The sequence below is a fragment of the Archocentrus centrarchus genome, chromosome 5 (genome assembly GCF_007364275.1).
Source record: "Archocentrus centrarchus isolate MPI-CPG fArcCen1 chromosome 5, fArcCen1, whole genome shotgun sequence".
Lineage (NCBI taxonomy): Eukaryota > Metazoa > Chordata > Actinopteri > Cichliformes > Cichlidae > Archocentrus > Archocentrus centrarchus.
Window position 1 is genome coordinate 2716724 of NC_044350.1, and position 144179 is coordinate 2860902.

At 40.8% G+C, this 144179-nt stretch overlaps 2 protein-coding genes across 3 annotated transcripts in view; both read right to left on the minus strand.

Moving 5' to 3' along the window:
• Positions 1-16049: 16049 nt before the first annotated feature.
• Positions 16050-96721, minus strand: fbln2 (fibulin 2). 2 transcript variants are annotated; one of them, XM_030730113.1, is made up of 17 exons: positions 96582-96721; positions 92019-93959; positions 65053-65170; positions 64570-64699; positions 63375-63561; positions 58155-58364; positions 55850-55966; positions 51871-51972; positions 38448-38582; positions 36282-36419; positions 31836-31979; positions 29564-29692; positions 27143-27268; positions 25675-25791; positions 24473-24601; positions 22663-22786; positions 16050-17980 (listed from the first exon to the last, which is right to left on the minus strand). In XM_030730113.1, the coding sequence occupies exons 2-17, from the start codon at positions 93847-93849 to the stop codon at positions 17620-17622; spliced, it is 4098 nt and encodes a 1365-aa protein (XP_030585973.1). In that variant the 5' UTR covers positions 93850-93959; positions 96582-96721; the 3' UTR covers positions 16050-17619. The 2 variants fall into 2 exon arrangements, with proteins under 2 accessions (XP_030585973.1, XP_030585974.1); XM_030730114.1 differs by having other exon boundaries at positions 92019-93954; positions 96582-96671.
• Positions 96722-140507: 43786 nt separating this feature from the next.
• The window catches only part of LOC115779883 (histone deacetylase 11-like), a 33961-nt gene continuing 30289 nt past the window's right edge, over positions 140508-144179 (minus strand). The window contains exon 6 of the mRNA XM_030728767.1: positions 140508-142582. Coding sequence (XP_030584627.1) covers positions 142340-142582 — 243 coding nt within the window. The 3' untranslated portion in view covers positions 140508-142339. The remainder of the gene's footprint in view (positions 142583-144179) is intronic.

Below are 144179 nucleotides of genomic sequence, written 5' to 3' on the forward strand. Positions count from 1 at the left end.
GTACAAGAACAAAACCAGCAGACTGTACCCATAGCAGCACAAAAATGAGGGGTATTCAATATCACAAAAGTCTTAAAGCTGATCACAGAAGTAGACACAGTGTCTGTCTCCTGCACCCAAGCTGGGAGCTGGATCCACAGGACAGGAGCTGAAGCCGAAGACTCCACTTCTCACTGAAGACAGTTAAAAGTTACAAATAGGCTGCACCACTTTTCGTGTGTGTTGTCTTCCTTTCAAATAAACAATAAAAATGTGATTGTCAAAATAATTTCCAAAATGAAAACCTTATTCATTCATAAATCATCAGCTTAAAGCAAAGCTGTTTTAACACAGAGATTTGACATAAGGAAAATGAATGAACAACAGAAAAAAATGATGAAAAAGCCACCACAGTTTTCGACACTAGTTTGTCCTGGTAATGCACACAAGGAAATAATTTAAGAATATTCAACCACCAGAAATTAGCTGTGGTATGTTTAGATATGATCTAGTCAGGGCCGTTCTGTGTGGAGTTTGCATGTTCTCCCCATGTCTGCATGGGTTCTCTCTGGGTTCTCTACCTTCCTCCCATAATCCAAAGTCATGCAGTCAGTGGGGTTAAGTTAATTGGTTATTCTAAATTGTCCATAGTGTGAATGGTTGTTTGTCTTTCTATGTTAACCCTGCGACAAACTAGTGACCTGTCCACGGTGTACACTGCCTCAAGATAACCCTGTGGCAGCTGGGATGGGCTTCATCCCCCCACCCCCCCACCCCCTCACCCCCACCCTGACTGAACCTGACTTGTCACTTTAAAAAAAAAAAAAAATCTTGATCATCCACTGCTCACATGAACCTATGCCTAGCTGTTCGTTACTTTTTTTCTTTCAGCTGACATTTTTTGTGTCTTGTTGTGTTGTTTCTTGAAGTGAGGGTAAGACAAGATTGTGATAAGATTAGACAAGATAAGCCAGTTTCCTGTTGGGTAGATGTGCTTGAAGCCACTGAAACACAAAGCACACCTATGAATGACATCATATCTTACTAATATAGACATGTTAATTAAAAAAAGGTTTAAATTAATGATTAATGAAGTAGTTTATATGAAGTAAAACCAAGTGACAGATGGTAAAAACTATCAAATTGTGCACAAAATCTCCAAAGACAGATTTTCTGCAGATGGTAATACTTTGCCTCTTGAGACTGAGATATTATTTGGAGTGTAGCTTTGAGCCTTATGATCACAGTTACGGAATGACCTGTGGGTGATTCAGCTGACCCGTGGATCAAAGCAGCTCAGCGTACCTGTGCCAGCATCACTTGTTGAGTACAAAGAGCCGCGCTGTCAGACAGACCCTCAGTGCAGCTGACCTGTGGCACCTGAGCTGACTCAGAGGCGAACCCACCCAGCCTCAACAAACACACTGGTGGACAACTTCAAAAACAGCACTCAGCTCTGAACTTCATTACCTCACTTGAAAGGAAAAGCTCCATCTTTCCTTTGAGGCAGACAGTTCATTTGATACAATGCACTGACCTAAATATGAACACATGCAGGATTGCTTCACAACTGTATGATTCTGATTCTTTATTTTTAAGTCAATCCCTAAGGCTCCTTGCGTTATGTCAATTCATTTCACAAACAGGAGGGTCCGCATCACAGATTATAATGATTTTAAATTGAATTGAATTGAATTTTATTTATTTAGTGCCAAATCACAAAAGCAGTTGCATCAAGGTGCTTTATATTGTAAGGTAAAGACCCTACAATAATACAGAGAAAACCCCAACAATCAGAAGACCCCTAGTGAGAAAGCACGTGGCGACAGTGGGAATGGAAAATTTCATTTTAACAGGAAGAAACCTGAGACAGAATCAGGCTCAGAGAGGGACAGCCATTCACTGCAACCAGGTGGGGGTGAGGAGAAAGAGAAGAGAGTAAAGAAAGACTGGACAAACTATGGGAGAGAGAGCCAGAGTTTAATATTTACTAATATTTAAACACAGTAGTGGTGATAAACACACAGAGTGAAAAGAGATGAGTACAGAAGAAACATTTAGTGCATCATCAAGCAGCCTCAAGCAGCCTAAGCCGCTTGCAGCATAACTAAAGGATGGTTCATGGTCACCTCATAAGCTTTTAGAGCAACCTAAGTTTAACTAGCTGATTTGTATTTTGAATGGAAATTAAAATGTATGCAGTGTTATTGAACAATATTGCCTAAGGGAAGCACGTATAATGTAAATAGAATTGATCTTAACACAGAACGTTGTGGAACTCCGTAATTAACTTTCATGTGTGAAGAAGACTCCTCATTTATATGAACAAATTAGAATCTATCAGATAGACATGATTCAAACCACTGCAGTAGAGTACCTATAATACCAACCATGTGTTCTAATCTCTGTAGTAAAATATTGTGGTCAAAGGTATTAAATGCTGCACTGAGGAGCACAACAAGCACAGAGACTCTTGCTGTTTCTGTGCTAGGATGCACTCTAAATTCTGACTATTAACTGTTTGACAACTGCTCTTTCAAGAATTTCTTAAAATAAAAGGACGTTTAGAAAGCAGACTCTAATTAGCTAAGACAGCTGGATCAAGTAAAACTTCTCACCATGCATGGAGGGTTTCACCCCAAATCCAGCACCCTGAGACTGAGCGCTAAGCAGAAGGAAGGAGGCCAAGGACTAGTGAGTGTCAGAACCACTACCATGGTTGAAACAACAAAGATCAGTGAGTACATCAGGAAGATGGCCACAAATGATCATTGCTTGGGCAATACCTCAGGCAGCAGGAACCCGAGAAAGAAGAGGAGAAAGAAGCGGAACCATCATGGAAGGACAGATCCCTGCATGGCATGTACCACCGGCAGATAGAAAAAAATGGCTGATATAAAAAAATCCTACCAATGGCTGGACAAAGCTGGACTGAAAGACATCAGAGAGGCACCAATTATGGCAGCACAGGTTCAAGCTCTAAGCACAAGATCGTTAGAGGCTGGGGTCTACCACACACGTCAAGACCCCAGGTGCAGGCTGGGCAGAGATGCCCCTGAGAGAATCCAGCACATAACAGCAGGGTGCAAGATGGTAGCCTGCAGGGCATAGATGGAACACCATAACCAAGTGGCCGGCATAGTATACAGGAACATGCCGAGTATGACCTGGAAGTCACGAGGTCAAAATGGGATACAGTGGTCCCCGTGGTAATTTGAACACTTGGGGCAGTGACCCCCCCGGAAACTGGGAGAGTGGCTCCAGCTGATTCCAGGAAGGACATCCGAGATCTCTGTCCAGAAGAGCGCAGTCGTAGGAACAGCTAAGTACTGAGCAGGACCCTCAAGCTCCCAGGCCTCTGAGAGAGGCCTCGAGCTTGGAGGACAAAAACCTCCCACAGGGCGAGTGAGTTTTATATTTTTAAGCTGTTTTTGCAACTTTCAATATTAATAAAGCATATTCACAAGCTTTTTGCCAAAATGTAAAAACATTAGTATGTTTTTTCTCCTGCAGTACCTTAAACTGTCAAATTGAGTCCTGAATAAAAGCTGTAATTATACTTGGAAAAATAAGTTTCATCTATTTGTTCTCTTTTCATAAAAATGGATCTCTACATGGAATTTTTTTTTTTCTTGGAACAGTCTTGTTCAAAAAAACTGAACCAAATAATGATGAGTTACATGTCAGCCACGTTCCCTGCAGGCCGGAAACAACTATGTTAAGACATGATAAAGTGAGCTTTCAAGCTTTTTGCCCTCCTTCTACTGTCAGTGCCCTAGGGAAAGTCAGTGCTTGGTATGTTAGGGAAAGTCTCCTGTTTCCTCTGGTCATATATATCAATGTACTTTATGTACTTTGACTCATTCCTGTTGGTTCACACGATAGATGATCAGTTAACCTAAAGGTCTTAACTTGTTAGACTCTTATCAGCAAGAAATGCTCATGAGGGAAATATCAGTTAGAATATTTTATATTTAAGGGTGCATTCAGGAATTCATTGGCTTCTTGCACATAATAATGACCATAATTTGTTTGAAAGATTTTGCTGAGTGTTGCTGATTGTTATCACCGCTGTTTCCTCAATTGCTGCTATGATTTCAGCCTTTTAAAAAGGCACCACTAAGAGCAATTATGTGTTTGCACTGGGGATGCTCCAATCTTCCAGGCCCCACTGTGCACTGCACACTCAATGCTTCTCCAAAACGTAAATGTTGAGGTAAGCAGCAATGCAACAACAAGCTCTAATGTGAAATATATAAAGCATATCTCCCTTAGACCACTTTTTAAAGTTGTATCTGCAATCTTGGCTTGCTTTAATTTCCAAAAAGCTAATGTACAAGAACTTTTCCTCTGGTGCACTGTTATTTTTTCCCCCCCAGGAACAGGTGAGCTGTATTAATCATATAAAAGTTTGATGGTCTTAAAGTCACGCTGAATGTCACCCTTTATATAAATTGATTACAGAGCATGGGATTTACAGTTGCATTTTATTTAATTTTTTATAAAGTGAAGTGTATAGTAAGTGTCTAGTACTGATACTGTAGATACAGAACTTTCAGAGAGTAATTTCCTTTGTTTGGGGTAAAGCTATCATCCCTGAAACACACTTTAAAATGTATTTACTCAGATGGAATCAGGTGTTTAAAATCAAGCTCCTGGCCATGCAGTCTGTGTGTCTGTCTTGAAAAAATGGGTCATTCAAATGTTCACTGAATTTGGGCATTTTACTTTAATAAGAGGCCATTATTGCACAAAGTCAGTTTGTGAAATTTCTTCCATCTTAGATATTCTACCAGCTGTAAGTGGTATTATTGCAAAGTGGAAGCATTAAGGAACTGAAACAACTCAGCCGCCAAGTGGCAGACCACATAAAGTGCTGAGGTGCATTAAGTTGCCAGCACTCTGCTGACTCAATAACTGTAGAGCTTCGAACCTTCTCTGGCACTAACATCAATACAAAAACTTGTCTCTTACTAACACACTGAACACTGTACCTCTAATTTGACGATTTAATTAGAGACACAGGTGTGTTATGCTAGCAGCAGCTATTGTAGCTGATGAAATATTTCAATCTAACCTTCTAGTTTGCCAGTGGCATGGGGAGATGTCAAGAGATTAATCTTTAAACTGAAATCTGAAAGATTAAAGTTGGTGGATCAGAAGATACTGATCCACCACATACATTCCTCCATTTTCTGCTGCTTATCCAGGTTCAGGTCGTCGGGGTAGCAGTCCAAGCAAAGACCCCAAGAACTCTTTCTTCCTGGCCACCTCCTAGAGCTCATCTGGGGAGATACTGAGACATTCCCAAGCCAGCTGAGAGACATAATCGCTCTAGTGTGTCCTGGGTCTGCCCCGGGGCCTCCTCCTTCTAGGACATACCTGAAATAACCTCTCCTAGGAGGCATCCAGGAGGCACCCTGGTCAGATACCTATACCACCTCAGCTTGCTTCTTTTGATGTGGAGGAATAGCAGCTCTACTCTGAGTCCATTATGAATGATCAAGATCCTCACCCTATCTGTAAGGGAGAGCGCCGCCAACTTTGGGAGGATTCTTGTTTCTGCCACTTGTATCCATAATCTCATTCTTTTGGTCACTAGCCAGAGCTTGTGGCCATAGATGAGAGCGGGAATGTAGATTGACTGGTAAATCAACAGCTTTGCATCCACACTTGGCTCTCTCTTTACCACACCAGCCTGGTACAGGGTCTCCTGCATGCAGGAGTGAGCATGCTAGTGCATGCTAGAAGTCATTGCCTGATAAGTCCAGAAGAACAATATCATCTGCAAAGAATAGAGGCGGGATCCTGAGGCTACCAAAGCAGAACCCCTTTCACTGCTTGGGTGCGCCTAGAAATTTTATCCATAGCATTATGAACAGAATTGGTGACAACATAGCAACATAGCTCTTTGGATCATGTGGGCATTCAACCCCCCCCCCCCCCCCCCGCTATAATAAAGTAGTGATAAACAGATCACACATTATGGGTAATTTTAAAAGGGCAAAAACAAACAGTTTTGTGATGTAGACTTAATACACATAAGCTAATATTTTGGACTGATATATTAAATGTATTAATTTATTGTCATTAAATTGTCCATAAATGCCAAAACTACAATCTTCTTGTATTTGTTGTTGATAATCAATAAAATCAAATCTTACTGTGAACATTAGCATGCAGTAGCTGGAGAGCATAAAAACAAACAAACAAATAAACACTGGTGTTTGCTTTTTAAATAAGAAAACTTATATTTTGTGTTATTTTTTCATACAATTGTGTTTCTAATGTGTGCACCTTTCCAAGTGTACCACACAATTAAGCAAAGCAGTGAGAGCAATTATGGTAAAACTGAGGGGGGAATTTTTATAAGGAGCCTTTCCAAGAAAAATATTGTATCACTTGAAACAGCATTTCTTCATTATTGCCTTTATGACAACAAGGAATCAATCAAAATAAGATGCAAGCTGTCACAATCAGTAATATTCCAAAACACATTAAAGCCAGGAAGGTTCTGATAAGTATGACTAATCATGAGTGTGCAGACAAGGTAGGGCGCATGGTAAACAAAATGAGGCTCTCATGCAGACTGAAGCCCTTTGATTTTTCAGTGGGTTTTATGAGGCACACACGGGCCTCACACACACTGGCACGGTGCGATAAATAGAACATTATTTTCTCTGTGATTAGCCAAAGAAGAAGATGAATAGTGTATAATCAGCCAATCAAAGGCACCATTTAACTAGCTCATGTGAGGAAGCCTGGCCTGGCAGAGCTGTCACAGATGGAGTTCTCTGCTTTGGAAGAAATGCATCATATCTATCTATGGAAAAGCTTACTCAAGATTTCACACATGATAACCGCCCACTGATGGCTCACATGATGATTGGGAGTAGGATTGAGCACAGCAGTTAAATGGAATCAGTGGTGTGGTTGTGCAGTGAGGAAGCCCCTGTGAGAAGAATGGGAATGTGTTTGTGCTAACATGTGCTGGAATGGAAAATGTAGGTATGCATTTGATGTGCTGATGCACAGACAAGTTACGCAAGGATATTGTGCAAGTTAACATTCTTTCAGCAGCATGCTGAAAGACTGATGTAGTCTGCTGCCCCCTGTTGTTGGCTCACTGCACAGTTTTAGAAGTTTTAGGGCACCCCCAAAGGTCAAGGTTTCACTGATGTGTCCACAAATTCATATTGTCACATAAAGAAATGTCATTCTAACATTCAAAAGGACTATAATACACAAAATCTACATGTAATCTGGTTAATAAAGTGACATGTGCTCTGAATTAATTAAGTGTCAGACATAAGCAAACAAAAAATGAATGTCACAAACATACATATACAAAAATCAATTGGCTGTAGTTTAACCAAATAAACAGTAAGGACAAAAAAAACTTACAGAAAAAACAACCAACAGGAGACAGTTGCAATCTGTGCTTTAATTAACATGTTAATATGCACATTTTAAATATCGTCAAAAGAAAAGAAACAGAAATAAGCATGTTAACAGGTGCAGTATAGATGAATGTGGATTTGTATAGCTTCTACACTCACTGGACACTTTATTAGTTACACACTGGATGTCAGCAACAATACTCAGAGTAGGTTGTAGCATTTAACCAATGCTTAGTTAGTACTAAGGGGCCCAGAGTGTTCAGAGAAAAAAGTCCCCACACCATTACATCATCACCAGCATCAGCCTGAACTGTTGATCCAAGGCAGGATGGAGTCAGAGGTGTAGTGCTGCCAGAATGCAGCTCTGCCTACTTTTTTTTCCAGGTGAGAAAATAAAAATGTTCACAGTTAGCTTAATCGATTGAAATTCAGTTGTAACTTTAAAAGTAGTTCATGCAAGAAAGTTAATAAAGACAAAATTTGTGGATTAGTGGTCAAAACTGTAATCATGATATTTAGGGCCCATCATAACAGTCTGCTACTGTTGGGTTTAACAAAGAGGCATAGGGTCATTTTTGTGAATGAAAGCTGTGAGGCAAGTCAGCATGATGATGCATTTGCAATAATATACCCATTGGGAATGGAAGGTTCTTTGGTTGATATACTAACAGTGCCCTAATTAATATACAAATATGGAGTCAGTTAATTTGAATTATTACCTGCCAAGAGCAGAGTGAAAAAGTGAGCCAAAAAGAAGTAAACCCGATGAGGGAGTGAGAGATGGCTTAACAAAAATAATGGAGCATAAGCACAAATGTTTCTTTCTGAAAACTGTGTGGCACTTCATATCAATGAAAGGAGGTTGAGGAAAAATCTATATGTTTTTAATATAAGGGATAACTCATTTGATAGAAATTCCTGGGTACTGCCTGAGGTCATGAGGACTGAACACAGGTGGCGTGCAGAATTTAGTCAGAGGAGAGTTACATTATTATAAAATATTTCACTGAATAAACATAAAAACTGTATGTAACAGCTCACCTGTGTGATGAGGAGAAGAATGCAAAACATTATTTACCATCAGTTCCCAGGGGCCATGTGTGCATAAATGCTGTTTATTAAACTCAATATCACATATTTTGATATTCAGACACTAATCTGACATACTAAAACAGTCCCTCTGACAATCCACTTGTTCTGATAACATTTCCCTCTCAGTAAATGAAAACCCAATCACAAATCCAGCAAAATAAAACATGCTTTTTTCTGGCATTAAATTTAGCCTTGAATTGCTGCAAACTAGTAAATCTATGAAGGGAAAACTCCTACAAATATGCAATAAGCTCAGCCCAGACAGTGGGTTTTTAATGCCAAAAGAAGGTTTTTCTCGGGTTCAGTGTTAATAAATCCGGCCCATGGGCAATTCTTTTTTCAGCTGGCCTCTTGAATTTGTAGAAGATTCCCTTCCAGGGCACCATAGAGGAGCCATAATACATAGTGCATGCAAGCAATCAAGATATATTTTAAAGTGAGCTGATGGATTTGCAGTGTTTGAGATTTTCAGCTAAATTATAAACATAATGAACACAAGTCCATTCATACAACTCTGTAACACCACAAATCACTGTTTGCAATATGTACTAAATATACTTATATCCGTAATATACAATGCTGAAATACAGTAATTGCCAAAGTATTCACTTACCCATAAAAATCATTGCTGTAGTGGCTGTAGCTCAGGAGGTAGCGCAGCTCACCTACTGATTGGAAGGTTGGTGGTTCGATTCCTGGCTACTCCAGGCTGCATGCCAATGTATCCTTGGGCAAGATACTGAACCCCCAAGTTGCTCTTTGATGCAAGCATTGGTGTGTGAATGTTAGATAATAAAAGCGCTTAGTTAATCATGGAAGTGCTTGTGTGAATGGGGTAAAAGTGTTTTATAAGCGCTTTGAGTGCTCAAACAGAGTAGAAAAATGCTATATAAGAACTAGTCCATTTACCATTGAATTCAGGTGTTCCCATCACTTCCATGGCCACAGGTGTATAAGCACCTAGGCATGCAGACTGCTTCTACAAACATTTGTGAAAGAATGGGTCATTGTCAGGAGCTCAGAGAATTCCAGGGTGGTACCGTGATAGGATGCCACCTGTCCAACAAGACCAGTCCTGAAACTTCTTCACGACTAAATATTCCATAGTCAGCTGTTAGTGGTATTATAAGAAAGTGGAAGTGATTGGGAATGTCAGCAACTCAGCTACAAAGTGCTAGGTCACGTAAAATCACAGAACGAGGTCAGTGGATGCTGAGGTGCATAGTGCCAGAGGTCACCATTTCTGCAGAGTCAGTCATTACAGACGTCTAAAGAACAGTGCGTAGAGAGCTTCATGGAATGGATTTCCATGACAAAGCAGCTGCGTAGAAGCCTTAGACCAGGGCTCTTCAACTCCAGGCCTCGAGGGCTGGTGTCCTGCAGGTTTTAGATGTGTCCCTGATCCAACACACCTGAATCAAATGGCTGAGTTACCTCCTCAGTATGCAGTCAAGTTCCACAGAGTCCTGCTAATGACTTCTATATTTGACTCAGGTGTGTTGAAGCAGAGACACATCTAAAACCTGCAGGACAGGGGCTCTCGAGGCCTGGAGTTGAAGAGCCCTGCCTTAGATCATCAAGCACAATGCAAAGCGCCGGATGCAGTGGTGTAAAGCACGCCGCCACTGGACTCTAGAGCAGTGGAGACGTGTTCTTTGGAGCGATGAATCACGCTTCTCCATCTGGCAATCCATTGGATGAGACTGGATTTGGTGGTTGCCAGGAGAACGGTACTTGTCTGACTGCATTGTGCCAAGCGTAAAGTTTGGTGGAGGGGGGGATTATGGTGTGGGGTCTGTTTCCTGTTTTACTTTGTCCGTTTTTGTCTCTTGTGCTCTGTGTTTAGCTTTACTTCCTTGTCTCATTTTTGTGATTGTGTTCAGCTGTGCTCCTCACGTGTTGCCTATTCCCTAATTATCCCTCTGTGTATTTATTGTCTCAGTATTCCCCTTGTCGGGTTGTTGTTCTCTCTGTGGCTGTAGCCAGCTCCTCTGTTCTTTGTATTCCTCCCCAGTTTAGGTTTATTTCAGTTTGTTCATTTCACTTGGTTTGTTTGCTGCTTCATGTAGAGCCACAATAAAGGTTTACCTTTCATTCATAATAACTGCCAGCTCCTGAGTCCTGCGTCTGGTTCCTAACCTCCACACGCAAGCCACATGGTCCGTTCACGCAGCGTGACACCTGTACATCCTACAGGCCAACTGTAACACAGATTGTAATGAAGCAGCCTCCTCTGGATGAATTTAGCACGTCACTTGAGCTGTCAGGTGTCTCTATACATTGGACAACTCTGTGAAAAGCAGTACAATTCAAAGTTTACCAGAGCATAAGTAAAGAAGAAAGATGGTATCAAAGGAGAAACTGAGACTCGTGAGGCAAGGCAACAATTTTTCAATCTTCTGTTGTCAAATTTTGGTTAGTTTCCTTCTCTTGGCTGAGAGGATTGGCACTGAGTGTGGTCTTCTGCTGCTGTACCCTGTCTGCTTCAAGGATTGTTGTGTTGTATGTACATTCAGAGATGCTCTTCTGAATACCTTGCTTGTAACCAGTGGTTATTTAAGTTACAGTTGCCTTCCTATCTTTAAGCAGTCTGACCATTCCCCTCTGACCTCTGGTATCAACCCAGAGGTCAGATCTGCCGCTCACTGGATATTTTCTCGTTTTTAGATCATTCTCTGCAAACCCCAGAGATGGTTGTCTGGAAAAAATTCCAGTGGATCACTAATACTAAAACTAATAGTCTGAGCAGCCCATCTGACAGTAACAGCCTACTGTTAAGCCTACTGTTCCCACTTATGTGATGGTTATGCTGCGTGGTAGGAAGGGGTGGACCCAAAATGCAGGACACATGAGGCAGAGCTAAACTCAAAATAGCTTTTATATCTGGAGGCTCAAAAGGTGCAAAACTCAAAATACTAAATCTCAGCCAAGGCTGAAAAGGACTTGACACCACATGAGGAATAACACACATACTGGGGGAACAGACACAAGAGACACCACAACAGAAGGGAGGGACACTAAGGGAAAATGCAGGGAGAACTAAACTCTAAAGCTACGGGAAAAGGAACCTAAACACCACACAAGGAACCAACAGGAAGGGAACTAAACACAGAAAAGGGCCGAAACACGGGGAAGACCAGAACAAAGGGAAACCAGAAAAACATACAAATAACTAATAACAGAACACCCAAAAAAATAACAAACTGAGCATCTAAACTGTGAGGAACTCTAAGAAAACACAACTGCAAAATACAACAAAAACAGAACTTCACTGAAAGAACTCAAAACACTGGGCCAACAGCGAAGGACCACGACAATTTAATAAAGCACATTAAAATATATAGCTTGAAAAACATATAAAGAAGTTTAAAAAGGCAACAAAGAACCAGATTTAATGCCATTTCACCTGTTAACCTGATATCTGTTCCCTCATGCCAGGATAAATCATTCACTGCTGTATGTATACAAGGCCAAATGCAGTTGATGCTCTATGTTGTTATGCTGTGTGGGCATGTCCTGCCCTCTCCCTGTCTGAGGTGCAAGCCGTTGGATGAGGTTTAGTAGTCTGTTTTACTCAGGAAGGTTCCTATCTGAGCGAAGTGACACGGAAGGATGTGAATGGTAGCAATAATAAGTGCTTGTCGGTTTTTCTAAATACCAGGGAAAGGTAATTCAGTGCCTCTGCCGTTACCTGCAGAGTAGGTAATGGCATGGAACATCCTTTATGAAAGCTATTACTGGATAATACTGTCCCACACTTCATGGCAATGCACCATCAGACTGTTCATGAAAATGAACAACCTATTTGACCAGATCAAGTAAATGTTAATTATAAGAGCGCTTTCCACTTGATGCCGTACCCTTGTTGTTAAATGCCCACAGCTCAAACTCTGATCTTCTAAATCAAGACTATAGGTTCTGTTAACTCTATCAAAGTCTGTTTTAGGTTTGCTATAATCCACTTTCCATTGGTTGTGTTCCCAACCTTTGGGATTATCATTAAATCAATTTTTACTTTGTCCAGCTAGGATAGACCCTCTGTTTGCATATTTTGAATATAAATGTTAAAATGTTCACTTTTATGAAAACTGCCTGCAGAGGACCACATCAGTAAAAGACTAATAAAAGCACATCAGATCGTGGGCAATGAAATGAAAGCAGTGTGTTTCAGAAGGTGATCAGTGACCCTGATGTGGAACATCTAGGCCAGCTCACTGGCTTTGATCTTTAATTGAGATGTAAAGAAAGTGGAACTCAGCTCTTACTAGAGGGTGAAGCAGAGGCGGTGTTCTTTCCAGACACTTCATCTAGCTTCAGTCTCGGGGGCAGTTAAATTAACTCAAAGTGCACTTTCTAGTGCGCCAACCAGTATCTGCTGGAATAACCATTACATACATGGGCTTGTACCATAAACAGAGAGGTGTAGTTTGGTAGTTATGGCTTAAATGGAATGTGTTAATGCGTTCATAGTTAACGGTGCTTCTGTGTATTGGTGTGAATACTGTGTTTCCAGGAAATATCTAACTACACACTTTACACCTGGATACATTCATCTCTGTTTTCCACCTCGGGACAAACATCTTCAGGTAGAGCGCATTGGCTGAATAGCTTTTACCATTCTGTTAAAACTACTAATTAATCACTGAATTATTATTATTACTGTTATTACTCTTTAGCTATCTCCACATAAACTGTAATGTAGCAGAATAACATTTAAAAGCTGTGCTTGAACAGAGTGGTTGCAGGAAAAGCCAGCAAACATAAATAAACATAAATGCTGATATTTGATACTGAACAAACTGTATTGTTTGCTCATACATTATGACTCACTTTGAAGAAACTTTGCTCTCACTCCTTTGATAAGCTCAAAGCTGGGGCCAGACAGCTGGATCACTTCCATTCAGCATGCTTGAGTACCTACTGACTGAACCATGACTGAATATTTGCTGGAGCAAGTTTGATCTTCAACTCGCAACTTCCAGGATTTAATGGGAACTGCTGCAAACAGCTTCGTGTCTGACACCACTGGAAGGAGAGGATTTTCTGTTTTGGTGCTTTTCATGCAGCATCATAACCAGTGTGCCCCATATTACTATTACACTGGAGGTAATAAGCCCATTAGATCTAAAAGTAGAAATTTTACATTTGCATTTGGTTTCACATGTGACACAAACCCCAGTCTCATGGGTGAAAGGCCTGTGTTTGACCCTTTCATCCGGCACAACCTCAGCTTTATGTAGAGATCTGTTTGTTCTCATGTTACAGTAACAAGGTGGGTCTTTGCCACGTATTTTTAGCTGTCTTGATAACCCTTTGAAGCTGAGACAGATAATCAGAGATCACACCCCCACATGTGTGGGACGCCGCCTCAATAGCCGGATGTGTTTGAGCTTCAGCAGAGAGGAAAGAGGCCACCCAGTGCAGACCAGTATCACTGCTGTACTGGCTGAGCAGTTTCCTGAACAAGCTTTGTATGATCTAATCACACAAACCACAGGGATGCACTGATTCCTCACTGCACTCTTACACCCATTAAATGCTTTAATTTTTAAAGATAGATTTGGGGAGCTTTACCTTTTATCCCACTTCTACATACATTAGTACTGATACATTGTGAAGGTGATGGAATCCAGTAGGAGGAGGGGATTTTCTGTTTCTTTGCTAGTTTTGAAATTTGTGGTTTGCAATAAAACTGAAAGCTGTGCATCAACAACAGAAACTCACAACTGGATAACAATAGTGGATACGATGACCAACAGACTAAAAAGCACCTGAGATGGAAATAAAATTTGAAATAAAAACCACTACATATACTTTAATAATGATGAGACCTTAATATTTTCTGAAGCTCTTAGCTGGCTGCACAGTGGAGCATTTAGCAGCTCAAGAAAATATATTTTTCTCAGGAGATCAGAAAGAAAACACTAGCTTCTAGCTATGTCTATTTAACACTCTTTTAAGTATGAACTGTAGTCTTATTTGCAGTTCCTTCTGCTGCCCTCAAGTGGCCACAAAACAATACATGTATATACTGTATATAGTTTTGATCATTAATTAATATTTTTCCTGATAAATCATATTTCTGAGAAAGTTTGAGATCAGATCTAAATCAAACTGTTTACATTTTAATTAAAATTTTGGATTATCTTTGGAAACTGATGTTCATTAGTCCTTTAGAATAATTTATCGCGATGTAGTGCAAAGCTCTTCTGACACTTTATGTCACCGAGTATCTACAGCCCTAAAATATCAGTGTTGTTCTTCTGTAAAACCTCCCATCAGCCAAACTGTGGTGTTTATTTTATAGAGTTACCCCACCCTCTAGTTTCCAGTTGAAAGGCCATCTATTGGTATGTATTAATAGGATAAGTACAAACATTTTCCGGGTGGGAATTCCACAGGGTGGAACACAGACTGCTTTGTGCAGCAGTGGAAGAGATGATAAAAACATTTTAGATAAGGAGTGCTCAGTGAGTGTGACACAGCTTCCTCCCCCCCCCCCCCCCCCCCCCCCCCCCCCCCTTCTTAATAACAGGTAATTAAAATCTGGCTACACTTAAACAAAAATAATTCATTGACTTCATTGGTAGTGTGTTAATGGTAAGGCCTTCTGACACCAGTAGATGGGGATGTTGGTTCGCTGTTAAGAATAGAAGCAATGGTATGGAACCAGTACGCAGCATGTGATGGTGTTATTGATGTGGACAAACGCACTCTGACACTGTGCCCTTTTATTGAGCAAATGACAACAGTTTGACATGAGTTATTGGTCAGTTTACAGATACAAATGTTATGTGGAGCTGTACATGTTGTGTGAGGCGAGCCTGCATTTACAGCAGCAGACTGATTCATTCCTGCACGTCACACAGGAAATTGTCTAGTGTGTAAAAGATAATGAGATTTTTACCCTGAGATAATTACACAGTAAAATAAAAAGCTGTATCCGGTTATAAATGAAAAGGTATAACATGTAACAATAAAGCGATCAACAGTAACATCCCATACAATAATACTGTCAGTGCTGGAATGACATCGCTGCTTTTTCAGGTTTTGAACTGAATTTCAACAGTGACATTTGATCAGATGACATATTTAAAAAATAATTAACACCAGAGGCTGAGAAAATTTGAAAAATGTGTGCCTAGCTACATCAAAAATTAAGCAATGGTAAGGAGGTCCAAAACTGAAAAAATACCCCCCCCCCAAAAAAAAGACAAAACAAAAAACACAGCACAACTGATTAGATCAATAAATTATTTTGCTTGTGTAATTTTATGAGATGGAAGAGGATATATCTAAAATTTAAAATATTAAAATTATAAAATGAAAAATTTTTGTTTAATTTTCCGTTAATAGTTTTGTCCTGTCTCGCTCCCCTCAGCCCCAACCGGCTGCATCAGATGGCTGCCCCTCCCTGAGCCTGGTTCTGCTGGAGGTTTCTTCCTGTTAAAAGGAAGTTTTTCCTTCCCGCTGTCGCCAAGTGCTGCTCATAGGGGGTCGTTTTGACTGTTGGGTTTTCTCTGCATTATTGTAGGGTCTTTACCCACAATACAAAGGTGATTGACTTGAGGTGATTGTTGTGATTTGGTGCTATACAAATAAAATTGAATTAAATTGAACTGAATTGTAGTTAAATTTCTTTGGGAAAAAATATTTTATAACAAAATTTTGTTTCTTTTATTTTTATTATTTATTTATTGGTGAAACTCATCACTTTCCTGAATTAGACACCCTTAGAGGCACAATTACCACTATAACGGGGAAAGAAATCAAGTTGAAATAGACCAGATTTATTCTTTAATGCCAAAACTCTAAGACTCCAACTTTGAACAAATTCTTGGCCTAGACATAGACGCATGGACATACGTCTCTCACATTATCATTTACATGAGAAATAAAAAAGTGAAATATTAAAATTATGCCAAATCACAAAAAATACCAAGTAAAACATACATACAATATTCAATATCCTTATATACCCTTAATTATCACACATAGTAAACAATTGGGGTGCCTGGGTGGCTTAGTGGTGAAGCTGGCGATCATATACGCAAGCCACATTGTGGTGCGGGTGGCGTGGGTTCGAGTCCCGTCCCGTCGCCAATTTTCCCGCGTATCTCTCCCCCATTTCCTGTCTCTCTCTCCACTGTCGATAGCCGCTGTGGCCAAAAATGGAAAAATAAAATAAACGATCGGTTATTCAAAAGATTTTCAAACTGAAGAAATTAAAACATATTTCTTTTTAGATTTTATTTGAATTGTTTAGTAAACAATATAATTTGTTTTCATATATTCATATTAATTTTGTCAGTTTTGGACCTCAGTTAATCCAAAGTGGCCACTGTGACATCACCAAAACCCCAACACCATTTATACTGGTGCTAGAAGGTGCGCTGGACTCGCTGCACTATTCTCCTGAATGACACGTCACCACTCAAAAAAACCTTCAACCCTGATATAGAAATAGAAGAAGTATAAATGGGAAGCAAAGAATTTGTGGAGTTTTTTTTTTTTCTCAAAATGTTCTACAAAAAGTTTCTTTTTCTCTATAATCTGAGAATCTCTAAGCTCCTGCACTGATATATCATTGAAATGGTGGAGAAAACCAACACAATGTTACACTTGTGTCTTAATCCCAGTCATACCACAGGTTACAAAAACTGAGGTGCACGAAAGCTGAAACAACACCAAAATGGTGGTGCAAGAGGTTGTGGTGTCACTTTTGGTTTACACCACCGTTCACGAGGGCGAAAATGGTAAGCATAAACCAGGTTTAAGTTCTAAGGCTGCAAAGTTTTATTTGTTTCTTCAAGAACTATTTTTCATGGGTAGGCCATTTTGAAAATAGTAAATCTGAGAATAAACCACTGAACCAGACCAGCCCCAGTCTATACAAACAGTTGACCAGACACTAAAATTGGCGTAAGTTATGTTTGCAAGAGTGAAGCAGAAAAATACATACATACAAGTACAAGTTTTTTCAGGAAACACTATTGTCACGGAACCACAGCAGAAAGCCTGCTAAAACAGGAATAGTTAAATCTCTGGCAATATTCTACAAGATTCTTTGAGAGGCATTACGAAAAACTGAAAGCCAAAAATGCTTAGCACCATACGAAATGTCTAGTCTCTGTCTGTCTCTTTGGTATTACATAGTGCTGGGCGTTATGAAGACGTAAATCTTGGCCAGGAATGATGTGAACGTCCCCTGCCTCAGCAGCTTCATTTCCACATCTATCTGGAAGTCTTTGGGTTCGCGGACCTTTCTCTGCAGGTAGACAGCACCTGTGAAGCTGTTCAGCTTGCGGGTGCTGAAGTAGCCCTCTTTGTTACCCTTTGTGATGCCAATAACAATATGATCTCCAGAGTAGGCAGGGGATGGGCTGATTCTGAAGATCTGGGCTGGAATGATGATGTTGGTCTGGAAGGTGAGCTGGTAGTAGGTGATCCACAAGGGAGACTTCTTACAGTCTAAGGAGTTAGTGGGACAGCTGTTCCGCTCACAGCGTCTGAAAACAAGCCAGGGAAGATGGAGAGAAGAAGACATAAGCAAAAGAAGATTTGTAAGCAGATGCTTTGAGTCTATTGCAGTGTTGTTCTGTCAGGGCAAGAAAGGCCAGCAGTACTTGTCTAGTGAAAAATAGACATCAATTATCTAATCGAAAGAGATCTCCGTTATTTCATCTCACATAGCGCTCTGTCATAAAACGTCTTCCTGTTTGCATCCATCCTTTAAATTACATACTTACTCAATTACAGCCATCTTGTGGCTATACTTACTGTAGCTATTGTTGCTGGAAGCAGACTTAAAGCTGCATACACACTGGAAGCAAATCACTTGTCCTGCATTGCTTTGGAGCTGCCAGCTGGTTGTTTTCAGACATTGCAGGCTCCAGTTTCCTAGGTGACCCTCAAATGTATTTACTAGCAGGTCATATGTCAATCAATGTTATTCTTTACTCTCATTGGTAGTTTCTTCAATCATTTGCCTGAAAGTTTACTGGAGGTCCACCCACTTCCTGTTACAGAAGTCTTGAAGTCACCAAATATCATTCCCTTTCAGTGGTTTCTTCCTGTGTGTACGCAGGTTAACTCTACTTGCCTCTGATTCTACTGAAATCTGTAGTGTGTCTCAATTTCACAGGTGTGTCCATATCCCAGTAACAAAGGCTCGAGCCTGTCGAGCTAAGAGGCCCGCAACTTTTTCTAGTTGTTTATTCACTGTGGATAAACTGCTGGTCTTTGATGGGAGACTGATGGGAGAGCATCTGCCACTTGTAACTGCCCTAAGAACAGTTACCGTTTGTGCTTTGTGTGGAAACAGAGGTAACATTAGCAAATAAATTAGCCCTCTGTGATTTATCATCGTGTGATCGGTTTCCTCTTGCTAACCACCTTGGTTAAAGTGTGATGTAGAGGAGTTAGAGTGTTTTTAATAACTGCTTTCGCGTATTAGCAAGGAAAGTCTTTATGGGAAGGGTTTAACAGGCTGAACATGTGCAGACTCCACAGCACTTTCAGATTAGTGTCTCTGGGAAGTAACTTAGTTGACCAAACGTTACTAAGTTTAACCAGCTGTTCTGCCAACACACCCCATTTTTCATTGATTTTTTTTTTTTTTTATCCCCCTGTAAATATTGACAGTTAACAATGGCATACACTGTTCAGGCCTGTTAACTCAGCTGTTACAGTGACACTAAAACAAGTAATTGTCTATGATGCATTACTGTAGATTAAGCCCCAACTAGTCGTGGCAGATGACTGCCCCTCCCTGAGCCTGGTTCTGCTGGAGGTTTCTTCTTGTTAAAAGGGAGTTTTTCCTTCCCACTGTCGCCAGGTGCTGCTCATAGGAGGTTGTTTTAATTGCTTTTTCTGTAATTGTTGTATGGTCTTTAACTTACAATATAAAGTGTCTTGAGGTGACTGTTTTGATTTGGTGCTACATAAATAAAATTGAACTGAGTCAAACAGAATATAAAGCATTTAAAATGAACTCAACTTTAAACATCTGCAGCAGTAATATGAATCCATATGATGGGGAACATTTTTCTGCAGAATAAGTACTTTTTATACTATATACAATTTGCCAATAATACAGTTTTATGTGTAGTGAGGTGTTAATAGATCCATAAGAAATTTATGGATCTTTGCACTCCAAAGTCCAAACTCTGCAGGGAGCTCAGCCTTGAGCTTCAGCTACCTTTATAATCCTATTTTAACCTGTGGGGTTTTCTAAAAATGTCACCATGAGTAAAACATAGTGTTCTGTGCATAAGATGATATAATATAAATGTAATTACACACTGTACTGTACATGTACAGTAAACTGCAGCTACAGCTTCCCACTTTGGGGTCAGATGTGAAATGTAAAAGTGAGGTCAGAGGTCAAATATGACATGATATTTGGATGCAAACTATAATGTGATATTTAGAGTCCCCATACAGTACCCGTCAAAAGTTTAGGCACATTCCAAACTTTGTTTCATTGTTTCATTTGTTCATATGAGCAGCTGAATGTGTCCAAACTTTTGACTGGTATTTCATTATATCATTTCCTATATGCCTCTATGTTGCCAATACAAACAATGACAGTAGAAATAATAGAATTAAATAGCTCTATATAGAATTAGCATCACTCTGACCTTCAGATAAATCTATTAATCTTGAAAAAGGGGTCAGAGGTCAAATGTGACACAATATTTTAAATCGTTATACGGTACCTTCTATATGTTGGCAATGCACACCACACTTGTAAGAATCATGTTTTTAAGTTATAAGGCTTTTTGTCAATTTTTGCCCAATAAATCATGAAATTGACCTTGAAGACCTTGGTGGATGTGAGCCAAATTTTAATGGATTGTTAACATGACGCCACTCTACACTCCTACAAAGTTTTATCTGAATTAATTCAAAACCTTTCAAACTATCACGTTTACAGATCGAGTGACACCCACACACATGCAAATGCTACAAAAACCTAACCTCCATGGTGTAGGTAATTTAGACTACTGTTGTTCAGTTGTCCATCTCACACACATCCTGAATTAATCCATCTGACTGTCCATATTGCTGGCTCATGTGCTAAACACTAATCTGAAGCAATATTAATTTTTCAAGTCCATTTTCCTTATACAGATATAGAGTGGATGTGAATTAGACTCTGTATTTTTCCAAAGTGCAGGTGGTACGCAGCTCAACACTGTGCAACTCATTGTTTTTTATCTGGATATTTCTAAAAATTGTATCTAATATTTATTTTTCAGAAAATCAGTTCCTCCTCTAGTCAAATGTAAGGTCACGCAAGCAGAGCACGAGCCAACGAGACGTTCCTCCTATGTCTATACACAAGTGGGTGACTGATTGGGCCACTGTTAAGACTGTGTTTCAAGAGATCTTGCTTCACAATTATAAGCAGTATAACCAGTCTAGGGTATGTTAATGAGTGACCTAAGGTTGCTACTCTAGAAACATCAGTTATGTATCTAATAGGTTTCTGGTTTCGCCTTGAGGCGAATGTTTGTTGTGATTTGGCGCTATATAAATAAAATTGAATTGAATTGAACTGAAATTGAATTTACATCTTTCCCACAGGTTTATGTAACCTGTTTTTTACTGTTCAGATAGAGTTCCTCTTTCCCACTCACAGACCACTGATCAGTGGGATTCTCACTCTAATATTGTAAAGTCTTTACCTTACAATATGAAGCACTTTGAGATGACTGTTATTGTTTCCCCTCACACCTCAATTGGTTGAGGGGTGAATGAATGCCGCTCCCAGGGCCTGGTTCTTTTCTTGTTAAATGGGAGTTCTTCCTCCTTACTGTTTCCAAGTTCTTTCTCATAGGGGAGCATCTAATCATCTGGGTTCTCTCTCTAATATTGTATACTCTTTCCTTTACAATATACTAGTAAAACATCTTGACCTGACTCTTGTGAACTGGCTCTAAATAAATGGAACTAACTCAAACCCTATAGAGACTATTCTAGATAAGGCATCAGCAGTGCACAGGTGGAAAAAGAGTGATAAGGAAGAGATCCTACATGCCTTACAGTTTCTACTGATGGTTTCTTGTTTATCACCATGGACCATGTCAGTACCTAAAACAGCCTCTGGGCTCTCAAGAGGCTTATTTTTGACACACGCCATTAAAACAAAACAGATACATGCTGCAGCTAGGTTCATGAGTGGTGATGTAAAATATGAGCAGCAGATAAAAACTGCTAATGTTCTTCATCTGCTCCTTGAAGAACATTCGGTTTTTCCATTAGATTACACTGCTATTGCAGTGCTAGTGAAAAATGCAGCATTGATGCATGCAGTGCTGCTTCTCATCACCGCCCCCTGCTGCAAGGATTCCATAATAACATAGATGAGGACAGCGCTTGACAATGGAAAGCAGAAACCTTTCAAGGATGTAGGTCTTTTCCTGCAGTGCAATTTGAAGCTCTCTGACTGTTTATCCATCACACTTCAGAATTTACAGCCTGGAGTTAACCTTGATGTAGTGCACCACAATATTTGCACAGATCTCATCAAGACAAGAGTGCCTAGAAACACAATATGGGCAAAGCAAAAGACATTTTAATCTCAGCTGTCTGTCCGTCGCTGCCAAGTCTGCTCATGAATGAAAGATGTCTCTCCATGGGGAGCCAAGGGATGTCACAGTGAGGGTAATAAGGTGTCTCTAGGTAACATTGATAAGATGTCTCTTGTGTGCTGATGGGAAGTGTGTGTGTGTGTGTGTGGGGGGGCAACTCTCTCTGCTCTGCGCTCCACTGAACAGGAGCAGGGAGAGCTGCAGAGACGGCTCTGAGAAGCACCGAGCTGATCAAAGCCATCTGACTTCTTCATACAGCGGATGGGAATCATGTTCAGTTAAACAAGCTCACAGCTAACAAGGCCCTTCTGTGCAGAATGCTGCACTGTAAGCACATAGATGTATAATGTTTCACAGCCTGAGAGGATCTAGACAGAAACCATATACACAAGTAAAGGAGCCTAAAGGAGCTGGAAACTGCAAAAACAAATTTTATTGGACTTGTTTACAAAGAAAACTCAAAACAAGGAAATTTATAATATCCAGATGTTCCAATGAGCCTAAAGCTCTGCATAGTTTGATGTAGTAAAAAATCCGAGTCTGAGTTACAAAAGCAAAACTTAAGCAGAGGAGAAAATATAAATTTGACTCACGTGTTTGACACTTTCTTGTAGTTGTGAGGACAGTCGAAGGAGAGACACCTGAAGCCTCCCTGAAGGTTGAAGCAGGTCTGCCCAAAGGAGCAGTTGTGGGTGCCAGTGGCGCACTCATCAATATCTGGAAAAAAGAGCCAATAAATGTAATAAATACCAGCATGTTGTGTTTTGGCAATAAAAATGTATCACAAATTATTCATGTTTAGATTTTAGACAATTAAAAAAAAAAAAAAAAATCCACACTCAAGTTTCACTTATGTGCTATTTTTCTAATCATACCATCTTCATCAACAGAGAAAATGGCAACAATAAGCTTGTCCCCCGTTTCTAATTGCTGGTGGTTTCAAGAGAATCTGCTGTCAGTAAGAGAAATTCAGCTCATGGGCTTTTGTGACCCACTTTTTGCAGAAGTTTGTGTTTTAAATACATTTTACAGATCAACACTATAATATATATATATATATATATATATATATATATATATATATATATATATATATATATATATATATATATATATATATATATATAAAATACATTTAATATATAAGACGTTTAATACGTGGTAAAGCCTGCTCTGGACATAACACAAACAGCCACAAATCTGTGCATGGACTCCAAAACTGCCCAGATCTGTTGTTGAGAATCTACTCACTATTCCTGGATGAGTGCAGCCTGCAGCTGTGGAGTGGTCATTGGTCATGGTAACCTCTGGTGAACATGTTGACCCAGCTTGTTCAGGCATCTTCAGTAGGCAACAGATTGGGGCTAAATGCTGGCCAAGGAAGTATCTGGATATGCTCCTCATCCTGAAAGACCTACGTTACTCTGCCACTGTGGGGGTGGGCACTTTTCAGCTGAAACAGCTGCAGGGTGGGGTGCTGCCACAAATACAGGGTGGAGCACCTCATCTCAGTGCCTGTGTTCAGTCACATTTCCACCAAAAGCAATCAGGTTGGAGATAGTGCTCTCATGAACATTCACATCTGTAGCAAGAGCTTGGACAAACATGCCAGCACCCAGCATGCCAAAAGCCTGTCCTCAGTCAACTTAGTTGCAGCACTGTGGCACTGATGGCAATGTTGAGCATTCACTGTTTTTCGTGTCCTGAGATCACTGGCTTGAGTAAATTGAACTAATCCTGTCACTTTTGACCAAAACTGATCAACCAAAAACTAGCCACTTCTAAGAGATTAAAAAGTTGAACTGAGAAGTGGAGTTAAAACAGATTTATTTCAGGACATAAAACATGCGCTTCTTTTTTTTGACTAGTTTGTTTTTAACTTGCTGGGATGGAAATTTGCCTCCATTTTCATCTCCTGGCACTTCGCATGTAAACATGCAAACACAGGAAAACTTTCCATCAACTTTGCTGTCAACATGCCACAAGAGTGATATCAAGACAAAATTTCCATGAATGTACAACAGTCAGTTGAAGACCTCTGAGCTAAATGAGGATTTTTGGGTCGTGTGCTGCTGTTGTGCACAGTCACAATAAGTGCACCCGCTGTGCACTTTTTAACAAGTTCTTTTTCACTTTTATTTTAATTTTCTTTTAAGACATTTGAAAGTTTCTACTAATGAGGAGACACGGGTATTGGCATATCACAGCATTGACAGAAAAGCTCCCTTTAGCAGTATATATATATATATATATATATATATATATATATATATATATATATATATATATATATATATATATATATATATATATATATATATATATATGATAATTCTGCCTGTGTGTATCTCAAGAAAATTAGCATTTTATACATAAGCCCAACATCTTCATTTGAGGCCTCACCTCTGCAGGTGTGTCCATTGGCAGCCATGACATATCTATGAGGAGGACAGGCACACTTATAGCTGCCGGCAGTGTTTACACACTGGAAGGCACAAAGGTTCCCGATGCTCTGGGAGCACTCGTCAATATCTGTTCAAAACAAATATGATTGTCTCATCATTGTGATTATAGCACTGTGAGGAGAGACCAAAGGCAGGTTCAAAGAGAGTAGGACTTTCCCTCTATATCTCTGTGTGTGTGTGTGTTTGCTAGTGTGATTGTGTTTTCCTGTCTGAGGGATTAGCAGCAGAAGCTACCTTGAGGCCCTGTCACAAAAGAAAACAAAAACTGAATCATCATGTGGAACATCATCTACAGTCTCCTCTAGATACGTTCTTGAATACAGAGGAACAATGTACAGTAGTTTTTTTTTTTATCCTTTGGCTTTCTCATATCTCTGGCATATGTTTATATATTATGTATCCATCTTAACTTGATTCTATTTAGCTTCCTCTGAAATGCAGTACTGAGGTGCGTCAAAATGATCCACCGTCACCTTCACCGGCCAATTTTCTGTCAAATTTATCACATCAGTATCGACTGTTCCTTCTGTTTTGCAAAAACAACCTGGACAGAAACCATACAAGAAAAGCCTGCCCTGTGTAGGTTATTTTTCTATTGCTTCACCTGCCGACTTTCATTCATCACTCATCCAATTTCTCTGCTGTCACACTAACAGCAAGAGAAAGAAAGTTTGTGTCTAATTTTAAAGGTCCACTATGTATTCATGAGTTGTAGCTTGTTTTTGTGTCACTTGATGGGCCTGCGGTGTGCCCAATACATTGTCTTTTTGATAGTAACATGGGGGTGGGGGTCTTGAAAGTCCAGCTGGAATTGAACCAGCAACCACTAACTTACCAAGCAAATGTGTAAACCAGTACACTATGGAGGCATCACAGTTGTATTCTCTCCTGAACTGCAGCTGAGGTTCACAACTCTCCAACAGTGTAAATCCAAACTGAATTTCTGGCTGTGCATTTTTAAATTTTACATTTATTCCTAATTAGATGGCAACTGAGTGTACCGCTGTGTGTGTGTGTGTGTGTGTGTGTGTGTGTGTGTGTGTGTGTGTGTGTGTGTGTGTGTGTGTGTGTGTGTGTGTGTGTGTGTTTGTGTGTGTGTGTCTCTACCACACTCTGCACAGTAAACTTGAAAGAAAATACCTTCACAGGTGTGTCCATCCTCTTTCAGGTAGTAGCCCTGGCGACAGTAGCACTGATATGAGCCATAGATGTTGGCACACTCCTGGCTGCAAGGCTTTTGGTCACATTCATTTTTATCTAAGCACAGGAAAGAAAAAATCTAATTGTAAAATTAGACACAACATGTATGTATTTTTTTAAATATGTCGAGTAATACTCTCCAACAGTTAGGCACCTAAAGCTTTCAGCAAATATTACAGTGCTGTTGTTTGGGAAATATTCTCAGCAGTGGATTAATACACAATTAATAAATCAAAATCAACAGCAGAGTGTATGCTTACAGTCTCCAAATTGCAGCAGCATATCTCACATATGCGTTTTTTAGTGCACAACCAGTCTTGGATTTTTAGTCTTGATTAATATTTTTCATATGTGTATAAAAATATGCAAACTGTATGTTAGGAGTTGAATACTGAAATACTGAAAATGATATACTGAAATACTGAAAACGATAAAGACACAGGTTAACTCCCCACCACTGCCTGCTCAGGTGTGATGCTATTCTTCTACATGTGCTGCAGACAGTGCAGAGAGGCTTGGAGTTGGAACCCCTCTGCTGGTCAAAGTATGCAATGACAGCAAGTTTAAATTAACCCATGTATCTTTTCTTTGCATCATTTTATGTTATTCTAAAGAAATAAAGAAAAGTAAAAGTACTGGTGCATACATATTGAATAATACATATGGCAATACTAATATATCTGCAGTAGGCAATACTAGCTGGTTTATATATCCCACTCGAGTATTTGTAATATTATTCTGTGACCTAAACATCATTTATGAGAGCTGGATTTGAAATGATTTTGCTTCAGCCATTTACACAGTGCTGTTCAAATTATATTTGTTGTTAAACTGCTTCCCCAGGCACATTTGCTTCTCTAGTGATGTCTTCAAGAGACTTTAATCTGAAAATTGCTAATCAAAAATGAATGATGTCCCTCAGACAAGCTTTTTTCTAAAAAGCTTGATGAATGCAAAGTTTCACCTCTGGAACAGAAACATTCTCAACTTGATTAAGTTCCTTCAGTAATGGCAGAGACAAGCTGAACATAATGTGAATCATGCCGCTGATCTCCTTTGCTCTCTGAAACACAGTCACATCTTCAACATGCTGACGACTGACCGACAGCGACTGAACCAGGAAACTATTATTATTACTCTTATCCCAGAGACGGAGACTAAATTAAATGCCAAAACAAAACAGTCTTTACTGATAACAGTGACTTACGAAGGACACATAAACAGTTTCTCATCAATATATTTAATCTCCAAAGTCTGTGCAAGGCCTGCTTTTGCCTTTTGATGATGACGTTGTTCCCAGAGGCTCGCCTCTGTGATTTAAGTTCTTCAAGGAAAATAAGACAGTCCATCTAAAAAAAGGCGGCATTTAAATTTTCAATATGTGGATGGAAAAACCTGTCTAGCTTACCTTCACAGTTCTTGCCATCGATTGCGAGGGAGAAGCCAGCTGTGCATGAGCAGTGGTAGGAGCCTGGGGTGTTTTCACACGTCTGGGCACACAGCCTGCCAGGATAGCGCCAGCACTCATTTACATCTGTCAGTACAGAAGCAGGAGCTATTAGGCAGCAGATAGATACCTTGAGGGCCACCAAGGACTCAACACACATACACAATGAGTTCTCTTTTAAGGCTGCCCTTCGTTTAAGCCAGCTTTCTTCTGATTGGCTGCCCCTCAGAAGTAAAAGGTTTCGACAGAAGGTGGGTGGACCTTCTGTGGTCACAGTCAGAGCTGTGTGTCTGAGATATCAGGGGGTATCCACTCTCAGAAAGAGCCAAGAGTACAACAAACTGAAACTCAGTGTTTAGAGAAGTCTGTAAATTGAGCTTTTGGATTTTGGACGGATAATTTTTACACACACTAACTTCATTATTTGAAACATTGTTTTTTTTTTTCAAATATGAATATCCCCAAATGTAATATATGACATCAAAAGTACCTACAGCATAGTCTCCCATTGCCTTATAATTAACCTAATTAAATACGACTTTCTTGAAAACAAAGTAGCCATTTCGTATTGAATATTATTAGCTCATTTTTCAAAATTCGCATACAATGCCAGTCAAAAGTTTGGGCACATTGACAAATGTAAACATGTGCCCAAAAAATGTCAAAATGCAGTGTGTGAAAAACGAACTACACCCTACAATTCAACAGCTTCTAGAACCACTTTTAGCAGCAATAACTTAAAGTAATCATCTTCTGTGTGACTTTATCAGTCTCTCACAGGAGGAATTTTGTCCCACTCTTTTTCTATGACATTGCTTCACTTCATTGAGGTTTGCAGCTATTCATTTCCTCACAGCTCTCTTAAGGTCCCACCACAGCATTTCAATCAGGTTGAACTCTGGACTTTCACTGGGCCGCTGCCCTGATTCTTTTCTTTTTCAGCCATTCTGTTGTACATTTGCTGCTGTGCTTGGGATCATTGTCCTGTTACATGATCCAGTTTCAGCAGCTTTAGCTGTTGGACAGATGGCCTCACACTTGACTCTAGAATACTTTGGTGCACAGAGGAGTTCATGTTGGAATCAATGACTGCAAGGTGCACAGATCCTGCGGCTGCAAAACAAGCCCAAATCATCACCCCTCAACCATCATATGCTTGAAAGTCCGTATGAGGTGTATGTGCTGATATGCTGTGTTTGGTTTTCACCAAATACGGCGTTGTGTATTATTTCTTAAATCTCCACTTTGGTGTCATCTGAACAAAAAACATTGTTCCAGAAGTCTTTGCTAACGTAAACTATGCTGCCACGTTCTGTTTAGAGAGACCCTGGCAACCCTTTCAAACAAGTCATACTTGTTCAGTCTTTTTCTCACTGTACTGTCATGAGATCTAACATTTAACAAGCTAACTGAGGCCTGTGGAGTCTGAGATGTATTTTTTTGCCATTGTTTGTTCCAGAGCCTGGCTGACTGCTCCTGATCCCGTTCTTGCTCCTATTCTAAACTTGTGTGCTATTCCTGCTCATCATATACAGTACCAGTCAAAAGTTGGGACACACTAACCTGAGTGTGTCCCAACTTTTGACTGGTACTGTACCTGTATGGCTGTTTTTATTTCCACTCTCTTGCATTGTATGAATTAATGCTTTAATCCACTACTATTATGCAAATATTTGTTAGCACAAACATCTGCTTGCATTAATTAGCCAGTTGGATGCCATTTAACCACTGTAAATGAAGATAATTAATATGAGGAAGTTATCCTCATTGCTCCACACAGATCCTGAATTTTATTGATATAATCTTTTTTTTTGTCCATGTGAACTTTTTTTTTTTTTAATTTCTGCTTTGGCATTTTTTTTGGTTTGGTTTTGTTATAATTGTCTTTGCTCAGGTTTTTAGTGCTTGAAGAGAAATTATGCATACAACTGTTGAATAAGGCATATAAATCCACTTTGTTTCATTCACTGTTGCCTTGAACTAAAACGTTTGCCTCATTTAGCTTAGCAAAATCAACAAACTACCCTATAGGCTAACAGCAACTTACACTCATTCACCATTTATTGAAAGGAATAACATGACTTGGGAGCATAATCTCAAAAATGTTAATACATGTCAGCAGAACTTTTGCCTCCACCCCTAAACACCCGCCCCTATAGCCAATCCATCCCAAATCCATCCCCACCAAAAAAAACCTCCTGAAATCTTCTCATAGACAGCACTTATTACCAATGATAGGCTGAGACAGCAGGAACTGCTGTCCTACTCAATTTAGTCACACTTGACATAAAATTTAGCACAAAACTTGGCTCTGGTTTCATAAAATGCTCAATGATGATCAGCCTGAACCTTCAGTCTGATCATCATTGCAGTGATACGTACCAGTGCAGACTTTGGTTAGGGCGTTATACTGGTAGCCAGTCTGACAGTCACAGTGGTAGCTGCCGGGGAGGTTGTGGCAGATCTGGCCCACTCCACAGCGGTGTGTGCCCATCTTACACTCATCAGTGTCTACACAGGCAGAAAGATTAAGCAACACCTGAGCACCTGAGTGGGTATATCATAAATACAGCTAACATCTTGCTTATAGCACCAGACAGTACAAAAACAAAAAGCACGGGTACTCTCACTCTCTTTGTGCCAGAGGCCTGTTTTATTTATTTATTTTTCATGTGAATAGCTTTGGATGTCAGATAGAATGAATATTTTGAATATTTGTCCCCTGATTGCCAAGATTTTGGAGAACAATTTAATAAAAACAAAAATGACAGATTGTGGTTGTTTAGGGTTAGGTTAGGTGACCAGTGAGTGTTTACGCAGAGCATGGGCCTATTAAGCTTAATTAATCATATTTCACCATTTCTATGTGGTGGAGTGTGAAGATAGAAAAACAAATGAGTTGGAAACAAATTTTTATTGTAAGGGACAAGACCCATAGGAAAAGGCCAATCCAATGACCGGCAAAACTAGATCTGTTCAATAAAGGACCACAACTTTACTATTAAATAAGAAAAAAAAAGGGGGGGGGGGGGGGGGGGGGGGCATCACTCAACTTAAATCAAACAAATATAACAAAAAAAAATAAAAAATACAAAAAATGCCAAAGTGAATAGGATATTTTCCAGAACGGTTACAATAAAAAATAAAATAAAGATAAAGAAGAAATAAATAATAGTTGGATAAATGAATATAGGAAATATGTGTTAGCTATAGCGTTTGATCAGCAGCCAGAGTTTGTTTACTTGTCATGGGAATGCAGGTCCTTAAATTTAAAGACTTTATCTGATGTAAGCCTCTGTAACATGAGGGGGGGGGTGCAGCCATTTGATGTGATGCAGTTCGGGATGAAGGGACGACCCATCGCTCATCTTTCAGTTCTGCGTATTGAGAGACTTTTTCCAGAAATTATAATGAGAAAGTATAATGAGTTAAAGGAACCATGACTATGCTATGACTATTAACATTAACATCAGTAATTTAAATCTCATACAAAAACTTTATTTTAATAAAAAAATAAATAAAATTACTATTATTTAAGTGGAAATGAAGGCTGGATATTCACACCAAATTAGCTGAAACATTCTTGGTTTCTGTACACTAAAGCAAGATGTAGATGTCTGTAATGTAACAGGAGGAAAACATGCTGACTTTACTGACACAGAGCCGAGGAGGTGAGAGTATCTGTGTGATCTGTTGTCTTCTATGCTAACAGAAGAGAGTGTTTATCGTGAAGAGCTCCACTTTCTGCCATCAGCTGTTAGAGGTCAGTGACGGATCAAACTGTTGTTACTAGAACCTATTGCCATAATACAGTCCTCCACTACTTTTTGTCTACTTTTTACCATCTTACGCACACCTTCTAGTCTGCTTCTGCCTGCATTTGTCTTACTTGGAGAATACTGAACACTTACAGACTGCTGAGCCGCCTGAACTGGCAGATTGTTGCTTCCTCTGTGATCAGAGTCATGGTTCACTTTCAGAGCGGATGGTTTGCAGATGGTAGAAGAGCTTCTAATATTTACTGTCTTTTACATTTCTTAAAGTGATTTAAGCTCTTTATGAGGGAAAACTGTTGGCAAGGCATTTGGTTTAGTTGTTACTTAACCAGCTTAACCAGCTGCATTTGTGAACATTTTTACTGGCTGAATGGATCAAAAGCACTGCAGAAACACAGTGATGGCTCTTTTAGAAGTCGTCTTTATGCACGAGAATCTTCCCCTCTTTTCTCCTCTTCTTATGGATGGTAAAGATTAATATCACTTCCCTTGTTTCCTTTTGACTGGAAGTCGTAGCCAAAAGCAGCTCAGTGTGCCATTTTCCATTTTATTCTGGGCCTCTACAAACAGTACATTTCTAGAAAAGCTCATGTGCAGCGCACATAATGGCTGCCTTTGTAAGTCATATGTGTGTATGTTAAACAATTAGGAGTTTAAAAAAAATCCAAACATTTACGGTAATGTGTTTTAGGCAGATTGCATTATTACATATTAAGGATCATGAAAGAAAAAAATTAAGTGATCCTAAATCATATCCGCTCAGGCCTTTTTCCTCATTGTATTTCATTGTTTTTCAGTGTTATCAGTGCTTTCATTCACGCCTTTCCATAACGCCATCCTTCAGTGTCAGTGCTGAATGTTTAACTGCTGAACCTCACCAACACACTTGGCTCCATCAGGGCTGGCTTGGTAACCGTGGCTGCACATCACGGTCTTCTTCTTGCATGTGTAGGAGCCGACAGTATTGATACAGTTAAAGGCCGAACTGCAGGGCTCACTCAGACTGGTGCACTCGTTTATATCTGCAGAGTCACAAAGACAAAGAATCAAGCTGAAAAGTGTGAGCGATTGCTCAGAGGATTAAACACAATAGGCAAGATTACTTATGTCTATAACATCCCAGTAATTTCAGCAAAACAAATGAGTTGTTTGTTTCTTTTAGTTCTTGGCTTAATCATGCCTTTTGTCTCCAATACTGTGGGTGGTAAACAAACATAAAGTGTTAATCTTGAAATGGATAATCTGTTAACCTAAAATGAATGTGACAGTGGATGTTATACATACTACGAAAGACTGTTTCTGTAATCTGTCTATTTGTTCAGTGGAACTATACATAGTTCAGCATATATTCTAACATCTGAATGACCAAGTATATTTAATTCTCTCTTGCTCTCACCAAAGTTGCTAAATCTCAATATGGGCCCTCAAACAGGTCTACAGAGAATTACTGAAGTCTTTAATTTGAAGGCTGTTGACATTTGTGGTTGATGGTCCGCTCACCAGTTGATCTCTCATGTTTTCCTGCTTTTCCTGCTTTTGGAGATTCTCTTCAAAGAATAAATTGGGATTTCTTGTCACACCGAATAGGATTAGTGTTTGGATTGGAGTGAAGTTTTGATGTGTTTTGGCTTCCCGTTTACACGAGAACAGCATGAAAACTTTTTGAAAATGGGCTCCAGAGTGGAGCATTTTCGAAACGCTTCGGTCTCTGTTTCTGTGTAAACGAGCAAAGAAACGCTCCTTTTTGAAAACAGGGGCAATGGCACACGCACACTAAAGCACACAGAAAAAGTGAGGGCCAAAGGAAGCCTCCCACCCTCAGTGTCAGATCTGTAATGTATGTGCAGTCATCTGTAGGGAGTCATTACGATTGATGATTACTTGCTTTGCCTGGCTGTAGATCAGCCGAGGTATAGGAGACAGTTTTATCAGGAGCACTCTGGGGTGAACATTATGTTTTCCTCATTTTGCTGTGACGCTGCCCTACACAGTACTGAGAAAACTGCAATTAATTTAAAGTGGATTGCTGTTTAATATTTGTGCCACTACAGTCAAAAAAAAAACAAAAAACTGAAGTGTAGACTCAACCGGTTTAGGTTTTCTAGTACTGACACTGAGATGATAAAAGGACAATAGCGGAGAGACTACTACCAGAATTACTCCAAGAGTTCATCGACCACTCAGGCACGAGGTCACAAAAGGACCCAGAACAACATCTAAAGAACTGCAGGCCTCACTTGCCTCAGTTAAGGTCAGAGTTCAGTGTTCATTCATCAACAAGAAAAAAATGGGATCCATGGTAAAGTTCCAAGGCAAAAACCACAGCTAAACAAAAAGAACACAAAGGCTCAGCTCACATTTGCCGAAAAACAACTTCATGATCTTGAAGACTGTTACGTCCCGTGGGCCTAGGGGACAAGGGAGCAACATACGATCAAGAAGAAACCAGAAAAACCAGATTTGTTCATAAAATAAAGAGAGAAATAAAACCGAAAACAGCTACAAAACAAAACAATCCCCAAACCGGGGACGAAAAAAACCTATAAGGGGTAAAACACAAAACAATCTCCAAACGGGAGACGCCACATATCCTGTTAGGGGAGCAGAAAAAAAGGAACGCGTGGAGCACACTGGCCCCTGGCCGCCAAAGCAACCACCCCTAAACCTCCAGAACCCCAGAGCACACCTGCGGTCAACCCACAGACACACGACTCTACAGCTGCTCAAACCACCAACACCACAGACTGCTTCGCCACCACTCTCCTCTCTCCAGTGCCGCCTCCTATATCGCCTCCCTTTATCCTGCAGCCCTGATTAGGAGGAGACGCCCCTGTGGGAGGGAGGGAGAGAGAGAGAGAGAGAGAGAGAGAGAGAGAGAGAGAGACAAACAAAATGGCACACAGCCGTAACACCCCCACCCATAAAAATAAACGCCACATAGGCAGGTAAACACCGTCACCAAGCTCTGGAGAGGGTATCGGCCACCACATTGTCACACCCTTTCTTGTGTTTTACAAGGAGGTTATAGTTCTGGGCCATGAGGGCCCACCTCATCAACCGCTGGTTGTGATTGTACATGCGGGATAGAAAAACCAGCGGGTTGTGGTCGGTATACACTACGACAGATTGTGGGGCGGAACCAACATACACCTCAAATTGTTGTAACGCTAACAGCAGTGCAAGAGTTTCCTTCTTGATGGTAGAATACCTGGCTTGGTGTTTATTAAACTTCCACAAAAGTAGAAAACAGGATGACTGATCCCATGCCTGTCTTCCTGCAGCAGCACAGCACCGACCCCAACGTTGTTAGCATCAACCTTGAGTTCAAAGGGCTTTGCGAAATCAGGGGCGGCTAAGACAGGCGAGTTAGATAAAAGAGTTTTAACGCTCTCAAAGGCGCGCTGGCAGCTGTCATCCTACAGGAATGACCACTTTGGGCTGCACAGGCGGTTGAGCGGAGCAACCACCTGTGAGAAGTTTCTACAGAAGCCTCTGTAGTAACTAGCCATGCCTAAAAACCTCCGCAACTCACGCGTAATATTCGGCACTGGGAATGTGAGAATGGCAGTCACTTTACTGTCCAGGGGGCGCACTTGTCCCCGCCCGACCACCTTGCCCCGTCGCTTAGGAAAGATGCCGTGCGAGAAATCCCGGGTTCAAATCCCGGACGAGCCCCCACAAACCGTATGTTACGTCCCGCGGGCCTAGGGGACAAGGGAGCAACATACGATCAAGAAGGAACCAGAAAAACCAGATTCGTTCATAAAATGAAGAGAGAAATAAAACCGAAAACAGCTACAACACAAAACAATCCCCAAACCAGGGACGAAAAAAACCTATAAGGGGTAAAACACAAAACAATCTCCAAACGGGAGACGCCACATATCCTGTTAGGGGAGCAGGAAAAAAAGGAACGCGTGGAGCACACTGGCCCCTGGCCACCAAAGCAACCACCCCTAAACCTCCAGAACCCCGGAGCACACCTGCGGTCAACCCACAGACACACGACTCTACAGCTGCTCAAACCACCAACACCACAGACTGCTTCGCCACCACTCTCCTCTCTCCAGTGCCGCCTCCTATATCGCCTCTCTTTATCCTGCAGCCCTGATTAGGAGGAGACGCCCCTGTGGGAGGGAGGGAGAGAGAGAGAGAGAGAGAGAGAGAGAGAGAGAGAGAGAGAGAGCGAGACAAACAAAACAGCATGCAGCCGTAACAAAGACTTTGGTGAAAATATTCTGCGGACCGACAAGATAAAAGTAAATTGTTTGGAAGTTTTGTGTCCTGTTACATCTGGAGTAAAATAACCTTAAACAGGCCATTCATGCTTAAAAACCCTCCAACGCAGCTGAATTAAAACAATTCTGCAAAGACGAGTGGGACAAAATTCCTCCACAGTGGTGTTAAAGACTCAGTGCCAGTTATTGCAAACGCTTGACTGCAATTCTTGCTGCCAATTGTGGCACAACCAGTTATTAGGTTTAGGGGGCAATTACATTTTCACATATCACCAGGGAGATTGGACCATCATTTAAAAACTGCATTTTATATTTACTTGGGTTATCTTTGTCTAATATTCAAATTTGTTTAAGGATCTGAAACATGTAAGTGTGACAATTATGCAAAAAGCTAAGAAATCAGGAAGGGTGCAAATACTTTTTCATGGCACTGTATGTATGTGAAGATATAATGTAATATCTTGCTATGGTAACGGATCCTTCCAAAAATTCCAGGGTCCAGATCAACTCCAAAAGTTATGTCTAAGCTGGGCCCAGCCACACCACTAGCAAAACTTTAACCCCCTGAGGTCTAAGTCATCATTGATGGTGATACCCACCCTAACCCTAACTCTTACCCTTGGTAATCAGAATATGTAATTTTATTCTTATTACATTATTCTCACAAATCTCACAAGTTAGGTTAACACTGACTCCCCTTTGCCCCCTTTTCACCTATTTGGTGCAACCGTATAGAAAAACCTTTACCATTAAAACTGTAATGCCAAAATGAATGGATGGCACTTGATTTAAGATTTAATATCTTTTAGTTTGAATCGCTCAAGAAATCTAAAGACCGTTAAAGCCCAGTTAAAGGACTGTTAAATCTCAAGAATATGGATAGTAATGCAGCACCGAAAAACATACAAACACAGACACAATGCTGAGGTGTGAGGAATGGGTCTGTTAATGTGGCCCGACAGCTCATTTTGCTAGATTTGTAAGATTTGTCCTTACAGAGAATAGGGCCAACTCTATCAGCTGTTTACTGGTCCTGTGTTAGGAGTCAATGCTACCCAGCATGGAGCACCACTAACAGTCTCTTACCAATGCAGTTGCCATGAGAGTCCTGTGTGAAGCCACTGACGCACTTGTGTTTGGGCTTACACAGGAAAGAGCCCAGTGTATTCTCACACACAAAGCCCATACCACAGTTATGGGTTCTAATTGTGCACTCATCAATATCTGTAAAGAAAGAACAGATTTGCATTAACTTATATGGACAAAGCAATTACTCAAGACATTATTCTGTTATAAGGCACTCTGTGAATTTAGCTTGAGCTCTCAGGCTGTTAGCAGTACAGCAGATGGCACTGTGACTCAAGCACAGAACACGTGCAGCTTCTCAGACATTCAAACTTTCACTCTTTCAGTGTTTAACTGGGGGCGAAATTCCAATAAAAAATCACTAGATCCAACTCTGCAATTAACAGAACTTGAACAGAACTTCTTAAATGACAGTTATTGAGTCTCATGAGCGATATGAGAGGTTTTTTTTCCTGTGCCGCAAGTAGTTTATGTTATCCTGGGTCCTCTGAGCAGGAGGTCTTAATTTGGGTTTTCTCTACTGTGATCATCAGAGGGATACTTTTCCAACATCACAGCAAAGTTCTTTCCCTGCTTTTATACAACTAATTACTTTTTTGCCTGCTGGATGGTTGACTACCTTCATGTTATGGCTACATTGATTAGGCCTCTGTGACACGAGTCACAGAGCTTCAAAGTGCATTATCGCCCACACAATTCTGCCTCTTTGGCTGATTATCTTGTAAAATACTGAACCTTGGTATCTTCTCAAGCCCACACATTACCGCTTGGGCCAAAGAAACATTAACATCTTGTCTTTGTGGAGATTTGTTGAGAGAGCCTAAATGCAATTTTTCATGTAGTAAACGTAGTCAGAGATATTGTCCATGTTGTCTACAATGAACCCTTTATATGGAATATTTACCTATTAACATAGCTGAAGAAATATTAAAACTGAAGCACTGTAAGTGTCAAAGGTGTGTAAGTATCAAAAAGCAGGTAAGAATTTGACTCATAGTGGGATAGTTTGGTTGGGATCAAATCCAACCCAGAGCTGCATTACTTCTGGCTTATGTTAGCAACTGGCGTTGTGCTGGCATGGGTAATTTGCAAGCTATCTTATGGGCTGGTTATTTATCCAAACATCCTGGTAACTAAGCGGACCATTGTGGCAGGTTGAGGTTGGCCAAGGTAGCTACAGCACTGGTAGCCTCATCAGATCCAAGTTGCTGTCCAACATACATGCAACAGTGCAACATAATTCTATAGGACCGATTTTTATGTCTGATCATTTTTTTTGGTTGATGTAGGCTTGCACTGTCTCTGAGTACAAGCTGTGTACCAGCATGACTTGCAGTTGGCAAAGTATGGTAGGAATCTTGCAGTGAAAATGATTTTTGATATTTCTGCATCCCTAGTGTTGTTAGTCAAAGACAAAAGTTTTTTTTTTTAAAGATAATTTGCTCTATACTCACAGGGATGGTGATAAGTTCAAACATACAAAACAATTTTTAGATATCTGTGCTAAAAAAAAAATCATTTTACCAGTTTTAGACATGACTTGCTGATACATTTTTAGGAGTGAGGAATTACGAAAAATTGTTAGTTAAGAGAGAAGAAAGTGGGAGCTAAAAACATTGAGAAAAAGCTAACCTGAACAAAATCAAATGTCATGTGTGACATTATTACAAGTTTCAGAAAAAAGATACATTTAGTATATTTTATCTACATGTTTTTTCCACATTAGTTTGAATGAATTCTAAAGAATTAGAACTTAATTACAATTTCTGGCCATGACGAAGCACTTAGAAGGATCAGAAAGACTAGAAACACACAGTACAACTGCCAGTCCAGCCCATTCTATAATTGTGATCTTTTCTAACAGCAATCATAATATACTTACATTGCCATAAGCACTACTGCAAGTCATCACAAAACATTATCCCGATTTTTACAGAGCAGTCCAATGGCATGCTTTTCTGGCAGTAGGATCTTATATCACTGTGTTCGCTTTTGTTTTTACAAAAGCAAACTGTGCTGTCTTGTTTCTGCTCTTTAACCAATAAAAAAAATAAATAAATAAATCCTGCATAGTATATTAAAGAAGACATCATTTATTTTAGAAGCTCTGGGAATGACTGCTGGGCAAATTGGCTTAATGAAATACATCAGGAACAGTGAACTCACCCTCGCAAAGACTGTTCCTCAGCTGGTAGCCAGCAGGACAAGTGACCTGCAGCTCGCACACAAACGAACCCTCTGTGTTCACACAGCGCTCGCTGGGCCTGCATCTGTGGGCACCAGTCACACACTCATCCACATCTGCAAAAAAAGACAAAGGTTACTGTGTGTGAGGTGGCGGGGGAGGGAAGCTGACACGGGATATGTAGGATATGATGTGGAGGTGAACTTGCTGAGGGAGAGGTCCCGTGCCTAATTTTGCCCCTGTGCTCCAGCTCCCTGACTATCCCAGGGATCAAGCTCCGTGAGTCAGCAGCAGGTGGACATCAGTGAAAATTACACAGAGGAAACTAACAAAAGAAGTCACGTTATGTCTAAGGATTTGTGGCAGAATAGAAAATTACATATTTTTGCTTTTGCTTACATGAAAAGCATCTAGCAGTCATGAGAGCCTCAGGCATGAAAATCATTCAGTACTCCAGCTAAAAACCAAGAATTGGGATTGAAGAGTACAGCTGAGCTCATTAATACTTTAAAAATAGCAATTACACTAATGACAATGTGTAGTATCCAAGGGGTAACGACTAACCCACAGTGAACAATCCCTCACAGCTGCCAAGTATTTCATTGTCTGTCAGCTCATTATTAAAACCGGACTGACATTTACATCCAGATGAGGCTTTTCACGCAGGTTCAGAAAAAAAATCTCCTCGCATGCCAGCATGCCTGGAAAGGCACAATATATCACTATCCACACATACAGGCAGTAGTAGGGTGGCAAAAAAACCCTGCGCAATTGAACTGTAAGGCAACTGCTGGCATAGATCAATGCAATCACGTTTTCAATCCAATACAGGGTCAGGGTCTTTTTAAAAGTCTGCTTTAGAGGTCCTAAAATGCAAGGGGTGATTTTAGCAGAAGTTGTGCACTTTAAAACTAAAATGTAATAGCATGGACACATCTCTTTTCCAGGTTGTTTCAGCTAATTGAACATTTGAAGTTCACAGGCAATAATCTCAACATCTGCCTTTTTTTTTTTTTTCTCAGACTCATATGCTCGGGTTCAGTAAGTAAATTTTAATAGTAATTGAATGAAATGTCTTAATTTAAAAAATGTACAGTACCAGTCAAAAGTTTGGACACAGGGGAAGTGTGTGTAATAATTTATTTACTTATTTTTAGTAAATTTGACTGTCTTTTGCAGCAAAACCTGCAATGTCCATGTTTCCTTTTTTCAAAAATCCTCTAAGTTCATCTCTCTGGACAAAACATAAAAATGGTTGCAAAATCACTAAAGATACAACTGTAAACATTAAAAATGACAAAAGTAGAATTCAAAATGAAACACTGAACAAAATGATCAGCATTAACTGCAGTATAGCATACATCTAGCTGCTGACAAATGACAAAATGACAGTATAATTTATTGCTAAACAATAAGACAATAAACAGAAGACATATAAATTAATATAATATGCATCACAATAGAAAAATAACCATAAATTAAATAACTATAAAAAAGAGTGAGTCAAGATACAAAGTAGTGCATGAAGTTAGCAAACAACATTACGATAACACACAGAACAAGCATAAACGGACTTGACCTGTTTGAGTGTCACATGGTCTGATTTGCATCTTCTGATTGGTAGTGATGAAGCTTATGCATAAGTTCAATAAGGAAGATCTGTAATCACTCATCTGCCTGTTTTCCCAGGTGTTCGGCTGTTAGCCTATTCACTACACTCTGCCACACTGTCAAACTCAATGCTGACATCATTACTCTAGTCCAATCATCTTCTTTCCCTCCTTCTTTGAGCCAATCAGGCTCCATTCTGAGAGCTTCAAGTCTCAGTGTTCTTCTGTCACTCTTCCTGTCAGAGTCTCATTTGTGCAGCCCACCTACCCCCCATCTCAGCCTCACCCGAGTCACCCAGAGCTCCTTCCAAGCCTCCATCTTCATCTTCACCACCACCAGCATCCTATTCCGGGGCGGGGGGGGGGGGTCTTTTTAATCAGATTACAGCATCAAGACAATTAAACGTCTGGGATAGAGAGGAAACAATGTCACAACCCCCAAAACAGATATGGTTTTAATGTGGAGGCCAATGAAATGGTTTCTCTCCTCATCTTTTCTGACTGTTTTTTCACTAGTTTTGCACTTGGTTGACATTGTCAGGCACTCATACAGCATGTGGGGGAATTACAAACTACTGAGTAGGCTTTTGACTTGCTGCAATGAAACTTTGGCAAAATGGAGTAGCTGCTACAACAAACAGCAGCAAACAGGTGTAGTAAAGCATCTCAAGGGAGGAAATGCAACATTTGGAGATGTCCATGGGTGGTAGCAATTAGTAACTGCAAAAAATGCCCATCTGCTATGTTTAAAATTATGTTTGTTTGTATAATTACTTTTGAGCCTCAACAAATGGGGGACTATGTATAAAAATGGTTGTAACTCCTAAATAGCTAATGCAGTCCTCTTGTTAACCCTTTATTGCTGGCAATTGCCACCAATGCACCCGTTACCTGTCCTTACGTGACGTGAACGCCAAGTGTATCACCGCTGAGACATCTGATCAAACACACTTTGAATTACCGTAATTACATGACTGTTTGTCCTATCGATAAAATTTCTGAAAGCTGAGAAATTGCGCTTCACACCCTACATTGGGTTATTACACTAATTGTTGCCAGAAGTCCGTGAATGGTGGTAAATAAAGGGTTAGTCTCTTAAGATCTAAGTTCTAAGTCATCATTGGACAACACTAACCCTAACCCCTAACCTATCTCCAAGCTATAGGACTACAGTCGTCAATGATGACTTAAACCTCAGAGGGTTAAAGTGAAAAGTTACATTTTCTATTTTCTGAAAACTTGTTGGTTTGGCATGTGGCTCAAACAAAACCGAATGCTAACACTTAACCTAATCCTCACCTTAAGCCAGTGACCCAATACATGGTTAAGAGGTTACTATCTGTGTCCTCCCCTTCTTTATCCCTTGTCACTGAGGATTGTCAAGTGCTAGACAAGACAGCTTCTAATACAATCAAGAATTCCCAACCTCTGAGCTGGCAGTTTCAAACTGGGCGCTCGCAAGATAGTCCAGAATGAGTGGGGACCTGTGGAGCTGTATTCCATTGAGCTAGCATTTTTCTAATGGCAGTTTCCATCACATATTCAATAGAAGAGTTTGAGACAAGTGTTCCATTTTTAGATGCTTAAGCACTTTATGTGAGTATTAGGAACATCACAGCACCATGCCCCACTTTATCACAGCCCCCACTTAGTTTACAGGTATGAAGCAAACTGTAGAAGAACATTTCTAGCAGCAGTCTGATAAAATTCACCTTCAACCACCATAAGCTATCCACACGAGTTTTCTTATTAAACTTCATTTTCACATCTAGCGATTAGCAGAATATCACCACTTTACGGGCAAAATCAGGTTCCCTTTATTTTGGAAATATTATTGATGTTGTATTATGTGTAAAATAAAATGTTTGTTTTCTTTGTCAGAAACTGGATCAGTAATTTTAAACTTTTAGCTAAGGTTGTGCTCTGCTGTTCCCCCAACTGAACTGCAGCTATTTTCTGTAGAATAGGAATAATAGGAAGTGAAATGGCACTCCTAGATCAGCTCTGGCTATACTCTGTATCAGGGGTGTCAAACATAAGCCCCAGGCTATTGGTGTATTGGATAGCTTTGAAAAATGTGAAGGAGGGTGCAAATATGGACTTTTAACTGTATTTTCAGAAGTTTGAAAAGTTATCCTAGTGATAAAGCCCTTCCTCATAGCCATTCATACTACAGCAGCCACCCCACAAACTAGAAAGGTGGTTGTGGCTCAGGAGATGGAGCAGGTCATCTACTAATTGGAAAGTTGGTGGTTCAATCCCTGGCTTCTCCAGACTGCATGCCAAAGTATCCTTGGGTGAGACACTGAAGCCTGAATTGCTCCTGATATATGTACTAGATAGAAAGCATTTAGAGTTAGAAGGCATTATATGTAAATTAACCAAAACTTTGTTTTATAATTACAGAACAATCTGGGTGCTGATCTACGAGAACATTTTCTTTAATTTTAGACATTTATTTCTTAATATTTAAGCCCAAAGAGTCATGCTGACAGATTACTCTCATTAACTAGAGCAGCATTTCTTTATCATGTAGAAAAACTGAGACATACTGTGGAAATTGCACTTCTTTTTTCTTATATTAAGATATCACAGGGAGTAAATGTGTAGTTAAACTCCTTTATAATAACACTTTCACTGCTCTGGCCCACCTAAGATCAAAGTGGGCTGTATACATCAGTATACATCCCTGCTGTATACTGTCTTCCATCTCCAGCTGCAGCCATTACTTGTCTTAAAGATAAAGAATGCTTTATTTATTAGCTAGGGATAACTGTTCTTTTAGCATATAATATATCCCAGACCTTACAAGATAGAAGACGATCAAAACTATTTGCTTCATCTGTCAGTGGTCATTATGTATTGGCTCATCAGCGTATCATTTTGAATGTCTTTAGACAAAAACCTGGAGCCTGAAGAAATATCACTAACACCTATACACCTGAATCCCTCTGTCCCATCCTGTGTAGCTTATCTGCCTGAATTTATCCTCTGTTAAGAATAACAGGGGAATCATGCTCACAGGCTGCATCTGTGTAACTTTAACCTCTGTGTTTTCAACCAGTTCTGCAAATAAGCTAAGGCTGACTTCATCTACTGGAGCCTGACCTTAAAAATAAATATATAAAAAATACCTCAATGTCTGCTGGGTCAAGTGTGTAGGAACAACAGGGTGTGTGTTTTCATCTGTGGTGCCTCTCTGACATCTCCCTGTGCTCAGTTTCCTCTTTACTCTTGATGGAATTCCTCTAAAACTCCTTTGTCCATTCAACTAAGCATTTGCATTTCTCAAAAATAAGTTGTTTCCACCTTGTACTGGATCACGTCATTGTATAATAAGGCTGCCCCCAGGGGGCAAGTGGGTGAAGGTGTAGGTGTACACTGAAGCAGTAGGCACTTTTTCCTTTGCTTTTTCTTATTTGAATGACGCACTGGCAATAACACTGGCCACCAGAGCTCTGTGGTGGAAGGAGAAGGCGACTTTCTGCACCGCTGGCAATACGCAAACATTGGACACAGTCCAGTCCATCCCTGTGCTTTAAGGCAAGCAGGGCCCAGAGGAAGGGGTGGTCTCTGCGCTCAGGATGACTTTGCCCCTGGAAATATCCCTCCCTAAAATGTACATAACAGATGTCAGCTGGGGAACAAATGGGGACATTTTACAAAGATAGCTTGCACACAAGAGTTTGTCACCGATGTACTGCTCAAAAAAGGGAAACTGTTAATTTTATTTAGACAAATGCATTTGCAGCAGCTCCACAGAGGACTCATATAATACCATAAAGTGTGTTCTGTGCTGTGAGAGGTGATGAGGTGCAGTTTTATGAGGTGAACAGGAAAAGAGCTGCAGGATGTTACATAGTCAAGTACACGCTGAAAACTTCAGATCAGTGTTTTTCCTCCTGCTGCTGCCTGTGGGAAGGTATTGTAAGGCACACAGTTTATTCAAATTCCCCATGGCACAAACTTTGAAAGTCGAGAAAGACTTTTCAAAAAGGGATTGCCAACACACACACACACACACACACGGGCAACACAGGAGAATATGTTCCCTCTTGTTCTAGATTTTTGTTTTCTCCATTCAGATTTCGTACAACACCTTTTTGTTTGGTTCCCTGTGGAATGCACCATGTTTCGGGGTGATCTTCAAATGTGGATGGCTGCCATACACAAACACACACAATAATCCTAACGGCACCCTATCAGTGCATCCAGTTAATCGGGCGTGCATGTGATGCATGATAAGGGAAAGCAGCCGTTTGATAAAGATGAAACGCAACAGAGCGGTGATCCACTGTCTCAGCACAAGGCCACCAGTGTCATAAATCAACAGCGCCTGTTTGCTGGCTGCTGCACTGTTTGACTGATAAAGATTTAAAGGCCTGCAACTGTGTGTTTTATTTCACACAAACATGCTTAACAAGCAAAATATCATTTAACTTTTGCCAAGACCTGATATATTGGGTTTTACCAGGCAGTTGCAATCTGAGGTTGATATAGAGGCATGCCAAACAGTACTCGCATTCTGGGAGGGCCTTATGTGCATAGGGACATTTTGAGGGAATTTTCTTTTCTCCAGTCTGATAGGATCATATCCTGAAATCCAGTTAGCCAGAGGTGGAAAAACAGGGTTACATGATTGGAAAAGATCATATAGTCCTGATCAATTAATTTTTTTTTTTTTTAATGCAGATCAAACCTCCAGTTTGTGTTGTTCAAATCATTTAAAAAGGATAAGGATTACTTTGCTCCAAAATATCAGGAATCACAATGTTATTGTTTGTGTGTCCCAGTGATCCCAGGGGCAATATTGGTCATGGGTGAGGGGCCAGATGAAGAGTGATTCAGTCAACCCTTATGACTTGGGATCGACTGTCTGTCTGTCTGGGATAGGATTGCTAGGGCTCCATCCTGAATCATTCCTGGGGAGGGTGCACAAGGGAGAGCGCCTGGTGGCCGGGCATTAACCCATGGGGCCTGGCTGGGTGCAGCCTGAAGAGGTGACATGGATCCATCCTCCATCGGGCTCACCACCTGCAGGGGGTGTTGTAGGGGTTGGGTTTGATGTGTGTCTGTCGGCAGCCCTGGCAGACTGATCCCCAGCTATTGAGGCTGCCTACTGGGTGACATGGATTGTCATCCCTGCAGTGGGGATGGAGCCTGAGCTAGTGCATGAGTTTGAGAGATACTGGCTGAATATAGTCAGGCTCACCTCAATGTATGGCCTGGGCTCTGGTACCAGTCTCCTGGAGACTGATCCCCGGTGACCAGGATCAGTCTACACCAGGATACCCTAGGTCGCAGGTCTATGATCAATTTAGCAATCATATCATTAGATCTGCAGCTGTATGTTCAGGACACTGAAGAGAGGAGCTGAGCTGTCAACTGATCACCACCTGGTGGTGAGTTAGATCAGGTGGCAGGGGAGGATGCTGGACAGATCCTGGTGTACCTAAAAACATAGTGAGGATGTACTGGGGATGCCTGGTGGAGGCCCCAGTCCACAAGATCTTCAACTCCCACCTCTGGCAGAACTTCGACAGCATTCTAGGGGGAGGCTGGGGACACAGAGTCCGAATGGACCATGTTCCACAGCTCCATTGTTGAGGCTGCTGCATGGTGCTATGGCTCCTAGGTGATTGGTGCCTGTAGTGGAAAGAGACTTTCGGATTGCCTTGAAGCAATTCTGGCAAACTATCAGGTGACTGGAGGGGAAAGTGGCCCTCTACTCACACAGTGTAGCCCAGTGGCAGAGGGCTTTCCACCTTGGTGGCCTTAGAATATCATTGCTGGGTTTTTCAGAAGATGTGGTCCTATTGGCTACGTAAGGTGGTGGCCTCAGACTTGTACTAGAGTGGTTTGCAGAGTGTGAAGCAGCAGGTATGAGAATTAGCACCTCTATGTCTGAGGTCATAGTCCCCAGCCAGATAACAGTGGAGTGCCCACTCCGGGTCAGGGACGAGGTGCTGCCCCGAGTGGAGTTTAAGTATCTTGGGGTTTTGGTCATAAGTAAGGGGAGAAAAAAGCAGGAGATTGACAGACAGATTGGGGCTGCAGCGGTCCACCATGGTGAATAGAGAGTTGAGTGTAAAAGCAAAGGCCCCAGGGCAGGCCCAGCACATGCTGGGGAGATTATGTCAGCTGGGCTGGGAACACCTCAGTATCCCCCTGGATAAGCTGGAGGAGGTGGCTGGGGAGAGTGAAGTCTGGGTTTCTCTGCATAAGCTGCTGCCCCAGAAAAGCGAAAGAAAATGGATGGTTTTACAGTCTGTATTAAATAGTAAATTTACGTAACAGAATATTTTCATGCACTCCAGGGGCACCGGGGTGGCTCAGTGGGTGAGCAGGCAACCATTTATGTCACATTGCTATAGTGGCAGTGGCCCGGGTTCGTACCTGACCCGCTGCGTGTTTTCCATTATCGCTCTCTCCTCCACTTTCTTGTCTCTCTTCACTGTACACTATCTAATAAAGGCAAAAAAATAAATACATACATACATACTGGTAATCCTTAAGCATCTGTAGCTGGATCAAAATGATCCTATCCAGTTTTTTTTTTAACAATCAGAGCAAAGTGAGCTGGACTATGTGATCCATGAATGGAAAAATTGGATTACCAAAACCAGATAATTTTTATCCAGATTACCTTTTGAACAACCGGGCCCAGGGGATTAAAACATTCCAACTGATATGCATCAGTAAAAAGTACTTTGTTCACCTTTGTCCTGATGCAACCTTTGTCCTGTCCCTCTTGTCTCTCTTCCCTTACCCTGAGCAGATGGCTGCACCTCCCTTGTCCTGCTTCTGCCGGAGATTTCTTCCTGTTAAAAGGGAGTTTTTCCCTCCCACTGTGCAAGCACTTGATGGCAGTCATAGGGGGTCGTCTAATTGTTGGGTTTCTTTCTATTATTGTAGGGTCTTAACCTTACAATGTAAAGTGCCTTGAGGTGACAGCTGTTGTGAATTGGTGCTATATAAATAAAATTTAATTGAATTTCATTTAAAGACATAAACAATCCTGCGGCCAACAAACTGATTTTCTGAGAAAAACAATAAATTTTGCCTAAAGTTTGAAAAACACTAAGTACAAGAACATCTGTATGGGATGATTATATCAGATTTTGACTTTTCTTTATCATTGCAAAAGCAAAAAAAAGAGATGACCTTTAGCTTAGACTAGACCACAATCTGTTTGGCTGGGTGGGTCCATAATTCAGAAGACGCTGTGGTCGATCAGTGTTATCTTCCACAGGGACTCTCTAACAACCCTAGTCATGTAAGTGTCAAGATTTTGGTAGCAGTGTAACCACAGAGATGATAACCTATTGGGGTATGATTACTATTTAGTGGAGGATCTCATCCATAGTTATCATTCAAGCAATAACTGTATCTCCACAAAACAGTTTATAAGGAATGCAAGACAAATCCAACCCTGCCCTCAATGGATTGTTTAGTCCCAGTTCAGGAAAGGGTAAACGTGTGAACTACGTGTGTGTGTGCCTGTGTGAGCGGGTGCACACATGTGCAAGTGTGTGTGAGCCTGGGAAATCTCACAATATCCATTCAGAGCCTGTTGATGAGAACAAATGATGTCAGAGTGTTTACGCTATTTATTATTCAAATTGTGCAAAAAGCCTTCTCCTTAAAAAGAGTCTTTGCTTCACACACAGACGTGTGCGCACACACACACACCTACACACACCTACACACACCTACACACACACACACACACACACACACACACACACACACACACACACACACACACACACACACACACACACACACACACACACACTCTCTCTCTCTCCATGTGAAGAACTACATGCTAAAATGTTACCATTTATTCACACAGCTGAATATATATAGAGAGAGAGATCAAGAAAAGCAGCTGTATTTACCCTGTAAACCTGTAAATTAAAATATAACAGCCTCAATAAGGGGTGAAAAACAGGTTTTCTGACAAAAGTGGTTCCATTTGCTAAACAAATTACAGAAAACTGCAAAGATCCCAGGTGTTAATACTTTGGCAGTGTTTTCACAGTCTGAATGACACAACCTCATTTCAAAAACACTTAGGATCATTTGCAATCTATATTCCATTGAAAATAATGCAACATATGAAATATTGGAACTGAAAAATATTATTCTTTTGAAAAATACATGCTCATTTTTACTTGATGCCAGCAACACATTAAAAAAAAGAATTGCAGCAGAGCATATTTCCCATTGTGTTGCACTACCTCTTCTTTAAAAACAGTTCTCATTTTTGCTTCATGAAAGATTTTCTTTTTTTAATGCCATGATGCACCAGGCCAGGTGTTGGAGGCAGTCCCGTAATAGCTGAATATTGTGGTTTGAGATTAACTTCCACAAGTGAGCAATTGTTACCATGTTGTTTGGCATGGTAACAATTGCATTCTCTTCATTGTGCCTGAAATATACATCGCCTGGATGGCAGTTTGTAAATGAACTTATCATTTACAAACTAAAGTTTTCTTCACAGATGTGCAAGTTACTCATGACGTGCACTAATGTACAATCCCCATACCATATGTATGTTGACTTTTGAACTGTGGGCTGAAACAAACTGGGTGGTCCCTCTTTTTTTTTTTTTTTAGCCCAGAGAGCCTGCTGTCCATAACCTCCAAAAAGAATTTCAGTCCCTTTATGAAATGTATTCAAAATTTATGGGTTTAAATGATTTGTAAATTATTCCAGTCTGTTTTTTTTTTCACCCTTTTTTCCCCCATTTTACACACCTATCCAACTTTTTTGCAAAGAGCGTTGTGCATCAACAGCTAGAAGTTTACTTCACAGTCAACTTACATTGCTGTCAAATCCTCGACACCCCTTGCTATCACATTTTGTCGTGGTGTTTGCTTTGTTTCATTTCAGTCTACACCAAATATTGCCCACCCACAAGTCCACATGTGGGAGCACTTTAGGGAAAGAAAGTGCTCACTTTTCTCACTGAACAAAGGGAAAGCATTAACTTTAATGTAGTGCTTATGCATCCAGAGTAATATCCTGTCTGGTAACAGACTACGCCAGGACTGCACTTCCAGCATATACACACATTGGGCTTTGAGGCCTTTCCCTGCAGCCTTCAGTGCTGGAGTAGAACATGATCTTGAAGAAAAAAAGAAGGACATGCACATCCAAAGTAATTAAAGGCTGGGTGCTGGGCCAAAAAATAACAAGGAAACAAAGAAAAGGGTCCACACACCTGCAAACTTCAGACTTCAGAAGTCTGAAGAAGGGCAATTTATGGCCCGAAACGTCACTCGTTTGCTAAGGTTTGTCTCCTATTAAATAATATTATTCAGGAGCTTTGCAGGTGTGCGGACCCTTTTCTCTGTAGAACATGATCTTCGCTATGAAGTGATTTTCATGCCAATATCACTCTTTTTACTTGTCTGCCTCTGTAATGTCATCAAGTACATGAGGCGGATGTAGCTCAGGAGGTAGAGGAGGTCACCTACTAATTGGAAAGTTGGCTGTTCAATCCCCGACCACTCCACTCTGCATGCCAAAGTATCCTTGGGCAAGATACTGAACTCCAAGCTGCTCAATGATGCAACCGTGAGAGTGTGAATGTCAGAAAGAAAGCACTTAAGCTTAGAAAGAAGTGAACGCTTTGTGCGCTCAATATAGAGTAGAAAAGCAATATATAAGAACCAGTACATTTACTGTACCATACACTCAACCTATGTGGTACAGGAAGTAAATTGCATAGACAACATTTAGTTGCTGCTGGTGTGTATTGAATTCCAGAGGTGAAAAGCTGTTGGTATATGAAATGATATTTACATAGTGCTTTTCTACTCTAAGTAAGCAATCCAAGTGCTTTTTATGCAAGCTACATTCATACAGTGCTTCATTCCATGTTTTCATAAGCTTTGTAACTATCACTCTCCAATGGTTGCATAGTGGTGATTCAAGGTTCGGTATCTTGTGTAAGGACACGTCAATATGCAGACTGAGAAGCTGGGGATGAAGCCACCAACCATCTCCTGAGGTGTTAATACTCCTGAGGACCAGGATCTGTGACTGGGGTGATGGTTTGATACAAATTAAAGCAGTGCTCCATTCATATAGCGCTATCCACCTGCTACAACACTAACCACTAATTGTGCAGTGACACAGACAGGACACAGGAAGTGAGAAGAGGGAAACAGACAGTGAAACGGAAGAATTCGTTTTCTACTTTGATCACAAAGATAATGTATTGTGTATAAACCATACGACTAGTTATACCAGTGAAAAAGTGCTCAATCACTGGTGACCACATATAAGAGGGAATGATTTAGCCTATCTTAAATTAGTTGACATGTTAATGGATATCAGCAGAACAAGTAATTAACAGTTTAAATGATACTAATTCATAACACTGCCTGGTTCCTTACTTTTTCTACTTCTTGTAGTTTTTTCAAGCAGCTGTTATATGTGTAAACATGGGTGCTTCTCTTTCTTTCATCCCACCCCACACTTTTGGTGCTTAGACAGAATAAAACATGGACATAACTTCCTGGTCAGAAAAATGAAGCCAATGCAGAAGTGCCTTGAACCTGAAGGGCACCAGATGGTGACAGCTGTGGCGGAAAAAGACTTAGTCTTTTTATTCTTGTAAAAATCTATGTGAAAACAACTTTTGTTTTTTTTTACCCCTTTAAACACTTTGTAGCTGAATTCATAGTCTTAGTCACTTATTTTGGGTCATATTAAATAAAACCTTAAATCTGTTATGTAAATCTTGGTAATACCATATTTCAAAAAGGTGGATTAACTGTGGACTTTTTAGCTGGCTCATTGGAATTGTCAGCTACAAATCATTAGCCAATGAACAAGCGGTTTTACAGTCAGACCCACCCCTCCCGGTCTTCACAAACCAATGGGTGACGTCACAATGAGCTATGTCCATCTTTTATGCTGTATGGGTGGCAGTGGTCTTTATGTGTTTAAATTTTATTTTATTTTTTACTAGGTGACTCCTTCAGCAAAAGGACATGTTACCTAATGTAAGGCCCATCAGAGTCACCTTTTTCGTGTCGTAGACCGCAGCAGTAGATCACCTCTGAAACAGTAACTGATTTGTAAGCGAAGGTCAAATCTGAACAATGTTCGTGGGAAATGTTGAACTATTCTTGCCTCAGCACAGATGCATGGGTATGTCTTAAAAGTATCAACAGTACTGCTTTGGCAAGTGAGGTTCTGGACATGGGTGGTGCACTGGAGCTAGTCGACCGGTTTGTTTGTAATGAAAATGATATTGCTACATGTACTGTTAATTTTAGTGATTTTTCACCTTCTGTAAGGCATGCTGCCAGTGTGCCAAGCTATCACACAAAGCATACTGAAAGAAAGGTAGCTAAGTACATATACAAATCTATAGGTAGTGTTTGATATTGCAGCAACTGGTCCCACAGAGTAATTGGCTATGGTTGAGTCATGCCTGAGGCAACAGTGTCCACCATCTAGTACTGGGAGCCCAATCAGTTGATGCATTGTTTAGTATCACAAGACCTGAATTTTCTTCCTTCATGAATGACCGAATCCAATTAAAAAGTGTCCCCACCTATGGACAAGCGCTTCATTTCACTTTTGCTCTGTCATCGTGGCGGTATATGTTTGCTCATTTATGCAGTGACTGATTTTGTTGATGCTGTTGGGTTGCTTGTTACCTTGTGGTAACCGGGCTTGAGGGAGACAGCTTAAGGGACACACATGAGATTTGTGAAACACTCCAATTACTGCCAATAGTATTGTGACAAGAAAGCAGGGTGGCCCTTACCTTCACATGTGCGTCCGTCTGTCATCAGTGAGAACCCTGGGAAGCAGGAGCAGCGAGCCCGGCCTGCCACGGCAGTACACTGCTGACTGCAGGCACCATTGTCTGCAAGAGACAAGCAGCATGATTACAATCACCTCTGCATTCCACACAGCTACACCTCCAGGGCAGTCATTTGTGATTATATTTCTCATCTTTGTGTTGTTTCTCTGTTCTCTCGCTCCCCCAAGGGTACCATGGACCCCGCCTTCCCTCCCTCACACTGATCATTGCTCCCTGCTGGAAGGAGCCTCTCACGAGCCATCGCAGTCACACAGCAGAATCAATTCTCCCTATTTAACAGCTCAATAGCTCTGTCACAAAGAGGCATGGGCCAGGAACTGTTTCCCCACAATCTCTAACCAACACATTCCCCTCTAAAGCTCTGTGGCCTTGAAGGCTGCTCAATACATTGATCCGGATCTTCTTATAACTAATAGAGACACTTTGAAAGAGTGGAGGCTGTCGCTGGAAGTTGGTGTGGAGACTGTCGCGCTCAAGGGTTTGCACTGCTCATCTACTATTGACTTAATTAATATTCTGATAATGAAGCTGCTGACAGCTTAGATCAACTAAAACTGAGCAGTTTAGAGTGAAAACACAAGTAAAAGAACGTGAGAGAACTGCCCGTGTTTTGTCCCATCTTTACTTGCATGTTCTTTTCCTGTGAGCAGACAGGAGGTGCTCAGACACATCATGTCAGTAAAAGCAGATATATCTGTCTTACTGGGCTTCCACATACAGAGCTAGAAAGTGAAGGCACTATTGATGACCTGTATATTTCACCATCTTAAATAAAGCCTCATACATTCTCACCACACATTACACATAAAGCTTTAATATTTTAAAATCCAACACATCACTGGCTACCCATCTAGAGTTTGGGTTGGGTTTTGTTTTAAGCCTCGAATATATCACCTTTCGTATGGTCATTTTAGTATTACAGTTTTTTCTGATACAAAGTGTTAACCTAGCCAAACTGCTAACTAAATGAATGTACTTTATAACCGGACCGATGATAACCCAAACACTAGCCCCCAAACCCAACCCTGTGTTTTGGAGACAAGCAAAAAGTCCTTTTTTTGGAAGCACTGAAAGTGTGTCAGGTGGAATGATGTTTTTGACTTGGGAGAACATTAAAAAAATACATTATCACTGCTCAAAAAAAAAAAATGAAAGGAACACTTTGAAAACACATCAGATCTCAATGAAAAAAAAATCATGCTGGCTATGTATACTCATATGGACTGGGTAATGTGTCAGGTACAAAAGGCTGCCACAGTGATGCCGCTACATCTGACACCAAAATCTCGTCAAATCATGAAAATACTCTGGCAGTCTAGGCGCCAAAAAAATACATTGAAAAAGCTGAAATTTGCTGTGTCATGAAAAATTCAATTTAAAAAAAACTTTCTGTTCCGTAAAAAATGTAATAAAAAACTTTTAATACATCTCCTTTAGCGCATGCAGGGGGACACAGAAGCATTCCCAGGCCAGCTCAGAGATGTAATCTCTCCAGCGTGTGCTGGGTCTGCCCTGGGGCCTCCTGGACATGCCCAGAACACCTCACCCAACACAAGAGATCTTCTTCTTTTGGTCACTTCCCAAAGCTCGTGAGGGTACAGACATAGATTGAACAACAACAACAACAACAACAACATCTGCCCCAAGTGGGGGAGTTTAACTCTTGACACTTGACAAAGGGGTCTTATTCATGACGGGAGATGGGAGCAGGAGATTGACAGCTGGAATGTTTCAGTGATCGAAAGGAGCCAGTTGAGATGGTTCAGGCATCTGACTAGGATGCCTCTTGGGCACCTCCTGGGTGAGGTGCTACCATAAGCAGGTCCCAGGGCAGACCCAGAACACGTTGGAGAGATTATATCTTTCGGTTGGCCTGGAAACTCCTCAGTGTCCCCCCAGATGAGCTGGAAGAGTGACCTGGGGAGAGAGTGGTCTGGGCTTCCCTGTTTAGGCTGCTGCCCCACACCCGGCCATGGATAAGTGGAAAAAAAATTATACATGCTTTCCCCCAGCATATCTGTTACTTAATGAACAAATCCATGTGTCCAGTTTTTGTGTCATTATGCACTCAATGCATTAGATTTCAGATATGTATTTACATCAATAAACTAGAATTTTAGCCCTGTGACAGGCTGGCAACCTGTCCAGGGTGTACCCTGTGATATTTCACATATTTCAAAATAACAGGAATATTCTGTAAAATGTATAGAATTCTATTAAATTACAGAGTTTTTTTAACAGTGTAAGGTATCACTGAGCTCTTGGACAGTCTGAGTTGCAACCTATTGTGTGTCAGATGGACTGAAACAAAATGACCCATAGGTGTTCTATTGGAAGTCAGATTGCCAGCATATTCCTTCATCATCCAGAAACTCTAGCCACATAAGGCCCGGCATTGTTGTGCACCAGGTGGAACCCACTGCACCAGTGTAGGGTTTGACAATGGGTCCAAGGATTTCATCATCTTGTTTCTCCTTGCACAAAGTAGCAGAAATGAGTCCTGCTGTATTTGTATCTGTATCTGTGTGATTGGGTGAATGAGGCTTGTAGTAAAAAGCACTTTGGGTGCTTAGAGTAGAAAAGTGCTATATAAATAGAAGTCCATTTACCATTTAAAGAAATCTACATATAAACAAAAGCTATGTCAATTGCAAGTGGCTGGCTGCTTAAACTACAAATGCTCATTGATTTGGGTATATTTATGACATTTAATAGTCTAATATATTGTGGTAGACATCATTATAGCTTTATAAACCTCCCTCTCAAATAGCTAGAGCTGTATTTTTGAGGCCCCATCATTAATCTTTCCCAAATATGGCAACATTTTATGGGATAATTGCATTTCAGCCTTTGTATATGCCTTTAATGTCTTTGCTGTCCTCATTCATTGTGTCTAGTGCAGATTATCCAGTTAGCCAAACAATCAGGTATACCCAGAAAGGAGGTTACATTGTTCCATAAGAGCTTATCCTGACTAAAAGTGAAAGACAAGTAACATACAAAAAAGTCCATGAATAAATGCTCTTGAAAATATATTGCCTTACAACTGAAATTACTATCGCAGGAATAGTGAAAACAAGATAAGTCAATGCATTCAGATGCAATAAAGCAGCTTGTGTTCATCTCTCCTGGTTACACAGGCCACAGATTTCTTTTTTACTGCTAACATAGAAAGTATAAAATCTAATAATACACAAAAGAATATTTAACACAAAAAATCAATACAAACTTTTAAAACATCAGGAAAAAATATGAACAATGAACAATATGACCTTGGTTAGTTCCATCATAAAGAAAATAGTGTCCTTTCATCATACATGATGTGAGGAGCCTGCAGCAACATGTGCTCAGCTACAACTAGACAGACACACTAGAAAACTGGGTTAGTGAACAGTGGAAGGCAAAATGATGAGCAATAATAATTTACAGTGGTTACTTAAGTGCTGCCTGGAGTTAGGTGGAATTTGTGATTATGATGACAAAGATGTAGAGAAGTTAGCAACAAATGCAACAAGTACAATCAAGGTCACAGTATTGTTTTAGAAATGGGGCAAAAATTATCCAGCAATGAATAACAATGAATGCGTGGCCCAAATGTGACACTGTAGTTTTCTATGGGCCACATTTGACCTTGACTGATGGAGGTGACTGAGTCAGTCTGGTTGCCTCATACAGATGTCTACCTTATATGGGCTACAATTCAGGTGTATTATGATATTTGGGCCACATTTGACACACTTACTCTAACACTTGGCCCAAAACATATTTACTGCACATTTGGGGTCACAGATGTGTCACAGGATGCCTGACAGTGTTGTTGTGTCTGCTCTCTGGGGATCTGATCACGTTTCCATCACTGCACTGTGAAGCAGGTTATCACATCGATATCATTTGCATTGTGGTGCAGTGTTTGCATTACCTGCACATGGATTGAGGCTGAAAGGCCTGGCGGTGGTTGAAATGGTTGTAGTGGTGGTGGTGGTGGTAGCAGCTGGACTGTCGACTTCTCTAAGTCTGTTGTCCTCCTCGGGGCTCACTGCAGAACAATGACAGCAAAGACTGTGAGGAACACGTATCACTCCATCTAACTGAGGGTGTTCTAATGCAAACAGGAGGTTACTTCAGCCTATTTAATGTATCTGATATATGCAGCAAAATTTAGAAATGAGCAATATTCCAACACATCATTTGACCCACGCTGAGTGTTTTTGTCATTATGTTCTTTTATGGAGCAGAGAGAGTTCTATGAATAAATTAACTTTTATTTGAGATTGTAAAGGGGGAATTTTTCTGACTCTTTTTTAAATGCCCTTTCCTCAAGAGTCATAAATATGATGGTGATCAAATCTGCTGTTGGTTTAACCACAGCATAACTACAGATTGGCTTACCAAGATTTCTGCACTTAAGCTTTCAGTGGAAGTAAAATACTTGAGTTTTATTGTTATGCAGTTGCCTCATGTTTTGCTGAAAGCCAAGGAGCACAGGGACAAACAGAAGACGACATACACAGCATTTCAAATAACATGATAAATGGGGTAATTAATTCTGATCAACTTATTACATTCCAGTGTTTTGAACCTCAGTTCCTGACATGCATGTAAATTACTTTAGCTGTACTGCCCACTGTTACAGTCCCAGAACCCCAGACCACCTCACAACTGTGCAAAAATTGTTTATGGACCACTCAAGTATGAGACAAAACCCCAGTGTGTTCATCCAGTCCTCCAACCCACCTGATCCCAATTAGAATAGAATAAAATAGAATAGAATAGAATGCCTTTATTTGTCATTATACAGAATATTGGGATTGGAGGAATTAGTCTGAGGCTTGGAACCTACCTGTCCCCAGAGTCACTGTGTCTATGTCCTGACAGGTCAGAGCTGTTTTGGCGATGGGTGTAACCTATTAGACAGATGGTTTCTGTGTTGTGGCTGATTGGTACAGTGCCATGAAAAAATATTTCCCTCCTTGATGATTTCTTCTTTTTGCATATTTGTCATGCTTACATTTTTTCAGATCAAAGTAAAACACTGACCCTAGTCTGTTTGTCCGGGAGCTCATCACTTCACTACTCTGATATTCAGCACCAGAAGTCCCTCAGGGCTGCATGTTAAACAGCATATTAAGTCTGCTTCTCTATTCCCTGTACACCCATGACTGCATACAAACCCAAAGCACCAACTTAGTCATCAGGTTTGCAGATGACACCATATTTATTTATTTGTGGGTTGACCAGCAGGGTATGTGGGCTGCGCCTATGGAAAACCAAATCTTCTCTGCAAATGGCATTTACTGGATTGGATGATTAAAGTCTGAAGAAACAAGACATATTGGCACTTTAACAATTTATTCATTTAACAAACAGGAGCCTCAGTAGCATATGGAAGAATCATACAGAGCCACAACAGCCTGGCACCTTCTCCTCAAACTGGCCACCAGCTTAGTCACACACTGCTGTGGGATGACATCCCATTCTTCAACTAGCACTTGTCAAAAGTCAGCCAATGTGGTCATTTTGGTCACTCTGGCATGAACAGCACGCCCAAGCTCATCCAACTGCTCAATGGGGTTGAGGTCAGGACTACAGGCAGGTCATTACATCCTCCCCATTCCCAAATTCTGTAGGTAGTCTCTGATAAACCCTGACCTGTGGGGTTGGGGGGGGCTTTGTCATTTTGGAGTTTGGTCCCAGACTGTGGAAAAATGTGATTACCACTGGTTGCACAATCTCATCTCAATATCTCTCTGCATTGAGATCGCCTCCAATGATGATGAGCCTGACTGTCGGCACCTGAGGTACCAGAAACTCAAAACAAGAGTCAAAAGTAGAACAAGCTGTTTAGCATTGTCAAAGAGGATTTGGCAAGTTTTTCATGGGTGCAACCCACATATTTCACACTCTGCTTCTCAACCCATAAATGTTGTTACAGAAATGCATTTTTCTTACAAATATGGCACCATTTAAGGGGAAATAAACAAGCTTTCCAGTGGGATAAGATTCATTGCCAAGAAGCATTGTTACAACAAAGAAATAACTGACAAAAAACTGACTTTTTGTGCTAAGTTAGATATCACACAAAGTTCTTCACCGTTTCAAACACAGCACAGCAATCCTGTCAAGCCTTGGATTTCTCCAAATGTCAAAGTAAAGTTATGATTGCCAGGGTAGCAAAAGGTTTCAGGGTCCATTCCAAAACAACCTGCCAAGATGAGCTACAGTACCTGGTGCACAGGACTGTCCATCCAGCTGCAGGATGTATCCCTGGCGGCAGCCACAGAGATAGGAGCCCCAGGTGTTGGTGCATGTGTGCTGGCACAGCTGGCCGCGGTAGAGTTCACACTCATCAACATCCTCCTGCTCCTCTACCGTGTTGGCAGCTTCATCTGTGGAACTGATGGAGAAGGCTTCCTTGGGGAACTTACTTTCTGATACTGGAAGGAGTGAGAGAAGGAGAGTTTGGGAGGAAGTGAGGGGAGTTCTGTCTCAGATTAGAGACAGAAGCAGATTTTCTGTATAACACATACCTAATAAAACTGACTTGATACAAAACAACATCTGCTCGTCCTGTACATTTAAATTCAAAGTTTATATGTGTGTTTATACATTTCCTGAAATGTTTTATGAGAAAGCAAATGTAAAACTGTGAGACCCTTACTGCGTTTATAGAATGCTTATGACTACAATGCACTGATGTGAGAGCTGAATGAAATATATTACTGTACTGTCTGTTTGATAGTTTTCAGTCTGAACTTTACCTGAGTATATCTAATAACAAAAAGTGACTGCGCTGTACATCCTCAATAAGGAACCATCTTGATTGGGATTCCCTTGAAACCAAAATGTTTTACCTCAAAGGGTCTATCCAGATGTAATAAATGTATCTGCAGTAACTTTACCCTTCTACTCCGAATGCATCTGCCGGGGCACAACATACTTCTAAAGTGCCGCCGTTTGTAGGGGTATTCGTAGGGGTATTCGTACCGTAATACATTTTTTCGATACGACGAACAGTTGCATAGTTACGGTAATAAGCCAGCTGATCAATGTTCCTTTGATCAGCCGACTCCGCGCTGATTCGTCATGTTTCAATCAGCTGTTCACCGCTATTGAGGGCAAGTAAGGGGCGCTTAACTTGTGTGTTGCATTGCCCAACACTACATGTCTGAATCAACCTTGTGCATGGTTAAAAATAGATCTCCTCCAGTGTGAATTATTGATTGTTCCCTCCAAATGAAATCCTGGAACTCTCAACAGCTTCTCTGTCCAATAAGTTTACAAATATTCAAACAAGATTGCTGTGCAGGAGGCCCGAGTAACTTTGGCAAGAGCCAAATCTTTATGGCCACATGATTTGGTTGGTGTATCCTCCTAAAAGTTTCTCGGGGTGCTCTGGGTCAGCAGGTTGACAAGGTGCTGTGGACTTTATATTAATTCCTGCTTACTTCTTAACGCAAGATACCACAGTGCACCTTCAGGTCATGTGGACTCCTGGCCTCAGCAGCAGAGGTAATTTTTGTTGCTTATAAAGTAGCAGTATATTGTGCAGTGGTTGTCATAATCTATTGGCTGAATTATTAGATATGCTTAGCCTACAATACAACATCAAATGAGCACTATCAGCAAAAAAATGCAACAAGTATAGTTTACTGTATGTGTTAGCATTTTCTGACTTGGGATCCACTTGTCTACAGCCTGTACGTATGAACTTAAGTTCTCTGTGGGTGCAGGGTTAGACTCCAAGGCAGCGTTAGGCCTGTGGGGACTAAAGTTAATATTTCTGATGATTTTCCATTTCTTACTACTAGTATAATGATATGAAAAATAGTATTTGTTTGAACATTCTGTTCACCTGATGGGAACAACTGAGAGTATGTGGCATGAAGCACAGCTAAACTCTAGGCTCATGAAAGCTAAGCAGCGGTCACCCACTGTTATGCCAGTCAGTTAAATTATTAATGATATGGAGCAGTTTGTTTGTTTGTTTTAACAGGAAACAAACCAACTACCAGTTTTAGCCTGAACAGCTATGTGACATTTGGATATCTTTTAGACTCACAGTTGCTCAGTGGGTTTATATGTAAAGAGATAATCTAAAAAACAATAATGTTACTTTTCTTAAACATACATCTTTTTCAAGATGTCTTTTCAACGCCCTGAAAAGATGTAACTTTTTTTGTAATTAGACATAAAGGGACACATGTCTACATGTGAAGAACAACTTCTCACCCTTGAGTGTTTAAAAGTCATAGCAAAGCTGTTCATTGAACGTCCTTTCAACATTTTTGTAACTATTAATGAGTATTTGGGGGGTTAAATAAAGACCATGACTGACTTTGTTGTCTTAAATATGGCCAAGAATACAAAGCGAATCTGATCTTGAAAAATATTTTAATGGAGGCCTTCTCACTGTGGACTCCAGCCTCATTGGTCCATCTATGTCAGCATTTATGACTTTAATAGGGCTACTGTTTATGCCATTTTGGATGAAATTTTAAAGGCACTTCTGAGGCCTGGTGCAGGTTTTGGACAATTTCAAGTAAGTATTTTTGCACTAAATAAAGGTTAGCCCGTGAGATCCTGCCTAGAAAATGCATTTTGCTATTGTCGAGCAGAAGACATGGGGGGATAATTATAAAAATATCATTTATCAATACTGGGTCCAGATGTGGGTTTTAAATAAATATTTCTCACAGTCATTACCTGAGGTTTAAATTCAGAGGAGCAATGCGATTAAATGTTTCCTGCTATAATTAAAAGGCAGCGAGTCATAAGACTCAAAATACATCCCCTCTGGAAATAATTACAGTGCTTCTCATGCATTTTTTTTTAATTCATAATACGCTCATAGCGTGAAGGCATTCTTCATGCATCCCGAGAGCGTGTATGTGAGAATTATTACACAAACTGAGAGAACTTCACCAGTTTCTGCAGCTCTTAAACTTTTAAACCTTGCACAGCTTTCAGCAGGTTAATTGATTCCCACTTCAGAATGACATCATTCAAATATTTGTTTTAAAGCTAAAGGAAATGAGCTGCAGTTGATTGTTCCAGCAGAGCCCAATAAAGAGCAGGATTAAAAGGAATTCCTCTCATGTTGTGAATGAAATAACAGCCTAAAGCAGCGAGGAGACTGACCTTACCCCACCAGCATACTTGGATACAGCTATTCCCATTAAAGAGCAACCATGAAAATAATGAACTGCATTTCTATGCTGTGTCTGGTCCCAATATAAAACTAAGATGCAGGAAAAGGGTCTTCCAAACCACAAACCAATGATTATGGAATGATTCTTGTGCTTTTTTTAAAAAGGATTGGAATCATGTAAGTCTTATGTCATCCAACAAGCTTCTGATGTCACTGATGAAAAACATGTAAATCCCACCCCTTACAGCTGCAATCAAGGTATGTAGGTCATATTCAGTGAAACGTTAGCGTACAATCACGTTCTTGTAGATGGAATGAGAAGCAAAGGGTTGCTGAAATGCTTCAGCATTGAACCTGAGCTGCTTGAAACCCCACTGATAGTCAGTCATGTTAAGTGCTTGATGGATCAAAGACAGAGGAAATCTTTGCTGGCCCAAGTAGAGAGCCAACAGCCCGAGCCACCATCTGTTCCTGATTCATCATAGCTCCCCGTTACTCTGCAAGATGATTCCTGACTAGTCAACCCCAAGCTTCTGCCACAGGCTTCTATGAGAATAAAACACTTACGGCCCAAGGCTGGCCTGTTTACTGTCCTAGTGCAGTTTTAACAGTAGGCACAAATACAGGAAAAGTTGCTGACGGGTGAGTGTGTGTGTGTGTGTGTGTGTGTGTGTGTGTGTGTGTGTGTGTGTGTGTGTGTGGGTGTGTGTGTGTGTGTGTGTGTGTGTGTGTGTGTGTGTGTGCGTGCGTGTGTGCGTGCGTGTGTTTTTGGTTTGTAGTGCATTCACAGTGACAAACTAAACAGATACTGACCACCATAACATAAAAGATGAAAAACAGAAAAACCGTAAGGCAATAAAAATCAACAAAATATAACTTTACAAAATAAGAAAATACACGTTAAAACACACACACACACACACACACACACACACACACACACACACACACACACACACACACACACACACACACACACAAACATGCACACACAGTTATTAACTGTAAGCCTGTGAAAATGAAAAGGTTTTGAATGTGTTTTGAATGCAGACACAGCTGTTCAAAGAACAGGACCACAGTAACTGAAAGCACCCTCAGCACACTTACATCTAATTCTGGGACAGTTAAAAGAGCTGCACCTGATGACCAGAGAGATCCAGTTGGGTTACAGTCACTCAGTGCTTTATGAGCTAACATGTATATGTATAAATGACTTGAATTGTGTATTGTAAGTGTAAGGACTCTGGCTGCTGCATTCTGAATAAGCGGAAGTGGTCCTACGATCATTATAGCATCTAACCTGCTCGATAAGAATGTATGGACTCCAATTTCTTGGAGTCAGTTTGCGATTTTCTAATGTTTGATATATTTTAAGTGGTAGAAAGCAGTTTTGGTGACCTTATTAATTATTATTATTCAAATAGTCCAAAATGATGCCAAGATTCCTGACTTTTTCTCCATGTTTCAGAGAAAGGGATGATAAATATGAACAAACTTTCTGTCTCTGACTTTTTGGACTGACAACAAATATTTTTTATCTCGTCTCTCTTCAGTACTAAAATGTTTCTAGACATCCGGCAATTAATGTCATCAGTGCAGATTATGAATTTGTGAACAGAGAAGAGAAATATGGGGGATGTAAATATTTTGTTTGTCAGTTTATCTGGTTGCCTTTTCATACCCCAGTAACTTTAATTCTTCTTTTTTACTTGCATTTTGGATTAATTGCTGCATCGACCTCAGCAGCAGACCCACAAAAATGCAACTGAGAAATAATGTAATTCCCCACATTTCTTGTCTCTTCATTGATCCTCACAAAATAAAAGCAAAAGTGCAATTAAACAAATAGTATTTTTCCCCCATTCATGCGGGAATGTTAGTGTTATCATAAATATTGAAAACTCTCATTGTTAGACGTACTGGACGTTGGTTTTTGCTGCTTCCTGCCTGCTGTATTAAAAAAATGTGGCATGCTGTGATCATTAGCATAGCACCTGCTGAATTTAATAAGCATGTGGGTAGGATATGCACCGGAATGGATCAAAGGGCACATAGCTAACCTCACTAAACAAATATTTTTATTGAAGCAGGAGAGAACAGCTGACAAAGCCAATGTTCTCAAACTTTTAGTCATAATTACTAAATCGACCTTTTATTTATCAAACTCCTTCCTAAGTGTTTATTTTTTCATTACCTTTGCATTTTTTCTTACATGTGCTGTAAATCCAAGCGTAAATGTAGTGTATGTGTTTTCCATCCCGAATGAAAATTTTGCTGTGTCGTGGGTTGCAGATACCTCTCCTGGGCAGGGGAGTTGGTCTCTGCTTCTGCTTTCTCATCAGCCGGATTTGGCTCGGACCGTCCTCTTCCTCACAGCAGGTGAGGAAGATGTGACCGCATGGGTAGCCCAGGTGCTGGTGAGCGTCACAACCCCGTCCTTCGCTGCGGACCCGTAAGCCAAGCACACAGCAGCTGCAGCACACCTGCCCATCCACACAACAATAGCATGGCCTGTTAGAGTATTACCGGGGTGCCCTTCACATCTCTAATCACCACCTCACTTTATGGCCCTCCATTTTTTGCTGTTTACTAAACATCAGCAGGAAGGGGGGAAATAACAGGTAAACAGATGAGCAGGCTGGTTTATCCCACTGCTGAGGGTTTTAGCTGAGTCACGTTTTGCAAAGAAAACCACGTGTTAACCTCTTTTTTTGTAACTTTCTTCTAAAACCTGGCAACCACGGTTTGCCCTAGCACGGGAACATTTGGCTCAGGGGCCAGAGCGCTATGTTTTCCTCTTCTAGGTTACTCTTCTGGATGTGGGTTGAGCTGACTCTGAGCAAAGACACGAGCCAAATTTCCTTAACAACTTTAAAAGATGCAAACAGTAATAGGAGATTCTGACAGTTTTCTTCTAATATATTCTATCCTATTTGCCAAGAAAAACAATAGACTCTGTGACCTTTATGGAAGCCTCTTTACTGGCACAAAATAAACTCTCACTCTGGTCAAACAAACAAGGGGATGCTTAACCTCTTAATATCCTCCAGGTCAGTGGTGATTAGGGTTGGATTTTGTGTTAGCCACATGTTAAAACTCAAGCTGTTACATTTCAAATTAAAGCTCCTAGATCCAATTTGGCATTGCAGTTTTTCTGTTAAAAGCTTTTCCAGGTGTGTCCTCCAAATAACTGAAAATACTAAAGGGGTCAAAAAATTCAAAACCAAAACAAAAAAAAAAACCCAGGGGATATTTAACTTTTAAGTTTAAAATGTAATGGCAGCTTTCACTGTTATTGTGGCAGTGAATTCACCATAATCTACTCTCCACTTCTGTCAGCACTGCAAAACAAAAACAACAAAAAATTCATATTATTTTCTAGAGCTGCTCTTTGATCAGTTCAGTGCTTGTTTTATGGAGCTATGATGTCATAGCTTTCAGTCATGACTCAATTATCTTCCTCTTCTCTGTGAACGTTCCACAGCATGTACCTGATAGGAGTCATCTGGGCACGAGTCCTCCTCATCCACTTCACAGCTGTCCCCATCTCTGGCTGCAGTCACACCTAATTCACACTGCCTTTCCTTCACAGAGCTGAGACAGCACTGCTTCTGTGCAACACTGGAACACGCACACACACACACACACACACACACACACACACACACACACACACACACACACACACACACACACACACACACACAGCAAGTATTTCAAAACCTTTCTCACATATACACACTTTACGTAGGCACGCTGCCCAGTTATTAACTACTGCGTAAATTATTTTCTTTCTTTGCTTTGTTGTGAAAGAAGCAGCCTCATCCACGATTGATTTACTGCTGAAGAATCCCCTGACTCTGATATTAAAAACTTAATTGATGCTAATCAGCTAGCTCTAGATCCTTCATGCACAGCAGCTACCAAAAATTAGATTTTTTTTTAACTAAAATACATTCTGGCATGTCACTTACCTGCAAACAGAATGCTTGTCATTGTTGAGCAGAGGCATGTGCTTGCAGTTACCATTTTCAGAGGCCCATCTCTGGCCAGCAGTGCAGCAGCTCTGCAGCAGATCCTCAGAGGACACACCTGCATTTGCAGCCAGCAGACATGCAGGTATGCATACATCAACACACACATGACTGATGGAATAAAAACAGTTCTACAGTGAAGTCTGCATGTGTGCACAGCTACACCGTATGGAGCAGACAGACGTCCAAAGAGAACAGTGAAAACAGTAAGCTGTCTGAGAGAAACATATGGTAGACTGCACCAGGCCTCAAAAGAAGTGCCTTTAAGATTTCTCCAGCTGACTAAAGAGGTACAGAATACAGTAGTCCATTTTATTATTGGATTTTTTGAAGTTGATGCCAGCAACATACACTGTATTGCCAAAAGTATTCACTCATCTGCCTTCATACACATATGAACTTGAGTGAAATCCCATTCCTAATCCACAGGGTTTAATATGCCGGCCCACCCTTTGCAGCTATAACAGCTTCGACTCTTCTGGGAAGGCTTTCCACAAAGTTTAGGAGTGTTTTTTGGGAATTTTTGATCATTTTTCCAGAAGCACATTTGTGAGGTCAGACACTGATGTTGTACGAGAAGGCCTGGCTCACAGTCTCTGCTCTAATTCCTCCCAAAGGTGTTCTATCAGACTGAAGTCAGGGCTCTGTACAGGCCAGTCAAGTTCTTCCACACCAAACTCTCTCATCCATGTCTTTATGGACCTGCTTTGTGCTCTGGTGTGCAGTCATGCTGGAACAGGAAGGGGCCATCCCCATCCCACAAAGTTGGGAGCATGAAAAATGTCTTGGTATGATGAAGTATTAAGAGTTCCTTTCACTGGAACTAAGGGGCTGAGCCCAATTCCTGAAAAACAACCCCACACCATAATCCCCCCTCCACCAAACTTTACACTTGGCACAATGCAGTCAGACAAGTACCGTTCTCCTGGCAACTGCCAAACTCAGACTCATCCATTGGATTGTCAAATGAAGAAGTGCGATTCGTCACTCCAGAAAACATGTCTCCACTGCTCTAGAGTCCAGTGGCGGCGTGCTTTACACCACTGCATCTGACGCGTTGCAATACACTTCGTGATGTAAAGCTTGGATACAGCTGCTCAGCCATGGAAACCCATTTCATGAAGCTCTCTGATCTGAGCTAATCTGAAGGCCACATGAAGTTTGCAGGTCTGTAGTGATTGACAATGCAGAAAGTTGGCGACCTCTGAGGACTTTGTGCCTCAGCATCCACTGACCCCGCTCTGTGATTTACCAGCCTGAGTTGCTGTCGTTCCCAATTGCTTCCACTTTCTTATAATACCAATAACAGCTGACTGTGGAATATTTAGTAGTGAGGAAATCTCACAACTGGACTTGCACAGGCAGCATCCTATCACGGTACCACGCTGGAATTCACTGAACTCCAGAGAGCAACCCATTCTTTCACAAATGTTTGTAGAAGCAGTCTGCATGCCTAGGTGCTTGGTTTGATACACCTGTGGCCGTGGAAGTGATTGGAACACATGAATTTAATTATTTGGATGGGAGAGTGAATACTTTTGGTAATGTAGGTGTATTTCCAAAAATTTGGATCTGTGGAAACAAACATCTAATAGAGACTGAGTCTTTCAGAGGCAAAGATGTAAAGGGACTCACCACTCAGTGATAAACTGCATAGGCAGACAGTTCAAAACTTTAAGAATAACTCTTCCTAAATAACAGATGTAGATTTAAAAGAAATCTTTATACACGAGATACAAAATCTCAAAATCTTTGCAGATGGTTGATAATGTCTGATAATGTCTGTAATGGAAATCACTGAATTGGCTGAGTAAAACTTCTGAAAACCATTATCCACGATCAGTGGATCTACAAATGCAACTTAAAACTCTACCAAGATAAGAAATAAATCATATATATATATATATATATATATATATATATATATATATATATATATATATATATATATATATATATATATATATATATATATATATATAAACCAAATCCACAGAGAATCAGAATCCAGAAAGACTGCCGCTAATTTAAAATGACCTGAGGCATCCAGCTTTCCCAGCATCTGTGATGGCATGGGGGTGTATTAGAGCATATGGCAGGGGTAACTTGCATAAAAATGAAGTCTCCATTAATACCAGATACAGTAATATGCACAGGCTTTTGAGCAGATGCTGTCATCCCAAAGTTACTTTTTCAGGGAAGGCTATGCTTAATTCAGCAAGACAGAGCTAAACCACATTCTGCAACAACTATGTTCTGAAGTCCAGGTGCTAAACTGACCTGCCTGCTCCAGATATGGAGCTATTCAGCAGCAGAAATCCTGCACAGTGCAAGAAATGTTTTATTTTCAGAACTACAGCATTTGATTTGATTTCCTCAGGTCCCAAATGCTTACAGTGTTGTAAAAAAACAAGAGCTGAGAGTCAGTAGGAAATGTTTTTAAATGCTGCGCTGTGGTCACAATGTCTCATCAGTGCATATTTCTGTATTTTAACTAATTTGGATTTAGACTCCTCAGCAGCTTCACAGAGAGCTCCCTCAAACAGCAGAGCCTGTTGGAGAGCCCATTTTCAGTTTTGTGCCAAATCTAAACACACTACCGCTTTGTGACAAATGATCAGTTTTTCTAATGAATGTACCTCTGACTGAAACGTGGTGTCTAAGAAAAGGAGTTAATAAAATAAAAAATAAAATAAAATTGAGGCCCATAACCTTGTAGTACTCTTTGTTTGGGGAGCAGAAACGGTTTATTATTCACACATGAAAGTAGTTCTGGTTATTGAGGCTGGCATGGCAGTTGTAAATTAAATCAGTTGCCATCATTAACTGGCCATTTTAGTCATTCACTGAGAGAATACCAAAATAAAATCTCAGTAATGGCTCCTCTTTAAAACCAGCAACAATTTATTTAGAGGGAAAAACGTGCATCATTTCACTGTCATCAACTGAGGGAAATGAGCATAGAACACATTTTGCACCAGGAACCAATTAAATCCCCACAATGAATGACTGCATTTCATATTTTAAAACTTCACAGCATCAATTTTCAGTTGATCCTAAAAAATTAACTCAATTTGTTGCTTCCATTTAGCTGAATTAAAGCAAAGATTGCCTACATCAAGAGGACACTGATTTTGCAGCCGTTAAACTGATCAGCGACAGCCTTTGCCACACTGCAGGTCCCAAAAGAGACTTAAATGCCCATTCTACCTCCACCCCCCTCCAGTGAGCATGTAACAGCAAGCCTGGCTGCACTGCATGAAGCTCAGTTGGGGGGTGTACACACCGTGAGACAAACTGCTGTTGCTGCTACTGCTGCCTGCCACTACAGAGAGCCAAGAGCCTCCCCATCACCTCCACATCAGACCCCAAAGCCGTCTCACCCTGCTGCCTTTATCCACACATTAGCATGAATGCTCAAGCACATGCGCACACACACACACACACACACACACACACACACACACACACACACACACACACACACACACACACACCAAACTTCAAACTTCACTCAGTGCCCTTTGAAGAAAAGCCACTGACAAAGAGCTTTTGTTTTTCAACCCAAACCTTCTTTGGCTTATTTACAGTACACAGAATTTGCATATTCTTCATACTCACGCTGCTGTGAAATGAAGCTTTGTTTTGTAACTTTGAGGACATGAACCTAATTCGTCAACAATAGCAACAAACAGTAGTAAAAACAAAAGAATTTTAATAACTTTCATACTTTTCTATGCATAAAAGCATGTAGACATTAAAAATCAGTGGTACACACACGCGCGCGCACACACACACGCACATACACCTAATTACATTTCACTGTGTGGATTTCTGTTGAAGCATGAAGCTTATTTCTTGTAATTAAAACCAGCTACATCAGAGAATTGGCTCCACATGGTGTCAAATACAGCAGTGTGATAAGATTTAGCCATTTCCTGCATGCATGTAATATCCACCATATTCACCTCAGAGCATAATTGTCTGAAACTATGCTAATCCCATTTGCATGGCATACATTCATATTAGAAAAAAAAGGGACCATAATGTCAGAAAAGACAGAAATATAGTTGAACTTCACTCTAAAATTCTTTTTGAATTCACTTGACTGCATTCAGCTTCATCCCAGTCCCAGATCCTTTAAAGCTTGGTAAACAGTTATTTAAAGCAAAGACTTACTGTGCATAATTTATAAGCATTGACTTCAGAAAATAGCATCAACTTGTCGGATACTTGAAAGTAAAAGCAGCTTCTCATTTTAGCCCCACAGCTTTTGTGTGTCTTAAAGCATTGCTGTTGTCAAATCTGTGTCCTTGCTGAGAATGCTTTAAATGATTTTCTTCTAAAATCTGTGATTTTTTTGTTTTGTTTTGTTTTGTTTGTTAGGCACGTTCTGACCCTCATGTAGGCTACATGATATTTTCAGTATTTCCACATCCACAGAGAACTCACCCTTACTCTAGAGCTGAAAACAACTGAAATAACTGAATAATTAATTTTTGGCTGAAATAAGTTATGATGTGAAAACAGTGGCTCCAGAGCATAATGGTTTACACGTTCCCATAACAAGTGAAAGACCCCTGGTTTAATTCAGGGCGTTGTGTCAGGAAGAGCATGTGGTGTAAAATTCTGCCAAATCAAACATGCGGAACTACCTGCTGTGGCAACTGCCTGTGAGCAAGGGAGCAGGAGAAACACCTTTTTGCCTTTATTAAGCAGAAATATCACATAAAAATATAAGTAATGGCTCCAGCTTCTAAAATGTGACTTTTCTGGGTTTCTGCCAGTGCATTACAAACCCTGTGGCTGGCCTGGGTTAAATTGCTGTACCCATGGACTGCATTCCAAAAAGGACCTAACCACAGCGACATCAACCACTGGTTAGTCAAGTCCTGTTGTGAGGCTTCAAGGTAAGCTTACTTACAATCTTGCCTTTTAGATACCAGATGTCATGAGGATGCATTGGCTCTGACTGAGAAACTGTTTGCATAGACTTGCAACTTGCCAGTCACAGGAAAAAATACCCTGCTTAGGGGTGGCTGTGGCTCAGGAGGTAGAGCCACAGCCACTGTTGTCCATGGATACTAATACTCTACTAATCGGAAGGTTGGTGGTTTGGTTCCTGGCTGCTCCAGTCTGCATGCCAAAGTATCCTTGGGCAAGATACTGAACCCAAAGTTGCTCTCCGATGCAACTGTCAACAGTGTGAATGTTAGATAGTAACCACTTAGCTGTAAAAGGAAGCCCTTGTATGAATGGGTGAATGGAAACGTGTTGTATAAAGTGCTTAGAGTGCTCAGCTAGAGTAGCAAAGTGCTATATAAGAGCTAGTCCATTTAACATTATAGCTTCTAGTCTGTAAATCAAGGGAGCTAAATGGTCATTTTCCCGTAGACCTCTACATAATAAAGGCACTAGTCTGCTTGCAATGATACTAAACCTCAGATCTTTGGGGTTTTGACTCTTGGTCAGACAGAACAAGGAATTTGAATCTGCTCATTTTTCCTTCATGGAATGTTGATAGGTCACTATTCCATGATGTATTCCACTAAAAATAAATAAAATATTTTTAAAATACATCAACTACTGCTGGAAATTTTAACTGACTGAGCAATATAGAAGTAGAACTGTGAAATGAGAAGATTTGCAGTTCTTGTAAGTGGCTGTTAATGACATATTTTGGCTTGTTTGGCACAGTGCTGCAGTGAATAGCACTATCAGCTGCACAAAAGTTCCAGGCTGGCTGTGTGGCTTTCTCTGGGTACTTCAGCTTCATTCAGAGACATGGCTGGTGAGTCTAAATAGATGGCGGTTTTTGTTGTCTCTTTGTGTTAGCCCTGTGATGGACTGACAGCATCTCTAGTATGTACCCCTGCCTCTCACACTATCACAACTGGGATAGTCTCCATCTCCCTGTGACCCTAAAATGGAGAGATAGTTAAGCAAGCATACATATTTTCAGTGTTTTCAAGTAGCAAAAACATTATCCAAACCTGGGTTTTTATAGAGTACAAGTGAGAGGTTAATTTTTTGGGGGGGAATGTTGAAAGTAATGTAATGTTTCACTGTTATGTAAAGTTCCATGACTTCCTGCCAAAGGCCAAACATGGTGCTCGTCTGCAGGGTCAGAGACGGCTTAACAGTCAGGAGTACCCTTCTAATTAGGAAGCGAGCACATATATTTACAGCTTAGAAACCACACTTCTGTTGATGTTAAAAGGGTCAAAACAGCTGCTGAGATGGCAGTGCTGCCTTCCCCATCAAACCAGCCTGTCATGTAGCAGATGGACTGAAAATAAGAGGCATCCGTCCACCTAAGGAGACCCCACGGGGTTTGTCTGGGCAGATTAGCCCGGCCTCACACTGCTCGGCCATCATTATTCTGTCTGGCCAAACACAGGCTTGGCACACACCACACTGAGACACAAGTGAACCCATCTTCACCACCTGAGAATGAATGACAACATCCAGACACCAACAGCATCACATGACGTAATGAATGTCTGCTGCTTATAATGTGCCTGTAGTGTGGATGGTCTAGGAACTAATGAAGTGATATATTTAATCACTAATATATGACACGGATTCATGGCTGTCCAGAAATATCAGCCAGGTAATGTCAACCACTGATGGAGCAAGTTCAGGCAGGTAATCGTCAGGTATCATGTCATATACCAAGCACACTCACACAATTTGAAAGTCTATTTAAGCTGCAGAATTTCCCATCTCTCCCTCTGTCACGTCTGTGCTGCTGCTGCCAAGCTGTTTCAACTCTTCCACCACCACCATAGCATCCACCTGTGGGCCCCAGGGATATGTTTACAAATCATTCCCCAGTTTCCATAGGTATCATATTTGCAGAAGATGATGAGCCCAGAGCCTAGACACCAAACTCCAACTGTATTTTGTTGCTGTAAAAAAGCAATTACAGTACCAATCAAAAGTTTGGACACACTCGAGTGACTGTGTCCAAATGTTTGACTGGTATTGTATAGCATTTTAGCCACTAAATGGTCCTCTTTGCTTTCCACTCAGTCACCATTGTTTTTGCACCCTTTGGCACTGAGTGCTGTACTACAGAGTAAGTTTATCCAGCAGTTTTTGGCTTCCTGTTGGATAAACTAAAATAGGAAAGTTGTGGGTCTGCCAAAACAAAGCCATGTATTGAAAGTTGCTAATGCCTGTCATTATATAAACATATTCATTACTGTTAAAAAAAAAAAAAAAAAAAAAAACAAAAAAAACAAGAGAAAAACCCCCAACACAAAACAGCACTGTCTTGCTGAACTTTTCACATAAAACATGATGGATTCTGTGTTTCCTGCCTCTGGATTTGTTTACTTGAGCAGTCAGTATGAATGGACTCGAGAGGCACTCAGGCAGCAACGTTTTTATGATGTAATGATAGTACGAGCAGGCCAGAGCGGGTAATGGTTCAGAACAAAGCAAGGATGCTAACTGCCCCCCTCTCCCCCGGCTCTGGCACAGTCGCAGGCTTTTCTCGCCCCAAAAAACACACAGTGATGCTTATTCATCAATATGCTTCCTAAATAAATAAAGCAGGCAGAGCAGAACTGACTTACTTCTTCATCACATCAGTATGAGGAGACAGTCAAAGTTATCATTCAATGCAGCAGGAAAATTATTCAGGTTTCAGAACATTAGATGAAAAGTTCCTAAAATAAAGTATACAGAGTTCTAGGAAAGGATGAAGAGCAACCTCAGAGTACTGTGATTCTGAACTTTTTATTACTCGTTAGGTTTTCAGAGTTTCTCACTTTACATATGTCCTGTTATGCCCATTTGCTTGCTGGGTTTCGTCTTGTTTGAAACACCTGTTTACAGGAAGTATAAATTAATGGTACGAGTAAATAAAACTGAGGAAAATATAACCATTAATATGTCGTATAACATAATGTGTTTTCGTCCACATTAAAAATCAGAATTGTTTGGTCAGACCTGTGTATCACCGATATGCACAAGGCATTCTGAGTGTGTCGACTGGCGATAACCTTGGGGATCACTGATGGTGATCACCAAAAGCTTTTCGATCGAGCTGATGTGAATGAGGCTACTGGAACTTATGTCTGTCTCTCATCTTCACCAACAGTGGTGATAGTGGAGGAGAACACTTTCGTGTAAGGGCCACACATTTTGGAGGGTGGATAGTGCTAACTATGTTAACCCCCACCCCACCCAGGTGCTGATGGTATTGGTTTTTGGCAATCTCACAGGTGACAGATAGAACACTCAAACTATGAAGAAGCTCACCCAAGCCTGTTATCATTTTGCAGTAGTCCCTGAAACACCAGCCATGGCAATATTAGCTGGAAAGAGATAGCATTCCTATTTCAGAGACCTACACCACCTTCAATAGCTGGAGGGGTGGGGGTGGCATAAGTTAAATGTTTATGAACCAACAGACCAACTGACTAATCCACTACTTTTAGATTAAGGAAAAGATCATAGTTTGGGTTAAATGTACCCCTTCATTTCCAGAAGTGGCAGATCCATCTTCTGATGCCACAACCCAGAGTGTCACGCTGGTAAAAATCAGCTTCTAGTATCCAATATTTGACATCCCAGTAATGTGAACAGTCTATATAACCACACATTACCAGCAGAGAGTTCTCCATTCATTACAATATGTGAAGCCATGATTATTATTGAATATTAGTTTTATGAAGGTTAAACGTTCACATTTGTCTCTGCTGTTACACTGTAACTGCTCTCCTGTATCAGTCCACTTACGTTGTGACGTGCAGAGTCCAGGTGAGTGTGGGAGGAATTTGATGAAGATGATAAATATTTAATAATGCTGACATGCTTATCAGGAGCACAGTCCATTTTTTTCATAATAACTGTATTATAAATAGTTAATTTACTGTCCAATATGTTTAAGTAGATTAACTGAACAGTGACCACCACCACTGAAGAACTTGTTAAGAGCAAAGCCCAGAATCTTTATGTATTGACATTTATGTTGTGCTCTCAACTCTTATACTTTTATACCCAGAGTAGAGTGATAGAGGAACATAGCCCCTTCCTCTTAGGCATTATCACAGACAATACATGGCCCTAGCACCACCAGTGTTTTCATATTTGAAGCAGTTTTTTCAGTTTGGGAAACTTTTTTTTATCAATTTTTTTCTTCACTGAACTAAAAGTTGGGCTGTATTCCAATAACTCACCCCCTCCTCTTATCCTAGCATATCTATTCCAGACAGGCATTTAGTTCAGTGGGTCAGACTAGCATGCAATGATGGATAAGTGATAATAAGATTTATTGGAACCAACTTCACTTCAAATTATTACTCTGTCACAGAACTGTGATAAAAGACTTTAGGGAAACCCCAGAAGATGGAAAGAGCTCCACATGTTCACAGAAGGTCTCCATTTCACTTTCTACATGTTCATTTTCTGTTTTCTGTGGGAGGATGACACTGCTAGCCAAAGATCCCACCTGCCAACCATTTCAAACCGTTGTTTTGCAGAGAAGCCACTTTTCAATTTCAGCCGAAGCGATCGGTGCGATTTTCGATGAAATATTTTGTGTCTGCATCTTGTGCTGCCAGTAAAACTGGCGCATTATTGAGGAATTTCTGCATCTCTTCAAGGTTATGTGATCAAAGGTCATGACCAACAGTCTTCTCTTAATACATTTTTAATGCCAGTGTAAGGATCATTAAAGTTCCCAACAAACCTCATGTAAGGTTTAACCACAGTGATATGTGAGTATCATTTCCATTTCTTCTCAGCCTTTCTTCCTACTCAGCCCCACAGGGTTTCATCTGTAAAGCAGATGAGAACATAACGAACCGTGGGGGTTTAAAGGCCTGTCCTTACACTGAGTCAGAGTTGTGGTTTGATGAAAATCAAAAACAAAACCCCTGTACAGCTCTGCTTTGCCTTTCTCAGAGACAAAGCTAGAGATGCCGTGCTTCTTACTCAAACTTTGCCTTTTGTTTGTGACGCTAGCAACTTTGTTATTGCTCTCTACAGTTATTCTTCATTACTTAGAAATGCTAATCTCCTGCAATGCCCAGCATTCCCATCAGGCCTCCAACCACCAGTCAACCCTTTTCGTGTCAGCCCCAGACGGCCATCAACAGCCTCCTCTCCATAGCGGCACCCCTGGGTTTGTCTCCAGCTGCTTCATGGGAAATCAGTGCTGCTGTTTTCCTCTGAATATGAGACAACAGGGCATCTCCAACTTAAAATTCAAGTCATTGTTCCAAATTTGACCTAAAAGTTTAATTCACTGCCGTCTTTGTAAGTCTACATCAAACAGGCGCAAATGTGATAAACTGCTGCAGTACAACACCGATGTGGTGCATAAGCTCTAAACGTATTCACAGCAAAAGTCAGCAATGAGTAATTTCCTTTATATTCTGGAACATTCTTCCTCTGTCAACATGCATTATGCTCAAAGCAGTCTGCATCAGGAAGGCTCACGTTGGGAAGAATCCAGCAGCAGCAGCAGCAGTCGGGATGAGGCCTCAGCTGTGGCCTTGAAAACAGTTTGAAAAGAGTTGGAGAGCGCTGACCAGCTTGGTAACAAAATGCAAAACTCTCAGACCTGCCAATCATAGCAGTGTGAAGAGTTTTGGTAGTATTTGAAAGTGTTAATGTTCCTTACTCTGCCCTAAACAGTGCAACCAGGTGGCAAAAGCAATAGAGCATTTAGCAGCTAAAATGCCAGATATATTTCTCCAAAAAATAGGAGAGTAAGAATAAGTACTGAACTTGTATTTATCAAGAAGCCAGAGATGCTTCTGTAAAAGCAAAAAGTTAGCACATGCTATCGGGAGTGAGGGAAATAAGTATTTCTAAGTTCAACTAACATTAATTTTAGTTATTAATTTTAGATGATAAAATTATGTCTTGTGTTCCTTTGGTTTTATGTCCACAAGTTCCTCCAAATTGTGAATATACTTATATTGAGAAACATTTATGTAAGGCTTTATGTGATGGTGGGGAAAACTGTCGGACTTTGAGTCCAGAGACACACCCAGAATTGTTGAGACAAAAGAAGTACTCTGGTACTTTGGTTCAGCTTAACTGTGGCTTAATTCTCTGTGGACTTTTCTACATGCCTCAGGGGTAATATATCATGGTAAGAAGGTTGATACATGAGCCCTTCATATGTATTTGGGAAAGAAGAGTAAAAACAGCATGATGGCAACCTTGATACCCAAAAAGCTGATAGGCTGCTGGATTTGCATGTTCACTGCTATGAGCAATCCTGGTCACACTGCCATATGGTCTTTGGTACATTGTTAGTATAAACACAGATGGTAGTCACTTTAAACTAAAGCACACTTTAAGAATAGAGTTTCAAATGGTCTGATGAGTAATTGAACCCAACAACACATTCATACAATGCACAAAAACTGAGAGAACGCAGCCCCCCCGGCTCCCTAGCAAATTAATCCTGCACTGGCTACATAGCCCTAACAGCACATACTGTCTGTGCTAAGCACACTGAGAACTGTTAATACTTCCTAATCTTAACAGAGCTGCAGGCAGACATGACAACCACAGATGCTGTGCACCTGCATTGTTTAATTTAGTCAGCACTCACTTTTATATTTAAAAGCTAATGCTAATGCTTTATTATGTTTGTTTTGACTCAATGCATTTCTTCCCTCTGTGAACTAAATCACTTTACATTAAACAAGTCTAAGTTTAATATTCTTACCATAGAATGTCTATAAAATATGGACACAGCCACTGTGACATAATCCACTGGTTTTGGATCCCGCTTTTTGAAGCCCCACATTAGTGTTTTGGCCCCTGCTATCTGGGCTTTTTAGAGCCAGAAGTATGGATATCTGGATAGAGGGAGGTCTACTAAGTTATCAGCTAATGCAAGTTTGGTTAGAAAAGCTGCATCCATAAACTGTGCTGGTGTGATACTCATATCTGCTAAATAGGAACAAGTAACAGACTAATACACTGATTCCCAAAGTGTGGGCCAGTTACATGTTCATCTTTATTTATCTGACCTTATTTTTTGATTCTCAGCATATCCTGTGTCTTCTCACTGATAAGGGTAGAGTTAAAATGGAAAGGTGGCTATCAGGCTAGCTCTCAGGGTAGGAGACTGAGGAGTTAAATTCAGACAATATTTGGTCTTTGAATTTACTTTTGGGGGGGGGGGGGCACAGAAGTGGGGGATGCTCCCAGGATTGATCAGCTGGGCAGTTTCCAGGATATGGATGCAGTGAGGGAAAATCTTCAAATGCAAGATATGAGCAAATGGAAGCCTAACAAATGGTGGACTTAATGCACGTTATCAAAGGCTGACAGCATGGCAGTTGGCACTGAACAGACTGGCCACTTCCTGATGTAAGTCACCCTGATAAGACTGTGTCATTTCTGCTAGTAGTTTGTATTTTGTTAATGTGGAGGTGTGCATTACATCATATGCACACCTGATATGCCATGGGTGTGCATATGACCTAAGGGTGGTTTCCTTTATAAAAAGGCACTCACCACAGTATAATGGGATACTTCTCACTCAACTGTCTGTTTCACGTGTTCCCATTATGATCCAACACTTGTTGTCAAGTTTGCTGCAAAAATAACAATCTTCTGTTTCCCCAATTACCCCTACTCCTCATCTAGAAGAAAAAAAGATTTTTTTATTGCAATTAACAGCAGATCCAAGCATTTGCTGACTCTGTCTCATGATGAAGTCCTACAAACACAAACAAATGCATTTTTTGCATGATTAACTGATGCCCCCATTTTACTGCTGGCAGGCGCCGCTGAAAATGCAGTAGCTGGTGTAGTACCAAAATCAGACTCAACCATTTCTCCACATTCCCAGATGAGCAGAAGCGTAAAGCACTTTGAGTGCTCACTTAAGAGTAGAAAAGCGCTGTACAAGTATCAGTCCATTTACCATTAGGAGCCAACTATATCGTCGTCATCCACTTTTTATTTAGATGATTTGCTTCCTGACAAGCAATTCTGCCCTAACATGAGCTGAGAACAAAGTGAAAGACAGCAAGTTGACAGATGGAAAGCTTTCACAGATCCACTTAAGATATGTAAAAGAAAGCCATCAAGCAGATATGCAAGAAATGTAACAGGAGATGAAAATCAATATCATGCATTATTCACAACATCTATTCCAGATGCTCTGAATGCAGATCTTAAGAGGCATCTTCAGATATTGGGAATAACAATAATATTAAAAAAAAAAAAAAATTGTCTCTGATTTCCAGAGCTGAGCTTTAGTCCTCTCTGTGATGAAGAAACAACATCAGAGCCAGTGGAGGTCCTTTTACGTGTCCTTACATTGTGCTCTGTCACTATGTCACAGTGTCATAAATGGGATCACTCCAAGTTAGGATGTGGGTCACTACGTAAATATCGGAACAGCCATTACACCAGCATATCCCAAAGTAAAATATTTAGTGGACAGCACTTCCAAGTAGTCATCTGTGTAGTCTGTGTGCTTAGCTGCAGAGAATGGGGTATTGTTTTGGTGATTGGGGTCATACAGTGGGTCGGGCTCACACAGTGAACAGCAATGCTTAGGGAAACGGCAGCATTATCCATGGACAACAGTATGCAAGAGCTGTAGGGGTTTGTAGTGCATGCTTATGCCTCTTTGGGTCTAAAGCAATAATACAACCCTCTCATTTATGCCACTTTCTCTTTCTCTCTCCCTCACACACACACACACACACACACACACACACACACACACACACACACACACACACACACACACACACACACATGCTTCAAACAAGAAACAAAAATCTGGGCACATGAAGATCTCATGGGTGCTCATGTGGGTGCTGCAGAGCCTAGCGGACTTCATTTAAAGGTTTTCCTTTTGACCTTGTGACTTCAGTCGCTTGATCTGGCAAGGGTCAAATGTAGACCTTTACATGGGGTACTCTGAGTGGCTCCAGCATACTGCAGTTAACCTGTGCTGTATCATATAAGGATGTTTACTCTGCCACCTCTTAGCAAAGGGAACACTACTAGAAACAACAACTTGTCCCCAAGTGGGCTAATGCTCACTATTTAAACCCTGTAAGGTCTGAATCACCAGTGATCCAAATAACCACAATATTTTATATGAAGTTTATGGTATTGTGTCTGCATTCAGATTTTGCATTTGTATTGTAATTTAAAGCAGTACAATCATTAAAGTAGAAAAGAACATTAACAAAGTTGTTGGCTTTTTGGATGCTAACATTTGCTAAACTGGTTTTCCAGAGATCTGAATATCTTAAAATGGTTCAGAATAAACATGTGTACCATTTGTTATGGCTGTGTGCCGTGTTGTGTTGGTGTGGGTGGGATCGCAGAATGAATTCCTATTGACTACAGAGCCCATGGTGACTCTGGACGAAATGCAGAGATCCACAGCTCAGGTGGGGGAATCTGTCCACAGGACAACTATTAGTCGTGCACTGCACAAATGTGGTCTTTATGGAAGAGTGGCAAGAAGAAAGCCATTGTTAAAAGAAAACCATAAAAAGTCCCGTTTGCAGTTTGCTAGAAGCCATGTTGGGGACACAGCAAACATGTGGAACAAGGTGCTTTGGTCAGATGAGACCAAAATTGAACTTTTTGGCCAAAATGCAAAACGCTATGTGTGGCGGAGAATTAACACTGCACATCACTCTGAACACACCATCCCCACTGTCAAATATGGTGGTGGCAGCATCATGCTCTGGGGCTGCTTCTCTTCAGCAGGGACAGGGAAGTTGGTCAGAGTTGATGGGAAGATGGATGGAGCCAAATACAGGGCAATCTTGGAAGAAAACCTGTTGGAGTCTGCAAAAGACTTGAGACTGGAGCAGAGGTTCACCTTCCAGCAGGACAACGACCCTAAACATAAAGCCAGGGCTACAATGGAACGGTTTAAAACAAAACATATTCATGTGTTAGAATGGCTCAGTCAAAGTCCAGACCTAAACCCAATCGAGAATTTGTGGCAAGATCTGAAAACTGCTGTTCACAAACACTCTCCATCTAATCCAGGGCCCGGTGACGGGCCGTTTGTAGTCCCCTTTATATGGCAGGCTAGACCCTCCCATTTTTATTGACACCTCATTCGGCCAATCATGTAACTAGCTGCACTAAATCACCTGACAAAGCTACGTGATGCCCGCTGATTATCATTGGCTCTGGGAAACCCATTTCTTAACACGATTGGCTGAATGAGGTGTCAATCAAAATGGGCGGGTCTAGCTTGCCATATAAATGCACTTCATTCGGCCCGGACCAGACCGGTCTGGTTAACAGGCCATGAAATGGGTTGTTCAGAGCCAATAATAACTAGAGGGTGTTATGTAGTTTTTTTCAGGTGATTTTTTTGCTGCCAGTTAAGGGGTTAAATTCCAGTGAAATATATTTATGTTTGTGGTTGTAATGTGACAAAATACGGAAAAGTTCAAGGGGTATGAATACTTTTGCAAGCCACTGTATGTTTGCCAGTAATATAGTTTAGTATAGTGAGGTGTTTTCATAGTGCTTTATTGTTACTTTTGCTAAAGGAATGGTTCTAAAAATCCTCCATCACTTGTCATTGTCAGCTAATAGTAAATATTTAGATTATAACTATAGATATGTAATAATATTTTACAATTCTTCAGACAGGAAGAAGTGCAGAAAAGTGAAGGCATCCAGGAGGAGTGCAGCAAGAGTCTGCGATAACATTATGTTTTAATCTGCTCCAGTTTGCCTTGTTAAAGAATGGAAGATTTGTTTTAAGTAATATGCCAAACTGCAGTGGGAACCAAGGACAATATTAACAATATTAACAATGCTCATTAAATCAAACCCAATTTAAGCTTGCTGTAAGAAACTTATATTCTGTGGATACACCGCATCCTGGAACAGACAAAAAAATTCCCATGGTAAAAAAATTTCTTGGCTCAACTCCTTGTGGTTTTGGAGTCTATAGACTGGAAAAGTAAAACTGGACAGACGGATGTTATGATGGCAATATCCTCCCACTTTATTTTGCATGGGAGGACAAAAAGAAACTGATGCCTTGTTGCCTGGAAAAATAAAAGTACTGCAGGTCACTGAAGATATTTGTGTAAAGCAACTTAATTGTGTTCAAATCTTCTGTCAGCTCAGTTATAGTTTCTGTCTCATCTCGTGCTATTTACCCAATTTTCCAAAGAAGCGGTATCTATAAAAACGTATCAGCTTCTGCGTCCAAGAGGCTCATTTCATTACGAACAAAAAAGCTGCATTTGTTGAATCACAACTATTTTATACAAACTAATGAGAGCAGTGAGTAAAAATAGAGTTTCACTTGTAGAAAGATGTTGCTGCTTTAACTGCATCTAAATGGAAGTCATCTAAAATCCTGTGCCTATCCCCCAAAAAGAAGAAGAAAAATGTGTCCCTCTCAGCCTCCAGCACTAATTATTTTACCATTCTGTAGTAGTCAGTATAAATAATCATAATTCCAGGGGCCCCAGTGAATGGTGTTCGGCGAAGCATTTGGACAATATAAACAGTGTCGCTTTAAATTGCAAGCAGCAGAGCCAAGGACACACTGCAAATATCTTAATGACTCTAACTCCTGTATTTGTTTATTTCTGCAATGAAAAAAAGTCATTTGTGAGTATTTAAAATTTTTATATTTAGAAACTGGAAGAAGAGGCACACTGAGGCAGGTGTGGTCAGGGCTGCCTCAACATTACTGTAGACCACAGGGCTATGGATGTTTTAATAGCTCCCCCTAATGTAATTGATTTTGCTGATGACAATTTGATTGGATTTTTAATAGAATTTTTAAAATGTGTTGCAGAAATGTAAAAATAGAAGGGATATCATTCTTAGGATTTTAGCATTTAATTAATACAGATGCTGCAGTAAAACAATATGGAAAATCACAGATACCCACCACCTACAGTGGTTTGAGTCTGAAGACCAGATTCTTTTGAATCGATGGTTTCACTTTACCTTGTGATTACCAAAAAGAAGCATTTTCAGTGCTGTTTCACAAGCTACACATCACTTGATTGACACTGTGTCCATCCATCCATCCATCCATCCATCCATTTTCTTCCGCTTATCCGGGGCCGGGTCGCGGGGGCAGAAGCCTAAGCAGAGAAGCCCAGGCTTCCCTCTCCCCAGCCACCTCCTCCAGCTCATCCGGAGGGACCCCAAGGCGTTCCCAGGCCAGCCGAGATACATAATCTCTCCAGCGTGTCCTGGGTCTACCATGGGGCCTCTTCCCGGTGGGACATGCCCGGAACACCTCACCCAGGAGGCGGCCAGGAGGCATCCTAATCAGATGCCCGAGCCACCTCAACTGGCTCCTTTCAATGTGGAGGAGCAGCGGCTCTACTCTGAGCCCCTCCTGGATGGCCGCACTCCTCACCTTATCTCTAAGGGAGAGGCCAGCCAATCTCCGAAGGAAACTCATTTCTGCCGCTTGTATTCGCGATCTTATTCTTTCGGTCACTACCCAAAGCTCGTGACCATAGGTGAGGGTAGGAACGTAGATCGACCGGTAAATCGAGAGCTTCGCATTTACGCTAAGCTCCCTCTTCACCACGCTGATTGTCATGCCAGCCGCTTCACACTCAGCTGCGAACCGTTCCACTGCGAGCTGGAGGCCCCCCCCTGATGGAGCCAACAGGACTGCATCATCTGCAAAAAGCAGAGATGAGACTCTGAGGCCACCAAGGAAGAAGCCTTCCGCCACCTGGCTACGCCTAGAAATTCTGTCCATAAAAATTACACTGTGTAAATAATTATTTTTTTTTTGGGGGGGGGGCATTGGATGTACTTCTATACCGGTCTACAGGGCAAAACATAAACTATTACTAACACTAACAACTGCCCATTTAAGATTACACCATCAAACAGCATGCTGGGTAAAGCCTCGCTTATGGTAACTGCACCAACTGTGACATCACCACAATCCCATCACCCCTTATACTGGCACTTGACAGGGCTCTAGGCTCACTGCAGTCGTCTCCTGAAAGGTCAGCATCACCACTCAGAAAAAAAACCTCTGCACTGTCACAGGTCAAAGAAGCTGAAACAGGAAGCAAAGCGACTGCAAAGTTTTTTTTGTTTTTCTTTCCAGAAAGCTGTTGCAGCATCTCCCTGCGAGCCCACAGCAAGCTCACTTGCAGATTTAGTGACACCAAAGTGCAGCACACTCCGGCAGTTGTGAGGTCCCTTTTCGTGCACACCATCACTGCTACAGTGGATGAAGTAAATAGAGCAGAGATAATTAACTTGTGAGGAAAAGAGGAGCTGTGTCCGTCCCAGTTTTTAAGCTTCAAAAATGAAACATTTTGGTTTCTTTTGTGGTTGCTGAACCTTCACTGCAGGCAGGACTCAGACTCCTCCCCTCACAGCAACACTGAACCAGGTGAGGTTAAGATAACATGTTACTCAACAGCTAAAATTCATGCCACAAAGCTCTACAAAGGTTCACAACAGAAGTATAAATCAGCCGCTACAGTGTTAATAAAACATGACACAATCGGAAATAACCACAGTAAAGTCGCCAGTGTTGGCACAGATTAATCTCTTATATTAAAATAAAGGAAGTCAACATTTGCAGTTGATCCGTGCTCTTGCAGGAGACTGGTGTAAGTGATGAGATGTAATTTAATTGTCCACTGACGTCAGTCTCAGTTATTTCAGCCAAACTCACATCTGGTACACCATTTCATATATCAGTCATCATGTGCTATACTGTATAACTCATTTGGAACAGTTTTCATGGTAATACTTTAAAGAGGTAAATCACTTCTACCAGCAACAAAGACATACAAACCGGTGTTTGTGTGAATAATCCACTGCTTGAATACGGTCCAAAAATTTTGACTTAAGTCACATTCTTTTCTAAAGTACTCAGGCTCAGTGTTTGCTATTGTATATGGAAGAGAAAGAAGAGTAATTAGCTGTGCGCAGACGGAAACCTTTATCTCGGATTAATTTAACATGTGAAGACGAGCACAGCACACGGAGCTGAAAGAGATTCTGTTAAAATGATGATACAAATAATGGTGCTTTGGCTGGACAGCTGTGAGCATTCCAGATTGTGAGAAGCATATTCCATGACCATCCTATCTGTCAGTGCCGGGAGTGTGATTGGCATTTTGATTGCACTTTTTCTCTGGGGACTGTGTGGGACCTTGAACCTGGATCTCAGACATCCATAGGGACTCCTGTTGGGCATCTTATTTTTAAGGTGTAATAAATAATGGCTACAACAGATTCCCATAATAACCCAATGTATTTGGTTGTTGATGAATACCAGTGACTCAACAATTACTGCACTCGAAGCAGAGATTTCAGACTTTCCAATGCACCTTCCAGACTGCACTGTGCACTGGAGCAAACAGTCCCCAGCTATTAGTGTCAAGATGTTCCCGGCGACCAGTGTTTCTGAAAGGAAGGCTGAGAATTTTCTTTCTCAAGCCAAACAAGCAGCTGACAAACCAGCAGTAATATACTTGATTGCATGTTTCTGTCATTCTTTAGCTTAGTCACCAACTGGCTGCAAAGCCTTTTGTGACTGTTAGCTCACAGCTGAAACTTGGCCCAACAGGCCTCTTAAAAGTCATTGTAGAAAGTGTTTGCAAGGTGGTGTCTTTTTTCTTTCCAAATCATTAAAACTCTAAAACAAAAAGGTGTAAATTGTGTATGTGTGTGTTTTCTGCTTTCGGCTGCGGGTTTTTCTGTTTGTGATTTCATCCACCCTTGAGCCTTCAGTCTTTTCTCCTAGATCTTGTCATTCTCTTAAAATGAAAGTGAAGAAAACATTCAGGCTAAGCATATCCGACAGACTAGCTTTGGTTCAAGCTGATGCAGTCTCATTAATATGAATCTAAATTAACCTTAAATTTAAAATATCTCTGTGGAGAACTCATGAAAAAGAGTTGCACTGGTAAATCCTGCAAAATTTAAACTGCTATACACGAAAATGTTGATCAGATATTAAATTTGGCAGCACGGTGGCCTCACAGCTACAAAAACAGCTAGAAGGTCTGGGTTTGAATCCACCTCGGCCCGGGTCTCCTGTGTGGAGTGTGCATGTTCTTCCAGTGTCTGTGTGGGTTTCCTCCCACAGTCCAAAGACATGCAGTTAGTGGGGTTAGGTTTAGATTCTTAATTGTCATAGATGTGAATGTGGGTGGTTGTCTGTCTCTCTGTGTTAGCCCTGCGACAGGCTGGTGACCTGTACAGGGTGTACCCTGCCTCTTGCCCTGTGACAGCTGGGATAGGCTCCAGCACCCCCGCGACCCTGAACAGGATAAGCTGAAGAGAACGGATGGATGGAGAAATACTAAATTCAGTCAGTCCAGAGCCACCATTCGATGAAAGCACATTCATCGAAAAATACTGGCATTTGGTTCCTAGGATACTTAAGAGTAGAATGGGAGGCAGAGCCTTCAGCTTTCAGGTCCCTCTTCTGTGGAACCAGCTCCCAGTTCGGACATGGGAGACAGACACCCTCCATTTTTAAGATTAGGCCTAAAATTTCCTTTTTTGATCAAGCTTATATTTATGGCTGGGTCAGGTGACCCTGAACTCTCCCTTAGGTATGCTACAATAGGTGTAGGTTGCTGGGGGGTTCCCATGATGCACTGAGTGTTTCCTTTTCATTCACCTCTTTTCACTCTGTGTTTATACACCGCTCTGCATTTAATCATTAATCTCTGGCTCTCTTCCACAGTGTGTCTTTTGCCTCATCTCCCTCTCCTCTCCCCAAAGTGGTCATGGCAGATGACTGCCCCTCCCTGAGCCTGGCTCTGCTGGAGGTTTCTTCCTGTTCAAAGGGTGTTTTTCCTTCCCGCTGTCGCCAAGTGCTTACTGATATGTGGTCATCTGATTGTTGTGGTTTTTGTAATAATTGTAGGATTTTACCTTACAATATTTTGAGGTGACTGTTTGTTGTGATTTGGTGCAATATAAATAAAATTGAAAACATGAGATAAAAATAGGGAAAAATGTCAAAAGTTAGTAGTTTTGTGACAAAAAATGTGAAAGGGGTCTTCAAAGTTACCAAATCCAGAAAAATTAAGTTGGCAACACCTGGGAAGCTTTAAGAGAGTTTGGTACAAATGGTCTCCAAGTCCTGCTGCAAATTTTTGCCAGTGGCCACTTTTGGTATTCCAACAACATATCCCCAAACGCATGTCCCCATAACTGCCTGTAAAAGAGAAGACTATTGAACACAAACAACTATTTTGTACACACACACACACACACACACACACACACATGATTTTAGCTACTGTGGCGAGTGAGCAGGTTGCATCAATGAAGTCAGTATCAAGTTTTCTTTAATACATTCCTGGATGATATAATGTATGAAACTTTAGCACAATACCATATCACACAGCTTTTTCTGTGTTTCTAATTTAAAACAAGTCTGCCAAAAGCAACATTTTTGTCATGATCTTTTTAATGATCCTTGCTTATTATTCTAAGTCTCGACACTAAGTAAGTGTCTCTGTTTTCAGTGTGTCCTGCGTCTGTGCTATCCTGTTGTCCTGTTGTCTGAGTGGGTTGCCATTCTTTCCTGTTTTCTGTGGTTTTCTGTGTTTTTACTTCCCTCCTTTGTTCTCTTCACTGCCCTCCCCTGTGCTGTATTACCCTTCTCCCTGTGGTGAGTGTATTTAGTCTGTGTCCATTCCCTCAGTCTTTGTCAGGTTGTTGTCTGCACTCCTGTTAAAATGGCTTTTACAGCATGAAGGACAAACTTCTTTTGAGCTTTCGCTGGTAAAATTGCTCACAGTTCTCAAACTATATTTCCTGTGCTAGATTAGCAAATATACTTTCATCATTTATATTAATATATATATAAGCAGTCTAGTATTTGTCACAGTTACAATACATGTATGTGTACAAAGTTCCTTGGATTTCTAAAATAATCTCCATTGCAAATCAGAATCTTTTACCTCAGGGGAATCCCAAATCCCATCTGGAAGTGGGGATGTAACAGATGGACATTTGAGCCACATTACTGTACACTCAGACAGCTGTTGCCGTTGTGCCTGATTTATCTTGACAGTAACCTTTGAAAAGCAACTTCAGGACTGACTCACCTGAGCCCAGGGACTGAGAGTGTGAAGCAGCTCGCTGACAAAATAAATCATCCTTGTTTGACTGACCTGCCACTTCATCTCCCTGACAGTCTGTTTAGGATATCTGACTGGCAGAGTGTAACTTACACAACTCAATGCATGCTGAGCACACTTGCCTCTGTAAAAAGTGTATTTTGGAGAAAATTGATGGGGTGCTTCATAATGCAAAATGTCGTCTCTTCAGTTTTTACGTTGGACTTTACATGCATACATTCGAGTATGTTTTCATACCTAAAAGCATGGATTACTGCCACTCAGGAATTAAATCCTACAGCAGCTACATTATAATAGGAAGCTGGAGTCAGCACAAATGGCTGCACTTTAAGTACCTGGTTCTTGACTAACTTCACTCCACCATGTTATTCAACAACACTACCAGCAGCGTGCTAAACTGCATTCTTGAAAAGTGAAAAACACAGTAAGCTACATATCTAACTAGTAACTAGCAAATACATAATGATTTTTCTTCATTTTAAAATAATTACTTTATTGTGGTTAATATATGAGTGTGGTAGCAAGCCCTAAGAGATAACGGTAATCCATTCATTTTTAGGGTGACTTTTAGAAAAACTCACAAAAGCACCACAAATGCCAAAACATAAGCACATGATTTTCTAACAGATAATGTGCACGAAAAACCTTGGACTTCAACTTCAAAAAGATAACCACAAAGACAGTTTTTGAAAAAGAAAAAGAAAGTCACCCCACTTGTGTCAGACGTTAAAGACTTGCCAAATCCTTCATGCTTTGCTGGTGCTATCCTGATACGATATGCCATCACTGCTGATAAACTTCATTATCAGCAGCCTGGAGAGCAGCCCTGCCTGGCCCTCCCTCTATCTTTACTATAAGGCTTTCAGAAGCCACCTGTCTGTAGTCTGCAGCGTTTCTATCTGGAGAAAGCACTTTATCTGGAATAAAAGCATTTTGCCACCCCGACAGATAACTTCTCCTCAGCTTATCCTCCTATATATGCTACAGAGGACACGGCAATGTGTCATTCTGGAAGGAAACTTTGGGATCAGGTTGTGATCCAGCACATGTCCGCTGCACACACATTCTTCCTTATTACAATGAAGTACTGTGTAAATGGCCTGAAAATAAATCAAACGTGGTGCACGGTGATTATCCAGCCACGTTATTTCATTAAAATACTGATGAAAACCAGCCTACTAATAGATGAACAACTTGATCATTTTATCAACCACATGCTCAATTAAAAACGCTTGAATAAAGTGCGCTGAATGCACACACACACACACACACACACGTGCACACACACACACACACAGAGTAACAATCTACAGTCCTGCCTGCTAACATTCTTCAGTATTTAACACAGGGGGAATAACAGGAAATAAATGGATAGCTTGATGAGTCTTGATACTGACTGATAACTCATTTTAATTTGGAGGATATCCATGCTCTGTTTCTTTTAACATAATCCAAAAGCTGTAAAAGGGAAGTGTAATTTTACAACTGGCCAGTAAGCAGAAAGTACGATGTGGGCTAAAAGCTGCTTTTTCTTTTTTTTTTTGCAATTTTGGTCCCATTGTCAGTTCCTGTTTGCAGTCTAAAAATCACTGCATTATTTTAATACTCACAAAAGCAGAATAAATCTTTCTAGTATACAATCATTGAAGCCTATGCCAAAGTGCATTCTTTCTGATGGATAGTAAGGAACAACTCCTGTGGATCTGAAGAGGCCATAGCTGAAAAGTGAAGCCAGTGCGCAAAAACTGCAGTTCCTCCAGGTGCCGTTTGTGGCTGGATTCAACTGGGAATCAGTCCTCATAGACTCCCATGTTAAAATAACCAACTTTACAGCATTAAAAAGAATATTTACAGCCTGTTACAAAAACAGTTTTGTCCTCTCTGGATGGCGTCCCGAGTGGAGTAATTTTTTATAATTCATCCACCCGGATATGTGAATTATGAGTATGGCCACGTTGATTGACAGGAGTCCTGATTGGTGTCTGCTAGGCTTTATCCACTACTGTGAATCATTAAACTGGGCCTCTTCACTGTGTGTGTGTGTGTGTTGTTGTAAAATTTTTTAATTTAATTTTTAATTTAATTACTTTTTGGCCTTTTACAGCTTTATTTGACAGTGTATAGTAGAGAGAGCGAGAAAGAGAGGGGAGAGCGGGAGAAGAGAGATGGGTGAAGACATGCAGTAAATGAAAACAGGTTGGGACGCAAACCTGTGCCGCTCGCACCTCCATGCAGCATCCATGGTCACCTGCTCAACCACTGAGTCACCCTGGCACCCGTTTGGAGCTTTTTTAATGAATTACCCTGACTAATACTATGACATGCCCTGTGGTACCTTCAGGTTTGGTGAAACTGTACACTTTTATTTTTATACTTTTATTATTATTATTATTATTATTATTATGATAAATTAACAACCCACCCTAACTCCATGGTGTGGGATGCTTGTAAACATATGTTCAGAAGAATAAACTAATAAATACCTACTTTAAAGCTACTGATTTATAAAACCTGAAAGAAAAGTAACTGATCATTATATTTAATTTTCCTGAATAAGCTAGAAGAGATGTTTGCTATTTTTTAGCGCAGAATCAATAAATGTCATTTATCTTGCCAGAAAATTGTTTAAATCAACATCTTAGTCAGAATATAAAATACATTGTGGAAATTGTCTTTTGCAGGATTGTTTTATCACTGTACAGTGTTCATGTCTTACTGTTAATTTTCTCAATGCCTGCATTTTTCAACAGTGCAGCCACACTGCACATGCAACTCTGTATCTGTAAGCCCTTCAGGCCACAAATATCTGGTTCTGCTCCTGCTGCAAACACATTAAAAACAAAAAACAGCTCACATGCACCAGCCATGGCTTATTTAACTATCCCATATGAAAGGCACTGACCAGCTAAATATAACAGTCAGTGATGTAGCAGTCTACCATCTCTGTAATCAACAAGTACTGTCATTCAAAATGTAGCCACATTTTAGTCTCTTTTTTAATGTTTCCACTTTTTTGAACGGAAATAAACAAAATGGAAATAAACTGATATTGTTTTAAAAAAGAATATGAGGGCAGAAGTTACAAATACAGGAATATAACCTTTCTAAATGTTTCACACAAAAACATTATCAACAAAGAAACACATCTCAAATCAAAGCAACTGAAGACAGGCCGCCAACCAGAATTTATAACCTCCTGTGGGGGAGCTGAGGCCTTGCGATCTGGGTGAGTGATGGTGGTGATGGGTGCAACTGCTGTGAGAGGATGTTTGCCAGGGGAGGAGTATTTGACTCCCACTCCAGACAGACCATGAACTCACTAGTTACATGCCTGCCCTGATACCAAGGGACCTGTGGCTGTTTCCACTCCTTCCAAATGAATATGACATATAGCCGGGTATTTAGAATAGGACAGAGAAAGCACAACTATACCTTAGGAAGACGGTGTTAAATGATTTGTGTGGTATTTAAAACGGGTGCAGTATGCTAGTCTGCATAACAGAAACAGTTCTCAGAGGTAAAGTGCCTGTGATTTATGAGGTGCTATAGATGTTAGCCCAAGTATGTGCAATTAACATGAAAAAAAAAATTTTCCTACCCGCTAATGTTCAACATGAGATACCTAAACACTCAGGAATAAACATCCAATACTTTAATGACAAAATGGCCAAAAACAACTTCACATATTACCTATGAAGTACCAAATTAGGGATCGAGAAGGTTAGCGAGTGAATGCAGTGAAAACATATTGTGCTTAATTAGAGATGTGACTCAATTTATGCATGAAATACAGTAACTGACACATCTTTTGAAAACCTTGTACATACAAATAGTGGTATGGGCAAACTGGCTATTTCCTGCTCACTTTCAATCCCCTGTACAAGGTGCAGGGCAGCTAGATTCTCCAGAGATTTGCTGAACCACAATTACAACAGAATAATTCTTAAATAAGAAAATAAATAAGAATAAGACTTAAAGCTATTTAGATTTTGCAGTCACGTGACCACCAACTACATGACATTAACTTGACATCTCAGGCCATTCATCATTTGTTTTGTAAAGGGACTGTTCATTAAATTAGAATACTGCATGGATGCAAGAGTTCTTATTTACATTAAAGAACAGGGCAATTTTGGAAGTATTTCTTGTTGTTATTATTAGGTTATTATTTAATGGTTTCACTGGTCTGGCCCACTACAGATTAACTCAGCTCATGAAGTAAAATGAGTTTGACAACCCTGGTGTAAATGATCCAAGCCTGAAGTAGACTTATTGAAGAAAGGACGTGACTAATTTTGGATACCTCTCCTGCCGAGGTTCATTTGCTATTTAATTCAGGTAGACATGCGAAGATACAGCATAATGGAAAGTGGTAATTTTGGAAAGATGACACCGACCCATGAAGGAGCACAGCAGTACATTTTATGAAAGGTTCCTCCTCCTTTGGGACTTGAAACAAAGTTCCCCAAAAGTTTGCTATTGCTTAATAAGTATACGTTTTAATACATTTAATATTTCCTTACATGTTACTGTTTTTAGAAGGGGAAGGAAACAAAACTTTTTTACACTTGGCTGAGGTAGACATCTAACACATCTGTATTTTAGCAGAGTTGAAAAATGATTCTGTATATGCTTCCTTTTGTTTTTAACCTCAATTTGAATCCCAGTTTCATATGGAAACACATCTGGTGTGCTGCTGTTTTTGTTTGTATCCAAAAAAAAGGATCAACTAGGATCCAGAGAAGCACATGAATAGCAATTCTGTACCAACACTTGCGTCATAAATTCTTTTTGACTTACCCTCCTCAGGTCTGATGAGCAAAACAGGGCGATGTTCCTCGGCCTCTTTCACCCCTTCCTTTGCCTCCTCTCTGCCTTCACTGTGAAGGCTAAGCAGCATCTGATCTGGCTCTCCACGGGGCTGACTCTCATCCAGTTTAACTCTCATTGGTGGCTGGGTGGTGGTGATAAAATGGAATACAGGTGTTGTCAGGGACTCAGGCCACCTTTGGGAGGGAGTGGCAGGCTCAATAGTGGCCTTATCGTAAATGCTGGTTGGAATGCTGCTTTCTGAGTCCTCTTTGCTTCTCTCTTGTTGCACCGTCTTGGCTGTGTAAGGCACATCCTTTACTTCAGATCCAGGCACATTTTGAAATGTTACTATTTCTTCCTGTTTTTCCTCATCTTTCTCTTCATTATTCAACCTTTCCTCATCATAAACTGTGACTGGCCTCTCCATTTCTTTTTGACCATTTGAACTTGTGTGGGGATGGACTGGAGCCTCTGAGCTTTCTATGGCATACAGTGGAAAATGTACTGTATCTGATCCTCTTTCTTGATTGGCTTGGATCTCTGTATCCCTTACTGGAAGACTCACATTGGTCTGACTGATAGAACCTCTGGGTGCCACACTATCTGATGTACTTTTGTGATGTGCCTTAGTTTCAGTGCCTCGCTGATGATAAACGGCACTTTCGGAACTCACGTGTGGAAACTCAGGGTGCTTTTCACTTTCTAATTCTCTGTGTAATGGAAATATGACACTATCCAAACTCTTGTGGGCATGCAGTGGATCGTCTAAATCTTTCTGAGGCCTTAAATTATTAAAAAGGACACCTTGCAAACTTGTTAGACCCAGTGAGGACTGCCAAGAAGATGTGGCATGCATCTGTGGCATGTCAGTACTCTGCTCTAGTCTCAGGGGACTTTCTGTCACTTCCTCTCTGCCTGAAGGATGGTCATGAACTCCATATCGTTCTCTCAGTGCCTGTTTGCCTTGCCTGTCAAAGCTCTGAAGAGAAGAGGCTCGATCAGGTTTGGCAGAGCCTTGGGACACGGATAGACCTTTTTTAAAAGAAGGAGAGGATGTAGTGGGAAAGACCAGGGACTGTGGGTAGCTCTCTGGAGAGTCTGTAGGACCATAATCGTAGTCTTCTGGTTCCTCTTTAAGTGGTGGCAATTTAAAGAGAGGAAGATTTCCATTGGGAAGGTGATATGGGGTGGCAAATTGCTCTGTGTGGCCTTGTTGGTCAAACCTGTATGGGAAATTATCATGCCTGATGACTGTATTATCTTCTGTGGGAGTAGCTAACATGGGATTATGAAATTTCTGTGCATCACAGTCTGGTACCGGGTAGCACATTAACTTCCCCCCTTCATTGGGACAGTGGCACACACGGCACATGTCAATATGGAAGGAGTGTCCAGCCTCATACTTTTGTCCAGCATGAACACATCCAACACGTTCACACTGCATGCAGCCATCTGCAGGCTCTGAAACCTCAATGCAGTTTGGTGGGATATCGGGACAGCTGATGAAGTGGCAGCTGATCCGACCCCCGCCTGCAGGGCAGGAGCACTCTGTGCTCCCATAATCAACAAAGTAGGAGTCTCCCTCGGGTACCTTGCCATTCTTGAATCCAGCACTGATGCAGTCATAGTACTGGTAACCCTCACATGCGCATCCTTTTTGTAAGCATGTAGCACAACAGGCACCACTCTCCAGGACTTCTTCAATACAGTTGTCCAGCAGGGGACAGTCCGTGCCGGTGCAATCAAGCTGGCTCAAGCAGACACGCAGGTAGAGAAAAAACAACGCGCACCGCAGGAGTGCTACTTCAGCTTGAGCCATGGCGCCTGGTATACGTACGGCAATCAAAAAAAACGATCGAGTATCGTCCAAAGCCTTTAGTTTATCTTTAAGGATTCTGGCACATTCTGCCTACGTGAATCACCTCTGCTCTGCAAGAAACGGGGAAAAGACAGAAAGGACAGACAGACAGACACGGGTTTATTTCTCGAAATAAAAGCAGACCAACATCTGGCTTTGCAGTTCAGCTTATAAGAGTCCAATTTTTACTGCCTCCCCATCTTTCTGACATTAAGACTACATGGCCCTCATTATCATCAGCTGGAGTACACTGTTTTGAATCATTATGCAGGCTGTCATGATGAAACCTGGAATCTTCCCAGCTTCTAAATTTCTAGTACATCTGTGATTATCTCCATAAAAACATTCCTCTCATAATGTGTTGCAATCAACCTCTAGCAATCTAACAGCTGAACATACATGAGATGCCTCATAACACTTTGGCTGTAGAGTTTGTTGGAAAGTGATTACACTTTAAGAAAAGTACATTCTCTAAGGTAATTACCAAGGTAGAGACCAAAGTTGAGGGCCTCCTTTAACTAATGATTCTTGTCTGCAGTTTCAGACTCAGTGTGATTGTTGTCACTTCATTAGTTCATTTCATCAGGAAGCAGAAATCGAAGTTAAAAGTAAAATCTTTCAGTTATTTTATCACAGATCACTTAAAGCCAAGAATGTGCCGCAAATTAATTCTGCTTTACACCATACTGTTCTCAGTTTGAAAAAACTCAGAAAACAACACATTATTCTCTTTGTAAAAGATACTTTTGGAGAGATCGAATTCATCGCCAGTGATACGAGGCATATTTTTCCCTGGCTTTTAGGTCATGTCTGCACACATCAGACTTAGAGTGCTATGTTCTTGGCCTGACATACATGAAGTATATGAATCTGACAGGAGTTTGTTATGAATATTGCTGTCAGAAATAAGTAAATCTGCTCCAAACAAGGACCTGCATCATCTGTTAGTTACACTGTAATCCCGTGAGTCATGAACAATACATCTGATGAGGGAAACATGGAATGACCTTAACAGATTTGAACTGCTTAACTCGTTGAATGTTTTATATTTAACACTACTTGCTTTGTTTTTTTCCCCCTTTTATGTCATGAATTTTTAATATAAAACATCAAAACATAAATCACAAACTTGGCACCATATCCACTGTTAAGAAACTATCAGAAACCTTTATTTGGGATTTCCACTATGATTTTTCAAAAAGGTTTCAGAAGGCTTTGAGGAAATTCCTGTTAGAGAATGTTAAAATATATCATAATTGGGTGGTTAAAATCTGACTCCATCATAATTACATGGATCCAAAAAGTAGGGGAACTACACAAGATGGAAGCCAAATTTATATAAAGTAGGGGCCTGTAATGGCCCCATCAATGCAATGCTGTTATTCACTCTGTGGCAACTGTTTATTACACTCTACCCTCTTACAACCCTGTATCAGCAGCACAGTGTTGGTGTCCAATCCACATTTCCACTCCTTTCAGCTGCAAAAAAGAACGGGTGCTAGTGCCGAAAAGGAGGCAACATCGCGGGTCCTCAAAATTACTGGTCCTAAATTTACAACCACTGATGTGATCAAGTATAGTAAGAGCTACCACAAAAACCTGTCCGCAGTTTGCTGGAATTTACGCCAACTGCTGCGTAATGCTAGCAACATTTGCTTCTCAAATCTTTTAAAATGCGGGTAAGTTCTCAAAAGGTATCAAGACACAACTCCTTCCATCCGACACCATCCTGATGGAAAAGAGGTGCAAGCTACTTTTCAACCCTATCCTTTTTTATCTGCCCCTTTTCGTATAGATGGTCAGTGGGAGCTTCATCCTATTCTGGAGGCTTTCTGTCACCAAACCCATAAGTAGGATCATGACAGTTGTGTCAGGGAAAGTGCCACAGACCTTTGCTATACTAGACATAATAAAAGCTGGCCAGGAATGGCTGCAGAAGAATGCAAACACAGCAATCACAGCAGCCTGGTGTTTCCCAGAGCTGTGAGGGAGGGGGGATTCCTTCATTTCTGTCTGCCTACACACACACACACACACACACACACACACACACACACACAGCTGATCGATAAACACTTCCTAAAGTAATGCATCTCTTTGACATGGCCAAACAAAAGAGGATTATTTCAAGGTTTGACTTTAAAAACTATTCAATAAGAGTATTCATCATCTTTGCAGTGCAGGAAACAGTGACTCGCTCTGGAAAACAGTCAGTGAGATTAATTCACACCGCGAGACGTTTAAACAAAAAAAAAAAACAAAAAAAAAAGCGACCCTCTGTAAGCTCATGACCATATGTTGCAAACCATCTGTAGATAACTACAGTTTCACAGCTGTTTTAATGTCTTCATTGCATCTGTAACTTCCTTTTGATAAATGACTGCAACTACAGCAGATTAAGACAGAAAGGCTTCATAAGACACAAACGGCAGCAACCTGTGGCCTCTCTCCACCTGATAACTGTGGAAAGTTGTTCACCTTAACCGCTGCTTGCAAGGCTGCAGTCAGAAATAGGCAGAAAACTGAACACCAGAAAAAAAGCTCATCTGTGCTGAGCGACGCGCGAAGCTCTCAGCGCAACATCCATGGAAAAAAGTTCGGCCTGATTTTATCGATGGCGCACAGGTTGTCGGTGAAAAGCTCCAAATACTGTTTAAGGAATAAAGCCGCGCAGAGACGCTGCTTTGTGTTACCTTGTAGAGAGCCGCCGGTCCTCTGTGCGCCTCCAAATGTGAACCTTTTGACCATCGACGCGCTGTTGGAACCAAGCAGGCAGGCTGAGGGGGAGGTACGAAAAGTTTCCCTGCTGGAGACTCCGAAGGAGATCCCATCCTGATCCATAATGAAGACCAGGCTCTGCGGGCAGGGGCCCGCACAATACAACTGCTGAAGATGGAGGGGTTGATTTGACTTGACAGGACAGGAGTTAAAAATAATAATAAAATAATAAAAATCATTTCTTTTTCATTAGGGTAATTAAAGACTAAATTTTAATTACCTATAACCTATAAAGCAGACAAAAAGGTTGTTTCAAGGATGACGATGCCCCCAACCCACAGCACAGGAGCGTTTCCAGGACTTGTTAGTGGCATAGTGAGGCCGACATGAAATCTGAATATTTGATCAGAAATAAAATATAGAAAACTGGTGTCAAAAACAGGCACGAGTGACGATCAATATGGTATAAATAATCCTACTTATGTAGGATGTATGCTTTATGAATTAAGCTCCTAAATAAAAGTCTCACATGAACAGGTGACAAATTAAAGTAAAAACCTAAACCACTGAGTCCTACACTGAGGGCAATGTAGGACTGTGGATTATTGTCCCCTTACAGCGAAGAATCAAAGCAAATTAATCAAAGGTTTTTCTGATTGATCACCTTTATTCCATTATGAAACATTTGATCACGCCAAGGATGACACGCACAGAGCAGGATCACTGAACGGTTTCATGAGAACTGGAATAATATCATACACTATGATCTTCACTTTCACCTCATTTCAGTCCAAGTGAACACCCATGGGAAATTGTGGACTGACCTTTGGAAGTCACTCTCCACCATTATCAACACACCAAGTGAAGAGTGGTGTTCATCACTTCAGGAGAGTTAAAAGTCACACTGAAGCTGTTCTGGTGGTCCATGGTGGTCCAGCACTTAGTTTGATTTCATTTGTCACCCAGAGTTTAATCTCTATAAAAAATAAGAAGAAGAAGAAGAAAATCAAAAGGTGATAGACAAGTTGTTTTTTGTTGTTGTTGTTGTTGTTGTTGTTGTTTTCACTAGAGGCTTTATTTGCAGTGGTTTTGTTGTCTTGTACAGTACTGAGTACTGACCAATCACATTTGAGATTTGGTTGCATGCGTGTAAACAGTCCACATGAAGAGCAAAAACAGTTGATTGTATTGGCATAAATGCAGTCTGGAAGCCACGAGCCACACAGGAAATGATCCAGGGCAGAATCAAACCCAGGCCCCTGCAGCACTTCAGCACATGAGCTGCTAGCTCAACCAAGTGAGGTGTGGTGGCACGCAAGCGGGGGAAAGCCCTTTACTGGAAATAGATTTCTCTCCGAGTAGACACGACAGACGTGTGTTTTAACATGTAGATAGTGAATTGTAGATTGGCTATATGTGTGAATGCAGATTTGTTGTGTTCCTTCCAGTAGCTCAGCTGACTTAATACAGCTTGAGAATTAAACTAATGAGGAAAAAATATATAGTTTTCAAAAACAATATTTTTTTGATGTAATCCTGTAGTCCTGCTAAATGTTTTGACAAACTGTGAATTTAGGCCTGCTGCGCTTTCTGTGCAGAACCCAACAGTGAGTACAGTCCCTGCCAGCACTCCTAGGTGGGCCCCATATGGGATAAGCAAGGGCAAACATTATGGGCCCCATAAGGTTTTGTCCGCGGTTTCCATGGTGGCCCTACATGGGTTTGCCCAGATAGATTTTAACCGGCCCTGAATATGTGTTCACTGGGACCCAGACGGTTGACTTACATGAGGCCCATGCAGGGTCCATGCATGCATGGGCTATGCATGGACCCTTCATGGGTCCATGCAACCCATGTAGGGCCACCATGGAAACAGCAGACAAAACCTTATGGGGCCCATAATGTTTGGGCCTAGGAGCACCTAGGAGCACCTATGGGCCAGCACCTAGGAGTGCTGGCAGGGGTCCTGCCTATTTTGGCTTTGGGCTTTTACCATAAAAACCCAAAAGCCACGTGTGGGCTTTAATCTAGCCGAGCTCAACCAAAGGTTTACGAATATGCCCACCTGCCTACATGGCAGCATTTTAATGTTGTTCTCTTTAATGGTTTATTTTCACAGACTGTTTTTTTTCATTCGTTTTCTAAGAGAAGCAGACTTTTAGATGCACTCAAATACACTCAGCAGTCAGTGAATGGACTGCAGATCATATATTGCTGTTACTGCAAACCATCTTCTGTTTAATTATACATTTGCTTTGCTGCAAATTAAGCTGATATATGATCAGTTTAGATCAGTGAAAACCAGCCTGTAAGCAGCTCGCAGTACAAATTAAAATCAGCAGGGTGAGTTTTGGTGTGTGGATAAAACTTGTTCTTCACATCCATGGATCACGCTCAGTGGAAAATTTGGAAGCCTGGTTGATGTCTGGGTCTTTGTTGAGTTGCTCAAGTTGTTCCTGAGCAGTTTTTTTGAGATGCTGCTGCTGTCAGGGAGTGTCATAGAGTGCATATTCATCTCAGCATACCATGGTCTTAATGGCATAATCCTTTAGATTCATGTCATATGTCAGTAGTTTCAGCATTTTGTGGTCTTTTAATGAGGAAGCTCCACTGCTAAAAGCTACTGATTTGCTTAGTGACAAAAGACAATTTAGTACAGTCAGCTGAAACTGTTTTGTTAAACATCTGTTCTTTGTTTTTTGTCAAGAAATGGAGAATAGTGGCTTCTAATTTCTGCTAATTGTAGCATTCACCAGATCGCTGGCAGGAGAGTGGGGTTAGGTTAGGGTTAGGTTCCACTTTAGCAACATGCTAAACAAGAATAGTTTCAGAAACTCAAAGATGAACCTCGTTCCACACGTCCTATTTTAATTACCACCTGAGCTTCAGCAGGAGCTCTTATAACCGCGCCATGTCTTCTTCTGTGGTGGTTTGTACCCGATCAACCAAAGTTAGGGTTAGAAGTAAACCTAACCCTAACCCACTGGATGTTGAGAGGTTAAACTGACCAGAATGGAGCATGACAGCCATACTGAGAATCACAACTAAATTAGTAAGTATGATATGCCATTTTCTGTAGAGATGAAGTGTGAAGTTTGTGTAGAAGCTGAAGGCAAATGCACAAAATGACTTCTTTTTCCTAATATTTCACATATACCACTGTGATCGGCTACTTTTATCTCACATAAAGTTTATATCAGCACAAACAGGAAGCTGCTGAAGCAGACTATATTTCTCCTCTCATAGTATCCTTTGTGCAGTAAAACATTATATAAGCAGTATAACTGTGTTTCTGAACTCTCTTATATTTCCTTTAGAGCCTCGTTGTTGGCCCCCAGAGTAAACTTCAGCCTCTGTCCACTTTAAGGACCTTGCATGTACCTCTTAAATTGAAGGCTGTAACCTTGGCTAAACAAGAACCTTGTGCTCACGTCATTACTCATGATGCTGTCTGCCTCCTGCCAGTTGCAGACCATGCATGACACAAGGCCATGAGCTATCTTAACTGCACACAAAAGACCCAATCTCCTTCAAACACAAGTCTGTTTTGGATTACCTGTCTGAGCACAATACTCCCTGGAGGCATAAATATGCATGTCATTCAACTGAGTGTGCCTATGCATTCACATGTGGTAAAGAACTAACTTAACGTCACACATTTTTAATATGTTCTCAGCTTTCGGAGGGAGTATGACCCCTTAACAGCAACAGGCACAAATCTAAGCAAGTTTACAACCAGGCCTCATCTTATATCTCACTTTCTCAACACTTTCTTTTATGTGAAGCAGCCCCTTTGGAGGATATTTTACATTTGTCATAAATTAGGATGTGTGAGTTCAAAGAGCACTGGGAGCCTAAGTGTTGTTTAGATGAAAATGTGGCATGCTTGAAGTTTGAATGGACTCACTCATCATGCTGGAGCAAAGTGACCCAATCTCAAATCTGGACCACACCCAGCAGCTCATATAAAGGTCCAAATGAGGAGCTGTCGGGGCCTGAGGTGAAGTGGTGTGATAAACACATCAGCGCTGATCACAGATAAGTCCGTTTCATGGGAGTGGGCCTGCATTCAAGTGGAGATAAGAGATGAAGTAAAACAATAGATTCCGAGTGTTCAGGACTGGGTCAATGGAAGGGCATGTCAAAACTTGCCAGTAGGTCGATTTAAAAAAAAAACAAAACTCTACTGTACCATGGGCCAGCTGCCTTGTTTTTTACATATAAAAACAGACTTGGCTGTGACAGCTTAGCGCCCTGGAGCTAACTGCAGTTCTATCTGCTGTCGTAGAGATGACACGGTGTAGGATAACAAGATCAGAAAGAAAGCGCGCCGTGGTTTAGAGAACAAACTTGGGTTTTGCAGGGACATAAAAAGATCACGCTAAGTGGGACTTGACAACACATGGGTGAGATTTGTGGAAGCCCAGTGTGATGTCCAGTAGACACAGATGAGCCTTTGAAATAGCCGGGGGTGAACTTCAGGAAGCCATACTTCACATTTGGGGTGACAAAGGAGCATCTGGATCAGGACTTGCTGGTGTCTTTGTTGTAGCGTTTATTGAGATCATGGGGGTCAAACTGTTAGCACCAGAGGTTAAAATGATCCAGAGCAATCTGGTATGGCAGTTTAATGCATAATGTTATCAATCAAGTTCATTTTTCATAACTGCAGCCTGACACTGCTTTTTAGCTAACGCCGTGGAGATACTCAAAAAACTCCTTTTTTTCTTTCTCATCCCTGCCGTGTATTCATACCAGCAGATGTCGATAAAGCTGCAGTGTTAATGCTGCTGAGGTCAAAGTGAGATAGCTTCACTCTCAGAGATGGAGAAATTTGCAAGAAAGACAGGAGATCATCTTCAAAGAAGAAGAAGGAAACACGGCACTCAAAGAATCATAAAAAATCTAAATCTCTTGAAGAATTCTGTAATTCTAAAAATGGCAGCCTGCCACAAAAGAGCCAATAAACAGATAGGAAACATATGAGACAAATCTGTTGTGGGGTAATTGTGTGGTGGCAGGAATATCTACTTGTCATCATCCCCATCTGCTTTAATTTCTACCACAACATATATTTAGAGCCATAGACGTTGGTTCTGTCAGTACTTAGGAGGTTCCATTTGTGTTCCCATGCCCAGTGTCCATGCTGCCTGATGGCCATAGTACACAGCGCCACGTTTGGAGAGACCCAAACACAGCATATCAGCACAAACACCTCATACCAACTATCAAGCATGGTGGTGGAGGGGTGATGACTGGGGCTTGTTCTGTAGTCGCAGGAGCTGGGCATTCTGCAGTCAACCGGGACCTCCTCTGCATACCAAAGCAGTCTGGAGTCAAATGTGAGGTCATCTGTCCAAAGGCTAAAGCTTTGCCAAACTGAGTCATGCAACAGGACATTAATCCCAAGCACAGCAGCAAATGTGCAACAAAATGGCTCAAAATAGAAAAGAATCAAGGTGCTGCAATGGCCCTGTCAAAGTCCAGACTTCAACCCAGCTGAAATACTGTGGCGGGACCTTAAGAGATCTGTGCGTAAACAAATGTCCGCAAACCTCAATGAACTGAAGCAACGTGTTAAAGAAAAGCGTGCCAAAATCCGTCCACAACAATGTGAGGACTGATGAAGTAATTAATTCAGGTTATTGCTGCTGAAGGTGGTTCTACAAGCTACTGAATCATGGGATGCATTTTTTCACACATTGCTTCTGCATTTTGGTTAATTTTTGTTAAATGATTAAGCACACAGTGTAATATGTCATGTGCTGTTGAGGTTGTATTTAATAAACCTGGTAAGGACCAATTTTATTTTTATTGTATCCTGATATGTAAAACTGTAGAACTGAAAGAGGGTGTACTTTCTTTGTCACATGACTGCAGGTAAGTATGCATGAACAGAAAGTTCTGTGATGACTGCAGGTGAAATTTTACATGGGTAAGCTGCATGCATTTGTTGTAATTGTATATGCAGTATGCCATATGTTGTATGTCGCGTCCCGTAATGTGTTTGTGTGCCACCTGATGACTCCCTATAGTCTTTTTATTTTGATTGTAAAATGCACAACTTTTGCCAGACCACACTGAAAAGACAAGATGGTTCACATTAGCCACCTAATGATGCAGCACACCTCCCCCCCATTACGCAGGGCACACCGCGCACTTGCAACACCGGCATCTGCTCAGGAGTTCACACACAGGTCACCAGTGTGCTGCTGGGCTGCATGTGATGTGATTATCATGCAAATGATCTACACATCCTGCCTTTATCATGTGTCATTACTTTTATAATGGTTTATAATCCAAATCACATTTCTGCTGATGTCTCAACTGACTCTAGTTTGTCCTGGAATGGCATTATTTAATTATGGCTGGAAATAAAGTACAATGAAATATAATGGCGATATTTAATTTTTGGAATGTTCATGATTCAGTCCATCTGTGGGTTTCTGGCTAAAAGTTGTGGTGAATAAATGCATTAAATTGCTTCCAGGCTAACTATATTCAGACTGTAATGTGTACTCAATGTATAAATAAAATATGATGGGAACATTTTTTTTTTTCCAAATCTGACTGAAAGGTTTGGGGAATTTCTGCCTCTCTGTGACCAGCTCAACTGCAAATTCTTGTTTCCTGCAAAACTCGGAGGATTTAAACACTTATCCTCTGTAGTCTGTGACTGACAGCATCCTCACAGCACTATAGAAAGATCTAGCGCCTGCAAAAAGAGTCAGCATTGTGCAGCCATAGGGTGGGGAGATGGAGATGACTGACCTTCTCATGGGCCTTCTCTGCAGGCTGATTTGCAGGACAAAAGTGAACTGTGACGAGAGAAGGGAAATGGGTGTTGTCGTGCTCTGGAATCTCCTTTAGCCAGGCACTGCAGCAGACAAAGCAGCCCTGCCCTATATTTCTAACACTGGGTAAAGTAGCTGAGGGCACTTTATAAGGCAATGCAAAGCATGCTGTCAGTGGACTGTTTTATAAGAATATTATGTGCTGAAATCAATGCTCTAATCCCTCCATAGAGTAGATCCATGCTGAGTCCATCTGTGTTTGGATTTGCACATGAATGTACTGAACATGCCAAAGAGTTATGGCCTGAGCTAAATCAAAAACTTCTACCTGAGCGAAAGAAACAAAAGCCCACTGCCTCAACCACCTTTCTACCCAACACAGTGCTGTTTTGCACAAATGTTCCACTTAGATTATTAAAGCAGTTTCACCAAACAGCACAAGATTTGTTGAATAAAACTGGACAACCGAGCGTCATAATGCCAGGTCTGTGTTTGCCACTTTGTCAGCTTGACTTAGCTACTGGCTGGTCTGCCTTGTTTGGCCGCACAGTCTGTTTGAATGGAGCAGAGTGAGTAAAGAGGAGGCATTGACAGACATGTGCTCTGACTGCTGCCTGTGCCAGTCAACAGGATGTTCGATTTTTATCCTCTGAGCACTGATTGAGTTTAATAGCTTGATGTTGACTACTGAGGAACAAATACGCAAGTAGGGAATTTAGCAATTAGGTTAAGGTTAAGATTAGCAAGTATGGGCTACTGTGTGTGTGTGTGCGTGTGTGTGAATATGGAGGTGAATTAAATAGTATTCAAAGAAACACAAGTCATCATAATGTGCAACATATAATAGTAGCAGCACACAGTGAGTTGCATTGCATCTAAACATTAAGATCACTGATTCATATGGACAAACTTCTTAGAGCCACACTTAAAGATTTTTATATCAACACAGGAAAATATATCATTTGTAAAACATGCAGAAAAAAGCAGACAACTCTCTAGTTTTGCTCAGCTCTAAGCTCATTTCCAGTGTTTTTAATTTACTGCCCACAGCTTTACTGAACCAATGGCTGGTAAACATAATGGAGCATTAGAGGAGACCAAAAATGAGCTGAATGGGGCTGAATTGAGATAATGGTAATGTTGCTCTGTATCTGCTGCATGGGTGGCCAGTACAAGAATGGAAGCAGTGCTTGCCCAGAGAAATCTAAAAATGGACATTAATTTAATCCTATCAAAGTGAAAGAAGTCTGTGCTTATATCTCAGAACACTAGACAATAGATACAATAGATTCCCATGGTTTGGAGTCGTGCTAACTTCCAAGGCTGGAGCTGGGCTTTGGTTGTTTGTGCATGCGTATTGTGGAAAAACCTGTAGTCTTTGATGGAACAGAGGCAGCAGTACCAAGTTAATGAGCAAATTACTCAGTGATTTATCATCTCAGCAGATACATTTTCTCTTACTGAGCACCTTGGTGATGCAGAGGAGATAGTCTAGTGTTGGTTTTGATAAAATAGGCAAGCTGAACAGGTTCTGGCTCCACCAGGTAGACTTGTGACAAGTCACAGACTTACTGTTATATTCAGTATAATTCAAAACTAGCAATTGGCCCCATAAAGTCATCAGGAAAATGTTGGCATCACATAACTTAAGAGCAGAGGGTTGTTTGCCCATAAACTTCTATACAAATGGAATTCTTTTAGCAACCATATCGGTCGTCACCTGGTGACCCAGGTTTAAGGTACTTCATGTTTCAGACTTGAAGCTACGTTAATGTCCATGGAAAAAAGAGAACAACTGTAAACTTTATTTACTTTATGTAAATACTAGGAACTTATGAAGTACAATATGGAAACTGAAGTTTGGGATGAAACGCCTTGATCATGTAGAACTGCTGTACCTTATAACAAGTGGACAGGTATCTAGTACTTCATTTTACTTTTTGCAGAATTTAGTTTTTGCACTGTTGATGCACTGTTTTTATACATTGCAAAATAGGCACTTATGAATTCAAATATATGCACAATCTTATAAAATGTCACGTCTTCTCTAAAACTTGATTTCACTTATACTTTAAAAAAAGAAATCTTTATATCGAGTGATTATTTTGATGGATCTAACTATTCACACCCATTCGGTTAATCAGCTTCTGATTTCATGAAATATGCATGGGCAAGCAGCAGGCGCTCAGCGGGGAGCTTTGGAATCTAGGAGATGTTGCTCGATACAGAGGAGGCATCCAAATTATGCATCGCTCCAAACTGGCTCCCCGTGTCTTCAGACCTTTACACAGAAAAAAAAGGAAATATTAAAAAAAATCATGGCATTACAGCCCAAAAGTTTCAACTGTGCAATTCTGACATCACCAACTGCAAATTGCCTCAGATGTTCCTTCACACTCCTAACCCGTGTGGTTAGAAAAGACTGAAGTGCTGATTCGATCCCCTGCACTGACAGAAAGATTCCTGTCCTGAGCTCATGAATAGGCCCTCAAGTAAAGCAAACATCCACAGCCTCTATCAGGGCCAAGCTAACACTCAAAGCATGCCTTTAAAAATGGAACACAGAGACACACCTGGAGGAGAGCTCAGCTCTTCCTTCTCTCAGTGAGGCTCGGGCGTTGAGCACTTCATCACGTCATAATGCTCTGAACTTTGTCTCGAATGAATGTCACTGCTGTTAAACAAGTTTGGTAAATGTGACACATCCTGTTTGCTTTGGAAAATCCCTCGCTGCACATTTCAGAATCCCAGCAGGCACAAACCTGAGAAGTACGATGGCTAATTATGACTGGTATCATGATTTATTAAACATAACTGAACATGCTTCAACAAAACAAAAGCAAAAGCAGAATACTCAAACATTAGGGCCAGGAGATAGCACAAAATTACACTGAATAACAAATACAAATGAAAGACCAAGAGCAATAATTAATCAGTAAAACCTTAAGATCAATTCTACAGCATAGAGGAAGCCCTCTGCTAAAACCAGCAAGATGACTAGCTGCTTCATTCTGAACTAGCTGAAGGTGACAGTGACTTTTAGCTCAAAGAAGAGAACAGGACCATTCTTATCATTTCATTGTTTTTGACAGTTATTAATTATGGTTACATGTGTTACAGCATACATTGTTTTATACACTTGTTTCTTACAGTTGTTTATTCTTGGGGTTTCTAGGAACCATCTGTGGAACCACCACATGACCAGTTGGCAATCCTTTTATGTTGACCCCCACAGCATTAAGCAGGTCACCGGCAACCCATTAACATAAAAACAGGGTTTTATTTTTGCCGCACGCTAAATAGAGACTCAAAGTTGTGCTATTTGAAGAAAGGAAAAATAAGAAAAGACAAAAAGAAAAAAAGAAAAGCGCTCTTTCTCCCATCAATTCATTATAACAGCTCCTCAAATGAGTTGCCCTTGAACTCTGCAAATGTCAACCCAATCAACAGTCATGCTGAATGTCGACAGTACACTATTGTTTTACGCAACCTCGCAGGCATTTTGAAAAAACAGTGATTGTGGAGAAAATAGGAAAAAGGATCTCTCCCCATATGGACAGCAGATCTGCCTCTGACTTCAGGGGAGAGTCCAGCCGGGACTGCTGGGAGAAAACAACACAGCGTCTTCTAAAGGCTGCTGTCGAATATGACCGTCATGTTGCATCACCACATGAAGCCCCCAGAGAAGTATTTCCCTGGCATCTCTGTTCAGGAATGCATGGTGCACACTTTTTAGTTTCACAGTGAAACCCAGTGGGTTAGATCAGATGTACACGGCTGGTCCCACAGGCCAAAACCTCAGTTTGTGTTTTGCTTTGTGATGTGTGCACGTTGCTTAGCTGCTCAAACAGACATAGAAAAATAACATCTGTCAGGTGGTGCTAATTCAGTGGCATTAAAAGAGTGTTAGGAGTAAATGTGAATTCCAAAGAAGTTCATGTGACACATTTGCTCCAGGACATTCAAACATGGTGATTAAAAGCTTTCAGATGACATAATCCACCCCTCAGGTGGGCCTTTTGAAGGTATTCGGCTCTGTGGCAATAAAACATACAACATCTGCTTGAGTCTAAACGGACACCTCAGCAGGAACACAGATTTTTTTTGCTCTGGATTTAAAGAACTGATAAACATGCTTCCACTCAAGCTCCTTGTTATGTTTCTGTATTGCACTGTGTTTCTTAATCTTGCCTTAATTTCTTTACGTCGCACATACAGCTCTCACTTGATGTTGGCTCTCACTGTGGTGTTGTATCACTTCCTGCTCCTGTTGCAGTGCACAGTGGTGTGTTTTTTCACTGTGTAATCTTCATGTGCTTTATCTAAAGCACACTCTGCTGAATCACCTGTAAATTATATTCATAGTATTCACTTATTGTATCTTTAGGACTACGCTATCTTGACGAAGTCACTAGCAGCATGGCTTCTTCTCCTCTCCCTCCCACACTTTCCTTCTCAGTGTGCCAAATGTTTAGTTACTCTTCCTTTAGTATTGATGATCCTCGTAATAAATGTAGCCTGTTTGTAGCTTTGGAGGGCAGGCTCAGGGAATGGAAGACCTGGTTCCACACCCCTGAAAATCTTGTAGCTAGCCAGGCCCCTGTAGTTGATGTGGACGAAGGTAGCTTAGCCATCATTAGCTCTCCCCCGGAGGATTGTCCAAGGCAGCCAGAAAATCAGGTTGGAAGGGTAACTGTGAGGAGGAAGCGTAGACCCAAACAGAAGCTCTCTGTACACCACCAACTGTTCACGTTTTGAATTGTTTTTTCCCCATTTGGCGACACAACTACCAAAACAATCACTTTTTCAGAAACGTGAAGCTAAGAGACACCAGCAACCATTCCTGATCGTCTTCCAGGGACCAGAGCAGGTACCATAAAAGGAAATCTGAAACTGCTGGCTAAAGATATATGCAGACTTTGGAAAATAATTCATGCCGGCAGTAATGACATCCGTTTACATTAGTCAGGTGTCGCTAAAGTTAATATTGAATCTGTGTGTAATTTTCCAAAAACTATTTCTGACTGTAGATTTCTCTGCCCTCCCCAGTTGGACCAGGAGTGACATGTGTAGCTGCATGTTATAAAGTTGATGGCTGCAAGGCTGCAGGGATGTCTTAAACACATAAAGACCTGGATTCCCTGCTTCTAATTTCAAATAAAACTGAGGTTACTGTACTCGGCCCTAGAAATCTTAGAAACATGGTGTCTAACCAGATACTTACTCTGGATGGCATTACTTTGGCCTCCAGTAACACTGTGAGAAATCTTGGAGACATTTCTGACCAGGATACGTCCTTCAATGTACATATTAAACAAATATGTAGGACCGCATTCTTGCATTTGCATATTATTTCTAAAATCAGAAACATCCTTTCTCAGAGTGATGCTGAAAAGCTAATTCATGCATTTATTACTTCTAGGCTGGATTATTGTAATTCATTATTATCAGGCTGTCCTAAAAGCTCCCTGAAAAGCATTCAGGTGATTCAAAATGCTGCAGCTAGAGTACTGACAGGGACTAGAAAAAGAGAGCAGATTTCTCCCATATTGGCTTCTCTTCATTGGCTCCCTGTTAAATCTAGAATATAATTTAAAATCCTTCCCCTCACATACAAGGTCTTGAATAATCAGGCCCCATCTTATCTTAAAGACCTCATAGTACCATATCCTGGTACTATGCACCGTGTCCTGGTGCAGCCACAATAACCTGGTACTGAACGCCCAGAAGACAGTGGAGATTATAGTGGACTTTAGGAAGCACACAGCCCCTCTACCCTCCATCATCCTGACTGACACCCCCATCACCACAGTGGACTCTTTTCGCTTCCTGGGAACTGCCATCACCCAGGACCTCAAGTGGGAGCCCACCATCACCTCTGTCGTCAAAAAGGCCCAGCAGAGGATGTACTTCCTGCGGCAGTTGAAGAAATTCAACTTGCCAGCAAGGACCATGGTGCAGTTCTATACTGCCATCATTGAGTCCATCCTTACCTCCTCCATCACTGTGTGGTACGCTGGAGCCACCACTAGGGACAAACAGAGACTACAGCGCGTTGTGCACTCTGCTGAGAAGGTGATTGGCTGTAACCTCCCATCTCTCCAGGACCTGTACACCTCCAGGACACTGGGGCGTGCAGGTCGGATCACAGCCGACCACTCTCACCCTGGGCACAGACTTTTTGACCCTCTCCCCTCAGGCAGGAGGCTACGGTCCATACGGACCAGAACCTCCCGCCATAAGAACAGTTTCTTCCCCTCTGCTGTTGGACTCATGAACAATTACCCTAAGACTGTTACCACCACCCTCCACAAACGCTGATGACCCTATGTCTATGCACCTGTCTGACTGCACTGATGTACATATTAGTGGAATATAGTTTACATTCTTTTATCTTTTAATTAGTCTCTGCACTGTATATTTTGTAAGCTCTAATATCTCTGTATATTTGCAATTTGTATACTTGTATATTGTCTTATAGTTTTTATACTTATTTGTTTTTTGTTTTTTGTTTTTTTTTTCTGTAAGCACGAAGTACCGCAGCAATTTCCTAATGCTGTGAACCTGTTCACCCATATGGCAATAAAAACCTTCTGATTCTGATTCTGATTCTGATCACCCCAACAGAGCACTTTATGCTCAGACAGCTGGATTACTGGTGGTTCCTAGGACACTTAAGAGTTGAATGGGAGGCAGAGCCTTCAGCTTTCAGGGCTTTCCTTTTTGATCAAATTTATAGTTAGGGTTGGAGGAGGTGACCCTGAACCATCCCTTAGTTATGCTGCGTTAGGCTTAGACTGCTGGGGGCTGATGCACTGAGTGTCACTTCTTCACTCACCTGTTCACTCTATGTGTTTATACACCACTCTCAGCCTGTCTTTTATCCCTGTCTCCCTCCCTTCACCACCAAATGGTCGCAGCAGATGACGGCCCCTCCCTGAGCCTGGTTCTACCGGAGGTTTCTTCCTGTTAAAAGTGAGTTTTTCCTTCCCAGTGTCGTCAAGTGTTCACTCATAGAGGGTCATCTGATTGTTGGATTTTTCTCTCTGTTATTGAAAGGTCTTTACCCTAAAGTAAAAGCAAAGCACAAGAAATGCAAACACCCCAAACAAACAAAAGAACAACAACAGGGAGTATAAGAGTACAAAAAAACAAAGTAACAGTTCTGGGGGCCCACTCAGCCATGGGACAACATGGTAAGAAAGGGCAGGACCACATCTTTCAGTGGGACCCCTAAGGCCAGCTGAAGCAGCTCAAACTCAGGGTTGAGCCATGGTTTCCATCTTAGGTTTTCTTTTACAAAAGACAGAGCTACATGCTGCCACTAATAAAGGTCTGCATCTCCTGGGTCCATCACTGGTTAAAGCATACTGTCATGAGATGGTGTGCTGTGGAGATGAGGACCCAAATACAGACACGCAGAGGAAGACTGTAACTGTAACTAAAAGCGAGCCTTTTATTCTGGGCTGACAGCAGGTACAAAGAACATGAAACATAAAATACTACAGGGAACTGAAAAGTATAAACTTACTGAAACCTAACACTAGGAAACACACTGGGACTGGGAGACACTGGAGCTAGGGAACAGTAGGAAGGTGACCATAAACTGGAACACAGGCAGCCACTCCAACAAGTGACAAAGGAAGACTGAGACAATAAGTGATTAGGGGAAGTGGAGACAGCTGGAAAAATAAGACACAAGACAACTAAATCACCTGAGACGAGACAAAGGAAGCACAACTAAAAGCGAAGCACAAGGAATACAAACCTGTGTGCTCCCTTGTTCTGTGTTTCCCCTTTTGTCTTTGAGTTTTTGCATTTCTTGGCTCCAGTCCTGCCTTGTTTTGTATTGTATTCATGCATTTTCGGAAGAGATTCTCTGAGTTTAAGTCCTGTCTCCTGAGTCCTGCCTTTTGATGCACACTGTCTGCCACACAGCCGTACATATGACACAAAACTGAATACAGGAAAACACAAACTGAGAAGATCTAACTAAAATGGTTTGAACAGAAGATAAATGCATATAAAGAGAACACATAGAGGGTTATAGCTGTAGACATCAGGACTGCATCTGAATTGTTTCACCATTCACCAATCCCCAAATTAAAATGTAAGAGGATCGAGGTCTGATTTTGTTAAAAGCAATAATTCCTGAACACCAACCTAAAGGAAAACCAACGTCTGTACTTCAATGCGAGTTTTAGCACTGGATTATGTAGCAGCCTTTTTGCTGAGCCTCATATCTTAATGAAACCAGTGGTTCTGCTGATAGGCTGATGACAGCAATGGGGCAACCAGTTCTTTAAACACATAAGCCAGGTTTTGACTGACATCATATATGTCTGTATTGATAAAGTTACCTACATATTAACTACAAATCACAAAGCCAAAGTGTGCCAAAATACATGAGTAATAAAACAGGTAATGCTGATACAAAGTATGAACAAAAAAACACTTTATAAATCTGACCATTATCCTCTTCAAAGCTGACTCCTTGTGAAGGGCTGAGAGCAATCCACTTCACCTATACGTGCACATCTGTGACTTAACCACATATGTACATTTTCATAATCTAGAAGACTACTTTTCAAGTGAACACTTGTGCATTTCATGCATGCAAAATGTATATGAGTAATGTGTCTCTGCATTTAGGTCCCAAATAGGTGAAAATTTTACAAAAACGGCTGGAAGCTAACCTGCAGATAAAACTTACAGCACACCCTAGATCAGGGATCCGCAAATCCAGGCCTCGAGGTCTGGTGTCCTGCAGGTTTTAGATGTGTCCCTGAGTCAAAACACCTGAATCAAATATAGAAGTCATTAGCAGGACTCTGGAGAACTGAGGAGGTAATTCAGTCATTTGAATCAGGTGTGTTGGACCTCGAGGCCTGGATTTGAGGATCCCTGCCCTAGATGGATTGTCAGTGGGCTAGTGGATGCTAAGAGATTAGAATTCAAGGGCTCAGACTATCAGTACCAAGTTCTTTGGACTGCACAAATACACATTTCACATGAAGATGTGTATTTGGCTGCCTGTGACATTGATTCCCAGAATAAAATTCCATTAGAAGGGCTGTAGTCTTGAGACAGTGGAGGAGATCCAGCAGTGAATCTGTGCAAGTAGATATGTCTCTTTTTAACCTTCAGGGCTGAAAAATAAAACCAAATGAGATATTCCAAAAACTATTTTCTCTAATGGCTACTTGACCACAGATATTTTAAGAGAAAGGCGTGGCACACAAAGAATGCTGAATTTAAATCTATTTGGATCTGGCAGCAGCAAATTAGGTGGTAGAAGTATAACGTCAAGGGGGAAAAAACAAAACAAAAACATTTTCAATTTTATTTTGGTGCAAAGTCACCAAACCTTAAGTGCCCTGAGGCATTTCAGAATGGCTTTGATCGACAGGCGTCCCGACACAGGCAAGTGTGGAGTTGGTTGTCTGCTGGGCTTCATCTCCCCTAATTTGTGTCACTGATCTGAACTGCTTGGTTGGTGCCTTTTGGAGCTGGAGTTAACAGTCGAGTAATATGAGCTGCTGTGTGGAAGAGACCATCCAAGATGTTTGTGCTTCAGTGTTGTTGAGTAATTTGACAAATGTAAGTGGAAAGCAGTAGTTTTCTTTTACAGTACATTGTTACTTAGCAAATACATGGCTTTGTCTGTATTGCACCCGTATAGTTTATGGATGCAGCTTGCTAACCAAGCATGCTAGCACTGGCTGATAATTTAGCATATAACCAAATATGGTCACTACAGGCTCAAAAAAACAAACAAACAAAACAATAAACACAGTGGCAGCCAAAATACTACAGTTGAGCTTTGAAGCACAAAAGCCAGGAACCAATGGGTAACATCACAGTGGCTATATCTATTTACCGTATTTTTCGGACTATACGTCGCTCCGGAGTATAGGTCGCACCAGCCAAAAAATGCATAATAAAGAAGAAAAAACATATATAGGTCGCACTGGACTATAAGTCGCACTTTTTTGGGGGGGGGGGGGGGGGGGGGGGGGTTGATAGAATCCGAGACCCAGAGCACAAATTCCATCTTGAACGGCAATTTAAAATAATAATGGATTAAAGAACAGGACGAACACGGTTACACCTACGTTATGCTAACGTAGCACATTCAGCTACATGACGCACAACGAACACGTGTTCGGTATTGTAACGTTGTAAACACACTTCCAAAGTCGGCAATATTCACAACAAAGGTCGTCTTTATTAACAGAAAAACGGCTGCTGTAGGCCACAGCCACGCCAACCACAACTGCAACAGCGGAACAGCAACACACACACAGGCAAGCTCTCGGTCTTTTCTCTCTCTCCATGCTGCCTTCACGAACCTCCCGAACAGTCCGAAATCCCACAACATCAACACGCTCTCTAACTAAGAGAATCGCTACAGTATGTTAACGTAACATTAAGTTATTCAGATAACCATAGCATAAAGAACATACTAACAAGTTAACCAAACCATCAATCCATTGAATTCTTCATCCTCGGTGTCACTTCTAAACAATTCCGTACACTCCGTAGACGAAGCGCCGCTTCCTCTTCTGTGTCGCGTTAGTCAGACTCGTCGTCAGCTGCAGTTCCAATTATTCCAGCCTTTCTGAATCCCAACAGGATGGTTTGTCACTGAAGCCCATGTTTTCTTGATCCATCCAATGACTTCCAGGAAAGTTGGGTGGCGCATTCTCCCAGTTGCCGTTAAGCTGTGCTCTCCATCCATCATCCACTGCGCCCACAGGTTACGCAAGACTGCCTTAAAGCTGCAGTTCACGGAGATGTCAAGTGGCTGGAGTATTTTGGTTCATGTGTTATAAATGTCACATATACGTCGCTCCGGAGTATAGGTCGCACCCCCAGCCAAACTATGAAAAAAAGTGCGACTTATACTCCGGAAAATACGGTATATATAGTAGAAGATGATAAACAAACCAAAATGGTAATAATTTGGATTTTGTCTTAATGATGTTTTAAAAAAAATATTAAGATGTGACCAAAGTAACCTTCCAAATCTGATAATCACTCAGCAATTTCAAAGGTGTGCAAATAAGAGATAGAGGACATGAATTACCTTTCCCATGAAACTTCATCCTTTTCTGTGGACAATAATGTGGAACACAATGAGCACTTGCTCTTTGTGTGCTTCATTATTTCTTGTCCTGTTGACAGCAAGCTTGTTAAATCTTTGTCCTGGCCATATAGAAAGAGGAATTTTGTTCATTTGTTTGAATCATCTTCGGAAATCATTCAGTTCACTTCTCTCTTTGATCCATGAAGGGGAAGGATGTTTTTTTGGAGCAGATTCTGTCAGTTTGGGGCTGTGGGTAGGGTGCTGTGGCAATGGAGCTTGATGTTTACAGATTAAACATTCCTGCCTAGATGCTATCTGGCCCTGGGACATTTCTTGATCAAAAATGGCTCAGTTGCCACTAAATAGTTATTCCTGTACAGGGAGGAGTATTTGTTATTTCCAGAAAACATTGGTAATTTATGTGGATCAAAATACAAAATACTTATAACTTCCTAAGTAAGAAAGAAGAGAAATTAAAGTAACTCTCGTGCTGGTCCTTCAAACCTGGTTTTAACTGCCAAAGTAAGGGAACCTCGCTGTGGCATGTTCTCAGGGTGCATCTTACGTGATGAGAGCTCTGCTGAGGCCTGTGGGAGCCAGGGCTGTGGGCATTCTGCTGGATTTCACTGGAACACAGCTAACTCCATCTGTCTCAGCAGCTAATCAGTGTCTCACAACTTCCTGCACTCTCCTTTTCTGTCTGCAGTTAGTGGGAAGCAGAGACATGCAGGAAGTCTGCAGAGGCTTTTTGCTCCTTTAGGTGCTTTTGTTTCTACAGATAACATCTGTTTTAGTTTATAGCATGACAATATACAGATCATCTGCAAGTCTTTATTCAACTAAAACGTCACAGATATTCATCCTGTCCTTGTGGGAGAAGAAATTGTGTTACAGCTGGGGAGAACTGCACCACAAAGGGAAACTGAGACAGTTAGGAGGATGTGTTGCAGAATGACAAAAGCACTTGAAGGACGTGATATTCAGAACAAAAGCGCATGCTTTTCCATTTGATCTTCCCCTTAAAGTATTCAGGCCTAAGCACAGACTTTGATAACCCCTGCAGAAATCCCTGACTGTCTCTTTGTCCCAGCCACATGACAGCTTTTTTAAAGGTGGCAGACACAGCAGGGTGCACATGCTGCTTTAAAGAGTGTCATTGCAGGGAGAGTGTGGCAACTGAGACAGGAGCACACCAGCTCTTTAGTTTAATACCACCATCATTGTCATTTAATGAAAACCCATTAATGAAGATGCATATGTCTGCAAAACTACAACAGAACCCAGTTTAACCTATTAAAAGTGCAGCACAGATGTTTTTAAAGTCTCGTTTCATTTTGACATATTTGCATTCCCTTTTTAAGTTGGGACACTTTATAAAATCTGTCCAATAATTAAATAAATTTTGCTCTGTCTGTTTCAACAACTGTTTGCCCAATGTACTTTAAACTTGTCACTGAGGCTTCACAACTGGACTTCACTAATCAATGAGTGAAGTCATGGTGGCTACATCCATCTTCAATGTACAGTCTGTGGGTGCAACCCACAATATGCCTCTTTTGCACAGCCACATTTTGCAAAGGCACAGTTAGTTCAGTTCAATTTCATTTTACTTATATAGCACCAAATCACAAGAGCAGTCATCTCAAGGCACTTTATACTGTGAGGTACACACCCTACAATAATACAGAGAAAACCCTGACAATCAGATGACCCCCCTATTAGCAAGTATTCGGCGACAGTGGGAAGGAAAAACTCCCTTTTAACAGGAAGAAACCTCCAGCAGAACCAGGCTCAGGGAGGGGCAGTCATCTGCCACGGCTGGTTGGGGGTGAGGGGAGAGAGACAGGACAAAAGACACACTGTGGAAGAGAGCCAGAGATTAATAATAATTAATGAGAAACACTCAGCCTAGGCCTATTGCAGCATACCTAAGGAAGGGTTCAGACCCTATCTATAAACAAAAAGGAAAGTTTTCAGCCTAATCTTAAAAATAGAGAGGGTGCCTGTGTCCCGAATCCAAGCTGGGAGCTGGTTCCACAGAAGAGGGGCCTAAAAGCTGAAGGCTCTGCCTCCCATTCTACTCTTAAGTATCCGAGGAACCACAAGTAAGCCAGCAGTTTGAGAGCGAAGTGCTGATATGGTACTATGAGGTCTTTGAGATGAGATGGGGCCTGATTATTCAAGACCTTGTATGTGAGGAGAAGAATTTTAAATTCTATTCTAGATTTAACAGGGAGCCAATGAAGAGAAGTCAATATAGGAGAAATCTGCTCTCTCTTTCTAGTCCCTGTCAGTACTCTAGCTGCAGCATTTTGGATCAGCTGAAGACTTTTCAGGAAGCTTTTACAGCCTAGAAGTAATAAATGCATGAACTAGTTTTTCAGTATCACTCTGAGACGGGATGTTCCTATTTTTAGAAATATTGTGCAAAAGCATGAAAGCAGTCCTACATATCTGCTTAATATGTGCATTGAAGGACATATCCTGATCAAAAATGACTCCAAGCTGTCTCACACCGTTACTGGAAGCCAAAGTAATGCCATCCAGAGTATCTGTCAGATACCATGTTTCTATGATTTTCAAGGATGAGTACAAGAACTTCAGTTTTATCTGAATTGAGAAAAAGGAAATTAGAGGTCATCCAGGTCTTTATGTCTTTAAGACAGTTTCACACACACACACACACACACACACAGACACACACACACACACACACACACGTATATTCAGTGAAGTTTTCCTTATAATGTAGCTCTCCCATGTATGATGCTTTCCTGTGATGCATTTAAAGGATAACTGCAAATTGTAGTTTTATCTAAATAAATGGGGTTACCCTGGGTTGCAGTCTTTCTGAGCAGAATGCAACACTTGCAAAGCATATAGTCAATTAAAAATAATAGAAATTCTGGGAAAAAACAATTCTTGTTGGGAATTTGGTCTCAGCAACAAAGACCGTAATGAGAGCTGTCGTCTGTGTTTCTTTGTGGCTTTATGGACACTGATCCAGGCTTAGAATAGTGGCCAGCCTGATCCATGTAATCCAACTTAACATTAACATTCTAATCGAGTTACATTGCATACCTGCTTTTGAAAACTTAAGAAATTCAAAATAATCCCCCTGATAATCAGCATGCATTCTGCTGTTCATGTTAAACAACATTGAAATCCTGAGCCCTGCTTTGCCTCATTTATGAGGCCTGACATTATGTAGCTTTAAATCACCACAGGGTTTCCTTTGCTCAGGTTTTTTTCTGTTTTGTCCTGCCAAGAATTCCTGAGATGGAAGTTGTGAATCAGTTGCAGCAGACAGAGTGTGAATGGGACTCTAGGCAGCATGTGTTTGGCTCATTCCTTCATGCACCATCAGTGAACTGAAAAATACTAACTGTAAGAATAACATCCCAAAGTTGAACTGGAATTTCATCGTCTTTCATGCCAGTATGAAATGTAAAGGCAGACTGATTTCATCTGAGTGCAGCTAAATATGAAGGCAGGAGGACTAACTGCTTTAGAGAAGACTCTTTGGACTCAAGCTAGAGTAGCTATCAATCTGGCCTAAATTTAAATTTAAATTTAATGGCAAATTACAATAAAATCCACACTGTAAGATTTCAGTGTACAAATATGAAAAGTCAGCTTCTCTTCACACTGTGGAATAATTTAGAGATCTGAATTTAACTTTGGCTATTTCACAGAGCAAAACTGGCTACTCATATACCCTTAATCATGCAAAATCAATTCATAATAAATTACAGTAAAACACAATTTGAATGGATAGCACTGACGTGCAAGCTGCAAATGTTAAAAAGAAAAAAAAAACTCAATAAATTATGCCTTGTTATGAAAGACCTATTGTGTTCTGAAATGTTTGGTCCTAATTGACTATGGCAGCTTGGATGTGGACAGCGGTTTCTCCACTTGTTCACGGTGGTTTGAGAGACTTCCCCGACAGCTTCATCTGAGGCGGGTGGCTAAAAAAATGCCTGGCTTCCATCCGAGGCCCACCAGCAGGTCGATCAAATGAAGGCTAGAACATGACTTTTTCTCTGTCTGCACAGCAAGAGCAGCCGGTTTCCCATAGGAACACTTTTAATGGGTCAGATAATCAACCTCTGAGTCTCCAAACACCTCTCCCTGTCTGTGTCCTGAACATGAACACCACTCTCCCAAGCTGTCTTTCACTAAATTTTCACTGCTATTTTTGTTCCAGACAGTCAGATAAGCACCAGAACCAAAATAATTAACTATTGCATTCCATTGGACAAATATATTTATGACCTCCTTTGAAGATATTTTTGAGTCCATCTTCTTACACAGTTTTCTACACTCTAAGATGCAGGGATTCAGTAAAGGCCCATTTCTGTCCCTACAGGTATGATCAGCACAAGTGTCCCCCGTAGGACTTTAGGATAGCTGCTAATTCGAAGTTAGCTGTAAGTACAAGTGTCTGATAGATAAAGAGGTGGTCAGTAAGACTAGAAGTGCTTTGCAAATGTTGTTCCTTTTTTACAAGTAAATCAATTCTGTGAATGAATGGATACCAAATTTTGCAACATTCAAGATTAGGTACAAATGTCAAGGGAACAACAGCAGTACCTAAAGGATACCGCCACATTCATGACAGCAAATTTATGCATGTTGTTGTCACTCTTACCAGTTGTGAAGTAAATGGACTGGTACTTATAAAGTTTCTACTTTAAGCGAACACTCAAAATGTTTTTTTTTTTTTTTTTTTTTTTACTACAAGCCATTCACACACACATTCGTATAGCACTTAATTCTCTGCACTTTAAGTACTTTCAAACTATCTTGCACACAGTAACACTGACAGATGCATCAAGGGAAATTTGAGATTCAATATCCTGTCATGGGGCATTTCAGCATGCAGACTGGAGGAGCCTGGGATAAAACCACCAAACTTCTGACTTGGAGATGACTGGTTTTACCTCCTAAGCAGCCCAGAGGGCCATATGGGCATGACTGTAAGCAATTGTGGAATATATCACAGTAGGAGTGCAGAACATATCAGCTTATACAGAGGGAGATGCTGTAACAACTTGAAAAAATGAGACTTTCTGGGAAAGAAAAAAAAATAATTCTGAGTTGTGACAACTGGCACTCAGCAGAGGACTGCAGTGAGCCTGGCATGCCTCAGAAACCAGTATAAATGGATAACGCATGACAATCCATTGCAGTGACCAGAAAGAAGATGAGGTACTTCATTATTATGAGTGTAATGCACTCAACTTGCACTCAACTGAGCTTGTGCAAGTAGACTGAAGATTTTCTGAAGATGATGAAGATGAATTTCAGAGGATGATGGACTGGCTATGGTGTTTTGTCTTTATGATTTTAAGGGACATAATTTAAGGAGTAGCTATAAAGACTGGAACAGTTTCAGAATTTTACATTTGCTCTTTACAGGTTGCAGTTCTGTAACTTTCGCCAGGTAGTTTAGTAATCTGACTTCTGCTGCACAGATCCTGCTGTTAAACACCCCTTTAAGCTCTAAAATACCCAAATGGAAATGCTTGTAGAAGAAAAACTGTAATACCTAATTTGACTACAAATTTGACTTCTAGTTTCAGAATATTTGTCTATTTGGCATGTGGTTAAAAAACAATCCCAACCACACCAGGTCAACCTAGAAAAGCTGGCCTGGTGGATGTTAAGAAGTTAAATGGGTGTTAGCCTATAAGCTAGCTACATTTATTCGCAAACAGCTACATATTAGGGTACACACTTAGAGTATTTTTATTTAATTTACTCAATAAGTTATAACAAAAATTAAGATTTTAGAAATGCTTGTTTTTTGGGCTTTTCTTGTTTGCTCAGTTTTGATGCTAGCTCACTGTTTCTAACAGTTTTGAGCTGAGAGCGAGTTAACAGGCCAAATGACTCAAGGATCTGTCTCATCGAATTCCGAGGCATGGATTCAACATGGAACTTCCCTTCTACTCCTCAGTAAGACAGAATGTCAACAAATTTCCCCAAACTATTTCCTGAACAGCAGTTAAGGCTCAGGCCAAAGAAAGCTGGACTCAACAGTGTCTCATTGTGGCTTTTTATGCTTTGGTATAAAATCATCACTTGCATTACGTTACATGATTTTTGGGTACTGATCATCAGACTTTCTGAGCATTTAACTCCTCACAGACATGCACTAAAATTTTAGGAGATTTTTACAGCAAAATTCCTGCTGAACCTCCCCAGAGCAGAGCAGAGCAAAAACACCCTACTGGATATCAGTGTTAAAGCAAAGACACAAACTCATCACTTACTCTAGTCACTGGAAGACTGCGGTGAGTCTTGGCGCAATACATCAGCAGCTTGATTGATTATTGTTCGGTTTGCATCCAGGCAGAGAGCCACGTCTCTGCGGCTGTTGGTGGATTGAAGGATGAAAGCTCAGTCTGGAGCCCTGTGTGGTCCAGCAGCTCCAGAGGCCTTTGCTTTGGCAGATTCTTCCTGCCTTGAACACACCTACAGACATCTTATGCGATAATAGGAGTGGGAAAACATAATTTCATGAGGCCAGAAAGCAAATACTTTAGGAATGGGTTGAATTACAGACAGTCAAGGAATCTTTTCAGGATACCTTGTCTCCCGCTGTAATTTGTAACCTCGGAAAGCAGGAGACTCACCATGCCAATAATCACAGTAAGGGCTCGAGGAATGTTGGATATAACTCGTGAGCCTTTCAGTATGATCATATGAAAATTTAACCTGGCTGTGAACTGCACTCAAAAGAAAAAATATTCAAGATTTTTCTTTTGCTGCTCCTTGAGATTATATTTACCTTATTGTAGATACTGTCATTTTGTTATAATTGCACAAGATTTTAAAATAAAAGCTTCGGCTACAGATGGATTTAAATGAAAATCTGACTTAAGATGTTGGGCCTTCACGGATTCTCCCCGTTTCACCATTCTTCCAAAATATGCTCCCTCATCTGGTGTTTTGAAGATGGTGAAAAGAGCTGACTGAAAAGCTCAATTAAGTGCAAAAGTTTTCAAGGCAGAGTTTGTTTAAACCGCCAAAACATCCAGGAGTCATCTTGTAGAAACGACCCCACAGGTTTTTCTTTAGTTATTGTATCTATTGTGAGTTTTTCTCATTTTTTATTGCTTGGTACTACACGGTGCTTTGTAACTGTCCTTCACTGAGATCCCATGGCTCATCTGTTGTTATTATAGTTGCGTTTTACTGCAGGTAGCAGAGTGTGTAAAACAAACTGAGTATGTAGTTTTTGTCTGCATTGGTCGGTTACATAGTATAGCGCAGCATATTTTTGGGTTTGTTTACATATGTGTAGATTCTTCTACTGTAACTATAACTGCTAGCATGCTAACAGTCTGGAATATGAAAGTGCTGGACAGTCACAGAAGCTTCTTTTCTGATGACTTTAGTGCATTTCTTAAGTATGCTGTTTTCTTTATAGACTCCCACAGATAAGGACTGCAAAAGGTCATTTGTGCCTAAGTGACCTCCAGTGGTTGTGTTCATAAGTGCGTGTAAAATGTGTGCTGGTCAAGCTGCAACATCCCAAACTGAAAAATGAAGCCAACTTGGTAGTGACGATGACAGCTACCAAAGCAAGTCAGTCCACACGGACTCCAACTTTATCTGAGAAAACAAAAACAACAATAATATATCATATTTGGAGGGGAAAACCCTGATAAAAATTCATTTGATTGGATACTGCTATGGCTTAAATTTGGGGCTCTGGCTGCTTTGTCAGTGTAGCTGATTGTTTTTTGCTAGGCCTCATTTCAGCTAATTACAGTCACTGAGGTGAACCTCTCCTCCAATTATGATGATGCTGGTGCCTTCTGGAGAATTTTTAATGGAATTATCAGACTAATAATGTGACCTGCTGTGTGTTACAAACCAGCCAAGAAGTTAGTTCTTTCAGTTTTGGCAAATTAAACCATTATCCTTTCCAAACCCAAACCAAAGCTATCTTAAAAATGATCCCAGACAGGACAAGAACTCCAGTTTCCATTGTTGACTTTTTTCAGTCTATTTAAACATTTATATGTTTTATGTTGTTTTTGGATGGCTTTCACAGGTAATTTCAGATGAGAGAAATAAATAATTGATACAAACTTTCCTTTTCGTTATCGCCTGCGATGATAAACTGATCTTTGATTTAAACCTGTGACCTGAAAAAACAAGACTTGGACTGTGGGAAATGTGTGCTAGCCATGGTAGACAAACAATTCATTGAATGAATCCGACTGACAGATTCACTGATAATAAATCAGCATGGTTAAAAAGTTGTGGTCGTTTCTTGCTGACAGTTGTTGGAATTCAGTCTGTATTAGGTCTGACCTGATCTAAGTTTATGCCCTTGTCCTGCACAAACCTCTTAATGTTTCCTCTGTTTAAAGCCAATTTCAATTCAACACCACCTTCCCTAAAGACCACAGAGATCCAATCATGCGTCGCATTCATCTTCAACAAGGGCTGCTCATGACAGCCTGAGCCGTTTGTGTTGCACTTCTTTATTGCTCTGCATGTTTTTGTTGTCCAGTTTTACATTTTCACCGCAGCCATAATGAGCTCTTTTTCAGAGAAAATCTGTCTAATGATCAGTGTGAACAAATGGAGGTCTACAGTTAACAGAAAGTGAGGATCCTTGATTGCTGTGCAGTGTTTGTGTTTTGGGAATGTAATCCATTATTCATACTTCCTGCTTGAGTTATTGTTGGTTTCTGTAGCCCAGAGCACTCACACAACCTAAAAGTTAGAAAGTCTCATTGTTTAAGCAGGTTCCAACCCAGCAAACAGTGCAGCATTATACCCAGCCAACTGCCACCCCTCTTCATGGGGCCACCTGTTGGTTAACAGTTAGAATTACAAGTTCAAGTAATGAATAATTCATTCCCATCTGTGGGGGCGGGGGGGACTTCAGAGCAAGCCAAACAGCAAAGCAGTCATACCATTCAAGACATCAACAAATCACACACAGCTGCCAGCTTCACTCTTTTGGCTCAGCATCACATATCACAATGCTGATACTGGCAACAACTGTTTGATCTACAGTCTTCACCACAGGAGGCATATGCATTAAACGAGATATGATAAAAGCAGACACCGGGTGATTTACCCTGAGGAGGAACGCACTGCACTTCTGTTTAGAGTTGTATATACGGTTGTGTTTGACTGGATCAGGAAGCAACTTCAGTGTGAAACAGCGAGTGAGGAAAGCTGCGGTGCTATTTATTGTTGAAAACTAGGGTGGTGGGAAGTATTTTAGACTGAGATCATTAGCTTAAATCCCCCGAGGACCTCTGTAAGCACAGAAGAAGATTTTTGATATTTTATGGTGTGGATTGAATTTTAATTGAATTTCCACAAATCCATAAAGAAAAAGTTAAAACATGTCTAAAAAAAAAAAAAAAAAACCCCAAAGTGAAACATTTAATTTTTCAAAAGGATTCAGATTCTTTTTTCAGTACTTTGTAAAAACCCTTTTGGCAGCAATTACAGCTTTGAGTCTCCTAGGTAACTCTGGATTTGAGCAGGTTATTCCCTCCTTCCTGGCTGATCCTGTCAAGCTCTGACAGACTGGATGTGAGATGTCTGTCTCTCCACAGATATTCTGTAGGATGTGAGGTTCAGCTTTGACTGGGCAACTCAAGGATAGTCAGAGACTTTCTTTGCTCATCTTAGCTGCTGATTACCCCACCGTCAGATCTCTGTACTTCAGAGTTTCTGTCCAGGATCTCTTTGTATTTGGCTGCATTCATTGATCCCTCACTTTTGACCAGTCTCCTTGTCCCTGCTGCTGAGGCATATCAATATAGCATAATGATGCTTCATTGTACGAGGGTGGGGGTGAGTTGTTGGATGTTTTTGTCATGAAATATTTCAGGAACCACAGTGGGACTGGATCCCCTGAAGCCTGTTTGTGTATTATTCAAACCGTGTCCACACAGAAAGCGATTTGCAGTGATGTGGCGTCCTGAGACAACAGGAAGTCAATGACATTTAGACATTTAGGGACTTCAAGCGACTACTGGCAAAAAATGCTGGTGACACATGACAAACTCTTCTCAACTTTGAGGTGAGAGACTGAAGCGATTGCCAGTGATAGTGCAGGATATCGCTGATTGTAGTGCTGAACGTCCTCTACTGTAGCGACTGAACATCAGCTTCAAAGTGAATCGCTCTCTGTGTGGTTGCAGCTTAAAGCTGCTGCTGTCAATTTAAAGAATATAATTATGAATTTCAGTTAAACCTATAACCTCTGCATTTGAAATAATATTTTTAATGTCTTTATTTAGAATTAGATAAATTAATCTGCAGCAGTCTGAGGCTTGCAGACACACAGGATCTAATCAAACATACCAAAGGTTAAATGCTTTTAATAAAATCCCCCCTTTTTACAAAGCAACATCTGGCTAAGCATGCCACCTTCAATATTTAATATCAAATAATCTCAAAATGCAACATAAAACATGCTGTTAATCAAGTCCATGAATAAATAAACAGACCACTACATATTCCTAAGACTAAGAAAATGGTCCACTTTGAGAACTTTCCGAGTTTGTTTTCTGCTGAATGCAAAGATTTGTAAATCTCACAGAACACAGAAAACATATCAAATGTTTAATGTGAGAAATTACCATTTTAAGAAAAAAAAAAGAATTTGGTGCTTACTACAGTGTAGCATCTCCTCCTTTGTTAACAACAGACCATAAACATCTGGAAACTGAGGTGTGAGACTTTTGGGCCATGAATGTTGTCACATTCTTGTTTGATAGTTAGCTAGCTGATCAATAGTCTGGGGTCTGTTTCTGTATTTTTCATTTCATGATGCGTATGTGGACCGAAGGTAGGCCAGCTCAGCACCTGGACCCTTCTGCTACAAAGCCATGCTAACAGATGCAGCTCTGTCTTGCTGAAATATGCAAGGCCCTCCCTGAAAAAGATGTCATCTGGGTGGGAGGATATGTTAGCAACTAGTTCCATAGGCACTGATGCACCCCCATACCATCAGAGATGCAGGCTTTTGAACCGAGCACTGTAACAAGCCAGACGAGCCTTCTTGTCTTTAGCGCAAAGGTTGTGACGCCCTAGTTTTACAAAAAAAAAAAAATCATATTTTGACCACAGAGCAATTTTCCACTTTGCCTCGGTCCACAATAAATGATCTTTTTAACAGAGAAGACAGCGCCCTTTCTCGATCATGTTCACATATGGATTCTTCTTTGCACTTCTTTTATTTTTAAATTCTATATTTATTAGGGGTGGGACTTTAACGCGTTAATTTCCCCGTAATTAATTAATCGAAATTAACGCGTTAAAATTTTTAACGCATTTTAATCGCACTTTGCACCGTGGAACGTTTCTCAGTGCGCGAGTTCCCGGCATACAGATTATATCGACGCACAATGTCCAAATTAGGGGCTGCATCCTGCGAAGGACCCGGCCCACGTCTTTCGCAGCCCACAAAGGCCGGAAGTGAGCAGCTAGCCTTCATATCAGCTGCTGTCCCCTCTGCGTAGCTCATGTCGCCTAGCAACCGTGAGTGCGAAGCACAGCTGTGTAAAACAGCTGGTTAAACGGAGAACGAACTTTTTCTCCTTTTTGTGGTTTAATTTTAAGTCTTTAATTCAAAATAAGCTGTTAAAACAAGCATAACACATTTCAACATCAAGGAATACAGCTGAGAGAATGATTAATTTCCAACTATAACAAGTGAGACATTATTGTTGAATAAAAGTATCCAGTTATGATGCTTAACTTTAATTTCAGGAGTTTATCACAGGAGCACTTCCACCCTTCATTGGTCTGTGTAGTAGACTGGTTTGAAAATAAACAACATTTTGAAGTTTAAGCTTATGTATATTGATTCATTCATCAACTAAAATTAATATTTATCATGTTAAATATTGAAATGCGATTAAAATGCGATTAATTTCGATTAATTAATTACAAAGCTTGTAATTAATTCGATTAATTTTTTTAATCGAGTCCCACCCCTAATATTTATATTATTATTGATACTGGTATTAGACAGTTTGTCTATACCTGAGCTGACAGGTGGGAAAGAAGTGAAAGAGGGACAATAGGGGAGACATATACACAGATATATATTTATATACACAATCATACACACATATATACATATGTATACATATACACAAACACAAACACACCCTTCTACATTTATATGTACACACACACACAAACAAACCTGCTGTGCTGAGTTGGAGTGTGTGTGTGTGTCCTTAAAATGAAACGTAGACAATAATGAGGATGAGAACAACGCCCCTCTGGGATCCAGAGGTAGCCAGAGGAAGACCCAAGGGACCCAGGCTGTCCACAGTCCACCCGGAGCTCATAAGACCTGAGGCTGCACATCTCGACAGCAACTGCATGCACACCCCAGAAGAGGAAGGAAGGAGGCCCCAGATGGAGGTAGAAAACTACCCCCAGAAGGAGAGAGCCAGCTAACAACTGGCCCAGTACGCGCCCCGGTTCCTCATTAAGCACCCAACTACGTGGTAGGGAAAGCAGGTCCAGGGCCTTCAGTGACCACACCCCTGCAGTGACCACAACCCTGTAGTGACCACACCCCTGCACTCAAGGCAAGTGCCCACCACCCCACCGCAAAGGGTGGTTTCAAACATGCAGGCAGGTCCCAAGTTTGGGGGCCGGTCTGCATGCTGACCCTAAACTCCAGTCATCCATCCAGTCAACAACCAATACACACAAAAACAAAATTAAGCAAACAAAACACAAACAAATTAAACCATAAACAAAGACTGTCCTGAGTCCAAGACCAGCTGGCCACATGTGAGAAACCGCCACTCCCTCATCTAGGCGCCCCGCCCCGAAATGCAGTCCGGATATCCTGATGTTGGGCCGACCCACCCAACATGGTGGTGTGCCCAAAGGGGCACCAACCACCCCGGTGCAAGGAGAGACCCAACCAGAAATGGGTGACCCTGAGATGAGGCTACAGCTGATTAACTGAGTGACAGAATTGATCACTGGAGACCAGAGAGAATCAAATTCATCCAGTTGGTTTTTAGAGGAAGCAGACATTCTATCCAAATCAATCTAAAGTAAACTCCTACAGTGAATAATACACAAATCATTTTTTTGATTTCTAGTTCATGAGGACAGTTTTCCTAATGATGCATAAGGCGGTAGAACTATCTGTGATGTATTTGCTTCTATATCTAATTCACTTACATCACCTAAAATGCACAGTTTGGGTGAGGTTGGGATACCACAATTCAACCACGTGGATAAGTCAAGACCATATCACATGCATATTCCCACCAGGCTATCAGAGAGGTGTTTATATTAAGGCTTTTAAAGCAGTTATGATGCTTGATACTGGAGCTAATGAAAGGCAGATCAGCGAGCTTTACTTTTCCACAGAGTGCTTGTTTTAGGTCCAACTATGGGCTGTCTAAAAAGCTTGATATGGTCCATTTTGAAACATACTGCAATCTATTGGTGAAGAGGTAATGCCTGTTTCAGTGTTGTGCTGCCTCAGGGATCACAGGCATTCAATATTGAGTTTCAGCTTTGTCCCATGTGTACAGCGATTTCTCCAGATTCTCAGAATTATGTACTGTACTCTGTATATATTCTCTGAAATTGTTCAGCAATTTGTAGATGCACTTTTATGCAGATTGGTGAATCTCTGCCCTTTCTACTTGGAGATTTGTAAATCATTGCATTCTGTCTAATTTACATTTTTCACAGCTTCCCAACTGTTTTGGAATGAGTTACTAAAATAAAACAGGGCGTCATGAACTGGGCCGCACGGCCGTGACAAAGAAAGGAGATGCACGCAAATGCCAATTAAAGGAATATTTATTTGAAATTAAAGGAACAAAAGCAGAACTTAAACTGACCATGACGTTGTAGTCAGTACAATCAGTAGTGTCAGTGAGTGCATGAGTGGAAAAAATAGTTTATGCAATGTTGTCAAGTTCAAAAAAAACCAAACCAAAATCCAAGGAAGAGTCTCAGGGAGGAGAAACAGCAACCAAATGAGCTATGAGCACTTTTATGGACACTGGCGCACACTGGGCCCGGGTGCTGCCAGTGTCACTGGTTGGAAATGAACCACACCAGCCTTCCAGTGCTTGCAGGAAACCTGCTACACAAACAGGCCGAAAGGAAGGCTGGGCAGAGTTGGTCGCCACACAGGGTGAACAGCACACGTGCTTTCGAAGAATATTTGGAAGAGCAGTCAAAATAATAAAAGAAAACACAGCGTCAAGCAAACAAAACCCTTCACGAGATGGTGCACTCACAGCTCTCATCTTTGACTGCGAGTGAACTCGGGCTTTCATACTGCACAACTCTACATATTTCATTAAATGCTATCCGGCAGCTCAGTGGGTGTTATCCTTTTCTTAGCTTTTAATGTGAAAAGTGTGCAGGGATTGCTTAAGTTTAATTAATAAATCAAAAAAAAAATAGCACCATGGAAATTGTTACTGAATAAAACCAGCATGCAAATAAAAGGAACAGCCGTGTAATTAGCGTGACATTGTGGCTGTTGTGTTTATTGAATCAGTGCTGTGGAAATGTGTTGTTTTTATTGTGGCCTTTATTATTACTATTATTATGAAGGTTAAAGTGGTATTAGGCTGGTGGGGTAACACTAAGATCCGGTGTAGCAGTGCAGCAGGGAATGAAAGGCTGGCTTGACTTGTGCTGTGAGATCTGGTAGATTCATTTTCTTTGAGGACAGGCTGTGATCAGCTGACCTGTGCTGCTGCTCCTCTCAGCTTTACTGGATTTAAACAACTACCCAGTTTGTCCTGCACTTACTGCCGGTATAACCTTTGAATAACATTAAAATTACTGTCATCTCATTTGTTGTCAAAGAGATTTCTCTATATAAAGACGTCATGTATCTAACATGAACGTAAGGACCACTGAACAGTCCTCACATTTGAAAATAACCTCTCATCTTCTGCTCCTTCCTTTCATCTGTGCGTCTTTCTCCATGTCTGAGAGTGAAGTTTGTTCTTGGGAAAAACAGCAGCTGCACCTTTAGCCGGCACAGTGAGCCTATTTGTTGGGCTGTTTGAAAGATTGTATTTGAAATAACTTGCCACTTCAAAATAAATAACTCCACTTGTGCTTGTTCCTCTTCTGCAGCTAAATGTTGAAGTTTGTTGAGATCTGCAAGCATGAAAGCATGACTGGAATACACAACGATGGGTGTAGAGTGTGCAGGGTGAACCATGGGGTGAAACATTATTTTCAGATTTACTGAGTAACATTCAACAAAACTAAGTTGCATCAGCTGGAAAGAACCCCAGTTTGCAGCAAATGACGAATGAACTGTTATGTGTATTCCTATGTATAAAACTGCTGACCCATACGCTGTGCAGTCAAGCCGAGTTGTGGGCGTCAGGTGTTTCTGGAGTTTGCCTGGTCCGCCTAATTTCATGCTGGGCTGTGGTGTTGGTTGGCACTCGGGCCTGCGCCATCAGGCCACTGCACTGTCAGGCTGCTGGTCCTTGCTGAATCAAGTATGACACCGTGCTCTTCAGGGGGCTGTCTCCCTTCCCAGTTGTTGAGGGGCGACTATCCAGGCCCTCTGTTTTACCTCAGGTACAGTAAACAAGGCAGTTTACAAGCTACCAGCAAACCAGACAATTAAGATTTGCAGCCAATGGTTACAGGTTGCGTGACATCTGCACTGGACATGTCTTAATGGTAGGCCTTGGTATATTAGTATGACTGAATCTGGCTCATTTTTACGTTTTATTGTCTATGGGTTTTTAAAAAATGTTATTCTCCTTGTGTCACTTTAAATTTTATGTGTGTTGTCAGCTATAATCCTAGTTTTGGTAGTTGTTTGTTTACCAGAAAATTTACATGTGAGTGTATAATAATGATGCTTTTATTGATGTCTGGTGGTCAACCTAACCCTGGTCACCTGGTTGTATGTGATACACCAGCTGATTTTAAGAAACTGCCTGGGTTACTCAACCTTCACATAAATGCTCTCAGCTTGCTACCTACTGTAAAATGGATATGATTTGAATCCGGGTCCATTCAACTGGTGCTGACACAGTTGTTGTTTCTGAGACTTGGATTTCCAAATCTGTGCTGGATAAAGGTGTGACAGCTGGTGGATTTACCACTCAGAGCAGAAAAGGCACCGGTGTGGCAGTTTGTGTGAAGGTTTGTATTGCTGTTCAGGTCTTGTTCTCTAGATCTGCAACCAGTCTTTACCTGCTGTTGGCTGTTATCAGCCGCCTCTGCCTCCCCTGGTACACTGTCCTCTTTAGTTCAAACTGCATTTTAATGAAATCATTGTGGAAGGTGATTTTCATTGGGACTGGCTTTCTTCTGTGTCTGATGATTTTAAGGCACACTGTTTGTTTTTGATCCTACATCAAATTATTCAAAGCCCCACACACCAAGTCCCCAGATAAATCATCTCGTATTGATCGTTTTTTAACCAATGGGCTGCATACGTTTTCCACATCTGCAGTTTTTGCCAACCATCTGAGCGATCACTGTGTGCTTGGTGCTGTAAAGAACAATAAAATTTCACATTCCAAACCATCACATGAAATGTAAAACTTTTCAGTGAGCAAGCACTTCTTTACGACTTAATGAATTTTAATTGGGGTCGTATTACACTGACAATGTCAACTTAACATGGAACTATTTCTAGTTTGTGGACAAAGAATGAAAGGTCGGGATGGCCCTGGTTCAATTCTGAACTGGCCTACATTATTCACTATTTATGTCAGTGGTGTGGGACAAAATCTTTTATGCTAATGACACAATTATTTATTGTTGTGCTCTTACCACTGACATGGTTTTTGAATACTAACAGTTAATACAACAGGTCATGTTGCATTTAAACAAAAAGAGGGTGCCAGCAGTACATCCCTCCCTTGTATCTTCTCAAGGCATTTCTATTGAAACTGTGGCGTCATATAAATATTTTGGTATTGTGATCAATGACAATCTTTCCTTTAAGTCACATATTGACCACCTGTTAAAGAAACTGCCAAAAAGCAGATGGTATTTCTCTTTTATTGCAAGGAAAGCGCCTGGTGCTGCCACCTTTTTACCCTCCTGGACTACGGTGATATAATTTACATGAAGGCCCCTGCTCATTCTCTCCATCTGTTGGACTCTGTTTATCATGGGGCATTAAGATTTATAACTGGCTGTAAACCTCTAACACACCATTGTACTTTATATTCACTGGTTGGTTGGTCCTCATTGGCCTCACGCAGGATAGTCCATTGGTATCATTTTATCTATAAATCTATTTCTGTTTACTCCCTTCTTATTTATCAGATTACATGTTACATAAACAGTTCAGTCTGCGGTCTCAGGACTTTATTACATTCACTGTTTAATCAGTGCGTACAGAACTCAGAAAGAAGGTATTCTCCTGTGCTGTCTTCATGGAATACATTACAGAAGGACTTGCAGTTCTCTCAATTGATTTTGCTCACAGACTTTAAAAGGTCAATAAACAATTTTGTGAAATGATCACTGGGAACTTGTTCTCGTTTCAATGTTTGCCATTTTATTCACTATTTTATTGTTTCTATGCTATTGTTGTAGTTTTATTGTGCTTGTTTGAAACGGGTCTCTTGCAAATGAGACACCAAGTCTCAATGGAACGACATGTATAAATAACAGTTAAATTAAATAAATGTACTGCTTATCAGCTGAGGGTCCTAGATGTTGTTTTGTTCAGGCACACTCTAATCTTGGTTTATTATTAGCCTGTTTATTAGGCTTTCATTTGAGAATTTACAGTAATCGTATTACCTGACACAACAGCTGGACACCTGCATTAAATGTATTCAGATGTAGCTGTTTACAGCGGAGGAAGGAAACAGAGCTATAGGCAGCAAAATGATGTGATCACTGCTTTGTGACAGGTACTGTAGAACTCTCCAGATGCTGAGTTTGGCTCTGAAAATCAGACAGTTTCTCCCAGTTACTGCAAGCCTTGAAGTCAGTGTAAAGTGGGAGGACCAGCCTCTCTCCTTGTGTACAACAAATCTATTCTTTAACTATGAACTCATGGACCGCCTGCGTTCTAATACAAAGAAATTATCCAGTCAATGTCTTTGAGAATGACTGCTAGGGCCTTGTGATTACACTCAAACCCAATGGGAGTTTTTTTTTTTTTAAGACAATACCCAGTGGTATGTGGGCAGCCTTATTACAACACAAATCTGACAAGGAAGAGTGTGACAACTTAATATTCCTGCTGCATTACAGGAGAAGAATTGCATAATCTGTCATCCATTAGCTTGTAAATAAATTCCTTTGTTAGGCATTCACTGAATTGGTGGGACATAATGAGAAAAAGTCAGCCCAGGAGGTCTGTCTGCCACAAATATCTTACTGTCACTGGGCTCATAGGCTACCAAATCACTGAACACTAACTCTGAGGAGGGAGGAAGGTAATGGAAAACAAGATTTGTTGAGATTTTCGTGAGTTTTGCTGTCAGACATGTTATCTAAGAGCTGTGAAAACATGAAACTAGCCTGTCACAGCTGCACATCACAGTTATGTCACAGTGGGAACAGATCCCATTAACTCAATAACCAATTCTTCCCATTCAAGGCCTCAGTGAGGTTTGCATTCAGTGAGATATTTCCCCAGAGGAAAGCGGTGTCAGTGAGAAATGGCAAGTTTCTGGATTTTGCTGTTTCAACCTTTTAATAAAACTGGCTGATGCTGTTACCAATTATAAATAAACCTTGCAAGCAAAACCAAGTTGCTTGGGTAATAATCACAGACATAAAAGTTGGATGCATCATGAGGTGACCGAATGATTCATGGTGGATACATCCATCAGTGAAACGGTGAATGTTTTCACTGCCACCAACTTTGTGCTTGGAAACCACACAATGAGCCACACAAGAGCTGGCATAGATGAAGAAACATGTTGAGAGGGTAAAGATATACATGCTGAAATCAGCTCTCATCAAATATGTTTTCAGGAGAAAGAGGCAGAACTTTTCAATAAAAAAAGGAAAATCCGCTTGTCTTCACCAACAGGCCCGTGATGAAATGGCAGGCAGAAGAAATTATGTTGAACTGATGATCAGATTAGTTTGAGGGCCAGACTGAGCTCTGACTCCAGGAGTTGCTTGACACAAACATAACCACTGTTTGTTAGATTAGTAAACAAGCTAGTAAATAAGGTCATTTACATTTATGACTTGACAATACAACAACTTGCAACTTGAAAGCAGCACAGTTATTTTGCTTCTTGAAGCCACTTGTCTGCTTGAGCAGTTTTGCCATCTGAGATCAGTTTCCTTCTTAGTTTCCGTGGAACAACCTGAGATGTGTAACCAGTCAAAGATCTCAGTTCTGAGACGAGATTTCATTTCATTTCTTTTTTAGATGTTTTGAATGTTGAGCTCTGGAAGCTGTCTTTCAGTGAGCCATAAACAGCTATATCAATAAAGGCTCATTTTGCATTAGTGTGGTTTTATCCCTTTAGTCTCTTCATTTGAACATCAAACTGAAATACGTCTTTATTAATAATCTATCACTGCTTTTAGTTCTTGAGAAGCACATATGCAGAATCATTAGGTCACCAGGTAAAAATAGATGTAGCCACTGTGACACCACCCCACCCAATTCACCACCATGAACTAATTAGCAGATATCTGCTAAACAGGGCTAAGTAAAACACAAATGGCTGACTTTTTCCCACTGAATCACAAACTTTTTGGGACTACAGGTCCTAAAAATGCTCATATGGTGAGGCACTCCAGGTCAGTGACTAAATTGGTGGAGATGAGACTTTGCAGACAGCTGATGGCTTCAGCTGCCTGTATCCGCATACCTGTGAAGGTGGCCATGCCCCTAACTTGGTGTAATCATGCTCACTTCATAGCTGAAATTAGGCATTGTAATGTGGAATTCTGTGGAGACTGATACACCTTCAGAAACAACTTTAAGTGGCCATTAAAGGAACTTCAGTTTCATGTTTGCTTTAATTCGAGTCTTTTTTTTAAATTCATTTATGCTATGGAGCTTCTACAGCTTCAGAGAATTTGTATTTAACTCAAACTCTCGAACATCCTGAAAAACTTACTAGTGTGTTTATTAAAGAATGCAAATCAGCAGCAAAAGCACTTCACACACCTCAGCAAGGATACCAACACTTCTGCTGCTTACGAGATTCTGGAAGTCTGAAGTGTTGCAAGCGGTTGGTTTAAGCGACTGATGAAGCCCGAGTCAGTTTGAATCTTCTCCAACATCACTCTGATAAATTCAGCTTAAACAGAGACCAGTGGCCCAAAGGTCTACCAACATTTACTCAACGTCTGGCCAATAACCCAGAAAATGAGGCACTTTCATGCAAAATTTGCTCTCAGTTATTTTATGGCTGTGCCAGAAACTCCCTTTGATCTCCAGTTATAAACAGTCATTAGGAGTACTTAGTGAAACTATCTTTGCAGAAGGCTTTGCAGAAGAGGCCCGAAGCACCAAAAACACTTAACAAACCAGGCACTGAATCAATAGCACAGGAACTCTGTGTTCTTTAAAGGATCACGTTTCTCTTTGACTGGCAAGGCTAGAAGATGTGGTTTGGAAAACAGTAAAGGCTGGCAATGTTATTGCAAACTTCCAATGAGGGATCCGCGTAGGAAATACAGCTCTGAATCTGTTTGCCTGTGAATACATTTTCAATAGACTTTGATCAGATGCAAAGGCAGACCTGACATTATGCAACGCACACCAGTAATTGATGACTTTGTGCAAACACCTGAGCAAACCCCAAAATGACTGCCTGATCAAATTTCCATTTCTATAACATCTCCTCCCTGTTCCGTGGGTTTGGACCATTTACTTTGACAGTGCAGCCAGGGGCATGTGATGTTTCATAGTTACCATTATAAACCATAACCAGAGGTGGGGTGAGCTGTTGTTTTGGGATCAATAAAACCATTTCAAATGAGTGAAGAAGGTGTATGATTGAATATATTTATTTGTTACAGAAAAGTCATGAACTAACCGTCTGCGGAGGCATGGATCTGCAGAAAGTGCTGCACAGGCATCTGAACACAAGAGAAATGTAATACAGAAACTGCTGCTCTGTCCTACATGCAATTTAATGTTCCACTTCCATAATTATGACTCAAATGTTATGTTAACAGTTCTGAATGACTCTGGAGACAGTGCTGCTTTGAGCTAATTGCTAAAATCAATCTGACGATATTCCCGTGCTAATGTTCAGCAGCTTAAAATCCAAAATTGTATCCTGTGCACTAACATTGATATTGCACTAACTTAATATCTACTCATTAAGTGTACCATCATTTTATAAGCTTTTAATGAAATGCAGTAGCATGTTAGCTCACCAGTCACTTCATTAGGTTCAACTGCTGATTAAAAAAGGTCAGAGGAGAATGGCCAGACTGCTTTGAGCTGATAGGAGGACAACAGTAATGGAAGTAACCACATGTTACAACCAAAGTATGCAGAAGACACGACAAACCTTCAATCAGATGAGATACAGCAGCAGAAGCCCACACCGGGTGCCCCTCCTGTCAGCCAAGAACAGGAAAGTGAAAGATTGGAAAAACACTGCCTGGTCTGATTTCTTCTGCAACATTTGGGTGGTAGGGGAGAATTTGGTGTACACAATATTATAATAATATTAAAATAAAAATACATTTAAATACACAAGTGTTTGCCAAACTATGATTTACAAGGTGTGTTACCAGCTTAAAACAACATCACCCGTCTAATTACTTCAGAGTAATCACCATGTTTGACCTCTTTCAGCAAATGAGCTCATTAGTAATGCCAGTTGTTGTATTAATGGCTGCAATTTTAAGTATTATTATACTTATTGGAGTTTTCTGAGGAAAGTGAAACGCAATCATACAGAGTCTGTGGTGTGATGTGGTTATCTGGGATTGTTATAGTAGCATATGTTTGCTCACAGGCAGACAGACATCATTTCATGCAGACCGTGCGCTGGTGTGTTAGGACAAAGAAACCTTGCAGGAAACTTCATTAAACCCGATTCCCTGGCTGGGTGCCTGGCCCCTGGACGGCGTCTTACCTCAGATGAACTGCTTCAGGAGTTCAGCTGGACACGAGCCGAGACAGTCGAGCAGTCCTCGTCTGCGCTGCGTTCGCCTCTCCACATGACCCAACCCAAGTGAGGCATGAACAGCTCCCAATCAGCTGCCCCAGATTAGGTTAGATTAAAAACAACATTACAACAAGTTAACGAAAGCTTTGCTCTGTGTGTTCTACTTTCACATGATGCTGTGCTAATGAGAGTTTTGTGGTTTTTCACAAGAATAAAGGAGCACACCACTGATTTTAACACATGAAGTTCAGTTTACTTGTGACAAGGAAGCCAGTGAAAGCATGAACTTTTGTGTCTCTGGAGGGAAATTTGTATAGTGAAGTTTGAAATAATATCAGCCAGATCCAGTCCTCATCTCGCTATCTCAGCTTTGATTTTGACCTTTTTTTATGAGCCTTTCTAGCAGCACAGCTTTGCTGATGGAAAAGTTGGTTTGTCAGCTGGTCCATCAAGACTATTAGAGGGATTGGGACAGAAATGATGAGGAAGAAAACAATAAGAGCTATTTTAGTCATCTGTTAATCATTTCAGGCATTTTTTTTAAAACCCAAAATAATGAAAACTCTGCAGCTTTTCTTTGTCATACTTTATCAACGTCTTTAAGATTTGGAACCTCCAAACCTTAAAGGACCATTAAAGGTCCTTTAAGGTAAAAAAAAAAAACCCAAAAAACCCCAAAACAAAACAACAATAAAAAAAAAAAAAACCATATTCATATTACATCATCTTTAACATACAGTCTGTGATTGATATGGGTCATATGGGTCAATGAGAAACATTAAAAAACACTTCGTAGATGTGTATAACCAGGTTCAAATGCATTATATAAGTACACTGTTTACCATCTACTTACACTTTGATTACTACAGAGATTAGGACAGTTGTGGCAACAGCGCTCAAGTCAGCAGGATGTCAGCTACAACCAGTCAATCTTATGCATGTTTTACCCTTTAACAATATAAAATGATAAGAATAAAAATACATAAACACACAAGTGTTCACCACATTATGCATTACAAGCTATGTTACTAGCTTTAAACAACATCATCCACCTCGGTACTTTAGAATAATCACCGTCATGTAAGACAGACAAACGAGCTCATTAGTAATGCAAATTGTTGTTGTGGTAATTGCTGTGCATTCAAGTTTTATTATACTTACTGGAGTTTCCTGAGGAAATCGTCATATCACGCCATATCATCATCGTGGCTGCATCCATCTTTAATTTACAGGCTATGATTGAATAAAAGACAAATGCAGCTGAGACGGGTTTTCTCCTACAATTTCTTTGACTGTTTAATTTCAATCACACACCTCTTTTTTGATCTTTTACTTTTTTTCATTGTCTAAAATGTCTTAATAACTACTGGATATTGGATTAGTTAAACATTTGGTTAATAATCAAATCTTACTATAATGATAATAGTTTATTCAACATCCACTGTGTTTTGCATGATTTTAAAGTGTGTTTCTGTTTGTTGGTGTTTTCCTTGACCTCTTGGGCCCACCATACTTCCCCCTCTGTTTTCAAGTATCAGTAGTTTTGTGGTGCTGGAAGCATAGGCAATTTAGAAGATAGCTGTAGCTTCAGCAGCTGACATGTTGACAGGCCAGCCCATGGATTTGACCAATCTAATGACCACCAGGGGATGATATCTGCGGTTGCTAAAGTCTTCCTATCCTATAGAAGCCTATAGGAGTATTTGACCTCTGTAAGCACTTCCCTGATGTGCCCGTGGGCTCCGTCACTCATTTTGTGTTATACTGAATTCAAACTTTAAGTTCATTTTGTAAATTTTGGTCATACTAGGTGTCAGAAAGGGATATCATCCAGGAAATGTTCACTGATTACCGATTTGCCATTGAGAAGTGGTAGCCAATAAATGTATGATTTCATAGTCAGACCCGCCCCATCTGTCGCCCAATTTCAAAATAGCAGGACAGCGATGGAGAAAACGCTCATCTTGAGGCTTCAGAATAAGACTTCACACATCAGTGGGTAAGGTCATGGTAGCTAAATCCACTTTTATATTGCCTATGGCTGGGGGAAGCTGAGCTATGCTGAGTCACGAGCAATTTATGCTGCCTATATTGTCTGCTTTTCTATGTACTTGGCCTTCATTCTTTAGTTATATGTATTTTAGATTTGTAGCCTCACGACTAAAACTTAATTACCCCCCCATGTGGTCAGGTTTGAGAGTATAATGAACACCTGCTTTTACATGCCAAATAGTAAACAAAACTATACTAGCAGGATGATTATGACTGTTATATAGGTGTTCATTCAGTGAGTAATGTGCAATTGTGTGACCTCTTTTGCATCGCATGAAGCGGGTCTGTTAAAATGGCCTTATGGAATATTATTGTTTTAATACACAAAACAGAATTCATTCAAAGTTGAAAACATGCAAAAGAAACATATTGGTTATTAAGGGATTTATTTAATGTCATTATGAATGCATAGAAGTAATTTTCAATGTTAGCAATGTCATTTTCAATATGTACACACAACCAAAAACATATGGTACAGCTTTTGAGTGCTATTTTTGGCACATAACATCCAGTTAACTCATAAAACCTGTCTGACACAGAAAGGAGCTGATGAGCTGGGAGCTGGGATGCCATTGTGTATTAAGAACAAGCCTCCATACAGTAAGTAATACTTTGGGAGTCCTAATTAAAGGTAGACTGCGCTAACCCTTTTAGCTGCATTCAAAAGCAGCACGCCAGATCAAAGGCTTTAGCTAATTAGCACTGACACCACTAATATGGCCCGCCTTTCACAGTTTGGTTTGAGTGTTTCCAAACTGCTTCCAGGATAAGTACCCCAACACTGCTTTTCAAAGATGGGCCTTTGAATCCTTTTAATAATCCCAAGTCTGCACTACAGACATAAAGCTTTGCTTTTTGTTTGCTTGTTTGTTTGTTTGTTTTTAATTTTACAGTACAGCTGTAGCAACACAATACAATGAATGTGAAAATTACAGCAGTGCCTGCCAGCTGCCACTTCAGGTCTAGAACATTGAATACAATGACAAAGACAGCCGAGGATGCGGGTCTATGATTGACCACATTCATGGTAACTTTAGCTATTCAGAAGCCAGCATTACCTCTGGGTGCACTATGCAAGTTCCATATGTGTACATGTGCCCATCCCTTTGCAACTTCTTGAGGTTGTTGTCTGGTGTCAGTAACACTACTCACACCCTTAGACATGCTTTCATTGTATGTTATTGGGCCTTAGTTGTCACACAGTTCATAGACAGGAAGCAACGTGCCTTTGAATTCATAGGTATAGTTTTTTTGGTGTTAGAAATGGGGAATGATCAAAATTCACTAAAGCTAAATCCAAACTGTACCCCCAAAGAAATGGATGCACTACTGTTATAACAGTAACACAGAGGGACAACCACACATCCACCCTACGACCAATTTAGTAACCAATTAACCTAACGTGTGTCTTTGGACTGTGGGAGGAAACTATTTAGTATTCCAGAAAAATATTTCCTATGTCCCAATATATAGAAGCAAAACCTCCTTTGGTGTTAAAAAGCTACTACTGTGATTTATTAAAGAGGCACAGTGTCAGTTTTGCAGCTGCCTCACTGCATGTGTATTTGTGGAAGTTCCCCTTTCAGAGTGCAAAATTTTGTTGAGGAGTGTATTTAAATCAGTCATACGGGTGTGACCTGCTAAGGTGTTGGGCAGGCAGTTTACCACAAATCACTCTGAATTTAACACACTGAGAAAGGCGCGTCTTATATTGCGCCTAATGCAGCTGTGACAGTTGCCACTCGGAGTGTTTATCAGAATGAGTGCATAACTGGCGTAGGTGGATGGTTTAACGCTGTCAGTGCAGTGCCTAAACTTTTCTTTGTCCTGTAATTTTTTTACTGAGCCCTGAAAAGTTTCAGGCACAGCTCCACATATTCCTCAGTGATGCCAGTGTTTTGATGAAACTGGGTGGACATTATTAACCAAAAAGTTAAAAACCATTTTTGTAACGCCAACTGATGAAATTTTTTTTTAAAGATGTTTTCACCACAGTGGGGATACCTGGGTGGAGTCCTCATTCACATGATGTTTATGGCCATTTTTCTGTTGATGTTTTCATGCATGTGGCTAGTTAACTAGCTAGTCTAAATAGGTACTGTAGCTAATAGCACACTGGCACCACCAACAACCAGACATCTGGAATGCTTTGTTTTTGCAATTTGGCCAACATAGCTCCATGGCCATTAATAAAGTGCTCACAAAATGTTTTCCATTGATGTATGGTTTTTTTGCTTTTGGGTACATGGGCAAAAAAAGACAGCACACACACACACACACAAAGAAAATTCTCATCCATGTACATGAAAAAATGCATCACCACAACACCAAAAGCCTTGAAAATGAGACACCCAAAATATTATGAATGATACATGTTTCTACAGCAAACTCTGATCTGGCTTCACCTGCAGCCACCACGGTGACCTGCTTTAACATTTGTAAGGAAGGGTAAGATCAGGATTTCACAGACCAGTGATGAACTAAGACTTTAGTTATTACATGTTTTAGGCAGAGATTCATGATAAAATGGCTTAGTAATCATTACGCACACACATACACCAGCACACAGCTGCACAGAACTCAGCGTGTGTTGGATGATGTCTTTAGTGTCTTTTGGAAGTAGTGATATTGTTTCAGCTGCTGCATTAATCATATTGATCTGACTGTTTTTGTGTCTCCTTTTGCACAGCTTCTGGATGTGTAAACATCATTAGGGTAGCGCTGTGTGCCTAACTATAAACAACCAATCAAATGTGAAAGTCACTGGAAACTTCACTGTACAGGCTTTCTCATTAATCACTGAACATTTTGGGTTTTGGACTTTGATCTACAACACGACAGAAAAACACTGGAACACGTTCACTGAATTTCAGGAGTCTGAAGAGTCGGGGAACTTTGCTTTCACCAGCAGAGAGCTCAGCCAAATGTTTTAGTGTTTCAAATCTTTTCAAATACAGGCACAAATCACTTTAGTACCTGTGATAAACATTAACTGTAAATATTAGAGTGGATTCAAAGCACAAAAACCATCTCAATGAAGACACTACTCATTTAAACACCAGTTTACTACAAGAGATAGAACAGAATTGCAATCAAGAAGGAAATTTGTTATCTTGTCAGTGTTACCCAAAGATTATGTCTCATTATGATAATTACGCTTTTCATGTCAAATTATCTTTATTTTCACCTGAAAAATTATAATGTGAGATGGGACCCAATTAATATACTTGTCTGTGTAAATACAGTACACCGCACCTTATTATAGCATGTTTCACAAATTAAATGTTTTGCATCTCCTGAGATTAAAGATGATCTCTATCCAACATGCTGCCCCGATTACACATCACACATAAAACTCATTACTCTCCTACTGATTAAAAATTTAAAGGCTATTTTTGTAGCATAAGAGAGCTGTAGCTGTGATAACACTGTTGTTTAAAGATAGCTTTTCTCCCCTTTGAATGATGATTCCCTTTGAGTATTCGTAAACGTAAAGATAACAAGTGTGAAAGTTTTACCAAAGCTTATGAATATTTATGTTGCACATGTGCAAACTTCTTGTTATAAATCTAAAATTAGACGAGTGTTGCACATTACAACAGCTGTCACACAGTTAGAGCACATGATAAAGTTACTTAGTGCTTTAAAGTCACATGTGTGAGTGTTAGCTCCAGGCTTAATGCTCCTCACACGGCTGTGGATGTGGATCCAGCTGATGCAGGGCTGCACATCATGTGGGTCACCAGAGACGATGATCCCTCTCCCTCAACAGCCTCACCTCCTATCAGACCCTGCCGGTGCAAGTTCAGGATGGAGTCGGCGATTATGCGGGCTGTTTTCTTCTGATATCCTCCAGATGTCACCATAAGTATGGGGATGCCCCGACGCTTCGCAGCCCTGAACACGATCTCGTCTCTCTTTATAATCCCCTGGCAGAGAAGAAGAGAGTTACGCTGACAGTGTGTCCATGCTTTCAGACGCTACCTTCTCTGAATTCTGTGAAGCTGCTGGCTGGATTTTCAATCTAGACTCCCTTTCTCCCGAGAGAACCGGAAGACCTGAAGTGGCCTGACTGATATACATGCTAACATGAAAAGACGTACAGCTGTGATTAAAACTACACGTGGATTTTTTTTTCTTTTGTTATTGGTGATAATCTTCCACTTTGTTTTTGCCTATTTCATCGATAGTCTTGCAAAGGCTATTTAACTACCAAGACTTTAAACATTAATGATTAATTTTACAAGATGGCAAACTTCTGAAACCTATGAAAAAAGGTGTTTAGATGAAGGTCAAAAGGATGATGAGTTTCCCAGAGCCTGATTTGTAGAATACTGAAGCATATGGAGCGAAGTCTGTGAGCTACACTGCTAAAACTAGTCGCTCATCTGCCTTCACACGCATATGAACTTGAGTGACATCCCATTCTTAATCCATAGGGTTTAATATGATGTCGGCCCACCCTTTGCAGCTATAACAGCTTCAACTCTTCTGGGAAGGCTTTCCACAAGGTTTAGGCGTGTTTATGGGAATTTTGCGATTCTTCCAGAAGCGCATTTGTGAGGTCAGACACTGATGTTGGACAAGAAGGCCTGGCTCACAGTCTCCACTCTAATTCATCCCAAAAGTGTCCTACTGGGTTGAGGTCAGGCTTACCAGGCTGATTCATCGGAATGCCAGATGGAAAAACGTGATTCATCACCCCAGAGAACACGTCTCCACAGCTCTAGAGTCTGGTGGACTTGTTGCACAGGCGGCATCCTATCACGGTACCACGCTGGAATTCACTGAGCTCCTGAGAGCGACCCATTCTTTCACAAATGTTTGTAGAAGCAGTCTGCATGCCTACATGCTTGGTTTTACATACCTGTGGCCAGGGAAGCGATTGGAACACCTGAATTCAGTGATTTGGATGAGAAAGTGAATACTTTTAGAAATATAGTGTAGTTCAGTCACGCAATTCGAGAAGCACTGTCATTCACACGCCTCACTCTCCTCACATCATATACTAAATGCACTCATCCAATTTGGAGTTGTATTTAAGCTGCAAAACCTACCTTTGCTGCTGCTTTGTATTGCTGGTGTTTTAACCATCCTAGCACCAACCTGTAGCTCCTGAGTGATATTTACTCATCACTTCCCAATTTCTGTCTGTGTCATATTTGCAGGGAGCGATAAACCTAGACATCAAACTCAAATTCTATTGCACAGCTGTAATAAATTAGTCATTCCAAATGTGACTTGTCTGACTTATATTCCCATAAAAATGGCCGTGCAAGACAAATGTGCAATGAATAGCATGATATGGACACACTGAGCAGGTAATCTGTTGAACACTGTAGCTAGAATTACCTGCCAATTCAGTGCTGACTGGCAAAGGTTCTGTTTCAGCACTGAATATGTCCTGCTGCCTGAAAGAATTTGGACTAAAAGCCCGATCTGCAGTGATCGAGCCTCACAGCAAAATGTGTCAAAAGACATGATCATGGAGCATAATGTGTGGACTAAAAACAACTGGGCCAAAGT

Excerpts from the sequence above, each read along its gene's own strand:
- fbln2 (XM_030730113.1), bottom strand. The coding sequence starts at position 93,849 with ATGGCTCAAGCTGAAGTAGCACTCCTGCGGTGCGCGTTGTTTTTTCTC. Across the intron at positions 36,420-38,447 it reads GAGGAACAGTCTTTGCGAGG|ATATTGATGAGTGCACAATT; the intron begins GTGAGTTCACTG and ends CTTTCTTTACAG. Across the intron at positions 17,981-22,662 it reads TACAAGAAAGTGTCAAACAC|ACGCTGTGAGCGGAACAGCT; the intron begins GTGAGTCAAATT and ends GCTTGTTTTCAG.